Raw genomic sequence first — 143,100 nt, 5'->3', positions numbered from 1 at the left:
CAAAGCTGCATGGCCTGAAAGAGTCCCACACGACTCTCCAGACCCTGGGTCTCTATGTTCCGGCTCCAGCTAAACCTAAGTTCAAGCTGCAGCAAACTCGCGCTCAGGCCACCCAGTCAAAATACGAGACCTCTTATAAGAAGTTGCGGGACTATCAAGAGGTGCCCACAGAGGCAATCTCGGCCTGCCCCCCAGCCTGGGTCCTCCAAGGGTAAGCAAAGGGAAAAGGTAGTTTTGACGGAACGCCCCAGGGCACACTGCTAGTTCTCATCAGGGATCCACCCTCATTAAAGCTTCCCTTCTCCAATTGGTTGTGTGCTTTCCTCCTGGAGTGGTTGCGGCTGACCTCAGACGGATGGGTCCTCAACACCATCTCCCAGGGCTACACCCTCCAGTTTACTTCCTCCCCGCCCAACCACCCCCTGTCCCATCCCCTCTGAGGGACTCCTCACACAAGGCTCTGCTACAGCAGGAGGTGGGGCGGCTCCTGGGCCTAGAGGTGGTGGAAACTGTACCGGGGGAGTTCAAAGGCAGGGGGTACTACTCACACTGTTTCCTTATCCTGAAGGGCAAAGACGGGATCAGGCCCATCTTGGACCTGCGAGGCCTGAACCAGTACATGGTGAAGCTCAAGTTCCGCATGGTCTCCCTTGCCTCCATAATCCTCTCCCTGGATCCCGGGGACTGGTACGCTGCCCTCGATTTGCAGGATACATACTTCCACATTCATATATTCGAGGGGCACAGACGCTTCCTCCATTTCACGGTAGGGCAGGAACACTACCAATTTATGGTCGTCCTGTTTGGCCTGTCCACTTCCCCCAGGGTATTCACGAAATATATGTTGGTGGTGGCGACCTACCTCACGTGCCAGGGGGTCCAGATCTTCCCCTGTCTGGACGACTGGTTGGACAAAGAGAGCTCCTGGTCGCAGGTGCAGGATCACGTGGTGCTCCTTCTGTCCATGTGCATCACTTTGGGCCTGTTGGTAGACAACACCACGTCCACGTTAGTCCTGGTACACCGCATAGAGTTTATTGGGGCGGTCCAGGATGCCTCATTGGCCAGATCCTCCCTCCCACCGGACAGGTTTGAGACCATGAAGGGGCTCATCGACATGGTCACAAGGTTTCCGGTGACAACAGCAAGAGCGTGCCTCCAGCTCTTGGGTCACATGTCGGTGTGCACAGATGTGGTCTGTCACACCAGACTCAGGATGAAGCCCCTTCAGCTCTGGTTGGCCTCAGAGTTCTCCCAGGCCAGAGACAGGATGGACAAAGTCCTCATGGTGCCTGAGCCAGTGATCACCTCCCTTCGGTTGTGGTCCTCCCCGAGAAACATGCTCCAGGGGGTTCCGTTCAGGGGTAGAGCCCTGTCGCTGGAACTAGTGTCCATCGCATAGGACCTGGGATCTGGGGGACGTTCAGACCCAAGATCTGTGGTCGGCTCAGGATCTGACCCTGCACATAAACATCAAGGAGCTAAGGGTGGTAAGACTAGTGTGCATGGCCTTCCGCTCGCACCTGGAGGGCTGCGTGGTCAGAGTCCTCACTAACAACATGGCCTTGATGTTCTATATCAGCAGGCGAGGTGGGGCCTGATCCTCTGCTGCGAAGCCCTCAAGCTGTGGGACTTTTGTATAGCACACGACATCTGCCTACAGGCCTTCCATCTACCGGGTGCCCAGAATGCACAGGTGGATCGCTTGAGCAGACTCTTCTTCTCTCAGCATGAGTGGTCCCTCCACCCAGAGATGGTGCACAGACTTTTCCAAGTGTGGGGAACTCTCCAGGTGGACCTGTTCACAGCTCAGCAGAACCATCACTGTCCCCGGCTCTGCTCCGGAGGTGAGGGGCGCTTGGATGGGGCACTATTGCCGATACCTTCCTCCTGTCCTGGTCAAGCCAGTTTCTCTATGCCTTTCCCCTGTTCCTGCTGATTGGCAAGGTCCTGGAAAAGATAAAGTCGGACAAGGCCTGAGTCCTTCTGATTGACCCGGTATGGCTGCTATGGGACCCTCACGGGCCTGGCAGTTACCCTGTCGTGGCTGTTGCCATCCTGCCTGGACCTGCTCTCCCAGGACCAGGGCCGCTGCCTCCACTCCAACCTAGAAGCACTCCACCTCGCAGCATGGCTGCTCAATGGTTAGGTAGGGAGGAAGGGACATGCTCGGAAGGAGTTCAGCGCGTCTTCCTAAAAAGAAGGCGGCCCTCCACACGCTGATCCTACTTGGCAAAGTGGTCTCGGTTTTCCAGATGGGTGGATGAGTGGGGCATTTCCCTGGTGGCCAGCTCGATCCACCTTATTTTGGACTACCTCCTTCACCTTAGAGCCCAGGGCCTGGTGCCCTCGTCAGTCAAATCAGCCTTCCGTCTGTTGGTGCTGGGCCATACGGTATTCTCCCATGCTATGACTGGCTGATTCCTTAAGGGCTTGGATCATCTTTTCCTGTATGTTAGGCCCCCGGTCCCACAGTGGGGCCTAAACCTGGTGTTGGCCCATCTCACGGGGGCCCCTGTTTGAGCTGCTAGCCACATGCTCCTGGTCACACCTCTTGTGGAAGGTGGCCTTCCTGGTTGCAACTGTGTCGGCAAGATGGGTCTCAGAACTCAGAGCCCTGACTTCCGATCTCCCATACACAGTGTTTCATAAAGATATGGTCCAGCTCCACCCACACCCTTGGTTCCTCATGAAGGTGGTCTCTGCCTATCACATGGGTCAGGACATTTTTCTGCTGGTCCTTTGCCCCAAGCCCCATGCATCCAGTGAGAAGCGCCACCTCCACACGCTGGATGTGAGATGGGCTCTGGCTTTCTACCTGGAACGGACTAAGCCATTCAGAAAGTCTTTGCAACTGTTCATCGCCGTGGCTGAGCGCATGAGAGGTCGGCCAATCTCCACTCAGTGGCTCTCCAACTGGATCACCTTGCACATCCATACTGTTATGACGTGGTGGGAATCCCTCCACCACCAATTGTGAAGGCTTACTTGACTCAAGTGCAGGCCTTGGCTTCCTTTTTGGCCCATGTCCCCATCCAGGACATTTTGTAGGGCTGCTACATGGTCTTCAGTTCACATTTTCACCTCACATTATGCGATCGTCTCCCAAACCAGGGAGAATGCCGGGTTCAGCAGGGCTGTGCTCTGTCTCGAATTTGTGAACTATCCATCTCCAACAGATATAGCTTGGAATCACCTATTGTGGAATACACATGAGCAATCGCTCGAAGAAGAAAAGACAGTTACCTTTTCTGTAACTGGTGTTCTTCGAGATGTGTTGCTCATGCCTATTCCACATCCTGCTCTCCTTCCCCTCTGTTGGAGTTGTCTGGCAAGAAGGAACTGAGGGGGGGGGGGGGCGCGTGCAGCACCCCTTATGCCATGCCATGCCATGCCATGCCATGCCATGCAACAGAGTCGCCACTCCAGGGGTCACTGAGGCGCTCCCCTATGGGTACTGCTAAGGGAAAAACTTCCGGCACCGGTGCACATGACGAGCACACACATCTACTGTGGAATAGACATGAGCAACACATCTTGAAGAACACCAGTTATGGAAAAGGTAACTTTCTTTTCTTTTGTTACTGTTCTAATAAATTTGTACTTTAAAATATTTAACCATTTGTGATATTTGATCTGTCAATTGACCAGTTAGTTTTAAAACAAACACCCAATCCTATTCATAAAATTGTTTTGCAATTCTCCTATGAAAGGTGCTAAAGAAGTACAAAACAGTTTCTACTAAACTGTAGAAAGAATGCCCAATCTTCTAATGCTAAATTAATACATGTTGTTTTTAAATAAATGCATTACCGTTCTAAAATAGCATCATGCTGAATCTCTGATACAAATGATCATATTGTTTGTGTTTCATGGGAATGTAGTGGGAATAGAAAGTCAATATGTTAATGAATTTTTCTATACCTCGTGGACAGTATCTGTTTTTTTCACCACTTGCAGCAGAATGTTATATTAATTTGAATCAATTCTCTTGAATCCATAGAGAGTATATGATGAAGAAATGGAAGAACCTATTCCCAAAACTGAAGTAGGAGACAAAGCAGAACAGGTTAGATCACTTATATTATTACGAGTGATGACAGTGTGTTTGGAGCTGTAGAAAACACAGAAGTAGTCACAAGTTTTGAGGGTTTTATTTATTTTTGTTTTTTTACTCTCAAGCACTTGCAACTTAGATGCTGAATTTTGTTTACTCTTGCAAGTCCACTTGTTGGGTGACTTGAGTCTCACAACCCTAAGAACTCAGGAGCACTCTTGAGGACGACTGGTGTATCGTAACTTCTAGCCCAGTGTCTTGTGTCCAATAGCCAAGCTTAAATTCTAGTTTTCTAAGTGCAACACGTAATTGTAGCAAAAGGGGCAGCGGGCTAAATACTCTTCCCAAATCCTGGAGTTGTGACTAGACACAGGATTGTGTCTGGAATCCTGTAATGGTGCAAAGCCAGGAAGTCTTTTCTTCATTTGGTAATTAAATGCACTTGGAAACTAAAATATCTATAGTATTTTGGGTTTGGTAAAACGGAATTTAATTTCCGATGAACAGATGTATTCAATTCTATCCATTTGAAGCTTACCTAGGGGACTTTGTCATTTTAACTATAGTGAAATAGCTCTGTTGAGAGACAGCAATTTTCAGTCTCACTGCTATGGCATAGTTGAACCCATGACCTCCACCATCAGAGGTGGAAACCATACCTCTATGCCACCAGGAGATCTGAAGGTAGCTGTATTGAGAGTGGACTCATTATGCTGATTTGGAGCTAACCTCCTACAATTACGTTTGACAGTGAAAATGACTTTGACTAAAACGAAACACTAATACGGTGTTTCTGTTATTTAAAGGAGAAAACCCGGGAACAAAAAGAAGCAGATTTGATTCCTAAAATCCAGGAAGCGGTGAACTATGGGTTGCAAGTGCTGGACAGTGCATTTGAGAAGCTGGACATCAAAGCAGGCGATTCAGAGTCTGAAGAGGAAGAAACTAATGAAAGGGTAGAACTAATACTGGAGCCAAAGGTAAAGAAACCTGCCTTTATGAGGAGCATTGGGCTTGAGTCTTGAGTCAGTGTAAGTGGGGAGCAATACCAGCCAAGTTGGTTATGCTGGTGTAAAACTGATACAAGTTGCATCAGAATTGGGCCTGTTGATTGGGGCTGAAGTGGTGGGCATCAGCGCCCCTTGCTGAGCTATCTGGATTTGGGTAGCTAGCTCCTGTGTCTTAGAGCCAACCAGATAGTAGTTTTTGTGAAGAGTATGTTGAAAAAGGCCCTGTGCCCTTTTCTGTGGGTTTTCTGGTGCATGTTGAAGTACAAGGGGTTAGTTCATATTGATGGGTTTGGGAAGGGGCACGTTCAGTTTTTGTATGGGGAGGGGATCTTAATGAATGTGAACTCTTTTTTGTCCCTTTGTGGGGTTCGGAGACAGTTTAATTGATACAGACCACGATCTCCTTTGGACCAACAAATAACAGCTCTAACTGGACCCAGGACTCCAACCTAATACTTCTGTTCGTCCAGTCTTCATGAGCATTATTCAACACCTGATTTGGAACCTAAAACCATTTGGGGAATAAAATATAGTGACTAATAGTCTGCATGGTGTTGAGTTCTCTTAAAAAAAAAAAAGAAGAAGAAAAAAAGGGTGTGGTATTGTTTTGAAATAGGAACTGTAAAGTGTCTTCTCTGTGGTATAGAGATGTAAACAAAAACCCAACCCTCTTTGTCTCTTTACAGGATCTCTATATTGATCGGCCTTTACCTTATTTAATTGGCTCCCAGCTGTTCATGGAACGCGATGATGTTGGGCTGGGGGATTTCTCTAGTGAAGGTTTGTGCGGGTGATGGTCTTGTTTATGTTGGTAACTAGTTCCTGGCTTATTGCTTATGGCTCACGTTGAAGTGAATGGCTCTGATTATGTTGTGTGTTGGTGATTTTGATGACAGGTGCACTAAGGGGGGCATGCATGCACCATATCGGGTACCTGCTAAGAGCTAAATGTAATAGTGAACTGACCAAGCTTAATGTGACTGAGTGCTCAGTGCTTACGAGATCTGACGCTTGTGTGCATGGAATGGGGGAATTATCATAACCTGTGCTTTTCAAACCAATCTCCTTACACAGTGTTTAATTCTCCATTTACGATGCTGTAAGCTAGATGTCTGTGTTCTGAAGGCTGGATAGCTGCATGTATCACTGTGCTGTCTGAACTGAGGTCTCTTTTCTGTTTGTCATTTTTGAACAGAAGGGTCAGTAGACAGTGATCGTGGGAGTGTAATTGACAGTGAAGAAAAAGATGAAGAGGTAAGAGGGGAAGGTAGCTGGCTGTTTAAGCTTGTTGGGACAGGAGCTGTTTTTGTTCTGTTTGTACATTGCCTGGCATAGTGGGGTTCTGGTCCATGACTGGAGCTCCTAGGTGCTATGATGATACAAATAATTTTTTGCATAAACACTTGGGCTTCTTGATTATATGATGGCCTCATTATTTAGAATATTTTCCACTCAACATCACTAAAGGGTTAAATCTCTTTTAAATTGTATATTTTAACTGTGATACAAATATTTCACATTGCTGTTCTTGTGCGGTAATTTTTCCTCAAACAAAATCTTTTCAGGAGAGCAATAAAGAGACACTAGTTCTACTTTTGCTGCCTGTATCGAGCAATGCATATTTGATTAGACTGAAAATATTTCAGCCAATTATTGTTGAAATTAGATTTTCCTGTGGCTGCCCACGCGCTGCAGGTATATCCAATGATCCAGTATGGTGACAGAAGATGAACAACAGAAACCCCATTCACTGCTTACTCTGTAAACCTGCTTGGCTCCACTGATTATGGTGAACCATAACTTGTGGTTTTATACATTTAGTGTATCAGTCTTTTGCATCTGACAAGCTATGTCTGTAATGTGTACATTACATGCACCAGCTGTGTGCTAATTAGTGGACGCGTGCTCTCCTCTGCTCCTGAAAAGTCTTTTGCTTTCTGCATTTTGTAAGACTTGCGCTTTCCTTTTGAGCCAGACTAAAACTCCTGTTAAAATGTTGAACACCTTTCTGAAAACAAAGCCTTAAAAACTCTTGTGCATCAGTCATGGTCTGTAGTGACTAGTTACTAGACTGCTGGGTTCAGTGACAGAAAGCAAGCCGAATAGGTGCAGTAAGCTGTTTTGGTGGTCAGAACTGCTGTGGACAAGGAATTTTAAAGCATTCTACCTTAAACACATAACATGACTGTGTGCATTGTCTGTGTATCAAATTGCTTTTGCATTCTAGGAATCGGATGATGAATTTGGAAACCCAAGTGAGGACAACCAAAAGCCAATAAGGGCAAGTATTGTGGAATGGAACAAAAGGCTGTCTGATTTTTTTAAATCAAGATTGGGTGCTTTTCTTTGGCTGCGTTCTACAGGCCAGACTAGATGGTCACATTGATTCTCAGGCCAGAAGGATCTATGTGCTGTACACAGTGGAGATGAGATAGGATTTTATAGGGACAGCTGTTCAAAGTCTAGGTTAAAACGTGAATCATATCATCTTTCAGATATCTTGTTTGTGTGCTCAGCATGTTTGGGCCCGATGGTCCTTGGCTTGAGGGTGGGATGGGGTGTGGGTGAATGCTTTAAAAATGAAGTAAAGCCCACTTGAAGTTAAAGTCCAGACCTTCAGAAATGTACAATGTCTCAGATAAAACAGAAAAGGCAACGTAGATAGGGGCAGAGGGAAGCTGGAAGGTAGAAACAGAGGTGGGAGGGGTGTATGTGTAATGGTGAGGATACTGTCCTAATGATCAGATTCTTCGTCATCTCTCTTCTGTTTAGTCAGAATTGTCTGTTAGTGCTGAGCCAAGAAGAATATGCAACATAACTTGGGGTTTAGGACATTTTCTTCCCTGTCATCCCCACCCCCAAAAAAATCATACCACTAAAACTAATTGAATGTACCTGTAAGCAAATTCAGTTCAGTCTGCTGGCCTTTCTCTTTCTAGCTGTAGCAGACAACAATGACTTGTGTTGTTGCTTCTCAGAAAAGGACATTGGTGAGTGATGAGGAGGAAGAGGAGGATGGGTGTGACCTCTTTGGTGACTCTGAAAAAGAGGAGGAAGAGGACTTAGAAGAAAACACAAGGCCGGTAAGGGATTACTGCTGCCAGTGGGAATGAGGCATGATTCCCTCTTGCAGGTGTGAAGGAACTGCAATACTATCAGTGTGAGGAAATGAGCAAGCCCAGTGATTGCTAAGAGTTCTCTGGCACGGGGTGTTGCAGAGACTGTTAAGGCTCCTTTCTAGCATTATTGCCTGTTCATGATACCTCTTGGGATGCCAGAGACCCAGGCTGGCTCCCGAGCAACCTCTGAAGCTGTGCAAAGTAGCTTATTGTGCTCCTCCATGCAAATGTTGTCTGTCTCTTATTCCGGGGACTGCCCAGAAACAAGGTGGCTGCTTTAAGAATTTTGAAGACAAGTGGGAAATAGCTTGTGTTCTTGCCTGTTGTGACCCATTAAATTACCTGATAGCGTTATGCAAGTGTAAATTTTCTGTTCTGCAGGATTCCAAAGTGCTTCGCAAACCATCGGCATATAGCCCTATCGAAGCAGTGCTACCTCTGGTGTGGAGCATGGCAGCCAATAGGGGAAGGGAAATGATTAGCCCAGAATGTTGGGACAAAACCCTTCCTCTTACACACAGTCCTAGGACGTGAGCTCCCTTCCATGAGGGTCTGATCTGAACCCTCTTCCTATCCCATGCAATTATGGGGTTGAAACTCTGTGGATTAGCCTCAGGTATATGGAGGGCTGATTAATTCTGCTGGCACCTGGACCTGTGTTTACAACAAACCTGTTGCTTGAGCTGCTAAGCTGTCCCCTTGGGAAATGTTCTTATCTCTGCCAGTAAGGGGTGAGCCAAACACTCCTTGAGACATAAAATAGGATTTTGCTGAAAGGAATACAGTATTCTCTTCCTTCTCCTTGTTGTACCCTCAGAAAAAGAAAAGACCAACGTCGTTTGCAGATGAGCTGGTGGCCCGGATCAAAGGGGATGTGCCTAGCAAACAGGATGGAGAACAGTCCTGTAAGCTACTCTTTAGTACATGCCTATGGGGAAGTACTAGGATCTTGAGGCTGTTTGAGGAGTTCTTTGTAATAGTGCGATGGTATTCGCAGATGTGAATACGTTTTGCATGAAAGCAAATAACATGCATCTGTCCTCTTGCAGTCAAGACAAGTAAGTGATGCAGACAATGATGTTCTAATAACACAACATATGACAATGGGATCCTAAAGCGGTTCTGGCCAGGGGTAGGTATGAATGTCAGGTGGTAATTTGTAGGGAGAATCAGTAGAATCCTCCATTCAGGAAGAAGCTAATCACTTCTCCACTTTCCTGCAGGTCAGGAAGGGGATTCTCGCCTAGTCTGCTCCCTACATGGTGTAAAATTGCTCCTTGGTGTATGCACATTGTTTAGCTGTTTAATCTGACTTAGGGGGAAATGCTGGCCACTAGCCTGTTCCCTTTGTGGCTGTTCTAAGAGTGAGAAGCAAAATATCCTACTGGTTTAGTATATTCAGGCTTTTAAATAAAAGCTAACCTGTCAGTATCACTTGTACTCTAAGAAACATTCCTTGTTGCTGGTGTTAGTCCCACCATAGACTAAGAGTGTGAAAGATTTTTGCCTCTTATTTACTCTTGACCATTTAGACCACCTGTTGTTTTTTTTCCCCTACTTTGCTCAGCTTGAACAGTCAAACTAGATTGATCAGTTTCATGCTTAATTTGCAAAATGTTCTTGTTTATGAAAATAAATAGAGGAATCTTCCACATATACCACCATCAAATATTTTTAAATTAAAATATTTAATCTGTAAAGTGTCTGACATGATGGGGCCCTGATATATGAAGTTTCTAAGTGCTACTGTAATTTAAAAAAAAAAAGCATTTCTATTCACCTCAACCTCAGAAAATGTTCAGTTGAACAATGGGCATAAAACTAGTTTGCGGGGTTGCTTCAGGAAGCCGTGCAATGTAGGAAAAATATACAAATAGGCTCTTGTTCTGACTCTGTTTTAAAATGCATTTATAGCATACTGGCCTCAGGTAATAAATCACAAGAGTAAAGAGACTCTCTTTTTAATGACCTCTTCATCTTTTCTTCAAGCACCGTCAGCAGAAATCAAAACAAAGAAGACTGTGAAAGAAAAGAAGGAAATTAGAGTTCCATCAGATGGTAAGGCTTCTTCCTCTGCTCTGTAACTTCTGCTTCCAAATTTGGGGGGAGAGGGGTCAGATCTTCTGGATAAAGTGATATATTCCAGAAACCCCACTTCTGCACTGTATCAATTAGCATCCTTCATTTTATATTATGGGCAGTGTGTGTATATGTATACATATCTCATAGAGCTGGAAGGGACCTTGAAAGGTCATAGAGTCCAGTCCCCTGCCTTCACTAGCAGGACCAAGTACTGTCCCTGATAGGTGGGTTTTTTTCCCCCCAGATCCCTAAATGGCCCCCTCAAGAATTGAACTCACAACCCTGGGCTTAGCAGGCCAATGCTCAAACCGCTGAGCTATCCCTCCCCCCAGTAAAGTAGCCTGTGTTCATGTCTGCACCAAGCAAGAGTAGAAATGGGTGTAGAGGAAGTTCCTTGCTCACACATGATCTTACTTGGTGTGGTCCAGTTGCTATAGATCTCATTCTTAGTTGCAGCAGTGATACGCGTGTGATGTCAGAACTTCTATAGAGTAGACAAAGCTGATTGTTCTGTGTGCATCTATAAAATCAAAACAGGGTTGTTACCATGGAGCATATGTAGTTATTTGGCCCCTTCTCCGTGTTTCCCTTCCTGAGAATGCAGAGGAATGGGCCCAGTTAACAGCTCTTTTGCAGTATGCATGTGCTGTGTTTCTAGATGACGAGGATGACATCTTCAAACCTCCCAAGCTGACTGATGAGGACTTCTCGCCATTTGGTTCGAAGGGTGGCCTTTTCAGTGGCGGGATGGGACTCTTTGACGATGACGAGGAGGTTAGTTACTGGTGGGGTAGAGGGACATGTGAATTCCTGCACAGATATCCCCCTAAAAAAGGAATTGATGCTGTACGAAGGTGAGGAGACAGGAACTCTCTAACTTGCCACAACATCTTTCCGGCTTGATCCACAAACGTAATGCTTGAGTGAGGTTCTGCATTTTGTTCCTCTCTGCATGATGTCCTTTCTCCAGTAGTGGAGCTTCTATAAAAAGCAACAAGGGGATGACTTGACGTTCCAAAAAGCACATTGGAAATAGAGTCCTTGGATTCACAGGTTCAGTTCCCAGCTGAGTTGACTCAGACCTTCTTCTTTTTGAGGCAGATAAATCAAGGAAAGTGCAGTTAACTGAAAACACCTGTGCATAGTAAAGACCTTTTAAAGGCAGGTCCACATTGATGCTGAAAATCATGTGCCTCTCTTCAGAGGATAGCAGGTTTGACCCTGGGGTCTTTGGGCTAAATATCCCTCCCACTCCCTCTGCACCATTAACATGCAGGAATGCTATCAATAACTGCTCTGCCACCCCTACCCCCAAAGGTAGCCATATTGCAACAGTGCAGTATATACATAGCTTGTGAAGTGCTGTGTGAATTTTTTTTTTTTTTTTTAAAGGAAGGCCAGCTATGTAGACCTAAAACTGATGTTTAGTAGCCTCCCTGACTCATCTTAGACTCTTGGTTCACCCCTTGGTCCTGTTAACCTTTGATTGTACAACTCCTGGGCACCTGCACTGCCCTGAAAACTTGTGTGTGTGTGAAATTGATATACAGAGAGATGTAAGTAAACTGTCCCTTCTCTCCTCCTCTTCCCCCATTTACACATGCCTCAGTTCTTTGCAGAAAAATGTTGGTATTGTGAAAAGAAACACTTGTATTTCTAATAAGATTTAAGAATCAGGAGGCAAATAAGAAAAATAACTGTGTTATGAGGTAGAGTCAGCTGCCTGACTTAGAGCAGCAACTGTTGGCTTTTGTGGTTATACCCGCACAGCTCCTCAAACAGGCTTTTGAGTTACTAGTCATGACCAATGAGACATAAGATAGAAGTATGGATTAACAGTGCACCCACTGATTCAGATGTTCCCTGAGGACAAAACTTTGCTATCTAACAACTTGTAGAGCAGACTTACCCTGGAGTGGGTGTCAGAGATCACAGAAAGATTCTGAAACTTATTGGATATTTTTCAACAGAACAGGGAGCCTCTTTGTAATAAATATCTATCCTCCCACCCCAACTCTGCCTTCATCTGTTTTAAAGCACTAAAAATATATTTCCACTCTAAGCAGCCGTAATTGATTTTTCTTTTAATTACAGGATTGTAGATTTGGGTTTTATCAACACAGATTTGGATAAAATAACTAAGCTCTCATTTATTATAGTTTTTATTAAATGTTTCCTTTTTCAATGTAGACACATCTTCCATAAAGCTTAGTAGGAAAATGAATCCTAGAATCATAGAATATCAGGGTTGGAAGGGACCTCAGGAGGTCATCTAGTCCAACCCCCTGCTCAAAGCAGCACCAATTCCCAACTAAATCATCCCAGCCAGGGCTTTGTCAAGCCTGACCTAAAAAACCTCCTAAGGAAGGAGATTCCACAACCTCCCTAGGTAACCCATTCTGCAGCAGTATTCCTCGAGCCTGTTTTCAAACCACTGTGCCCAAATCCCTCTTGTACACCAGGGCTGGGATATTTTTGGGGGTGCCAGGGAGAGTTGGATTCTCGACACCCTCTGAGTTACAGTGATGCCCAGCTCTTAGGATCCTTGGGTACCTAGGGTGAGATTTTCGAAGTTCTCGTTTGAGTGATCAGCATAGGGCAATTGGAACCTGTGTTTACCGTTTGAGGAGCACAATTTCAAGTTCTCTTCAGCTGAACATGTGTAAGAATGAACCTAGTTCCATGCAGTCACTGTCCTAGCTTCTGGTAATCTAGCCAGAGCTATGTGGGTTTGGCATGTCTCTAGCCAAGGGAACCATATGTAGATGTGAAAGGGATTTGTAGTAGTCAGCTGTTCTTTTGAATTGTCACATGTACTTTTGGGGAGCAGGGGGTATCACATGGTCTTTAAATGCCAATAATCTACATCTGTCACACTGCATACTATGACCAGTGATGTTAACACTTCCTTTTGTCCTGGTCTGAAACTCAAGAGATTCATGCTATGCCCCTATCTTACACCGGTCCCTCTTACGCCGTGTCTGCGTGAAAAAGCTGCATAGGGATAACCTAAAGCAGGGGGTCAGCAACCTTTCAGAAATGGTGTGCCGAGTCTTGATTTATGCATTCTGATTGAAGATTTCATGTGCCAGGAATAAATTTTAACCTTTTTTAGAAGGTCTTTCTATAAGTTTATAATATATAACTAAGCTATTGTATGTAAAGTAAATAAGGTTTTTAAAATGTTTAAGAAGCTTGATTTAAAATTAAATTAAAATGCAGAGCCCTCCAGATCGGTAGCCAGGACCCAAGCAGCGTGAGTGCCACTGAAAATCAGCTCGCCTGCCGTGCCATAGGTTGCCTACCCCTGTACTAGACAGACAGCTCTGACTGAGGAAAGTCCACTACTGCCAACCCAAACAAACAAATCACAAGTCAGGCTGAAAAGAATCGTGAGTAGGTTAGAACTCACTTGGAACCACAAGTATGTAATCAGGCAGCAGCAGAGACATGCCCCCCCCCCCCCCCCCGAAAAAAAGCGAGTATAGTACTGTTAAATGTAAATTACTAAAAAGGGAAAGTTTAAAAAAAAAAAACTTGACAAGGTAAAGAAACTGTTTCTGTGCTTGTTTCATTTAAATTAAGATGGTTACATGCAGCATTTTTCTTCTGCAGAGTAAAGTTTCAAAGCTGTATTAAGTCAAAGTTTGATTGTAAAGTTTTGAAAGAATCACATCATTTTGTTCAAAATTACAAACATTTCAGATTTACAACCTCCATTTCCAAGGTGTTCGTAACTCTCAGGTTCTACTGTTAAAACCATTGCAAGCCTATTTGGATGTATACGTTGGTATAGGAGTGGCTCTTTATTGGTATAGTGTAAATTGGTTGGGACCAGGTTTAATTTAAACTGAATAAAGCTACTCTTATACCAAAATAAGTGTCCATAAAAGTTTACACTGGCTTAACTAAATTATTGCAAGTTTGGGTGGCCAAGCCCTTAGAGCAGGAAGTGAAGCACAGGGGTAGAATTTTTCCTAACCCAGAACAAAAATGGAAACATGCAGAAATACACACATTTCAACTTCTTCTCCATTGGCTGTTGTCCCAAGTCTGTATCTTTGCAATCAGTTGATCAAGTTTTCACGCTCTCTTCTGTTGTACGTCTTTGTCTTCAATCAGAGCGATCTTTTTGCTGAAGCACCAAGAGGGGAAGACTCGAAAGAAAAAGAGCTGCGAGCCCCAATAAATGATGGTAAGAACTGATTTGTACAAGTAGCACACGTCTCCAGCTGCGCTATAGGTGTCTAGATTCTCTGTGGTTGGTAATTGTCTCTCTCAAAGGGTGATCTGAACCAAACTAAGTAAATAGCAAACAAAGAAGCTAGTGGTTAACTGTGCTAAATTCTCAACAGAATGTATGGTTTTCTGTTCTCAGTGGGGAAATATTCACATTTTTCTTTGATTTTAAAAAGCTAGATGTTTCTCCACGGTAATTTTTTTTTTTTTTTTTTTTTAATAGTTTATGGCCCCCATCAGGTTGCTGGATAGGAGGCGTTCCCACTAGGGGCTTGATGCAGTCAAATGCTTTTCAGTATGAAGTAATTTGCAGCAGGGTCTGTATATGACAAATGTTTTTTTGAAAATGTTTATACCTAAATTTAAGTTTCTAAATTCATATATGAGCCCTCTGACTCTGAAAAGTGCTGTGTGCCCAGCTGCTCCTACTGAAGTCATCTAACTCCAAAGGCTAAATTTTCAAATGCACCTTAGGCTCCTAAGTGATAGCCATTGTTTTGGGGGCACAGAGGGGATTTTTAAATGATGTATAACATGTGGACACAAGCTCTTGGAATTCTTTTTATTCATGGCTTTTTAGTTTCATGGGCATGTTTTGCAACATGGAAGGAACATCTGCGCTCACTTTTTGTTTGTTGAGGAAAAACCACCAAAGAAATTCAGAGAATGTGTCTAAAGCACATTGATTTGAAGACATTTGGGCTCCTGAACAGAAACGAGAGAGCTCAGTACAATTGTCATGTTTCTTATACTGCAGTGACTGGGGCGTTAATTGTACAAAATGTTTGCATCTATAAGTGATTGTCTTGTCTTGTATTTCCCATAATTTCAGAGCCATCAACAAAGGCTTTACGGAAAGTTCCTGCAGGCGCAGTCTCTCTTTTCCCAGGTATGGTTCAACTTACAGTGACCTGCTTCATGCAGGGAACAGATCTCTCTTGCTTTAAAACACACTACAAAGGCTGTTATCCAGCACTTTACCAACCAGAAAGCTCTATAAAGCTGACATTTCTTATTTTTATTGAAAGTCCAGTTGGCGCGAGGCCGGCAGGCTCCCTACCTGGCTCCGCATGGCTCCCCGGAAGCGGCAACATGTCCCTGCTGCTCCTTGGTGGAGGCATGGCTAGGTGGCTCTGCATGCTGCCCCAAGTGTTGGCTCCGCAGCTCCCATTAACTGGGAACCATGGCCAATGGGAGTTGTGCGGGTGGTGCAGTGCACAGAGCTGCCTAGCCATACACCTGCCAAGGAGCAGCAGGGATATGTTGCAGCTTGCAGGGAGGCGCATGAGGTGAGGGCCACCTGGATCCGGCACCCTGCACCACCTGCCGTGCCCCGTGTGTGCCCCCCCTTCCCCTCAACTCACTCACTCCCTCTTAATTGAGTGGAATTTTTTTGCTTACCCGCACCCCCCTATTTCCCCAGTATGTTGGATAACAAAGCTTTTACTGTACACTGGTTTTAAAGAAAAAAAATGATCAAAATGCAACACTGCTACTGGATGTTCAGAATCAAACATATGAATTGTGAACACGCTAGGCCTGAATTTCACTGTGTTCTGTGCAATTATAAAGCTTCTGTGGGGGGCATTGTAGAAAGCATGAATATCAGTGAAGTTGGAATTATCATTTCTAAACTAGCATAATCTTGGATAGCTTTATTTTTAAGAGTCTATTTCTATGAGTGATTCATATACTGAATGCATAAAGGCGGATATTGCATGGATACAGTTCAGTCCTATTCCTCTTTCAAACAGTAGTCTGAGCTGCATTTAAAAAATTGGCTAGATCTTTACAGTATTGTGCCTTTTATTCATGCTAGCATGTTAAGTTTGTTTTGAAGGAGGTGATTAAATTTGTTGTTTCCCCCATGATCAAAAAGAGAAGAAATAGTTACAGAACACCCTGCCCCCCTTAGTTTCTCTCAGGAAGCTGCTCTGTGTGGGGAAGAGCTTCTGGAAGTATCTTTAGTTTTGAACTGCACAGCATGTTGCACAATTTTAAGTGTAGTAACAAAAGCAAACTGAGGTAACTTGTTTGCACCAAAGTCTTATTTTTTATATATTGGATATATTTCTTCCTATATCAGGCCATATTGGCTATTCTAAGACTGGCTAGATGAGCTCAGAATTCCCTCATACCTTTTCACTAATGCACCAGGGATGGCTTTGGCACAGGATTAGGTCAGATGCCATCTTGCTCCTCTGGGGCAAGTGCACACTTTCTCCGTACTGGAGCTGGCTAGACTGTCTGTTGCAAGCAGCTGAGGTGATAAATTTAGTCCTCTCTTCCTATTCAGGAATTGTGCAAGTAGATCGTGACTTCTATGAATTTAATCACTGTTCAAAAATCACTGGCTAAATAGCTCTTAAACTCTGTAGTCAGTGTTCAGTCACATTATTGAATATTCTGACTTGCAGGTGGGAATGACGTGTTTAGTTCCACCTCTGTTCTCGTGGAGAAAGAAAACAAGAAGCCCATGGAGCAGAGCACAGAGAAAGGCCCCAAACAGCCTGGGAAAGTCAGTCTGTTTGATGATGACGATGACTTTTTTGTGGAACCAACTAACAAACATTTGAAATCGGGTAAAGTGTGTTCGGAAAACTATAAAAGGTCATAGAAACTAGGGCCAGTGGGAACCTGCGGGTCATGAAATCCCCCCCCACTCCCCGGCACCTGGTGGTGTTTCCGCCTCTGCTATTCCACTGTCTTATCTGTATCTGATCCCTCTGAACATTCGATCAGTGATGTGTCTGATCTTTCTTTGCAGCTGTTGGCTATTCACTCTTCCTAAGGGTTTTGGTTTTTTTTCCTGGGAGGCTTTTTAATGTTGGGCGATATCTAGTTTTAGTTCAGAAGAGCTGTATGTGTCTAGATGGGCGTGCACATTCAGGGTGTGTGGGGAGGATGGAGAATTGCAGCACCCATTGACGTTTTGGCTAATGACCTTTGTACCCAACTAACTCTTCACCTTGTGAGCTAGCCCAACCAACCCACCCACCCCTATCAAAAAAAGACTTCTGTTGCTCATTGCTGTCATTCTGCTCTCTACAGAAAAGACTGTACTCCTTCTAGAATGTCACAACCTCTCAGTGGTAGCTGGTCTCTTCCAACAGAAAGCATTCCCCAATATAAATGTATTTTTTCTTTTTTTTTTTAACAAAGTCAAATCCACTGCTGATTTCTTTGACAATGATGGTGACTTATTCAAGAAAAAGGCTGAAGTTCCTGCAGCTGTCAGTAAGGCAGCTGAAGTGCTTAAAGAATCCATGGGAGGGAAAAAGGTAACGTTAGAAGTGGATTTTTCCATTGTGCACAAAGAACTAATCTTAGAGGAATAGTTAGGCCACTCTGGCTCTAACTCTGCTGGAGTCTATCCCACAGAATAACAGGAATATGTTTTATCTCTATGAATGTGATGCCTAGTTTCCAGATTCCTCCCCAGCCAGCTCTGGGGGTTGCCTGTATGCCTTCTGCAGCTCTTTGTCGTTCTGGAATTCCTGCCAGAGGTTTCCTGTGCTGCAGGGTTGGTCTCTGGGAGTCTTACTAAGGCTGGAGTTGATTGTCTCTGTCATGTGCCTCTCTTGTTCCTCTTCTTGCTCTGTAGCAGCTGGCAGAAAGTGGCTGTGAAGTAGAGCTGGGAGGAATTTCCTGGCCAACTAGTTTATTTGCTGAAAAGTGCAGTTTCAGGTCGACGGAAGCAATTCATGAATTCGGGTCAAGCTTGGCTAATAGTTTTTTGTCTGACTAAAAATGGGGAAAATTTTCAAAAGTCAAAATGGTTCATTTCAACACTTTTTTTTTTTTTTTTTTTTTTTTTTTGTTTCTAAACAATGTTTTGTTTAGAAATTTAGCAGGATTTGACTTAAATATTTTTTTAAAAGGGTAAACTTCTGGTGAAATGTTTCATACTTGGTACACCTCTACCCCAATATAATGCGATCCTCGGGAGCCAAAAGATCTCACCGTATTGTAGGTGAAGACCACATTACATCGGGGTAGGGAGAGGAATCACTTTTACTGCTCCAGCTTCTTCCCCTCTGTTCCCTCCCCCCCCCCCCAGGCTTGCCACGCCAATCAGCTATTTGGCCTGGCAAGCCTGGAAGGGGGGGAGCGGGGAGCAGAGCGGGGTAGCACGCTCGGGGAGGAGGCGGAGATGAGCTGGAGTGGGAAGCAGTTCCTCTGTGCCCCCCCTCGTTACTTGCTGCCCTCCCTGGGCCCCCTCCCGCCCCAGCTCACCTCCGCTCCATCTCTTCCCATGAACATGCTACAGCACCAGCTCCACTTCCCGCCCTCCCTTGCAGGCTTGTCGTGGCAATCAGCTGTTTTGCGTGGCAAGCCTGGGAGAGAGGAGAAGCGGAGCTGAGTGGCACGCTCATGGGAGGAGGCAGAGACAGAGGTGAGCTGGGGCAGGGGGGCCACAGCAAGTAACGGGGGGGTGCAGAGGAACTGCTCCCCGCCCCAGCTCACCTCCGCTCCGCTGCCGCCTCCCACAAGCATGCCACTCAGCTCCGCTTCTCCTCCATCCCAGGCTTGCCACGCAAAACAGCTGATTGGCGCGGCAAGCCTGGGAGAGAATGGGGAGAAGCAGAGCTGCGGTGCGTGGGATCAGGTGGAACGGAGGTGAGCTGGGGCAGGGGGCCTGAGGCAGGGCCGCAGCAAGTAACGGGGATTGGGGGCGTGCAGAGGAGCCGCTTATGGTAACATGAATTCGGCTATAACGATGTAAAGTAGCAGAGTCCCCCGGAGCGCCGGTTTACCAAGGTATATCTGAATTTGCTTTATATCAGACCACATTATATTGGGGTAGAGGTGTACTTATTAACTTAGGGTTATAATACTCTCCCATTGGCTAGTTCATCTCTATTGTCGCTACAGGGGCTTATCCAGGAAAATATAGCCAAGCAGTGCCATGGAATCCCTGTAAGTGCCTCTTGTTGAAGTCAATGGGAGTTATATGCCAAAAAAAAAAAAAAAATTTATGGCCTACACTTAAAATCGTCCTCATGCAGCTGATGCTCTGCAGAAAGATCTGTCTTCAAAACTACGTGGGTGTTGGATTCTCTAGTGTTTGGATCAGAATTTCCTAGGTTTTAGCCGTCCTTTTTCAACAGTTGGGACACTTAGCAGGCCAGCTACCAGCAGAGCTACCAAAGAGGAATGTAAAGTGTGCTGTTTGCATTGATTTAAATAGGTGCTGATGTGTTCTTGTTTTGAAGAGTCAGCCGTCTTCCAGTGAGGACTCCAAGTCTTTATCTGACATACTTCCCAAAAACCAAAGAGGCCTATTCTCTGATGAAGAAGATTCTGAAGTAAGTGCTAAATGCTCTTAGATCTAAATGGAATTCTAAGGGGACTGGACCGTAACATGACTGCATTTCTATCTACTGCCATGTTACCTAAAACCCATTCCTGTTGAGAGATGTCTCAAATCGTTGCTTATCTCCAAGGAATGGGATCTCTGGTATGTGGTTCCCCCTAAAAACACTCTCCAGCAGGAGCAGTGTCCCTCTCCTAGCATTTTCCACCAATTCTAAAAATTCTATTTTGCACACACACAGCAGTGTGAGATGGAAGGTTAAAGGAAGTATAAAGGCAGGAGAGAGCATCCAACCCTTGGATTTGCTTCAGTATGTACAGGGGTCATGTGCGCTCTTCAGTCCATGTCGTCTTGCTTCCTGACCTGGAGCCTTCACAGGAGACATGCCAATCCCGTGACAAAAAGCAGAAATTGGGCTTGTTTTTTGGCTTAATTGGCTTGTGGGCTGCTTGCTGGCTAGTTTTTTGGCTTGTAGCTTGTTGCTTCTTTTTTGTTTTTGTTTTTGATTGGCTCCTGGCAAGCAGCGGCGAGAGAGAGTCGGGATGCACAGCGGTCCCACAGCAGGCCCAGACTGCGTGCCAGAGGGATCTAATCACATTGAGTGTTGGGTTTCTTAGGGATTGGCTTGTTTTGGCCTTGTTTTGAAATGAGATTAGCTTGATTTTTGGCTTATTGTGAAAGTCAGGGTGCTTATTTACCACGTAAAAGTTGGCAACTGCTTCAGAGAGTTCCCAGGAGAAGTTGCATGCACTCAATATTTCTGAATTGGGCTGTAGGTATATTCAGTAGGCCCCAAAATCAGTGACCTTTTCTGTGAAAGTGTGGGCCTCTGGTTTCAGCGTGGTGAGAATCAGCCATCTTACTCCTCTTCAGTAGCACACCAAACAGTCTCTCTTTTTGAATAAATGCGAAGTGCATATTGTTTTTCCAAGTTCTTAAATCCTGTTTCTCTCATCTCAAACTGTCTTGCTAAGTGACTGTGTTTTGGTTCTAGCAGGACTTGTTTTCATCAAGTCAAACAGGGAAGTCAAAGAGCACATCTCTACCACCCAGCAAGTCAGCCACAAAAACCCCACTCTCCTTCTTTGACTATGAGGATGAAGAGGTAAGTGCCTCCCCAGCACTGGCTGCACTTTTTTTGTAGCCCACTCTCTGGGCTCTGTGAGTAAGGTAAAGCTGTTAAGTGGGTAATAACTAAGGACAGGTTCACAGTATTCTTAATTTAGTGTGCCTTGTGGTACTGCCCAAAAGCCCCTATCCTAGGTGCTTTACAAACACACAGGGAAGCATCACCTCTGCTTTTCAAGAGCTTGCAATCCATCTTTGGACACCCAGTCCCCAGAGTAAACTAGCCTGCCCCATGATCATCACCTGATTGCGATAAGGTGTCAACAGATTGTGGAGGCCTGTGACTTATGCAAATTCCAGAGCCATCCTCTGAGAGCACCCTGCCTCCAGTTCCCAGCTCTTCCCATCTGGGACTGTTAGCAGAAGTTCCCATTGCTTAGCAAGCCATTCTACTGGACATTCCTAATTTTGGGTTTTTGCAAAGTTTCTAACCAGGAATCAGAGTTCAACTGCAAAAACTTTTAAGGGATTCTGTTTTGATCCCGCTTCATAAGAGTCTTGCACATGGACAAGTACCGAGTTCACCAGGTGTCTTTTTACGTGTGCAGTAGGCCACACTACTGTTGCAGGTCAGGATCCTGGTCTGCTTCCCAGATGCAACAGTGCTTGGTCTTTTTGCTTGCCTGTCTTGTTGAAAAGAGTCCCTCCTCCATCCCTAGTCTGCAGAGATGACAGCTGTTTGTATCAGTTTGCTAGGCTACAGCAGAGCTGCTGAGCAATGAGTTGTGGCTGGGAAGACTTGAACTGCAGTAATGAGCTGGTCAACATATAGTAGTATATCTGTCCCCTTTTGATGGAGAAATTTCCTCTGAGGCCAGAGTCGGAGAGGTGATGGGGATCAGCTGGTAATGATCTGGGGGCAGTTTCTCTCTTTCTCTGATAGTAAGTATGAATACATCTTTTGACTGTCAGAAAAACGTCCCATCTCATGAGGCTCTGTGAAATGAAAGTACTAAATCTCTGCCATAGACAGAGGGTTACAGTATCCTAATCGGGAAGATTTGCACATGCCTAAACTGAGTATCCATGTGATCTTATTGATTGTAATGCTTGCCATCTTACACCACCTTCTTGCTGTCCTCTTCACTGACCTTGTCTACCCAAGCAAACTTCATATAGCCATAATTCACCACCCACTCAGATCTACCACTTTTAGCATGACAAGGCTAAGATGACATGGTGTCTAACATGCCTGAGGGCTAATCTACACTACCGTGCTACGTCAGTGCAGCTGTAGTGCATTGCTGAAGACGCGCTGTGCCCATGGGAGAACGCTCTCCTGTCAGCATAATTACTCCACCTCAGTGAGAGGTGGAAGCTATGTCGGTGGGAGAGTGGTTTAGACACTGCTTTAAGTCAATGTAACTTGCGTCGCTCAGGGGGGTGGCTTTTCCACATCCTTGAGTGAAATTATTTACATGGCCTTCAGTGGTAGTGTAGACAAGCCCTGAATCCTGTTTGCACTTGTGATTTACAGCTACAAAGCCAGCTATTGTAGATGAGACAAGGGCTGTGACCAATGTGAGGACAGAAAATAATTGGCAGTGCAAAATAAACAATGATGGAAAGCGTATGTGCAAGCTGCAGTCAGAGAACCTCTCTTTCAAAGTGGGAATGTGGTCTTTAAAATATCCCTTTCAGATCCTAGGGTTAAAAGCCTGGTAGACGTAGTTCTTAATCACATTGCAAATCAGAAATCCCCAGCTGAAACAGAAGATACAGAATAAAAACCAAAGCCTGCAATGGGAAATTGACTTTAGGGAGACTGGGTATGAGTCCTGCTAGCAGATCCCATTGCGGGACTGGGTTCTTATCCAAGCTTGTCAAGTTGTTGAAAGTGTTAATACCTACAGGCTTTTGGTCTGTAACTTCTCTACTAAACATCTGTGGACGCCATGGCTGAGAACTATTTGCTCCATGGTATCTAAAGCTGTTGTCCTTTGAATAGGTTTTGGTGGAAGTATTTATATTTCCTTAACCTGTTTCTTGGCTGAGCTACATTCAACTGATGTTGATAGGAACCTGAGTGCTGATGCACACCAAGTACCAGGCAAAGTTACCTTTCTTGGCTTTAATATTTTTAGGATCTGTTTGGTACTGCACCTGCTAAGAAGCAACAGTCAAAACCACCCCAGGAGAAAGCAAAACAATCGGAGCTCCTCAAAAAACCCTCTGGCTCGTTGTTCAGCAGTGATGAGGAGGTACTGTAGAACAAGATGCAAGCCCAATATCCCCCTTTAAAATGCAGCTCTCCAAAAGATGAAATGTTCAATAGAACATTCACTCCATTGCACTTGAGTGTGGATTGTTAGGTGCCTGGGCTGTGTCTATGGACAGTGCTCCTTCCAGCTGTTGTATATCTGTGGGGTGGGGGAGCTCTATGTTCTCTTTATAAGCATGCACCATGGGACTGGCTGGCAGAGGTACTATGGCAGGAAAAAATTGCTGGATGTAGGCTATACGTGTCTAACAGAAAATGGCACAGCAGCCTCCTGCTGAGAAGGGTGACTTAGAGCTGGCCTACAAAAGAGGAAAAAAGAGCATGAACTTCTTTACTACTAATGTGTATAAGGAGGGCCTGAAAGTTTTGGGGTAGTCAGGGTTTATTTAGAAATGTGGAGGAATTGGAAAACAAGATTTGACCCATCTCTGTTGGAAGCGCTAGCTGGATGACTCGGGTACAGGGCTTGGGAGCTCTCTCAGCCCTTAATCCGAGTTGGAGGGTGTTGAATCCTTAATCAAGATTTGCAGCCAGGTACTTGAGTTAACAAAGTGTCAGCATGACCCACTTAAAAGGAACTTTACTGTGTGACTAAAACTCACATTCCTGCTTAATTAATCATAAGAATGGTCAAACTGGCTCAGACCAAAGGTCCATCTAGCCCAGTATCCTGTCTTCCAACAATGGCCAATGCCAGGTGCCCAAGAGGGAATGAATAGAACAGATAATCAAGTGATCCACCCCTGTCACCCATTCCCAGCTTCTGGCAAACAGAGGCTAGGGACACCATTCCTGCCCATCCTGGCTAATAGCCATTGATGGACCTATCCTCCATGAACTTACCTAGTTCTTTTTTTGAACCCTGTTGTATTTCACTGCTGCTTTAGTGGCTATCATAAAACTACTGGCTTTCCAGGTAACCTATAGTGGTTTTTTTTAAGGTAGATGAGACATGAATATCTAATATAAAAGTAAAGCAAGGCCGAATTTAAAAGAAAAAAAGCCCGTCATTTTTTTAATACATCATAAAGTAGGAAAGGGATGCAGTGTTCTTCCATCTGCAGACCACTTGTAACATAAAGGGATAAAGAGAGATACTGTAAGCATGAAAACAGAGAAAATATTTCTGGGATTTGCAGTATTCCGTATTAAGGCAAATTCTGACTTCTCGCTTAGATAAAATGTCGATATGGAAATAGCTTTGTCGCAGAAAGAGACAGGTATGCCATTGCTCTGTTAACCTAGCCTTTCAGAAAACTGGCTTCAGCCAACCAGTTTAAACAGCAAAGGCATACATTTAACCGTTCTCTTCCCAACTCAGCACATTCCCCTCCAATTGAGGCATGAACATAACCCTAGTTGGGCCATTTAAGAGTTAACACTGTATTAGCATGGTCAATTATTTTGTTAACCCAAGAGGAAAAACTGCCTTAATATTACAGTTAGAAGTCAGGAAATGAGGCAGCATTGTTACTGATACTATCTTGGGACACTGCATAATGTATGTTTCCACACTCCTCTAACTGTCTAATCATCAAAATGTTATGGGCCAAATTATCAAAAACAGAAAGCTTCTCCCTTCTGTGGCTGTATAACCTGCACTCACAAAACCAGCTTCAGGGGCAGATCTCAGGGATGCTAGTACTCATTTACACCTGCAGCTCCATTAGCACCTGTGAAATAGGAGCCAGGCCTATGTCCTGAAAGCTTATACAGTGTAGGGGGTAATAATATCATTTTCTGGCCTGGTGTTGCACTTGTGTTTGTATTTAATGCATAGATGTAAGAACAGCCCATGTCTTCACAGGAACAAGCGCTGATTCTAATATGCTGACTAAGGTAGAAGAGGTGAGGAAATAGGCTTGTAAGAGAATAATTCCTATATTTTTTTTTTTTAGGACCACTGGAACGTCAGCAAGCCGACTAAACCAATTTCCGAAGACAGCCAAAAGGGGGAACCTGCAAAACCTGTCAGTGCAGTCAGTCCGGCTAACATTATGAAAAAGACTAGCCTCTTTGAGGAGGGTGAAGAGGAGGAGGAGGAGGATTTATTTGCAATCACTAAAGACAGGTGGGAGAACTTGACAGCAGAGCAGCACATTTCTCTCCAATCTCTTGGAGCAGGCTTACCCATTCCAATAGTTTGTCAAGGGTATTATGGGATTCCCTTTCTGAAATACGAGGCCTCCATTTTCCCAGGAAGCTGAGATGCTGTCAGGTAATCTTAAAATCATTGTTTTCTGCTGTGCATTTCTGCTATTCCACTGTTATGCTACTGAACCAGCTGAATGTTGATTTCCAGGTGGAGATTAAGGGGTTGGTTTAGACCCTGGTTTCCTTTTACCCTGTGGTGTTGTCACAGCTGGGATCACCATAGGCACCTAAGCTGGAGAAACCTCTTTAAAGGTAGAGGGCCGCTGACAGGGCATTCTCATTACTCTTGACTCTGGAGCTCCCCATCCTCCCTTGGGACCAAAATAGTTGAGATCCGTTTGCCTGCAGGGCACAAAACAAAGCTCACCTGTTCTCAGGTTAAAACAACGAGGAGTCCTTGTGGCACCTTAGAGACTAACAAATTTATTTGAGTGTACGCTTTTGTGGGCTAGAACCCACTTCATGGGATGCATGAAGAGAAAAATACAGGAGCAGGTACAAATACATGAAAGGATGGAGGTTGCTTTACTAAGTGTGAGGTCAGTCTGATGAGACAATTCAATTAACAGCAGGATACCAAGGGAGGAAAAATAACTTTTTGAAGTGGTAAGAAAGTAGCCCATTACAGATAGTTGATGGCAAGGTGTGAGTAACAGTAGGAAAAAATTAATAGTGGGGAAATTAAGTTTAGGTTTTGTAATGACCCAACCACACTCTATCTTTATTCAGGCCTAATCTGATGGTATCCAGTCTGAAAATTAATTCTAGTTCTGCAGCTTCACGTTGGAGTCTGTTTTTGAAGGTTTTTTTTTTTTTTTTTGAAGAATTGCCAATTCTGGTCTGTTATTGAGTGACCAGGGAGATTGAAGTATTTTACTGGTTTTTGAATGTTATAATTCCTGGTGTCAGATTTGTGTCCATTTATTCTTTTGTGTAGAGACTGTCCAGTTTGGCCAGTGTACATGGCAGAGGGGCATTGCTGGCACATGATGGCATATATCACATTGGTAGATGTGCAAGTGAACGAGCCCTGGATGGTGTGGCTGATGTGGTTAGGTCCTGTGATGGTGTCCCTTGAATAGATATGTGGACAGAGTTGGCACCTGAGTTTGTAGCAGGGTTTGGTTCCTAGGTTGGTGTTTTTGTTGTGTGGTGTGTAGTTGTTGGTGAGTGTTTGCTTCAGGTTGGGGGGCTGTCTATAAGTGAGGACTGGCCTGTATCCCAAGATTTGAGAGAGTGAGGGATTGTCCTTGAGGATAGATTATAGATCCTTGATGGTACGCTGGAGAGGTTTTAGTTGGGGGCTGTAGGTGGTGGCTAGTGACGTTCTGTTACTTTTCTTCGTTGGGCCTGTCCTGTGGTAGGTGACTTCTGGGTACTCTTCTGGCTCTGTCAATCTGTTTCTTTACTTCAGCAGGTGGGTATTGCAGTTTTAAAAATACTTGATAGAGATTTGTAGGTGTTTGTCTGAGGGATGGGAGCAAATGTGGTTGTATTGTAGAGCTTGGCTGTAGACAACGAATTGTGTGATTGTGGTCTGGATGAAAGCAGGAGGCATGTAGGTAAGTATAGCAGTCAGTAGGTTTCCAGTATAGGGTGGTGGTTATGTGATCATCGCTTATTAGCCCTGTAGTGTCTAGGAAGTGGGCCTCTTGTGTGGACTGATCCAGGCTGAGATTGATGGTGGGGTGGAAATCATTGAAATGTCAGGTTGTTATGGAGTGTTGGGTCTAGTAGGACAGGTGGGCTCTCTGGGTTTGGTTAAATGGATGGAGGTCAATCTTTTTGCTGCTAATTTTTGCACTGATCTATTAATTTTGTGTAAATATCTTCATGAACAGAAATGCAGCCTTAGACGTGCTGTTGCTTCATAGGGGCAGGGTGGTTATTTTGAGGAATATCCAGCTTGCTACCACTTTACTTATGAAAGTGTTTGGATTTTGAAAACTTCATATTTTAGGCTAAAAATCTAATCATCTGAAAGGGTCTAAGAAAAGTGCATTGTTCGAGATGCGCAGTGAGTACATAATTCTCCTCCTGTTTCAAAAGTTGCAGTCATCCAATCAGGAAGCGGAATTGACATCAAGTGACTCAGGTGACTGACTTGCACACCAGGTGACTAATTTACACAGCAGAAATAGCATGGTCAGTGACAGCTTGTGAACACCGTGATAGTCTATAAACTGTTCTGCTAATGCTTAGGAGTGACAAATGGATTTGCAGAATCCAGGATGGATTTGTGGACAGGACTAAGGTCATATTGAGTTATTAGACTAGCTGTAATGCCCGAGTGGAGAGAACCCCATGTTCTTATGAGGCAAAATCCTAGCTTCCAAGGCCAGAAGGTACTGTTGCAATCATCTAGTCTGACTTGCTGTGTAGCACTGGTCTTAGAACTTCCCCAAAATAATTCCTAGAGCAGATCTTTTTATAGAAAAACATTCAGCCTTGATTTAAAAATTGTCGGTGATGGAGAATCCACTACAACCCATGGTAAGTTGTGCCCATGCTGAATTATCCTCACTGTCAAAAATGTACCCCTTATTTCCAGTCAGAATTTGTCTAGCTTCAACTTCCAGCTGTTGGATCATGTTAGACCGTCCTCTGCTAGATTGAAGAACCCATTATTAAATATTTGATCTCCATATAGGTACTTATAGACTGTAATCAAGTCCCCCTTAATCTTTTTTTTTTGTTAAGCTATATAGACTCAAAGAGCTCAAACACTGTAAGAAGTTGTCTAACCCTTTAAGCATTCTTCTGGCTCTTCTCTGAACCCTCTTCAATATTTCAAAGTGATTTATTCTTTTTGCAAATACAAAAGCAAAGTCCCAGTGATCATGCTGAATTAAGGTTTTTGTTCAGTGTTTTTCAGAAGCGTATATGAAATTTATTCCTGAAGTTCACCCTCTACTGCGTAGCATCTTGGGCCTCTTTTCCCCACATGTACTTCAACTCAAGTGAGGGGCGGATGTCATGTTGGAGGCCACAAAATCCCACCTGTGTTCCACTCCAGTAGTGATGCTGCTTTGCTCGTTATGTTAATCGCATTTATTACAGTAGTGCCTAAGGGCCAACCAAGACTGGGGCCCTGTTGTGCTTGGCGCTGTGCACTGAATAGTAGACAGCCTCTGCCCCAAATGCTTACAGGCTAAATAGGCAAGATGGATGCAGGGAGTGGGAAAGGGTGTATGTGTCACGTTCACATAAAGAGGTGAGAGATGAGACTCCAGTGCTAGTGAGGTAAGCAATGGAAGCAACCTGCTCTGGCACTCACATATCCTAGTATGGACTGAGGCTGGAAGCAAGGTCTCCTGCCAGACTGGAGCAGCAGTCCTGGGCCTCTGTAGCTTAGAGAAAACCTGGCCCTGATCATACTTTGTTCAGAATTTCTGTTCTTCTATACCATGTCCTTAAAGAGGACAATCTAAACGATACCATTTGACCAGTTAAACATGTCTGCCATGCATGGATTTCTCTCTACAGTCAGAGGAAGCACCAGAAGGCTTCTCTTCTGTTTGAAGAAGATGCTGTTAATGGAGGACCGTTCTTCAGCTCCCAGCCGACACATGTTCCTTCAGCAGCTAAAACCACAGCGGTACCTCCTTTTCCTGCTTAACTTCAATACAAATGATTTACTGAATGGCATTGTTGTAGCAAGGCAGGCTTCCTCATAACCCATTAACTAGGGCCTTTAGGTTAGATGAGTTCCAACAAATTTATAGTAGTATTAAGGTGATTGGAATTTTGGGCTTAAAACTACTTGGCTTCATTAGGTTAAAATGATACTCTGAAATGGAGTCTGAATGCTGCCTTGGCTGGAGCTGGGGCTGGGCCTGCTCAGACTGTGCTCTGAGTATTACTGAAGGGTTTTGAGTATGGTCCTAGGAATGGAAATCCTGGTCCTATTGAAATCAGTGGCAGAGTTTCCATTGACTTCAATAGGTGCAGGATTTTCCCCTGTGTCAGACCCACCAAACTCTGATTCTACACTTGTGGCTATAATTCTCCCGCCCCTCACCCCCCCCCATAGGGTTTCTGATATCAGCCAGGTTCCTATTTATCCTAGACCAGTGTGCTGATTGTAGTAATAAACACTCTGCCACCCAATGCCATCATATCTGTAGTGCCAACCCCAAAACACTGCTCTGAGTATCTACCATAGAATCTACTGTGGCCTGCCACATAATAGCCCCTAAACCTCTCCTTTTCACAAGCCCACTTGCCATGTGTGGACCACAGGCTTCTCCCATCTGTTGAGCCACTGGGAACAAGAGAAGCCCTGTTTACCTATCTGCTGTCCCATGTGGGCCAGAGACCCCACTCCCTCATAGATAGACTTTTTATATGTATCCATCTGTGCGCTTATGTGCCAGATCTCCGTGTGTGAGTAGTAACATCCTTTCATTTCCCAGGAAAAAGCAAAAATGCCTCAGGCGCCACCTTCATTATTTGATGAAGAGAAGAAAAAGGAGGATTTGCTGGACACATCAAAGACTGAACTGGTAGAAGAGAAGTCAGGACATTCAGAGGAGCATAGAGCAGTTCCTGTGACTGGAGGAACAGAGGTTGCAGGGCAGCAGAAAAAGGAAAAGGTAAGGGCTACTTTTTTAGTTAGAGATTTGGCAAATGTTCTTTTAATCTCTTTAACAGTGCATTTTGTAGAATTGACCAGTTGGCTGAAACAATCGTAAAGAATAAAATTGTCAGACACATAGAAGAACATAAATTGTTGGGCAAAAGTCAACATGGTTTCTGTAAAGGGAAATCATGTCTTACTAATCTATTAAGAGTTCTTTGAGGGGATCAACAAACATGTGGACAAAGGGGATCCAGTGGACATAGTGTACTTAGATTTCCAGAAAGCCTTTGACAAGGTCCCTCACCAAAGGCCCTTATGTAAATTAAGCTGTCATGGGATAAGAGGGAAGATCCTTTCATGGGTTGAGAACTGATTAAAAGACAAGGAACAAAGGGTAGGAATAAATGGAAAATTTTCAAAATGGAGAGGGGTAAGTAGTGGTGTTCCCCAAGGGTGAGTCCTTGGACCAATCCTATTCAATTTATTCATAAATGATCTGGAGAAAGGGGTAAAAAGTGAGGTGGCAAAATTTGCAGATGATACTAAACTGCTCAAGATAGTTAAGACCAAAGCAGACTGTGAAGAACTTCTAAAAGATCTCTCAAAACTAAGTGATTGGGCAACAAAATGGCAAATGCAATTTAATGTGGATAATGTAAAGTAATGCACATTGGAAAAAATAACCCCAACTATACATACAATATAATAGGGGGCTAATTTAGCTACAACTAATCAGGAAAAAGATCTTGGAGTATTGTGGATAGTTCTCTGAAGATGTCTACGCAGTGTGCAGCGGCAGCCAAAAAAGCAAACAGGATGTTATGAATCATTAAAAAGGGGATAGAGAATAAGGTGGGGAATATCTTATTATCCTTATATAAATCCATGGTACACCCACATCTTGAATACTGCATATAGATGTGGTCTCCTCATCTCAAAAAAGCTATACTGGCATTAGAAAAGGTTCAGAGAAGGGGTTTGGAACGAGTCCCATATGAGGAGAGATTAAAGAGGCTAGGACTTTTCAGCTTGGAAAAGAGACCAAGAGGGGATATGATAGAGGTATAAAAAATCATGAGTAATGTGAAAAAAATGAATAAGGAAAAGTTATTTACGTGTTCCCATAATATAAGAACTAGAGGCCACCAAATGAAATTAATGGTCATCAGGTTTAAAACAAATAAAAGGAAGTTCTTCTTCACATAGCTCACAGTCAACTTGTGGAACTCCTTGCCTGAGGAGGTTGTGAAGGCTAGGACTATAACAGGGTTTAAAAGAGAACTGGATAAATTCATGGAGGTTAATTCCATTAATGGCTATTAGCCAGGATGGGGCTGACCCAGTAGGGCCATTCTTAAGTTTAACAGCCTCTAAATCAGGTCTGCACAACATGCGGCCCACGTGAGCTCACTGTGCGGCCTGCGGGCAAGTGGCGGAGTGGGGCTGTTGGGGGACCTGGGGGGCCCACCTCACAGCCCCGTGCGCATGCGCTGCCCTCCAACCGCCCTAACAGCCAGAACTGCATGTGTCTCCGTCTCCCGCTCCCCTTGCCGGGCGTACAGTGAGTGCGTCGCTTCTGGGGCCCGCTGAGGTAGGAAGCACTGAGCATGAGGCAGAGCTGGTAAGTGCCAAGTGAGGGGAGGGGCCGCCAGCCTAGGTGGGGGTGGGACTGGGCTGAGACCCCCCCAACCCCTCTTCGGTTGGGGGTGGGGCAGCTACTGCGCTGGTTGGTCCCAGGGTGGCCTCTGTAGTGATTTAGGGGTTGGGGGTGTTGAACTGTCTGTGAGCAGCCAGGAAATCGTGTGTGTGTGTGTGTGTGTGTATGCACCTGCCCTACCCCAACTGCTGCCCTCTTCCTTGGTCCAGGGACCTTGCCCCTCCCCAGCCCCATCAACTGCCCTGCCCCTAGGCTCCCTGCGGCCCCTGTGTTTGTGTGTTGGACAGTCACATCCAATCCCTTCACACTGCCCCCCTTTCCCCTCTCCTTAGTTCATAGCCCCAGAAAATCCCTTCAAACTGTCTCCCTTTTCCCCTCCCCTTAGTTCATGGGGGGGATCCCTCATTAAATTTGCAAGGTAATTATGAAAAGTACAAATGTTTTCTTTCAACGGAACAGGTATTGTTCATTTTTCCATGATTCATAAAATTTAAAAAGATCATTTGCTTTAATTGAAAAATTCTTAATAAAGTCCCAAACCCTCTTCTCCCCCACCCCATCCCAACCCAACCCCTTAACCTTCCTTTTCGGCCCACAGCTGTTTGGCAGGGTGTCACTGGGGCAGGAGGGGTTGTTTCCTTGGGGCTGGGCGGCGCTGGGGCGGAGGATGTGTTTTGGGGGGGATCCTCGCCCGCACAACTCATAAAGCAGCCTGCTCTAGATGTTCCATGCTTAGCAGTAGTCGCCCTCTTTCAAAATTTGTTGGCCACCAAAATCATGCTTGGACCAAAACGGCAAACTGAATAATTGCTGTTTTTGAAAATGTTTCCAATGGGTCATGCAGAGAAATGCCTCAGCATGTGAAACATCAGACTCACAGGTGCAGTATTCCTTTCCAAATGTGAACTGGATGAGCTGCCTTAGTGTGTATGTGTGTGCGTGCATGCGCGTGCGTGCACACACACTTTGCAATAAACCCAGGAACTATTGTGATGCTATTGAAACATCCTATTTACATGCATCACACTAGTGTGCCCATGGGACTATAGACCTGCTAAAACCATGAGTTTCTGCTTTTGGCAGCAGTATTTGCTAACTGAGATTGTCTCAAGTGTAATGTTGGAAAGGATCAGCCAAATGTAGGCCAACTCCCAGCTCAATTAATGTTGTGGGAATTATTGGGCAATGACTTTCTAGGTACTTAGTTTGTTAGCAACATTATGTGCTCGTAGAAAACTACTCTGAGCATATCTAACAATCATATAGTGCTTTCCGCTTGGGAGGATCCCAAATGATTTAACAAAGTAGCAGCACAGCTATTAACAAGCAGCCATCTCTGTAGGGGAGCAGAAGCAGCCAGCCTAAAAAAACTCCAAACAAACTCTGATGCACAACATGCTGAACAACAGGACTAGGGTGCAGGGTACTGACGCAAACCTGTGCTCTTCTGCAGGAGGGCCATCAGATCTGTGAGGCCCTCAAGTAATGCATATGGCACTCCTTTTTATCTGCCTGGGAAGGGTGGGTGCATTTAGCTGTTTGCCATGTTACTGGATCCCAGAGTTCTGGACACGTCAAACATCCAAACCAAGATAATCCAGCAAACTAGCACCAAATTCCAGTCTCTGTTTTTTGTTTTTACAGTTGGATCCTTTCGTGGCATCGTCTTTGGGGCCTATCAGTAATTTGGATCTGTTCACGGCCTCTCCACCATTGCTGGAGAAAGAAGCCAAAATCAGGGCTAAGAATGTGCTGAGCTTGTTTGAAGAGGAGGAAGAGGAGAAAATGGAAGATCAAGACATCAGTAAGATTGAGCAGAAGGAAGTAAGGAAGGTGAGCAAAGAGCAAACTGGCTCCCTGGCTTGCCTGTCTCCCTCTAACCCCCTCTCCTTGCAGTGTTCCTGCTCCTTTGTCTCACCTGCTGTCTAGAACAGCCGTTCTGTGTTTCTGCTTCATCAGCGCTTCCCGATCCTGTCTGAAACCAGCTTTACTTGGCTGCCTGTTCCTCTGGAGCTCTCTTCTGTAATCAAGCTCACTGTATCTAGCTCTAACTCTGCAGTGTGTTTCTAGGGGATGGGGTGTGTGTGCGTGCGTGCATGCTACCTGAAATTTAAACAGTTACTTTAAACAAAGCTGCCTGGGGTTGGCCTGGCACATAGGACCAGAGCTCAGATCCTGAGATTGCTGCGGTGGGAGGGGCTGGGAATGCAGAGATGCTTCTGATATCTCCTTTCACCACTCCCTCCCCTCCTCACATCTGAGCAGGTGGATCTAACAGGAGCCATTTCCCATTCTGAAAGGGGAGCTTAGCTCCGAGCAACCCGTATATAAGTGGTATGTGAACCCTGAGAACCCGTTATGCCTTCTCAGGACAAAGTACTGTAACTCACACCTCTGTGCCAGTGAGCCCGACCTGGTATCTCCACCACTACACTCTGACGGGTGTTGCACCGAGGGGCAGGAGAGCACAGAGTTCTTTTCTGCCGGGGCACTATAGGAGCTCTGCCGAGGCACGGCTGGCCTGCTGATACCCTGAATCAGCCCATCTTACCGCTGCCGCTTTCAAGCAGACACTGCAGCATTCCTCACGTTACATTGCCAGGGTCTGCAAGGCTGGACCCGGTGCAGTGTGTGTGCATGTACTAATAGTTTTTTAATACAAAACTACAATTAGGAGAACTTGTGAACAACTTCATTCATTTGAATGCGGTGGGCCCCAACATGCTAAAAAGTCTGAGTTGGATGGGATGGGCAGCAATTTCTGGAACTGATGGCTCCTGATGGAAAAAACTCTGCCTCCAGCCCCCCACCTGTTGAAACCAGGTGACTGAGGGCCTGAGGATTCCTGCTGTGGGGCATTCCAAGTACACCGGATATATTGTGAGGTACTTGATGTACTCTCCAGTAGACTGGGACACATAATAGATTTTTTTTTCAGTTCACTGGCAGTTTTGAAAAGTTGTGTGGAAATTTTGGTTTTGTTTTAACATTAAAAATGTTTAGGCTTTCAGGCAGCTTGAGAAAAGCAAGCAAAGGATTCAAGAAACAAGGTGTGGTGGCAGGACTTGGTTATGAGCTATAGCGCTGGTTAGGGTAGCGAGCTAGCATGTGGGAGGCCCAGGTTCAATTGGGCGGGAGGGATAGCTCAGTGGTTTGAGCATTGGCCTGCTGAACCCAGGGTTTTGAGTTCAGTCCTTGAGGGGGCTGCTTAAGGATCTGGGGCAAAAATCAGTATTTGGTCCTGCTAGTGAAGGCCAGGGAGCTGGACTCAATGACCTTTCAAGTTCCCTTCCAGTTCTAGGAGATTGGTATATCTCTAATTATTTAATTTAATTTTTAATTTTAATTCTCCTCTTTCTGATGTGAAGAAGGGATTTGAATTTGGGTCTCTCCCCGGGCAGGAGAATGCTGTAAACTATGGGATATTCTGATGTGGGGATCTTGCATCTCTCCTGTAGAGAAACTTTTATAAATAAACAAACTCAACTGTAAATAAGGCCCTTCATTTTCAGTTTAAACTGATTTTTACCGAAAAATCCCTGGTTTTACAAAAAGTATTAGTGTTTTTCCAGTGTTCACCCTACTTTTGAATCATTCAAATATGTAAAAAAAGAAACTTGTTTTATTAGGAAGATACAATACATTCCATGAGAGATGTATTATGATAATACATGAGTCTGTGTGTGTGTATGCAAAGTTGCCTGTTGAAGTAAGGCTATGTATTAATCTAGAAGATGCACACAAGAAACCAACAGGTGTTCATGCAAGCTCTGAAGTGCACGCGCATCTGAATGTACTGATGAATCTCGTGTACACATTTCAAGCTGTTAGCAGATGATGGTTTAAAGATCTAACGCACTAAAATGGAATGAAAATGAAAATCTGTATATATTTTAGAACATGGAGTATTCAAAAGTTTAAAAAAACAAACAGGAGAAAAGGATGGAGTCGAATGTATGTGCTGCACATGGTGTGGCTCAATTATTAAATGTAACTATAGGCTAATAGTTCTAAGTCTACAACAGTAAATTGTTCAAATGAAAAGTTTTATCTGAGGATTAGAGAGAGATTGTTAAACTCAGAGGTGGCATTGTGTTTTGAGTTCTGTTTTAATTCTGCAGCAAACCACATTAAATTCCATTAGTCAAAGCATTAATCTGTTTTTTCCCCTATCCTTCAGTCTACTAAAATAAAACCAATATTTACCCAGAAAAATTAATTTTTCACTGATTTTTTTTTTTCACTTTTGTTGCTGTTGCAATAAAACACCGATTAAATTCCCGGGGAAAAATAAAATAACAGAAAATGAAGGACCCTAACTATAAATAAATTACTGAATAGTCCCTGGAGCGGGGACTTAACCTTGGGTCTCCCATATCATAGGTGAGTGCCCTAACCACTGGACTACAGAGGAATTTACACTGGGTTTCTCTGGCCCAATGACTGTAGAATTGTAGGGCTGGAGGAACGTTGCGGAGTCATCGAGTCCAGCCCCCTGCGCTGAGCCAGAACCAAGTAAACCTAGAACATCCCTGACAAGTGTTTTGTCCAGCCCATTCTTAACAACCTCCAGTGATTGGGGCTTCCACAGCCTCCTTGGAAGCCTGTTCCAGAGCTTAACTTCCCCTAGAGTTAGACAGTTTTTCCAACTATGAATTGCTCCATGCTTTACGCTCAGTGTCGATGCAGTAATTTGCAGTGGGTGTGTTCATGTTGGTGTCTGAATCTGCCTTCTGGAGCCCAGTCTCCAGGTCTGTTTTACATCAATAAGCGACTACCAGAATTGACATCTGTTAGACTTCCCTTTGCTGAGGGCTTGTGTTAAATAGGTGAGTTGTACTGTTAAACTGGTGTTTAAATCAGTTTAATTAAACTAATACAAACCTCTGTGTGAACACTTATATCTAAGCCAGGGTTAAATCTTTTTGTTTAATTGTGTGCTGCAGGGGGCTTAGTTTAGTTAATCTGATTTGATTAGTTAAACTGTACAACTGTGCCTGTGTGTATAAAGACCAGCCTGGCTTGCATTGCAATCCCACTTCATTAGTGTATGAGTGTGACATGGAGAACAAACTGTTAGTGGATTTTGTAACTGTATGTGTGGGTTTTTCTCCCCTTCCCTCAGCCTGCTGAGAAGAGCTCTCATTCCAAAAGCACTGGAGTGTTTCAGGATGAGGAACTTCTCTTCAGTCATAAGCTACAGAAAGACAATGATCCTGATGTTGATCTCTTTGCCAGGTCCAAGAAATCAGGGGTGAGTTCAAAGCCCTGTTCTAAACCTGTTATTTAAAAATGGATTCTTTTGAAATGTACAAATTGTAATGTTGCTCTGATGTCCCTTACTCCAGTGTTCTGGATAAGGTTGCTGACCACAAGAGAGAACAGAGTAAATGTGGATGCAGTAATCAGCAGCTAGAAATGTGGCTTTGACCTAGGTGGCATTCTGTATTTATTTCAGTCTGCAAAACTCCGTGTGAAGCTGTCATCTGCAGGGGGGCTCTTTGGAGATGATGATGAGGATGATCTCTTCAGTATTGCTAAAGCAAAGCCTCTGGTACTTGCCTTTTTATTGTAAATGACTTCTTTAAAAGATGTAGAAAAAAGGTGTGTGGGGGGGGGAGGGACATAGATTTCTAAGTGAAATCAGTTGTGTTTAGAATAGAAACTTGTTAAAGTGACTCTCTTCAGTTAGTGGAAGCTTGGTCAACAGACCTGTTCCCTGTGTGTATTCAGGTTCACATCAGCTGATTTTAGTGACAAATGTATGTTTTTCATTGCTTGCTTTTTTTTTTTGGAGGGTGTGGTTTTTTGGTTTTGTTTTTTGTTTTACTTCTGCTGAGTCACCAAAGCTACAGGAGAATGAGTTGCACTCTGTTTCTCCTTGTGCATCGTCAATGAAACTGGCTGTTTCAACTGGTCAGAGTTGTGCAAAATCACTGGGGCAGTAGGGTTGCCCTTGTTTCACTGAGGTCCTGACTTGTTCTGTAGAACCTTTACAAAGGTGACACTGTGTGAGATGGCAAGAACTCCAGTCTTGCTTCCTGAGTCCCGGGCCAGTTTGCACAGGTGACTGTTCACAAGGTGGTTTAATAAGCCGAGCCCACTTGTTATGGAAAGTAGAGTTCATAAACATGGACGCCCACAATGCTGCCACTTAGTCACTTTTCATCCTTGAACCGCACTTGCCATAAAACAGCCTGTGAACTATTTTGAATTACTGTGCTATGGTTAGAACTTATTTTTTTCCTAAAGCAACTGACTTTTATTGGGGAAACTAATAAAAATCAAAATCTGGAACTGACTAGACTTCTTTGACTGACCTAGAAATTCAGCAGAACAAGGAATCTAACAATCCCTCCCTTTCCAGCTTCCTCACAATTAATTATGGTGTATTTAAAAATACACTATTGTTCTACAGCTGTGTGTGTGTGATATATATATATACACACACACACAGAGAATCTGTAGTTATATAAAACATGCACAAGGAGATGTTATGGTTGAGCTAACAATCTTAATGTTAAGATGACTTTGAGGGAAGAGGAGGGAATGAGCTATATGAGCTCTTTCAGCCCTCCAGTTCTATGATTACCCTTCACACTCTTTGACTTCTGTATATTCGACTAGCAAATAAATTGTGTTAGTGGGTGAGTTTCCATTCTCCCCCCGCCCCTTTCTCTGAAGAATCCACACTGTGTAGAGCTCTTATTTACCTGATTGATTGATTTATGGACAACTCCATTAACAGTCAATTATAAACCTTCCCCAAGCTTCCTCCGCAATCTTTACTGTGTCTCAGCTTTTCCCTGTAGGACTTCTCTGTTCCAGACCTTAGTTCCCTCAGTCCAGAGATCCAATCCTTGTTACCTGCTTGGACCTTAGAGATGCACTTGCTAGTATAACTTGCCAGTAGTTCCCTTTGTGCATGACTCAGAAGAACTCTCCTCACCCACAAATGATGTCCTTGGAAACCTTTTGCAGATTGGCTTATATAAGGCCTTAAGTTAGTTTTAATGACAAACTCCAGGCACAACATTTAGGGACCAGTCAGGGATGGTATGGTCTATAGCATGAGCAAGAGCAGACAAGCAGGGTTCTGGATGGTCTCTGTTAAACTCTTAGCAGTTCTGAATGCATTTGCTAACTTTAAGAATTCTTAGGCTTTAAAATATACTGAACCTATTTCTCTTTAACTATCTTACTTTACATCTCGATCCATGAAACGAGCAAAGCTGTAATATCAGTAAGAACAGTCCCAACTTTCAAGTGATATAATGTTGGCAAACTAATTTGGAAAAGGGTGCATTGAACTAATAATCACACCTAGGATCGGGTTTACCAAAATTATGAGCCTTTGGCACATAATTAACTCTTTTTAAAGTCAAGCAAAGAGCCAGTCTTCAGCGAGGGTTTGCGTATTTAAAGCCCTTCCTCCTGTTGCCTTATGTGAGGGATTTATGTTATGTTAGGAGTTAACTTTTCGTCAAGCTAGAAGAGAATTCAGAAGGTACAGGAAGGCATAGACAGTGTGCAGAAGACTATAGTCTTTTACCTGCCCATAAAAGAAAATTATGATGTAAAATATTTTTGCAGACTCATTTTAAAAAAATCTTCTAATTTCAGAAAGCAGAAAAGAAAACAGCAGTGAAAAAGGACAGCTCTGGCCCTTCTCTGGAGAGCATTAAGGGTCCGGAGAATATACCGAGTGCCAAACAAGATGAGGTACCTAAACGAGAAACCACTGAGGTAAGCATCTAAGTTCAATGGTTTAAACAAAGCAAGCAGAAGAGGGTTTGTTGGTTTTGTTGTGAAAACTGATCATGGAGACTAACTCTTTGCCTCATCCGTGGCATAGCAGCATGACTTGCTGTAACTCATAAGATTACATTTAATATTGCACTTGGGAAAACTAGAACAGCAGTTCCCTTTCCTAAAACATTGAGGCATTCTCTTTCACTGGGTTTAAAAAGCTGTTGAATCAGAACAGTAGCGTATTACACCCGCTTAGCCCTGGCCTATATGAATACACCAGGCGCAGGGCAATGGAGAATTGGGCCCACTGACAATGATTTAGTGAAAAATGAAGATTTATTGACCTTCCCCTCCCGCTTGCATCCTCTTAAAAAAAATCTCAGTTTCTCTCATGGACATGAGCTTTAATATTTGGTTAGGGTTAGAAGAATCTTTCTTACCTAATGACACCTGCATCCTTCCCCCTGTCCCCACATCCCCTCCCACGTTCAGCACCCTGTCCTGAATTTTATGTTCGCTAATAAGACTCCTACTCCTGTTGGCCCTGCAGAGCCAATGCAGCTCTGGGAGAGGCAGCTGGATTGTGTTCTGGCTTGTGCCTCAACAGAATTATCAATTAGATTCCAGCCGTAGCATCTTGTAACTAGATGGAGGAGCCTCGGCTGAGTTTGCAGGGCTGGCAGTTAGCCCATCTTTTTACTTGTAATTTGAGCACCCCTGATGTGGAGACGCCGAGGCCTGGTCTACGCTACAGGGTTAGGCCAATGCAAGGCACCTTATGTCAACCTAATCATGTCAGTGTCTAGACTGCAATGCTGCTTCCGCCAAAGTAAGTCCTCTGCTATGCCGACATCACTTCCCATGAGAGGTGTAACGCTTTTGTCGGTGTAGTGAGGGTGATGCAGTGTCCGTGTAGACACTGAGTTACTTACATCGCCTGAGTGGGGCTGACAGCTGGAGTCCCATCCCAGTAGCCCCAGTGCTGACAGTCCAAGCTGTCAGCCGGGCACTGGGCTCACACAGGGGGCCCCCCTTGGCCCCAGTGCTAACAGCCCAACCTGCCAACCTATCAGCACCGGGGCAGCTGGGCTGCTGCTGTCAGTGCCCCACTTCAATCGCTGGAAGTGCTGCTATTAAGAATGCTCACTCCCAACAGAAGGCATGAGCGTGGATGTGAATCACCGCTTTAGTTACTGTGGTGATTATATATTGATGTAAGGTTGATTTTAATTTTGTAGTGTAGACAAGCCCTGAGAAATGCACATTTTTCTGGCCCTGTAAACTGGCCTATCCTGGTCTCTGGACAGACGCTAGCCTGAGGAGACCGAACTGCTGGATCCCAGATGCTTCTAAGCCCCATCGGACCGGTTGCTGTTTTCTAGCTCTGGGTCTCTTGGGAGCACTCTAGGGACACATCCCGTGTCTGACACCCTTCTTGGGCAGCAGCATCGCACAGTCTTGCTCCCTTTAGACCCCGAAACCAGTGCCCTGGCCCTCCTGAACCACCAGTTACTTAGACATGTCCCCTTCTCCCTTCCCAAGAGTCCCCCTGGCTGTGGCAACTCTAGTGACCTGGTTACCCTTTCAGGGGCCACATGGCAGTAAAGCAGGGCTCATGGGCTTAACAAAGGGGTATTTTCGCTCTTACAAAAGCAAACAAATGTTAAGGATCTATAGAAAGCAACATACTCCTGAGGGGAATTGCCTTCAGTCCGATGTCACCACTCTTGTGAGTTGTGAGTTTCGGCCAAGTTCTTGGGCCAGACAGCTCTTCTTGGTGGCCTTGCTTCTGCTGCTGTCTGGCCTCCCTTACATAGAGAAAGCACCCCTTTATTAAAATCTGTCCTCTGTTTCTCAATGTGCTGCAGGCTGGGTGTAGGTTCAGGCTCTAGTCCCTAGTCAGCCTTTGGAGAGTGTTGTTGAGTCATTGTCCCTACTGGAGAAAACCCATTGTTCTAGTGAGCAAGAGCCATTCTGTGTTGATGGCCCTTAATTGCTCTGTCACGGCTTCTCCAACACAGTCTGTCCAAGGAGCATCAAGGCCCGCTGCCCTGCATTCGTAATGGAGGTTACAGTCACGAACGGTGTGTACAATTTGAAGTTCACAATTTGACATGAACAGGCCTATTCTCAAGCTGTATGCAGTGTTGTTCTAGCCATATTGGTCCAAAGATATCCTCAAGCTGTCAACTCACTTTTTAGAGTTGAAGTAAGTGGAACAAGAAAATGGCTTGAACTGAAGTGTTTTGTGTGTCCCTTTAGCTCTGTTTTTCAGCTTGAATATTAGTGATCTAGAGTTTCCTTGTGCCTCCTGGTGGCCCAGCTTCTGTCAAAATTGGGTACACTGATATATTGTGTACACTGATGTCAAAATTGGGTACACTGATATATTGTGATTTTAGTTGTTTAAAGATCTAATTGTCTGCAAGGGGGATGGCGTAGGAAACAGCGGATGGATTTGAGCATGAGCTAGCATAAAATGTAATCTAAAAATTATAAAGCAGCTTTTGCATTGCTGGGCAAAACTGAGTGTTGTGAGGATGAAGAGGGACTTGAGGCTTTGACAGCAACAATGTGACAATGGAAATGCAATGAAGAAAGCCGGTGGGGTCTTTTTCAGGCACCTTCAATTGTGCTAGGTTCCTTGTAATCAAACACACAGCCCCTGCCCTAGAGAGCAATCCTCTTGACTTGACAGTACGTGAGTGGGTCATCAGCAGATGTAGGTAGGAGGGAAAAGGTGGTGACAAAAAGTTGATGCAGTTATGTGTACGTCATGTACATACCTTGATGGCCTGGCTCCTTTTAATTGTGTACCCATCCTTTCCTTCGCTGCTTGGCAGCAGTGAGTTTTGGGGAGGGAATTGAATGAGGAGGGGGAAGCCTAGGCTGTCAGACTTGAGTGTTCCATGCATACTGGGCAGCAGGGAAAGAGAGATCCCCCTTGGCTCAAAGAGAAGATGAAGGCAGTAACGTGGTTGGCCGCACTAGCGTGACAAGATGCCATGTGGGAGGAAGTGAAAGGAGATCAGATCCGGTATGTAGGCAGGAGCTGTGCGCTGTTCGGCCTCGGGGACCAGGACAAGACATGGCAATAGCTGCCTGCCTGCGGGGGCCGCAGGGAGATGAAGTTAAGGGTTAACTGTGGGGGCTTTGGGAATGAAAAGCGCTATGCTGAGAACCAAGTATTCATTACAAGGTCACCTCTCCAGCTCTTGCTGAGTAGTCGGAGGGACCAGAACTAGCTTCTTCCCTCTAGATATGTTAAAATGCAGGCTCCAATCAGTGTGAAGACTTTTCTCATTTATCCAGCTGATTTTTAATCCAGTGTAATTTTGTGCAGAAATCCACAGGTCCTGCTTTCATTAAAACCAAAGAGCCCTCGTCTCGGATTGGAAAACTACAAGTAATTATTTTATTGGCATTTTGACTCTGTCTCTTTCAAAGAAAAAAAAATCTTCCCTGCCTCACTAATGGCGCTTTATTTTTTTAAAAACTCCTCTTTACTTCATCTTCTCAGGCTTCTTTCCAGACGCAGTTGATTTTCAGTTGTTGCTTTCTATATACTGCATGTTTAATGCTTTTTTCTTGTGTTCAGTATGGAGGCTGATTCTGGGCAGCGGTATCTGTAATTTTTCATCTGAATTGAGGGGGACTGTTCCCTAACTTACTGTAACTTTCTTCAGCACTGCTTTTCTCAAGCATGTACAGAAACTTGTTGGACAGTTGGCCATGAATTGCTTGTAATTCAGTATTACAGTAGCCTCTCTTCAGAGCCCCATTATGTTAAGCTCTGTGAAAACCGAGTGAGATAGGTAAAGGATAAATGAAGGGTGCAGAAAGGGAGGCACAGAAAGGTGAAGTGACTTGGACAAGATCAGTGACAGAGCTAGAATAGAACCTAAACTCCTGAGTCTTAGCCTAGTGTCCTACCCACTAGACCATGCTGTCTCTTTGATACACATCTGTCTCTACAGAAACACTAATGCAATTTTGTTCATGTTTTTTTAGGCTAATTTAGCTATTAACCCAGCAGCCTTACTACCCAGCGCAGTTCCTAAGATCTCCAGTGTGAAGCCTGTATTGCCAAATTTGGAGACTCCCTTGCATGAGCCAGATGGTATAAGAAGTGCTGAAACCTTTTCTGCTGCGGGAAACAGTGAGGAGGCTGGTGTGAGCTTTGATCATCCCATGCAAGTGGATATCTTGCCCAGTGCTAATAAGGTAATCTCTGTGCTTAGGTTTTAAGGTGCTTACAGAGTGAATGAGTCAAATTGATATCAAAATTCAGTAGAGAACTGTGTGTTTGAGCAGTGGTTATGTGATCTTAAAAGTCTGGGTTTTACGGCCTGTGCCTTAAGTACTTTGCTGCATGTAGGGGTGGTTTGCTCAGTCGGGGTCTACAGAAGTAGAAGATTTTCCTCCTCTAACAAGACAACACTGTTTAGGCCACAGAAGGATAGTAGCTGTACTTCAGCATAACCCTCTGTCAAATCTAGTTGAGAGACAACTCCATTCTAATCCTTATAGAGGCATCTCTCCACGAAACACCTTAAGGGCTACAGAAGAAACCAGTGATGCTGCTTTCAGTGCATAAAGAACTGGTTCTGTGGATAAAGAACATCGTTTTCCAGGGCATTCACTCTTGATTCCTGCCTGAGCAATAAATCCACTCTGGAGTGAGAGGGGGAAGTTGCTGCTCTGAAGTGACCGCTCTTTCCCTCCTGAGTAGTTGGTTTTCCATTCATGCTGTTATTTTATTGACTGTAAATGCCATATTGTACTTAAGGGTTTACTGGATCTTTAAATGGAATTGAACCGAGCAACTAGAATTTCAATGGGGGGTTTATGGATCATAAATCTCTTGTTTTCAATAGAAGTGACTTGAACAAGATAATTGAGGGTCTTAACATTGATTTTTCTATCATAACTAGACTGATCATTACTAGACAAGAAGCAGGAGGAAGCCACAAGGACTCAGCAGATGTTGCTATAATAATAATAATGGATGATATGACCCCTTAGTACTGGTGGGGGGTGGAGTTTACGAATTAGCACTAATCCGTTGCCTTGCAGGAATCCTTATTTCCAGTGCCACATGCACTGTGCTGTGAAAAACCTTCTCTAATGCTATAAGCAGCATGATCTGTAAAGGGGAAAGGTTCTAGCACCTGAGTCTAGCCACAGAGGATGGGCTGCACAGCCTCAGACTTCTCTTTAGGATGGGGAACCTCCACACTCATTTCTTCCCACACCGATCTGCGATAGATGTACGAGAGAGCGCACTGTGAAATGTTCTTCCTTTATCCTTTTGTGCTATTTTACCTGGTATTGTTGCTTCTTGGAGCCTTTAATTCTAGGTTAATCTTAAACTCCCTAAGATATAAAACAGTCCTAAAGTAATACACCCCTGTTCTTTGCCCCAAAAGGCTGAATCAAATCAACTGTCCCAGCATTCTCCCTCCCTTTTCAAACTACCCCCCTCCACAGGGATCAGTCTTAAAGTCAGCAAGGAGTCCGGTGGCACCTTAAAGACTAACAGATTTATTTGAGCATAAGCTTTTGTGTGTAAAAAGACCTCACTACTTCAGATGCATGGAGTGCAAGTTCCAGATTCAGGCATTATATAATGACACATGAAGAGAAGGGAGTTACCTCACCAGTGGAGAACCAGTGGTGACAGGGCCAATTCAATCAGGGTGGATGCAGTCCACTCCCAATAATAGATGAGGAGGTGTCAATTCCAGGAGAGGCAAAGCTGCTTCTGTAATGAGCCAGCCACTCCCAGTCCCTATTCAAGCCCAAATTAATGGTATTAAAGTTTCAAATGAATTTTAGTTCTGCTGTTTCTCTTGAAGTGCGTCTCCCATCCGCGTGGGATCACTACTTTCCAAACACACCCTTGTTAATACACAGACCTATGTCCCATGATAGACATATAACTACTGTGTTCCTCTCACAGATACAGAACCCCCCACCCTGGGGCACAGCAAACCTGTGTGACTCGGCTTTCTGCTCCAGGGTAGCGCTCAGTAACATGGAGAATGTTGGTGCCCGCCCTTACCTCCCCCCCCAGCTCTGCAAAATGTCCCTGCCTGTACACGATACTACAGGGACTAGAGTAAAGCCTTCAGGTTTTTGCAGCAGTAGGGTGAACTGCAGGAGGCTGTACTTCAAATAAATGAAATTCAAAAAATCAGCTAAAATAGAAAAATCTGTGTTCAGGTGTTAGATCATATGACTAATAAAATCTGAAATAAGCAGGAGGGACTGGACAACAAAATGGCAGATGAAAGTCAGTGCTGATAAATGCAAAGTAATGCACATAGGAAAACATAATCCCAACTATACATATGTGATAGTCTAAATTAGCTATAACTACTCAAGAAAGAGATCTTGGAGTCATTGTGGATAGTTCTTCTTCGAGTGATTGCTCATATCCATTCCAGTTAGGTGTGCGCGCTGCGCGTGCACATTCGTCGGAAAACTTTTACCCTAGCAACTCGGTGGGCCGGCAGGTCGCCCCCTAGAGTGGCGCCATCATGGCGCTAGATATATATCCCTGCCGGCCCACCCGCTCCTCAGTTCCTTCTTACCGCCCGTGTCGGTCGTTGGAACAGTGGAGCGCGGCTTAGCTGACCTCCACTTCCCTAGCTACTCGTAGTTCTCGTATATAGTTATACAGTTATAATTCTTTTATATATATATTTGTATAGTTACACGTTTTTTCTCTGCTAACATAGTTAGATTGATAATTGTTAGCGGGGTTCAGGAAGTAGCCCCTTCCATGAACCCGGTGCCGGAGCCCATGCACGGCTCACCGGGTTTTAAAATGGGCTCGGCCTGCCAGAAGCCGATGCCGAAGGGAGATCCACACGACTCCTGTTTGAAGTGCCTCAGGGAATCACTTGACAGCTAAGTACCCCATTTGCAAGGCTTTTAAGCCGAGAACAAAAAGGAGCGGGACTTTCACTTACCCCTCCACCTTGGGCGCCGAGCGATGATCAAGTGGCTGGCAGAAGCGCCTCCTCGGCACCGGACTCCGCCGGTACTGCCAAGGCCTTTCGGCACCGGCCGTCGCCGGCACCGAAGTCGACTCGGCACCGCTCCCTTCCTCCGAGGTTGAGAGAGCCTACAATTCCTGCTGGTGCCTGACGGCTCCCCGGCATGCGCCGTGGTAGAGCCCCCTGCTCCTGCTGCTTCCGTGCCACCTGCATCGCAGCCAGAGAGCTCGCCTAAATCGGATGGCCCGGCACCGACACCTGCAGAGGCACCGATGACATCGGCACCGTCGATTCCAGTCCCCCAGGGCCATTGAATCCGGTGCCTAACAGCTCCCCGGCACGCGCTGTGGTAGAGCTTACTGCTCCTGCTGCTTCCGTGCCGACTGCACCGCAGCCAGAGAGCTCGTCTAAGTCGGATCGCCCGGCACCGACACCTGCTGAGGCACCAACGACGTCGGCACCGTCGATCCCGGTCGCACAAGGGCCGTAGAATCCGGTGCCTGACGGCTCCCCGGCACGCGCCGTGGTTGAGCTACTGCTCCTGCTGCTTCCGTGCCAACGGCACCGCAGCCAGAGAGCTCGTCTCAGTCGGATTGCCCCGCACCGACACTTGCTGCGACACCGACGACGTCGGCACCGTCGATCCCGGTCCCATAAGGGCCGTAGAATCCGGTGCCTGACGGCTCCCCGGCACGCGCCGTGGTTGAGCTACTGCTCCTGCTGCTTCCGTGCCAACGGCGCCGCAGCCAGCTCGTCTAAGTCGGATTGCCCGGCACCGACACCTCTGAGGCACCGACAACGTCGGCACCGTCGATTCCAGTCCCACAAGGGCCGTGGAATCCGGTGCCTGACGGCTCCCCGGCGCGCGCCGTGGTTGAGCTTATTGTTCCTGCTGCTTCCGTGCCGACGGCACCGCAGCCACACAGCTCATCTAACTCGGATCGCCCGGCACCGACGCCCACCGAAGCTCTGACGACCTCGGTACCGTCGATCCCGGTCCCATGAGGGCCGTCGAATCCGGTGCCTGACAGCTCCCCAGTATGCACTGTGGTTGAGCCTGCTGTTCCCTCCATGCTGGAGGCATTACCAACGGCGAGGGATCTCATTGCCATGACAGAGTCGATGCTGCCTGACCCCGGCACCGCCGGTGCGGGTAATACAGTCTCTTCATGTGACCATCCTCTGTCAGCACAGCAGAGCGGCACCGTTCATGATCACGGTCCCGCAGACACTCCAGATCCTGTCGGCACGCCCGACACCACTTGCAGTCCCGGTGCTGTTTTCCTCATCGGTACTAGTCGCACTCGCTGCACCGGTCGGTATCCCATTCGCCGACCCGCTATCGGCACCGTTCCGACTCCCGGCACCGCGACAGGTACCTTGACTCCTGTAGCCTCTCCCCGAGCCTTGAGATCTCGGTCGACCTCCAGGCACCATTCTGGTTGCGGGTCTGGATCTCGTTCCAGGTACCGGTACGCATCCCGGTGCCGGTTCCCGGTGCCGAGTTGGGCAAGGTCCGATAGAGTCAGAGACTCTGCCTGTGCCTTCTTTTAGTACCTCCATGGCCATCCGGACACGCATGCGTGTCATCCCACATGCGCAGATCTTATGCTCAGGACCACGATTCTGATATGATGGCCAGCGGGCGCCAGCCCCGAAACCGGCCAAGAGCTCGCTGCCGTCTTGGAGGACGGGGGAAAAGAAAAAGGTACCCAGAGCATCCCTCTAGGCCTCGTTGGATGCAGCAGACTCTGCAGCCAGGACTCTGGCCTTTGGTGTCGCCATGAGGTGCATCTCATGGCTCCAGGTTTTAAACCTCCAGCCGGAGCTGCAGTATGCCATTCAGGATTTACCCTTTGTGGTAAAGGCCTTTCGCGGCAAAGACAGCCCCAGGCTGCCAAGCCTAATGGACAATAGGGTCCTAATGCGCTCTCTCAGCATGCATTTGCCAGCGACCAAACGCAGGCCTTTCTGCCCCCACCCGCCATACTCTGTGCCTAGCCAGAGACAGGACTTTGGCAAACGGCGAGGCCAAGGCGGTCGCAGACGAACGTCAGGACCCCTAAAGAGCCCAGGTCAAGGTCCCTTGCAATTACCACTGGGACCAAAGACGAACCTTCCAAGGTGCGCCTGAGGGCGGTGTACCAGTCACAGACCGGGATCCCAATCCCGCTTTCTCCTGGCGTGGCCCTAGTTAATTTCAGATCGCTGGATCCTGCGCACGGTGGAGCATAGATACCACCTCTAATTTGTTCCAGCCCTGTCCCCGTTCAGGGACCCCTCTCACGAGCAATTCCTCGTACAAGAGGTGCAGACGCCGATGGACGAAAGGGGCAAGGGGTTTTACTCCCGTTATGCCCTAGTTCCCCACTCGAACGCAGGGCTCAGACCTTCCTAGTCCTGCACGGACTCAACCGGTTTAGGATAAGGTTGAAGTTCTGCACGGTATCCCTGGGAACCATTATTCCATCCTTGCCTCCTGGGGGCTACTATGCCGCCCTGGATATGAAGGACGCGTACTTTCGCTACGCCATCTTCCCTCCGCACAGGAGATACCTCCGCTTTCTAGCTGACTGTCAGTACTTCTGGTTTACGGCCATAGTCGCCGCCTACCTTCGCTGATGTCGGATATGTGTTTTTCCGTATCTGGACGATTCGCTTATCCGAGGAGACTCTGAGACACAAACCACTCAGTGCGTGGGCATCGTCACGGTCTTATTCACAGGTCGAGGCCTGATGATTACTATAGAGCAATCCACTCTGGTTCCCACGCAGAGGTTGGACTTCCTAGGAGCTATCTTGGTCTCCTACCTAGCCGGAGCCTGCTTATCACAACTGCGGTTTTAGGCGATGGCAACAATCATCTGAGGTCTGCAGGCTTTCCCAATGACCTCGGCTCGTACTTGTCTCAGTCTCCTGGGTCCATGGTTGCCCGCAAGTTGGTAACCAAACATGCCAAGCTCCGCCTCCGTCCTTTCCAAGTCCGACTCACCTCGGCGTACCACCCGGACAGGGAGCCAATGGTCATGGTAGTCACCGTTCCCTCGAGCACCTTAGGCTCCCTAGAGTGGTGGCTAACTCCCTCCCTGGTGTGGGCAGGGAGCCGGTTTCCTCCGCCCCAGCCCTCACTGCCCCTGACGACGGACGCGTCATCTCTCTGCTCAAGTGCTCACGGTCACCTCCGAGCTTAAGGCCTTTGGTCTTCTCGGGAGCGGGCATTCCACATCAATGCCCCAAAAATGAGAGTAGTCCGCCTGGCGTACCAGGGGTTCCAGCGGCAGCTGCGAGGCCGTTGTATCTCGGTGTTTACAGCCAACACAGCGGCCATGTGCTTCATAAGTATCCAGGGAGGGACATGGTCCTCCCCCCCCCCCTTTTTTTGTCAGGAGGCCATCCATTTCCGGGACTTTTGCATGGCCTACTCGATGGAGTTGGTGACGTCCTCTCTCCCAGGCGTTCGGAACGTCTTGGCGCTTGGACTCAGCAGGTCTTTCCTGTCTTACGAGTGATCACTCTGCCCCATGTGAGGCGCTCTGCTCTCCAGAAGCGGAGATGTTTCCTCACATAGACCTGTTCGCTCACCGCGAGAGCAGAAAATGCCAGATGTTCTGCTCCTTCCAAGGTCTCTCTTCGGGATCGATCTTGGACGCATTCCTGATGCCGTGGAAAGGCCAACTCCATTATGCCTTCCCACTGGTTCATTAGGTCCTGCTCGAACTCCGCAGGGGCAGAGCGCGCATCATCATGATCACTCCAGAGTGGTCCAGGCAGCACTGATATACCACGTTGCTCGGCCTGTCAATAACAGACCCAATTACCCTGCCACCCCACCCAGACCTCATCACTCAGGGCAACGACAGGCTTCGTCACTCGGACCTGCAGCCTCTTCGCCTCACGGTGTGGCCGCTGCGTAACTGAGCCGGGGTGACAGGAAGCCTTCCACCTGGTCAACGTACCGGGCCAGGTGGAAGCGTTTCTTCTACAGCTGCAATACGCTCGATCTTGCTCCTGCTGAGGTCTCGACCCCCTCTATTTGGCCTACCTCTGGCCTTCAGCGGCAGGTCCTGGCGGTATCATCGCTGAGGATACACTCAGCAACCATCTCTACCTTCCAGCCAGGCTAAGGTGGACGTTCCGTGTTCTCATGCTCTATGGGTTCGAGATCCCTGAAGGGCTTGGAGAGCTTGCACCCTCGGGTGCGCCGCCAGCCCCAACCTGGGACCTCAACCTAGTTTTAATCAGACTTATGTCTCCCCCAGTCGAGCCGTTCACGACTGGCCCTCTGATATACCCGTCTTGGACGACAAACTTTCCTCGTAGCTGTTACATCGGCCAGACGGGTCTCCGAGCTCAGAGCTCTTACGAGGGTTCCGCCGTACACTAGGTTTCACAAAGACAAGGTGCAGTTATGACCGCACCCGGCTTTCCTCCCTAAGGTGGTTTCGGCCTTTCATGTTACCCACAGCTCAACGCAATGGGCACAACCATTGCACTCCTTGGACATCTGTGGAGTGCTCGCATTTATATTGCGCTGCCAGAACCATTTCGTAAGGTGCCCCAGCTCTGTCACGGTAGCGGGCCAAAGGGAGGGCTTGCTTGTTTTCCTCTCAGAGGATCACATCTCGGGTGATGGCAGACTTCCGAACTTGTTATGATTTGGCTCATATTTTCCCCAAGCCACATCATCGTGCAGTTTACCAGGGCTCAGGCTTCATCTGCCGCCTTGCTGGCTCGTGTTCCTACCCACGAGATCTGTCGCGCAGCTCCATTGGTCCTCGGTCCATACCTTTTGCTTCGCAGTATGCCCTGGTTCAACAGTCAAGAGATGCTGTAGCCTCTGACTCAGCAGTTTTCATTCTGCCACATTTCACTCCGACCCCACCGCCTACGTAAGGCTTGGGATTCACCTAACTGGAATGGATATGAGCAATCACTCGAAGAAGAAAAGACGGTTACTTACCTTTGTAACTGTTGTTCTTCGAGATGTGTTGCTCATATCCATTCCACACCCGCCCTCCTTCCCCACTGTCGGAGTAGCCGGCAAGAAGGAACTGAAGAGCGGGTGGGCCGGCAGGGATATATATCAAGCGCCATGATGGCGCCACTCTAGGGGGCGACCTGCCGGCCCACCGAGTTGCTAGGGTAAAAGTTTTCCGACGAATGTGCACGCGCGGCGCGCACACCTAACTGGAATGGATATGAGCAACACATCTCGAAGAACAACAGTTACAAAGGTAAGTAACCGTCTTTTCTCTGAAAACATGTGTTCAGTGTGTGGCAGCAGTCAAAAAAGCTAACAATGTTGGGAATCATTAGGAAAAGGATAGATGATAAGACAGAAAATATCATATTGTCTCTATATAAATCTTGAATACTGCAGGCAGATGTGGTCGCCCCATCTCAAAAAAGATATATTGGAATTGGAAAAGGTTCAGAAAAGGGCAACAAAAATTAGGCGTCTGGAACAGCTTCCGTATAAGGAGAAATTAATAACACTGGGACTTGTCAGCTTGGAAAAGAGACAACTAAGGGGAGATATGATAGAGGTCTATAAAAGCATGACTGATGTAGAGAAAGTAAATAAGGACGTGTTATTTACTCCTCCTCATAACACAAGAACTAGAAGTCACCAAATGAAATTAACAGGCAGCAGGTTTAAAACAAAAGGAAGTATTTCTTCACACAACGCACAGTCAACCTGTGGAACCCCTTGCCAGAGGATGTTGTGAAGGCCAAGACTATAGCAGAGTTCAAAAAGAACTAGATAAATCCATGGAGGATAGGTCCATCAGTGGTTATTAGCCAGGATGGGCAGGGATGGTGTCCCTAGCCTCTGTTTACCAGAAGCTGGGAATGGGTGACAGGGGATGGGTCACTTGATGATTACCTGATCTGTTCATTCCCTCTGGGCACCTGGCATTGGCTACTGTCGGAAGACAGGACACTGGTCTAGATGGGCCTTTTGTCTGACCAGTAAGGCTGTTATGTTCTTTTAAAAAAACAAAACAAAATACTGTTTTTTCTTGGTTCTGTCAAAATCCTACTGCGAGACTGCTGCAGGATTGTGACCCAAGCCAATAAAGAACCTTCATACCAATACTTCACTTGTGTTAATTTTGCTTGTGTAATGTGACTAAGCTAATTAAGCAAGAACTGTCAAGGAAAGCTCTCTGCACTGAACTAAATAACCCGTCTCAAAGGGCTGATAGTTTGAACAGCAGCCGGTGGACTCGAGTTGTTCATTGACCTCGATGCAGGTGTTTTTTTGCGATTGTTAATACTGTTATGGCACAAGGTTGAAGGTCAGGAGCCCTGAGTTTTATTCTGTATTCTGTCATTGACTTGCTCTGTGACCTGAGCACCCTGCTTTATCTGCCTGCATCGGGTTTCTTGTGTTGCCGATCTACCTTACAGTGGGCTCTGAGGCAATCTGAAAGTTTGCAGAGTGTGGTGGCGCTAATATTAAATTTTCCTTAGTGTTAATTAAATGTTCATGTAACAAAAAACTACAAAAGCCTTCTCAGAGCTGGGATTAGATTTTGGGAGGTCATTGGGTCCCCATCATGTGCTAGAATAAAACATGGAAAGCTAGAACATGAGGAGACCGGGGTCCTTGTCAAGTGCATGCCTCCCTTCAAGCCCTTAACACAACCTGATCTCCCTCTTCTCACAGAGCAGGATCAAGGTGACGAGCAAACGAAGGCCTCCCTCCAGGACAGCCCGGCGGCTAGCTGCTCAAGAGTCCAGCGAGAACGAAGAGCTGAACAGCACAGAGGAGCCGCAGCTGCCGCTCCCCAGACAGGGCTCTGCATTAGTGGATGGAAAGGAGCTCTGCACTGCTGAGCCAAATGCGAAGGGAAGCACAGAAAACATGTTGGTGGCTAAGCTGCCATCACCAACAGATGGTGGTAGCCTGTCACCTGGAATGGCTGGAAGCCCTTCTGGGAAAGGCACAGGCCAAGAGGATGACTTGTTTGGGTCCGACTATCTCTTCGTGAAAAATTCAGTGTCGAAGCCAGCAGCCAAAGCTAAAACCCCAGAGATCTTGGCCAGGAAGCCCCTTAAAGGTGGTGAGAAGAAGCCTGCTCTGTCAGTGCTGGATGATCAGGGCAGCAATGATCTCTTTCAGCCCATACTGCAGAAGGCATCCAAGAAAAGCAGCCCCATCTCTTTCCTGGAGGATGAAGATCTCTTCACTAGTCAGAAAACTGTGAGGAAGAAGGGATTGAAACCCACCACCCAGCAAGACCTTGACCCAAAAGCCCAAGATATCTTTGAGGTAATGGCTGATTTATTATTGATTTTTTTTTTTTTTTTTTTTTTTCCCCTGAATAGAAAGGGAGGAAATATATCACTAGGGCCCAGGGCAAAATCATTCTGCCTTCAGCACAGAAGGAATGGGGCCTGTGTGGGCCAAGTAAGGCTTGGTCCTCTGCTGAGCTGTAGAAAATGCTGTCCTCTGAACCTCACTCTTCCTTATCAGAGCAGAGGGTAAAATGGATGGCATGTGGACAGACAGTGGGTGTGTTTGAGGACCTGGCTCTCTTCCTGCTAAGGGAATGGTTAGCTCTCTCTGTGACCTGACTGCTGCTATGTGACAGGAGTAACTGAGCTACACAACAATGCTGATGGTAATGCAGGAATTAGGCCCCCATCCTGCCTGGGCCTGTCTGTTCCCCTTAACCTTGATCTTACATGTCCTGCACCTGGTCTGTGCAGTATCAGCAATGACTAGATCTCTGTGCCAAATAGGAGACCTAATCCTAACCTGATAGAGTTGCAGTGCCCAGGGTAGTTACAGGACTTCCAACTCTATCTACTGCTGCATGTAGCTGAACCCGAATGCTCAGTTATGTCCTGCACTGATGCGGTTCAATTTATGCTTTGCTCCAAGGATGATATATTCGCAACAGAAGCCATTAAACCTCTGAACAGAACAAAAGAGAGTGTGCTGGATTCTAACCTGTTTGATGATAACACTGACATTTTTGCGGATCTCACCATAAAACCAAAAGAAAAGAAGACCAAGAAAAAGGTGGAATCCAAATCCATATTTGATGATGATATGGGTAAGGCCTTCTTGATATTACTTGATTGTCTTTATCTTGATTTGGCCGTGTGTTAAATCTCCGAGTGACAGAGGATGGGTTTTAGAACTGCCCCCTCCCACCACTACCACCACACAGATCCTCTCTATGCTGGATTTACAGTGTAGAGATATCCATCTTTATAAGTGTCTGCTCAGCAGGCTTAAATATTTTACATTAGAGGCCAGTTAGTGTTGGCCTTACTTTCACAGAGGAGTACCTCACTTGACAGATGGTTCCCACTGATTTTAATAGGGTCTAGTTCTGCTGTATATGGTACTATTCAGTGAGTGAGGATAGCATAAACTGGCTGCAAGTACTTGGAGTGGGACTTCAAACCAATCACCCCTGATGTCCATCTCTTCCCTTTGATGTCAATGGTAAAACTCCATTTGCCTCCAATGAGAGTGGAGATAGCTCAGTGCTGAGTGCTTCTGAAAATCCAGTCTTAATTTTTAACTATTGAGCATGGTTTAACAAGAGCTTTTCATGAAATGTGTCAATAGAAATTTGGACAGAATGAATCTGAAAGCATGTGATAAGGAAAACTACTTTCATTCCAGGATGTCCTGACAATTTCAAAACTGTTTCCAAACATTTTTCAAACAGAAAATTTTGTTCAAACTGAGCGTTTTCCAGCAAACAGTTTCAGTTCAGATGAATTCACAATTTCTGACCAAAAATCATTTTGTCTGAAAATTGACACCCAGCTCTAGTTATCCTACAGTCTCCAGCACTAGACCTCACTGTTCGCAGTGGCATTTCTGGCACTGAGGCACCTAGAGCACAAGTCAGAAATAGCCATGTAAATTAATGTACCATCACCCTAATCTTGCGTCCCTTCCATTCTCAGTTGGTTTAAGGGCACAGCATCTCCAGATGAAGGATTCATTCAGGGGCAGCTGCTCAGTGCTCCAAATTAGGTAGTGCTGCCTTCAGTGCACCAGCAGGACTCCAGGGAAGACACTTGAGTTTCTTTGATCAGCCTGGCAGCCCCAGAACAGGACTGGCATAGCATCTTCCCTAGCTGTTTAGCTAAGGGCTGATAGCAATGCCCACCTGGGTATTTTACCAGAGGCTGTCACTGCCTGTTGACCATTTCCTGCTGGGAATGCTCTCTTTCCACCTGCACCCAATCACTCCTAGTTTATTGTATTTGCAAACTAATTATGATCCCCTGCCCCATCACTACTTTCATTCATTGCTTAGCCTAGATGTACATATTTAGTTCCTTTAATCTCTCCTCATAAACCCTGTGATGTTTTAGGGATTACCCAGACCAGAAGGGGCTTCTGTCATCACCAGCCTTAAAACTTCAGCTGCTTTCATTTTAGGCTGTTATGGCTCAGAGCCCTGCCACCAGTCGCCAGCCTACAGGCATAATCATCTCTCTCTCTGCCTTCCAACAGCCTATACTCCTTGGCAGGGTGACCACAATAGCCTGTCTGGTCCCAAGGCTTTCCAGATCTGCCCCCCAAGTTCTTAACTACCAGCCACTCAGACTTTTCCTTTCTTGTTTGTCATCCCCCCAGAGGAGTGAAACTAGCCCCCAATTATCAGTCCACTTGAGGCCACACAGTTTGCACAACAGAGAACTGCTTGGGGTTCAAAATAAACAAAAAAGCTCATTTAATAGAAAAAATACAGATTAAAAGGTGGACTAGTCAGATAAAGCAATGCAGGCAAGTTGCATGGACAATGAACATAATGATGCCACCTCACGCTTTACCTTCTGCATTACATGGAGAGCCTTCACGTCAAACCTTCCCTTCTGACAGGGTTTGCAGGGGGCTTTTTCTTTCTGCCTGCCAATTCATGGTTACGCAGGGCAGGGGAAACACCCCCCTTCCTTAGTTTTCCAAGACTGAGTTGTTCGTTTCCATTCCAATGGCTTTGTTACTTTCATGGTCTGCCCTTCTCTCTCTGGGTTGTACAATGCTGGGAGTTTCGTGTAAGCCACTAGCCTGGGAGGTGCCCCTCCCTGCCTGGCCTGCCTGCTTCCCAACAGCTGCAAAGTGAGGGGGGAGTTAAACCTTTGTTACAATGACCATGTTCTACACACACACACTCGCTTACGTTCAGAACCATAACCTGTATACACCCTTCCCAATGACCACCAAGTTCAGCATTTTACTTGACTTATATTTACACACAATAGCATTATATACAGCCAGTTGATTCAGTTGCTTATTCTTTGGGGTGCAGACCCCTGTCTTTCCCTGTGAGTGTCTGGAGCCTGACTGTGTCAAAGCCATCCTTCTGATTCTTATAGTGCCTCTTTCACTGCTCAAAAACTTCTGGGCATCGTCTCCACCTGTGCTTAGAATGCTGCCTCCTGGGGAACTGAGCATTCCTCTGCAAGTAGTACTGCTTTCCCTGTCAGAGAACAGGCTCCCTCCTCCCCTTCTTTTAGTCCCTGTGTTGTAAGCTAAGGCTATAACTTCATTCCCCTCAGCACCCACTACACTTCCCGTGGAAGCCAGGAGGACCCTGAATGACTATGAAGCTAATCGCTTGCATGGCTTGTTTTGGAGGGCTGCCAATTGGGATTTACTCCATACTGCTGCCTTTCTAGACTGCCCTCTTGTACTGAAATTCTATCCTGGATTAAAGCTGTGTATCCCTATGATCACAGCAGTGGCCATGTGCAGCGGAGGGGGAGGGCAGCGAGAATAGACTCCTCACACAGGCAGAGTGGCACGTAGTTGGAGTCCACCTCTGATCTCTGGCCCACGTGTCCCTAACCTTCAGCATTCAGAGCCTCGATGAGGGGCTTGGTCATGTGGTTCCACAGGTGCTCTGTGTGCAACTGGATTAATATGTACTCACTGAGTCGGTGCCAGATTTGTAAACAGATGCTAGCTTACTACACCAATGCATAAGAGAGGATGCAGAAAACGTCCATCAAACCAACAGAAACCTCCCAAGCCCTAGCTGTGTATAACCTTTTTATTAACCAGTAATTGACCTTTCTGGCCCACCATCATTCAGTGGTCTCTCTCTTTTTTTTTTTTTTTTTTTTTTTTTTCCAGCTACTTCTCAGCATTTCTTCTCTTCCCTCCCCCCGAACACATTTGGGCCAAGTCCATCCCACCCCTTCAGTACAGCCCCCAAATCAGCAACCACCTGTGGTGAACCCTACTGAGGTTTGAAGTTATCTATTGCTGCCGCTGCCCAAATGGGACACCCCACCCTGCGGGGGGCAGAGAGGACTGGCTCTGGTCTATTGTTTAAGGTCACTGCAACAGAAGAAACTAATAAACTCCATACTAAAGTATTAATAGCCCCATGAGTTTCACTGCCTTGCATGTGAATGAGCACAACAGCATCTGTGAAAGAAACTGGGTTTGTTAAACCTCTGTCTCTTCTAACTCTGAGAATGTTTCCCAACACTTTCCCATTGTGCCTGTGATCAGTACATGCCACTAAATGCATTTCTAAATCCATCCTTGTTCTGATCCCAGGTGAGCCACGCTCTCCGCTTTACACTACTGCTTTAAGGTCTCTGATTTGCAGAGCCAGCGGTGCCAGTGACAGTAGTAAAAGTTCCCCCCACATGTACGTCTTCCCCAGCTCACTTGGGTAACAATGCTGGCAACTTTTGCAGTTTGTTTTAGCAAAAAATCTCATAATTCTTTGAACCTGGGTATTCCCAGACTGCCAGCCACAGGAATGCCTTAGTGGGCCAGGGGAATGTGAATGTTTGTACAGCACTTAGGCGATGAAACGTGTTAATCAGTAGAACTCATGGGTGTGCATGCATGAATAATACATTCTCCAAAGGGCAAATCTGTAGACAGGAAGTATGACTTAATGGTTCTAAAGCACAGGACCGGATGAGTCTCTAAGTCTGCTCCCAGTTCTGCCACTGGCTTCCTGTATGGTGCTGCTGGGTGAGCTGCAGAGAAGTTAAGTGACTTATTCATCTGTGAAATGGCTATAATGCCTAAATCAGCATTGTGAGGCTTCACTTGGTGCTTGTTCAGTGCTTTGAGATCTCTGGCTGGCATAAATGCCAAGTGTCAGAATTTCTTTCGTTCCCCTCTCATTGACTATACCTGTTAAAAACCCACAGCTAAAAGCTTCCCCATATGTCCTCACAAATACGTTTTCATGTCACAAGCAGCAGGAAAGTGTTTATCAGCAAAGTGTCCTTGGCAGTAACTACGACATGCTGAGGATTTTTCTGTGTAATGTCTTGCGTCTGGCAGCAGCTTCTCTCCTTTTTAATCACTGTATTTCTCTTTCTCTAGATGATATCTTCTCCTCTAGCAGCCAAACCAAGACGTCCACCCCCAAAGGCCGATCCTCTCAGACAGCCTCTGAATCGAAATCTGAAAGCAAGGCATCAAGTACATTTGATGACCCACTGAATGCCTTTGGAGGCCAGTAGACAATGGTGGGTGTTGCAGAGAGAGGGCCCTCTCTGCGAGGTTATCCTGACCAGTACTAGTACTCTTATGTCAGCTCTCTTTGAGTAGAGAATCTGATGACCATGGACTTTCGAATGACTGGCTCCCCACTTTACATGGTTAGTATCTCTTCCCTGCAATGGGTCTAATCATGCCTAACACTGTAAAAAGACTCTCCAATCATAACTTTCTGCAGTCCTGTTTCAGTGCTGCCCAGATGACATAGCTTGTGCAATACCTGTGATAATGTAATCTATTATACAAAGTGTAAGTTCTTTTTTTGAACAGATCTATAGAAAAAATCACTGATATTGTGAAATAGTAAATGGTGTCTGCTAAACCAAGTCCAGCTGTGTGTATCTTGCTTTCTGCTCTGCTGTTTGCTAGCAGCCTCCAGATCTCAAAATGGGGAAAACCAACGCCACGTCTCATTGGGTCAGCAGTCTGTCTGCTGGGTGCATCCTGTAAGTTCATGTCAGTTCCTCCCATCAGGGAGCAGCTTTACCTCTTGTCTCTCACAGATTGGAGCATGTTGTCAGTGCTTAATAGATAAATCCTCCCGGAGGAGAGGATTCCAAGTGAGAACTAAAGGAATGGAGAACAGATTTTTGCCCAGGACTTTATCCAAGCTGCTGAGAAATATTGGACTGAGGCAATGTTTCCATTGGTATTGGTGGGAGGAGGAACAAGGTCCTTTAGTGCTGTGGCAATGTGCAGAGTATCCTTACCTTGTGGGACTGTTTTTCCACCCCTCTGTTAAAGCCCATTTACTCTTAGCAAAGAATTAAAGTAATTGGAGAGCCCAGAAATTGTTCAGGAACCTGAGAGATGTTGAGCACTTGCTGTTCCCGCTGAAGTTAGGATTCTGAGCACCTCTCAGGGGTCAGGCCCTAAATGTATTACCTGGTAACAACTGTGTTTTATTGTATGTCACTGAGCACACCTAATCAATGGTATAAACTGTGTCCCACCTACCAGGCATAATGTTTGGAATCACTGAGAATCTCTGATGGGGGTCTGGTTTTCGACCAGAAGACCAGGTTGAAAAGGGACACTGGCAGCTCCGGTCAGGACCGCTGACTGGGCTGTTAAAGATTCGGTCTGTGGTGCTGCGGCGCTAAGGCTGTTAAAGATCCGGTCTGTGGTGCTGCGGTGCTAAGGCAGGTTAGTCCCTATCTGTCCTGGTACCACGCTGTGCCCTGGAAGGTCCAGCTCCTAGGCGGAGGGCCCATGGGGCTCCACACGCTGCCCCCACCCCGAACACTGGCTCCACACTTCCATTGGCTGGTTCCCAGCCAATGGGAGCTGCGGGTGGTGCCTGTGGCGGCCGAGAGCAGTGCAGGTAGTATCCTGCTCCCCATGCCTACTACTGTGCCATCACCACAGTGACTGAGCATGCTCCATCTCCAGGCTGCAGGGATTGAGCAGGACTTTCCCTGCAATTGTTCCTCTTGGCTCGTGGAGTTGCCAGGCTGCTGGGCACCAAAACTGAGAACAAAAAGAGTCTCCTTGCGCCCTGTGCTCGCGCCTGGGCACTGTGGAGAAGAGGGAGGTGCTAATTCCATTCTCTGTTTCCCAACTTTCAAGTGCTTGACTTTGCAACCTTAGTATTCTTTTAATGTAAAAGCAGCAGAGAGTCCTGTGGCACATTATAGACTAACAGACGTATTGGAGCATGAGCTTTCGTGGGTGAATACCCACTTCGTTGCATCCAACAAAGTGGGTATTCACCCACAAAAGCTCATGCTCCAATACGTCTGTTAGTCTATAATGTGCCACAGGACTCTTTGCTGCTTTTACAGATTCAGACTAACACGGCTACGCCTCTGATTCTTTTAATGTAGTGCTTTTTGATGCAATAGCTATACATCAGTTGAAAACCTTACAGTAGAGGTAATGCATTGGAAAGCAGAACCTGGGGCAATCGGGAGGGGAGAATGGGGGTGGCTTATTTCAAAAGTAGGGAGGAAAGAGGAAAACAAGGGATGTTTCTGCTTTCTGAGCATTCCTCCCCTAAATGACTCTGGGTTTGCTGTGCTTTAAGAAGGGCCCAGGCGTGTAACCATCTAATCCTGAGTGACTCAATGCCTATCTGCTAAGCAGCCCCATGGCAATGTCAAAGAGTCAGTAACTTAGGCCATGTCTACATCTAAAGTTTTGCAGCGCTGGTTGTTACAGCTGTATTAGTACAGCTGTATAGGGCCAGCGCTGCAGAGTGGCCACACTTACAGCAACCAGCGCTGCAAGTGGTGTTAGATGTGGCCACACTGCAGCGCTGTTGGGCGGCTTCAAGGGGGGTTCCGGGAACGCGAGAGCAAACCGGGAAAGGAGACCCGCTTCGCCGCGGTTTGCTCTCTCGTTCCCGGAGCCACCCAGCAAACCGCAGGGAAGGAGACCTGCTTGCTCTGGGCTCTGGGAACGAGAGAGCAAACCGGGAAAGGAGACCCGCTTCGCCGCGGTTTGCTCTCGCGTTCCCGGAGCCACCCAGCAAACCGCAGGGAAGGAGACCTGCTTGCTCTGGGAACGAGAGAGCAAACCGGGAAAGGAGACCCGCTTCGCCGCGGTTTGCTCTCTCGTTCCCGGAGCCACCCAGCAAACCGCAGGGAAGGAGACCTGCTTGCTCTGGGCTCTGGGAACGAGAGAGCAAACCGGGAAAGGAGACCCGCTTCGCCGCGGTTTGCTCTCTCGTTCCCGGAGCCACCCAGCAAACCGCAGGGAAGGAGACCTGCTTGCTCGGGGCTCCGGGAACGAGAGAGCAAACCGGGAAAGGAGACCCGCTTCGCCGCGGTTTGCTCTCGCGTTCCCGGAGCCACCCAGCAAACCGCAGGGAAGGAGACCTGCTTGCTCTGGGCTCCGGGAACGAGAGAGCAAACCGGGAAAGGAGACCAGCTTGATTACCAGAGGCTTCCTCCTTCCACGGAGGTCAAGAAAAGCGCTGGTAAGTGTCTACATTGGATTACCAGCGCTGGATCACCAGCGCTGGATCCTCTACACCCGAGACAAAACGGGAGTACGGCCAGCGCTGCAAACAGGGAGTTGCAGCGCTGGTGGTGCCCTGCAGATGTGTACACCTTCAAAGTTGCAGCGCTGTAACTCCCTCACCAGCGCTGCAACTTTCTGATGTAGACAAGCCCTTAGTTTCCATCACACTCCTACAGTCTGCGTGCCACTGGGGTGTAAAAATCCACTTCTGCCAGCAGGATGCTGCTGAATGTGAGACGACCTCATGCTGGAGAGAAAGAGATGCAGTGTAGTCAAGGCTTCATTTAGATCTGAAGCTGGAAAGGGTAGGCCACCAGTTAGCTCTCTTGTTATCCTGTGAGAATTGATACTGAACTTGTGTGAATTTTGCACTCCTCACCAAGCTTGACATTCTAAAATGTCTTCTGAAATTTTTGTCCATTTGTAAGTGATCTAGTCTAGAGCACAGCCTGCTTCAGCACATGGACTCGAAGAACACTCTAAATCTGAAGCAGATGCCACCTCAAAACTTCGAATGGTCACAACTTGCTTATGTCAGAGTTCAGCTGACTCCCTTAAGCAGGGGTATGATAACTTCTCTCACTTATCCTTTCCAGTATCACTAAAGATCAGAGTAGCAGGGGGAGGGAAGGGCGTTATGGTCCAGCTGTGCTCATGACTCCAGTCTGGCTGGAGTTTTATGCTTAAATGATCAGCAGTGAAATAGTTAGCAGTATTCATGGTAAACTTGGATGCTGAATGACAATCTAACATCCATTTAAAATTTCAGAGCTCCAGAATGCAGACATCTGTTGTTGTGCCCTATATACAGGTCCACAGTTATGCAGGGCACTCTAAATAATAATGCTTGGGTCATTTTGCCTCTGAGCTCTTGTGGCAGAATGCAGCTACAGGCTCAGCCTATCTAGGTTCATTGGGAAGTGATGGAATGGCATTCTGCTGCATGCTGTTCTTGCTTCATTGCTGTGCAGCCCTTCGTGCGGAGTTGGCACAGCATCACAATGCTGTCATGTTTCTACCAACACACAGGATAATAGAACCTAGGGAGCACTACAGCTAACTAGAAAGTAGGATTGTGCTAGAGCTGTTGGCATAAAAACAGTCCCATGAATAAAATAGTAAATCAGTGCTCTAGCCTTCCCAGGCTAGTCTGGGAACATTGATAATCTGTAACGCTGAGCAAGTGTGAAATGATCCCATTATCTCTGAGGCACCAGAGATGTGCATCCAGATGTAACTAAAATTTTCCATGGTCACTGGCATGACTTAAAATAGGTAAATTTTTTGCTTTTGAAGGATCGTTCAGATTCTTGCTCTGCCCTGGATTTTTTATTTGACTTATGATCCAAAAGCTGGAATTCAATGAAAAGACTCCCATTGATGTCAGTGAATTGTGGGTGAGGCCCTTACTCTTGCCAGCTCAGTTCCCACTCTAATACTCTCCTAACTCATGGAAGTGTTGACCACGAATCCGTTAATGTTAATAAGCACTCCCCCACTACAGGAGTGGGTGCCGTAGAACTACCTAGACAGATTGAAAATGACCAGGCATTTCACTCTTTCCAGTTCTCCAGCCCCAACACCAATACTGGTGTATCTGGGTTTCCAAGCCTGCGGCGGAACAGTTAAAAAGCTGTAATCACCTTAGGTTTGTAAAATAATTCCCTTCCCCTCTGAACCAATGCTTTTGAACCTAAACGAGTTGATAGTGCCTCTAGAAAGGAAGCCAATAGATCTATGTATTGCCCAATGATGCAGCGCAATATAGTGTATTCTGCTTTGACAACGGAACCCAAAGCACTAGTGTGTGCTAGAAGAGCAAGGTAGGGGTGTGTGTTTGTCTATATAATGTGGAAGGTTTCATTTGTGAGCTGGGTGAGTGTCAAATCCTGCCTACAGCCTATTAGTAAAAACCTGTTTTTGTTCTTATTCTGAAACAGTGAAATGTGCTTTCTGATTTGCATCCATTTCAGAATCAAAATACTTCTTGTTCTGCCTTAGCTGTCAGCGTAGGAAGAAATGCTCTGAGCAGTCACTCAGTAAACATCCCTGCGAGAGTGATTCTTGTGACAGATGCTCAGCTTTCCTGTAGCTTGTAACTTGGACAGTGGCTGTCACTAATTTTGGGATAGCTGCTTTCTATCCCACCCAGCCCTTGAATTTGCATGACTGATACTAACACTCAGAATGTGGCTAGAGGTCAGGAGCCAGCAACAGCAGGGGTATGACTGAGGGGGAAGCTACAGTGTAAACGTTGAAGAGTTGTGCTTGTTACCTTGACAACAGCTCCATTAACAAGAATAATAGTGACAGTTTGAAATGTGTAGAGAGCAGAACGTGGGCGTCCTCATTGAGCAGGTTTTAAAACTGAGCTTGTGCTGTCTCTCTGACGTCTGTGCCATAATACAGTATGAATGTCTTATAGAACGTGTCCTCATAGGGTTCAGGGGAATTGCCCACATCTGACCTGCCAAAAGAGAGATCTGACAATGGTTGGCGTTCTACCTTTATTCCCTTCCCTTGCATTATAAAGGCTTTAAAGGGGTTTCAGGAAATACAGTGGTTTTTTTCCTCCTCCTCCTCTTCCTCTCAGCTATTCATATAATAATCTTTTGGTATTACAGAAACATTTTCTCAGCATCGCAATAGTGCAAGTGATGGGCCAGGGCCCTGTTGTGCTAGGTGTACAAGCACCGAACAAGACATCCCTGCCCCCAAGAGCTTATTCAATTGCAAGTGAAGGATTGGTAACCCTACAGATGAAAGGCCTCGCTTGCTCCATGGGGCAGGGGCAGTTTCCACCCCACTCCTTTGCCAATCTGCCTTGCCCCTGGATATCCCCCCCCCCCCCCTTAAGGGTTTGTCTTGACTAGCATATGTGGTGCTGTTTTAACTTTAGTTACTATGATTGTGGAGTGGCTAGAGTAGCATTTACAGACTTTTGTCTCAGCTCTGGTTTGCTCTTGAGCTCAGCCTAAGTTAACTCTCCCAATATTAACCTTGAGTTTGTAATACCATTAACTGGTAGTCAGTTAGCGCCTGCAAACGGATCCTGGGAAGGATAGTGTCCAGGGTCCATGGCCTATTTAAATCCTCAGTTTACAGCCTTCCAAATAGGGTATAAGAGGATATTTATCATTCTATGCTGGTGAGAAATAATGTGTAATTCAGGCATGCATATTAACTGGGTGTAAAGCCAGAGAGCTACAGTGATTTTGACTTGTGCATAATTTAAAAACTAAACTAATCACCTTTTAAAAAGTGAAGCAGTTGGCTTCTTAACAGGTGCTAACTATATCTGCCTTGTTCTTTTGGTGAACTGTGCTGCCAAGAAACCAATCTTTGTTTCTAGGCTCTCCTGGGGGTGAGGTGAACTGAAAACCGACTTGGTTCGACAGTGCTAGACCTAGGCCACTGTACCAGGGGCCTCAGAGTTATAGCTGACCTTGCATTTAATTTATTTTAAGGCTGTTAATTTCCAGTTCCAAAATGTCTGGTTTTAACAGACATTATAAGCTAGATCCACCTTCTTTGAATAGTTTGCTAAGAGTTTGTGACTTGTGGGTGAATATTTTGTAAAACGTAAGTACATGCAGTGTGCTATATTTATATAGCCATGTATGTAACATGCTATGTAAAATATCAATAGACAGCACCTGTGTCACACTTCGGGGACCTAATTCTCCTCTTGCTTATGCTAGTTTTCATTCCCCTGGGTGTGTGAGCAGCCATGACTCCTGTTACAGGACCATGTTGCTTGGGGATTTTTCATTCTTCCTACATGGGTATGATCCCCATGAGTGGGTATTTGTCTGCTTCTCCAAACAAACATTGGGGATCAAAATAAGGGTATTCTCTGTTCTGAGTGAGATGGAGACAAGACAAACCCCTGTTGTGATGTAGAGGCCACCCACATCTGCAAGAGCCCAGACCGGGGTTCCTTCTCTAAATGCATCTCCTATTTGCCTCTGTTTCCTATATACCAAACATATAATGGAGCCCCCTTACCTATTTTTTCCAATCGCTAATGCTCTTACACCCCATGCTTTCCTCAAGAGCACATCAGTGTTTTGTTGCGTAGTTGGACCCTGATTTTTCAGAAGTGACTTGTGGTTGTGAGTATTCATCCTAAGGCACATTTCAAAAGTCTCTAGCTTCTTAGGTGGCCCGTACTTTCTAAAACTCAAGCTCCTGTCAAGTGTCTCCAGTTGGGTAACCAAGCTCACTGGTCACATGAAAATCTTGGCCTTTAGACACCCAAGAGCTGAGAAGTGGGATTATCCTTCCCCCTCAACCACCTCCCAAAGAAAAATTACCCTCCCCTTTTTATATTTGGTGTTGTGTATTGCCCCCTGCTTTACCCCTCAGCTACCAAACTACATCTGGTTTTACTTGCTTTATGTGCTGGTCTTATGAATCAACATTTTCAAACAGAAGTGTAGTATGAATTAAGCTCATGTTATCTTTCTCTAAAAAGCACTAACTTTTGAACTTTGCTGTTAACCATTTTGCAATAAATGGCACATTCTTATCTTTAGACAAGTTAAAAGCTACCGTTTGTGTACAGTAGGGAGCTGGAACTCCTAGATGTAGCCAACTGAGTTGACTACAGACTACAGATTGTCCCAGGCTAAGTAGAATTCAATTTACCACTGGTTGAAAGTTGTTGCTACTACCTGTTCAAGCATGTGTGAAGTGAATTTGAGAGGGTCCTGGTCCAGTTCCTATGAAGCAAGGCTTATGCAACACAAAACCCACTCTTCTCCCAGAGCGTTAATTATTCCTCTTATTAGTACTAGAAGAGAGGCCAAGGCATGAAGGTGGTCATCAGGCAAGAACTTTCCTTTTAATCCTGTATGGCATATGTTGAGCTCACAGTCAATCATCATGAGTAAAGCCACATCTGGGAAAGCTTGGGCAGTGGTTTTGTGCTCCACCTGTTCTGTGGTTAATGATGATAGCTCAGTATAATACTCTACTAAAAGACAGGAGAAAGTAGATTCTACAATGAGAGGAGATGAGAGGCCCTTGACAGACCAGTGCTGTTTCCAAGATCTACGAACTCTCTATTTATGAAATGCAACCCAAAGCTGCTCTAATAGCACCATTGTGCCTTTTCTTTGTAATTTATGTTTGTATGTTTTTCTTAAAGCCCTAGGTCCTGGTGTTGGGTGGCCTGTGAAAGCTAATACTTAGTTCTGCTATGAGTTCAAGGGGGCCTGGACTAGATGACTTCTCAAGGTCCCTTCTACTCCTAATGATTAAAGAGTATGTCCTTGGCCTGAAATAAAACAATCCCCAGCACCTCCCATCTCAGTCTTTCATGCTTGTGAAGAAGAGCTTGAAACACTGAAGAGCCCAACCTTTTTTTTTTTTTTTTTTTTTGTAAATCACATGTGTATCTTTTGTTTGCCTGTGTCTAAGGGTTCATTAGCCTATAGTAGCATGGTTACAGCTGGTATCTGTTCTTCTATGAAGCAGGGGCTGATGACAAAGGGTCCTCTGCCTGAACAGCTGGCTATGGGCATTGCTTAATTACTACCTGCAGAAGGACTGTGTGTGTGTAGGAGGGGGGAGAGAGGTGGAAGTGGTTAATTTCTCTTATAATAACCCCCTGGACGCAGCCTGGCACCATTGAAACTACATTTCCCATCAGCTGCATGGGGCTGCCAAACTAGAACGGCATCACGTGATAACTGTTCGCGATGGAGGGGCTGCATCCGGGTCCTACTCTTCCTTCCCCTCCCTCCCCCCGTAACGACCACAACAAGCAGATAGGAGGAAGCGCTAAGGCCTGGCGGACACCCGCCCTTGCTGGTTACAGAAGCACCGCCCCTTCGGCGAGCTGATTGGGCAACGGGTGTAAAAACGGCCGCCTTATTGGTCAGTGGGAGTGAGGAGGGAGGGGATGTCACAAAGGATAGGTAGGCGCGGCGGCGGTGGCTTAGGGAGCGGGCGGAGGGGGTGGTTCCCCCTCCCTGTCTGTCCCCTTCTCCCGGTGGCGGCTCCTCCATGAGGGCGGCCAGGGCCGGCGGCGGGTTCCCGTGAGGAGCAGTGGGCGGGGCCTGACGCTTGTCTCCCGCGCGGGCCCAGTGGCTGCGGCAGGTAAGACCCCAAGTCCCCCTCCCCCACTGGGGCCCGCCCCGCCCCCGGGGCCGCTCTCCTGGCGGGGCGGGGTGCTCGCTGCCGGGTGGCCCCGGGCCCTGCGCAGCGCCCCTGCCCCGGCAGCGATCGCTCTCTCCTTTGTTTGCAGGCGCCTCTCGCTGCCCGGCCCTGCCCGCGGGGCCCAGGAGACGATCTGTCCGGGCGCCCATCAAGGCGGGATCTCGCCTTGCTGCCAGGAGCCTGCTCGGGGTTCCGCATGCGCGGAGCGAGCACCGCCCTCCTCAGCTGGGGCAGGGGTCAACACTGACACCCGGGGGATTGGCGCTTCCTAGGCACGTGCTAGGTACACCTCTTGGAGGGGCTGTGACCCCGTCCCTCTGCTGGAGCCAGAGCTTTATCTCCGGTGCTGCTGCTAAATTAGCAGTGTTTGTCACACGTCTTTCTCACCGCTTGGCGGTCTGCATTGTGGGGTTAATCACCGTTTTATTTAATGGTTCCTTGTGTTTAAAAGTCAACAGCGAGCGATTTGTTTGTCAAAGAGCGCATCCTGCCGTTGCTAAAACTGCCCTTGTGTTCTCCGTAGGTTCAGCATTTGAAACATGAACAGTAAAACGCGTTACCAGTTTTCAAAGCTGGAACACAGTTGTCTGCGACGTTTCCAAACTAATCTTTACACAAGGAATTTGTAAATCCTTTGTAATGGCCAACAAGAAAGAACCTCCTTTCTTCAATGATGATAACGTGGGACCGTTTCATTACAAACTTCCTTTTTATGAAACTATGGAGCTCTTCATTGAGACACTTACAGGAACGTTCTTTGAGCTGCGAGTGGCTCCCTTTGAAACAGTGATTTCTGTGAAAGCTAAAATTCAAAGGTTGGAAGGTACTGTTTCTCTTCTTTATAAAGCCAGCACATTGTATATCATTTTAAAGAAAAAATCAACTTGCAGATGACCCTTAATTATAGTTGTGCTGAAGATCAGGCTAGGGAATTAATGTAATTGGGTGATGCTGTCCATCCATAAATTAGTTTGTAGCCAATGGTTTAGTAACCTCTGCTTTAAAGAGACTTCTGACATTTCTTGTAATTTATTACTCCTTGTTTTTGTACATTCTGCTAAGGTATTATAAGGGCACAGTTTTATCACTAGTAAAACTTCTGACAATTTCTCCTTTTTTGGAGATAGTATTCACTGTGTCAGAGGATTATCTTAGACACAACTTTTTGGTTCACATATTTGTCTTGCCTATAGACCACTGACTGTTTCTAAATATAGTCAGGAGTTGGACTCTGCTTTTTTTTTTTTTTAAGTGACAAAGTTGCTGCATGTGTTGAAGTTTTAAAACGCCTTTTATATTGATCTTATTGTACAGTATGTAAAAACTTTATTCAATGAATGGGGACTAATTGTTAACTATTAGATCTAAAGCATCATGTGAAGTATGGCCCCGCTCCCAGGAGGCCTAACTCTAAGGGTTAAATCTCCCTCCGTGAAACTTTGCACTGGTGCAACTAAATCAGTGGCTTTGCACCGGGTAACTACTAACGTAGACTGCGCAGCAATGGTATACAGAAGAATTTGCACCAGTACTAAAGCCAGCTGTGCTGCTGTGAGCCCCCTTTTGTGCCAGTGTAGCATGTCTACATTAAGAGTTTTTACCAGTGTAACTACACCAGTGTAGCTATACAGATGTGAATTTCCTTCATGTAGGTAGGGCCTTAATTAGACTTCATAAATTCTTTAACATCTTGTGGAGGCTGTGGGGATATGGGTTGCATGATGAATGAAGGGAGAGGTTCTTAGGTTGTTTGTTTCCCCCCCCCCATCCTGGATGAGTATGGTGGTGGAGAGTAAATATGTGTGGCAGAATGCTAACCATATCAAGTGAGTTAAAGAATTTGGGGGACAGGAGTCAGTTGCTTTAATGCACAGGAACAGGAGAGCTGCTTCAAGAGGAAAAGGGGAGGCTAGTGAATAGGCATATTATGCTAGGCATATCTAACTTATGGGAAGATCACAATGAGAATTTGATTATCACTAAGGGTTGTGTTATAGTTACAAATAGTACCACTTACTAGAACTTTATGATTTATGAGTTGCATTTCTCAGAGTGGTAAAGTGCTTGACATTCCTGAATAATGGGTCTGATTGTACAGGCTTTAAATTACTGATAAATACATTCCACAAAAATGTGGAAGACACAGAAGTCCACCAGTGCTCATCTCTGAAAATCACTTGTATGGCTTGGTGTTCCATAGTGTGGCTAAAAGACCCCAAGATCCTCCCCATTGTGCTGTGTAAGGACAGATAGGCAATTTTTCCTGACTTGCAGTTGATCAGCTTGTACATATAAATAGAATGCCATGGTGAAACATTCCATCTTACACTGTAAATGTAAGTTACAGGCAAGTAATTACCCCATACTATTGTGTAGGTCAGGATCTCTGAGAAGGAAATACAGAATCTGGGATTTCTGTGAGGGGAATACAGAATGATGTTAACAGTTCCCTTACAAGATCTGCACTCAACAATGGTCAGCTATAACAAATGCTGCTCGCAGAATTAAAAACTAGCAAAGAAAACTATTCTTTTGTCTGTTGCTGTATTATCAAGAGACACCAGTGCATTGCCTACATTGTAACCAGGCCTGAAAACAGACAGTGGGGACCAAGTAAATATGAATATTTCAAATACTGCCAAAGCCACTTTCCTACTCCCTATTTCATAGTCTGACCTTCTTGGGCAGGTTTAGGGACGTGGAAATAGTTGATGTCTGCTTTAAGAAAGCTGGATATCTCACCAAGAACATCCCCAACACCTCTCTGCTGATTTTACCATGTATGAAGAGCACAGGTAAACTTTGATAACAGGTAAGAGCCCAGAGTTCCTCTAGCACATCTAAATCCTTATTGTGTGTGTAACTGCTTGAAGCTCGACCAGAGCTGATGTGGTGGTCATGCCTTTCAGCCGCAGATCTGTTTCCATGCATGCAGTCTGTCCCATGGAAGTCACAGCAAACTTATATGCAAAGATTCAAACTTGTCCTAGCAAAACACACTTGATTATCTTCAAGGCGTTGGCAACCTGGATTCTTGCTTCACCCAGAACAGTTCCATTGAATGAGACTTTGGAGATGCTATAGTGAAAGAGAGCCTCATTTGTCTCTGATAGCAGTGGCATAAGATTTTAAATGCTGTCCTAGTCAATCTTCCTCAGAATAGGACTACTATCAGCAGCAACCTCCACTGCATCAGTTTCACTTCCTGCAGGAATTGTATATTAAGGTAGTATGCTATGGTATGTAAACGGCATATTGATTGATCATGAATGTGATAATCACTCTGTAGATGTAGATCAAGACTAATGTAAGCAAAATGATCATAAAGTGGTAAGATTTTGGACTGCAGTACAATGAAATTGTAAATATGAATTCTTTTACTAAAAACACACTGAAGAGACTGGAATAATTGGTTATCTCTTCTGTTGCTGTTGGACTGAGAGTAATTCCTACCCAAGTCTCTCTAATGGCCCCGCAAGTGAACCTTTTTCATTTGTGAAGTCACCCCTCCGCCCATAGTTGTCTTTCATTAAGGCAGAATACAGAACAATTTTTCCTATTTTTAGATTTGAGATCACGATTCTTTTTTTTGTTTCTACCTTTTATGAATATTCTTTTTAGAAATATGTTTCCTCCAGTTCTCTTCATAATCTGTATCACAAGTGCATTACATGTAAACAGCATCAGTCCTATTCCTTACCACTTAGTCATAACCAACTGGTAGTTACTTTTATAGCAACCTATTGTGATGTCACAGAATTGATTTCAGTTGAAAAGCAAGCAGTGGGAGTGGATTGAACTCTGCAGCTTACTCTGGTTTCTTGCAGAGGCATGTTCCACGAGTGCAAATGGTGGTACTGCCTACGCTGGGGTTTATATCAGCTGTAGAAAGTAGTTCTGGTTACTGGAATCTTGTCTGCGCCTCTTGCTGTAAGAGGGTTTAAAATTGGCTTGCATTTTTTGGAAAAATTTCTCCAGGGTAGATAGGGTCAACCTCTTCAGTCAGGAACAGTAAATGTTAAAAAGTCAATTAATATCCTACAATGACTATCTGCTGGAAGAAGTCCTACCTAGGGGAGGGTTTCGTAAATATATGATTGACCGTCAGATGAATATTTGGGGTGATAAAATGCAAGGTGGAATTAAAAAAAAAAAAAAAAAAAAAAGGAACAGACTATTTAGTTACAATATTAAATACAAACCTGTTCCCTGATCCACATGTTGTGTGGTGGTGGAAATGTTTCTGGCATGTTAAAGCAGGTACACTAAGGAAACCTGGAAGATGTAGTGAGACAGAATGGGATTGAACTTCAGGGGCTGTGTCTGACAGGCTGGCTCCAAGACGGGAGAAAATGATAGTGTTCCGTATAGAAATGTAAATTATGCCCTCTTCTTTTGAGGGCAGAGAGTTGGGGAGAGGACCTGGATTTCTCCCTTAACTCTTGCAGAGCAGGTTGTCACTTGGAATGACAGATGTTTGGAAGGAGAAAAGACCTGAATTTGCTATCAACCCCCCTCCCCCCCCCCGCCCCCACCCCCCGAGCTCCAGTTGGCCAGCTAAGCTGATGCAACCTTGAGACATAGCTGAGCCCTACTTGCTCGGTGCTGATTAGAACTGCCCAGTAGCAGGGCCACATGCTTCATAGGATGAGGGGGCTCTGTGTGATCCTCATGATCATTGCTAGTTTTATATTCTGAGTCTGTATCCAGATTTGTCTCCTCATAAACTACAGTCCTGCAAAAGGACATCTTGTATATGAACCTACAGAAATGGATACTAATTTATTTGCATTTTAAATGTAGGATTTGTAGGAAACAGCATAAAAGTGAGTGTCTGTGCTATGCAGACAGTACAATTTTCTTTTCAGCATCCTCCACCAAGAAGCATCCTTCTCCATTAAGAAGAATGAAGAAACATGTCTGACTCCCTAGGATTAAGTTAGATCATTTGTTGCAAAAGAACATTTTGTAACATATGATCTATTAGTTTATCAAAGTAATTGGAAATCACCCCTTCAAGACAGACAAACCCATGACAAATTCAGACAATAAAGACTGTGTAACCAGAACTGTTAAGTTGAAAACATTTTACTACAGAAGACTCACTGGTTTTTGCCAACTTGCTTTTGCGTTTGCTTTTGCTCATGCTGCAGATTTTAAATATGACAATTATTAAATAGCTAGCTGAAAAAAGGCATTTGTTGCTGTATCATGCGAAGGTTTCTCCTTCATATGTGACTCTTTGTCAGATTTCAAATGTGCACAGCACTACTGTCATTTCATGCCTTTTTGTGTGGCTGAAGTAAAGAAAGATGTGTTGGTAGCTTCTAATGTTGAAGGGATAAAAGTGACCCCTCTCATAACCTGATGGAGACATTTCCTGTAGCTGATAATTTATTTAAAAAAAATTGCCAGTTGCTTCAAAATGTGAGCGCTGCTTCAGAACTATGCAGTGGGCCCTGTAGCAACAGTGAACATACCATCTGGCTCTTCTGTGTCCTGTTCATACTCTATTGTGTTCTCAACTCTTGCTAGGTGTGTTGACTGCAGTGCTATGATTTTGAGAGCTTGATTCTAGTTTCATATGTGCATCAAACATAATTGTTGACTAAATTCCAATTTGAGGGCCAGTCTTTCCTCAGATATACTTGTGCAGCCTCACTGTGCAAGGGTTGTAAATCTATGGGCCAAATTCTTCCCTCACAGTTTATCTTGGTGATGCAGAAACCAGTAAAGTCAGCTTGACTTTCAGTTTGCTGGGTGAGTTTACAGGAGTGGCAGCTAGAAAAAACCCATCTTGTTGATATCCAGATGATATATGGAACCCTTTCTGTCATTTTATCACTTTTTTTTTTTTAAGTGTATAACTGCTCATGGAAATGTGACATCTCTGCCCAGCCCAGTTTTACTAGTATTTGTCTTACCCTGATCTGTCCTTACTGTTCCAAACCATTCTGCTGTATCATAATATTTTGCATCTTATATTTTTCAAAATACAGGCAGATGTTACAAGGCATTTGATTAATGTTGATAAGCATTCTTCCTGCTCTTAAACAATGTAGTGTTAAAATTACACACACCTGGGCAAGATCACTTTAAAAACAAAGTTATGGAAGTTTGTAACTTGCTGCAATTTACCACAGACATTGTGCAGTGTTTCATAACGAGATCTGTGGAGGTGGTGAGTTTGGGTTCCTGTGGTGTCATAACTGGTTCTCATACATATTTGATGCCAGTTGTTTCCTCAGTCACTTACTGTGTCTTTCAGTTGACTTAGTTTACTCTAGGTTATCAAGCAAACATTACAAATAACTCATATTGTATTACACTATTCTGTACCCTCACTTTTGAGTATTAGAATACACAAGTAAATAGAGCATTGAGCATACAGACATTAGAATTACCAGGAGTAATTTGGTGTATTTAGTATCTGTTGTTTTACTGACGCTGCATAGAAATGGCTCTTACGAACTATAAAATATTTGAGGCTTTTATCACCATCAAAGCAAAATTGCTCTTCACTGTTAAATGCAGGAGTTGTATTTTTCTGTTATCCTTCATACTAAGTATTCAAAGGTCAATAGAAACTAACTTATGATCTGCTTCAAATATTTGAAATGTTAGGATTAAGCAATTAAGAACAAACGTTATGTGAGCGACAATATAATATAAAGTTTTTTGTTTGGTGATATTTTTGTAGGCCAAAAATATATAGCAAGGAAAAGATCTGTTTTTCACAAATTGCCTGTACCTGGCAAACGTGCTACTTTTTGTCAGCTTGTTATGAACATTGTGCTTCTATCTGTTTTAAATTGCAAAATACCCTATTATATATATAAGAAAGCTAATCATTAGAAAGTTCATGTTACTAGTCATTTAGTAACTTCTCATCCATCCAGATCTAAAAAGATTGGGGACGCTTATGTACAGTGACCCTCCATTATTCCTCTTTATGGTCATAATGAGTCTGACACACATCTGCCTTCATTGATGAACACGCACACTCATCATGTTCCCATGGCTGAAACTGAGGGCTGAATTTGACTATTAAGCAGGATGAATTAAAATCATCAATTGAAAAAATTATTTTTACTCATTTACATGCTGCTCGTTCTTTATTTCCCATTCTGTAGTCTTAAATTGCTAAAACTGAATGTTTTATAACTTCCTACTTGCAAGTAGAATTTCAGATTTTACTATTTTTTTCCTATTAAAAAGTTTCACACTTAAAATGTTGCTGTACGCTGACAGAGACCAAGTCCATGGCCTGATTAACAGCCCGATCATTATAAACTGAGACACCAAATTGATAAGCAAATAGACCATGCTGTATTGGTAATCAGTATCACCTTCCTATACAGTACATTGAACTGCCTCAAGTGAAGAAAGCTGAAATATTTCACCAACCCATATATAGTCTTCCATCCGGATTTACAGTTTGAAGTCCATGACCCTTGTGTTTCTACGTTTTTAGATGTTTTTGAAAATTCCACTCATAGGCCCGTTTTTGCTACCTTTTGGTCTGTGTGCAAAAAAGTCACAATAACTGTTAAGGTCTAAGTAACATTACATTGTTAGCACAAAACAAAATTGAATAAGAGATTTTATGCCATAGAGAATATTTTATTAAATACAGTTTTAGCCCCTGATCCTGCAAACATTCATGTACTTGCTTAACTTTTAGTGGTCCCACTGAAGTCGGACTGACCATGTGACTAAAATTAGTAAGTATCTGCTTAAGTGTTTGCAGAATAAGGATCTTAACTTTCAGTGTTTTGTGGTTTGCTTATAGCAGTTCTGTAAAATTAAAAAAGACTCTCCCAGTAGTAGCATTTAAAAAGTTTATAATTTATAATGAACTTAGATTATAGTCTAAAGTTGCAGTATCACGTATTTTCAAACAGAGCCTCATCCTGATGATCCTGCCAAGGAGTAATTACATCTCTCTTTTTACTCTGTCAGCTGTATGCAAGAACAGCATCCTCTTCCATATTTCGTCTGTCACAGCACAACTCAATTTTCATTATTTCAGAGGATGAAGGGAAGTGTACATACTACATGTAATTTTAGTGTTTGGCTAGGAAGAGCCATTTAGAGAAACATCATGAATTCTTATCTGAATGTATTCATGAAGCCAAGTAACCCTTTCTCAGTGTGTTAATTGTCCTGTGGAGGAATCTTACTAGTGCCAGGAGGAGCGCAAACCATAAAATGGATATAATTTTTTATGTTTCCACCTTACTAGGCCACTAGGAAAGGAATATGTATAGGAGCAACACAGATGCAAAAACTAAGGATACTCCACTGTTGGGTTTTTGGAGGTATTTGTGTGTATTAGAGAGTACTAGTTTTTTGCGTCCAGTGCCATGACCTTTGTGCCTCAGCGTGAAGGTTAGTGTTTACACTTCTCCTGCAGGCAGGCAGTATGTAGTTTCCATATACGCCACTACCCCAATATAACACGACCTGATATAACACAAATTCAGATATAACACAGTAAAGCAGTGTTCCAGGGGGACGGGGCTGTGCTCCAGCGAATCAAAGCAAGTTTGATATAACACAGTTTCACCTATAATGCAGTAAGATTTTTTTGGCTCCTGGGGACAGCGTTATAGCGGGGTAGAAGTTTAGTTTCATTCCACTTAAAATATTTGTAGAATGTTTTTAATGAAGTCTTAAGATGTACTGTACTTTGTGTGGGTCATTTGGACAGAATTGCTTCCATCTGACACTTAGTTAATTTTCAAAGACCCAGCAGACCGACATGCTAACTGTGATTTTGTGCCTTTGGCTAGCTACCTCTCAATCTGAAATAACTTGCCGATTACAAATATTTTTCCTTTCAAACTTGCGTCTGGTTGTGAGTCTACCCAAGAAATCAAGACTGGAAACTGTCACCTTTTAGGAAGGTATAAAGGGTCATTACTGAACTCTGCACAGTTTGCTTTAGATGAGTGTCAAGCCATAAGTGAGTTATCCAGACACATGGAGGGAAAACAAAGTTAGCCAGCAAGTGAAACATATGACTTCCTGTAATTTCCAGTGCAAAACACAGACTTCATGTACACTGCTGCTTCTCAGCACTTCAGCCATGTTTCCTTTTAATAATACGCTGTCATGTCAAATTTTGTCCTAAAATGTTGGTGTGGTTTAATAACAAGCTTTACCAGACATAAGACTAGTAAAGTGTTTCTGTACTTTAAAAAACAGACCTGAGGGCGTTTGCAGTGCAAATTTTGCACAGCTGTGGATCCTGCACCAGAATCTGAAACTTCAGATTTAGCAGACACAGAAGTAAAAACACTATAAACTGGTGAAGCCTGGTCTAACTAGGGCTGCCATGGGTGGGCATCTTTATCTGAAACACTGAAGTGTAGCCATTGGCCATTATCTAAGGTAAGGGATGATCTGACAGACAAGCTTTTGTATCCCCAACTGGTCAGAGCCAGAAGCCTTATTCTAACTTGCTGCCAAGGCTCAAAGACCTTGTCTACACTGGTGGCAGCATGAAGGATACGTGCTGCTACACACAGCAGTGAAGGGCAGGCTGTGTCCACACTGTGGCATGTTGCTATACAAGGCAGTGAAAGGCTCTGGCAGGAGGCAGTTGAGAGAGGCTTGAGCAGCAGGAACTCCACTGCTTTTCCGTAGCGCTGGAGTCTTTCACTGTGGTGGGGAAAGGCTCTGGTGGCAAGGAGGTAGCGGGATACTACACTGCTAAAAGTGAAGATGGGGGAGGCACTGTGCTTGGGTGTGTAGAAAGCCATGTAGTGTGTATACCCTAGGGTTCTGGCATGTCTGTACTCACCTAAGCAATACCTCACTGGCTACACAGCTAGGAAGGGTGTAAGCAGCAGGGCATTCAGTGTCTGTACGCTGCACACTGCCATAAGTATAGATCTACCCAAAATGTGTGCACAAGATTCAGGGGGTAGGAACTGGATGACCGAAATACCACAGAAGCAGTGTTGAGGAGCAGAATTAGGGAAGCCCTTGAGTAAGGCCACCTTTGCTCTAGCTTAAACCATGCTAGTATGAGTGTGCCTTCCTGAGTTGCAATACACCTCAGCTTACAGTGTAGACAAACCCTAACTGTGGGTGGTAGCTCTTTAGTCTAAGTTACAGCCCTTGCAATGTATTTAAATGCGTGCCTAATGTCTGGCAAGTGGTGTGGCTGGAAAACTCACAGTTTTTAGCCTCTCTGAAGAAGATTCTACAGTGACGTTATACTAATTGACTGACTTTTAATGTTGTCTTTTTGAAGGTATTCCTGTCTCTCAGCAGCACTTAATTTGGAATAACGTGGAGTTGGAGGATGACTATTGCTTGAATGATTACAAGTGAGTATAAGAAAACTAAAACCAGCTGTTCCAAATATAACTATTCCTATTGGAAACTGAGAGTACTACAAAACTTTTCCTTTTTTTGTTGACTGTTCACAGCATTTCAGAAGGTTGCACTTTGAAGCTGGTACTGGCTATGCGAGGTGGGCCTATTAACACTAGAAGAGGTAGGTACAAGTTTATTTGTGTTGGTTTCATGTGAAGAATCAAGACAGTTTAATAATGATACTTACACAAATGCTCATAACTGTAGACCATTGTATTTTAGTCAAGCTTTTTGGCTGAATGGACTTTGATTGTAAAGGATTTGGAAGATTTTTGAGGAATATGTAAGGGTGTGTTCACCCATCTTTCATTTGTCATATTTTGTGTTTTTAAGAGCCATTGTGTTTTTAAGAGTAGCCTAAAGGAAACTCTTGATGTGAAGTTGGATTAGACTTTGAAAAGTGAATACTGCAATAAAACTATTGACGTGGCTGCCTCACATATCCTGAACTGCATGTCTTACAGGATAAATTTAATGATACAATAAAGTATTAATCTATAAATTTAACTGGAAACGTTGGCATAGATTTTATGTACACATTATGGTGGGATTTCCAAAGGAGACTTATGGAATTGGATGCCCACTGAAGTCCCCAGATTTCTAACTAACATTGAAAAATCTCCTCCAACATGGCTAAGTTACCATTCTGTTGGAATGTATAAATTCTGCATGTCCTAATTATGTAACGTGAAATGTGAAAATATATTATGCGTTGGTAAAGGGACACATCTTAAAAAACATGCTTGCCTATAATTGTATCTTCTGGTGTTGTTTATAAAACTAAGATTATTATTAGCAAAGTTATTAGATGATCATTACTTATACTTTTTTTCATTTAGCACACTTGTGTAGTCTGTTGAACTTGAGGACATGGGTTCTACATGTTACGAACTCACTTTATAAAACTGGCTATATTTCAAGTCAATATGCCTTTTGAAAAAAATAAAATAAAAAGGGAAAGAGAAGAATCAGGAATCCAGAGCAATTTGGAGTGTAGATGTATTGAAGCAAAGGCTCCCATAACATGTCATTGTGCTTTTGAGATTTGATTGTTTCTATTATCTTCATTGCTTACTTCAGTGGCAGTTCTTCCTCAGCTTGACATAAATTAACCCTTTGTTTTATTATCCACTCTTCAGGCTGAGTTACATTAGCACAGAACTCTAGAGGAGTCGTCCTAATAAGGTCCATCTTTGGCTAATAATCTGAAGTTCTGTAGTGCGTCCCTAGTCATGAAGGAAAGAGGAGGGCAGTAATTTTGGCAACACATGGCCTTGCCAGCTTCTGCATTTCACATAACCCAACACATCATCTGTTTGCACGTAAACTAGTCTTAATTTTTAATAGTCTAGAAAAAAGGGAAGCAAAAAGGCGGATATAAAGTTTAATTGCTGAGAATGGGTTTTGAGGAGGGCAGTAAAGTGGAGCTACTGACTTCAAATAGTTTCATGAATGGACTGCACTTTGAATGCTGATGAAAATACATGCACAGAACTGCCTCTATACTGATTCTTAACTAGAAATGCGATAGACTGATTCAGGGATTGGCACCACCATGTTGTGCGATGGACACTTGACAAAATTACTGAACATAGTGACGGACATGAGGAAGGGGGTTTTATGTAATTCAGTCATTCAAATTTTTGAAAATTTACCACGGACACATTGCTGACCCCTGGACTGATTTGTTTTTGCTTTTAATTTTCAAACTTTTTGAACCTAACATAGTTGGACAATGCAATTTTTAGGTGACTCTCATCCAAAGAGATGACAGCTGGGTTTTAAGGTTGAAAAATGGTTCATGCTCACAAAGCATATGTACAAGGACACCCAGGTCTTTTTGCAAATGCCCCCTTCAGCAATATTCTGAAATAGCTTGGAGGTCGAAGAGAAATGTAGTTTGAGCATGAGAATTAGCAAACCAAACATTCTCTTATGACTTCAGAATCTCTGTGCCCTGTGAACGGCAGCTCTTAAACTGTAGTAGTGGTTACCCAAGCATGTCATCCTGTCGCATGTTTTGCTTATTACTATATACAGATGGGACCGCAGCCTAGCCTGGGATAGTTAAAGCATTTTTTATGTGATAAAACCCACAGAGGCATGAAAGCTGAAAGTGAGGAAATCCCTCTGCTATTTTCACTTGTAAAGCACTCTGTAGAAGAGAACTCTACACATCTTGTAGGGGATTCACATCTAATCAGGATTAAATGAGTTCAACTTTCAAAGCAATTTAAAAAAAATCTGCCTGACACTTAGAGCTTTCATATAATGAAACCTCAATTGCAGTGTCACTGTAAGTACAATCTACTATACATAACTGTAAAAATGCCTTGTTTTACAAAACTCTGCTCTAGTCTTTTCACTGAGTGCTCGTAGGTTGTTGTTGTCATAGGAGAATTACATTAGTCTTTATTTCTAAAGGTGCTCCTTGCTCTAATCATATTTTCTCTAATTCGGAGTAATCAAATCTAACCTCACTCTTCCTCATTTTAGAATGGTAAAATTAATCAAGGTTTAAAACCCCAGAGTGGGTCTGATTTCATTGGTCTTTGTATCTCCTCTGCTCATTTTTCAAATGAGATTTAAGTATTTTAGGGAGAAGTTTATATGTAAAGTTTTCCTATCAGTCTGTCTAGGTATTGGTTCTAGTTAATTTATTTTACTTATAAATCTAGTTAGTAGAATTCTCCACCCTTAATCAGCTAACTTTGTTTCTCCTTTGTCTTTCTATCCTGTCCTTGGACATCTAAAGGCCCTTCTGTGTTTGGTCTGTCTTTCCCTTTTGTGTCCTGCTCCCCATCTCCTATGCATGTACTGCAGTGCTGGGGAAGAGGTGTGCTTTCTGTCCAAAGCCACCGATGTGTGCGGGACTTCTCTCTTCTGCTGTTGTAGGCAGATAGGAAGAGGCAGGGTCTGATGCCAGATCTTCAATAACTACGCAGGATCTCATGGTCTGCTCATTTATCTCATTCCATCCTTTCCCATATGTGGAATTCTGTTTGGAGCTGCTGCTGGTGATGTGGGGTCTGCTTCAATAAGAGAGTCAACAAAGGGAGGGGCTAGTAATGGAAAGGGCAGGAGAGTCAGACAGATGAACAGGATATAATAACAAACACCTTCATTTTTAGGTTGTGCTTTGTACCATTCCAGTCAACTGTTTCTGGCACCTGAGCTTTAAAAATAACCCTACCTCTAAGCTGTCCCCAGATGCACACAATGATGTGGTCAAAGCATTCATGCGATAGCTTTCCTAAATGTTGTTGTAGCAGGTGCTACTGGACTCCCTGGGACTATAATTTCCTTTTAAAAGAGCAGTGAGTGTCTGAAAGGTAGTTGTGATGTGGATTTTAATGTCTCTGACAGGAGGAATGTAGGTGCTTGTGAAGCTGGGTGATAAAACCCTATCTCAGATAGCTAGAGGCTCATAGCTGTCAGCATTTAGACTTGTCAACTCAGGGAGGCTCCATTGGCTCCTCTGGGCTAACTGCCAGCAGTCATTGAAGTCCCCTAGAGGGTGGAGATATAAACCTAGCAGGGGGAGGTGTGGGAACTTGAGCTAGGTACTAGAGTGCTTCAGACTCTTGAATGCACTCCCACAAATGACTTGTAGTTTGAACTGCCTGTGGTTCCATCTATGAAGGTGTTTGAGTGCTGACTGAAAAAATATTTTGTTGAACATTTCAAGTTGTGCAGATTACTGTTTTCTTCTGAAAACTTCTTCTGAAGACTGTTCCATCAGTGACATTTTCAAACCATCACTGTAGATTTCTTTAAACACAGTATGCAGGTTGAGGTGTTCTACCTCAGCCTCTTTGAAGGAGTAGACTTGAACATTGAAATAGACTGTTTTTCATTCTGTTTTCTCCTATAGTTCCTGTGGAAGACCCTATTAGGGAAATGGCTGAATACATGGACCCCAGTCGAGATGAGGTCTGGGAGAAGGGGCCATCCAACAAACAAGTTACCTTTTTGGTGTACCGGGAAGGAGATCAGTTGAATTTCTTCCGTGTTGTAGACAGGGGGGATGGCACTTTAACACCATTATCTGAATCTTTAAGGTAAAAAGTGGGTTTTGATTTCCATGTCTGGTTTCAGAGTGGGGAAAGCTGTACAACTTTTTAGCTGTTATTCCTTAACTTGTGTCCAAAGAATATTAGACTGCCACAAGCATTACTATTACTGATCAAATTTGCAGATGACACAAAGCTGGAGTGGGGTGGAGTTGCAGACACTTTGAAGGATAGAGCTAAAATTCTAAGGGATCTTGATAAATTGGAGAACTGAGCTGTAGACAGCAAATTAAAATTAAACAAATGTAAGGTGCTACACTTTGGGAATTAAAACCAAATAGATTCATAGATTCATAGATTCTAGGGTCAGAAGGGACCAATGTGATCATCTAGTCTGACCCCCTGCACAAAGCAATGCACAAAACACTGAATGGAGGATACCTGGCTTGACAGCAGCACTGCTGAGAAGAGGATCTGGGAGTTGTGGTGGATCACAACTTCAACATGAGTCAGCAATGTGATGCTGTGGCAGACAGTACCGCTCTACTCGGTGCTGGTTAGGCCTCAGCTGGAGTACTGTGTCCAATTTTGGTCACCAGTGTATAGAAAGAACGTGGAGAAACTGGAAAGGATCCAGACACAAGCAACAAAGACGATCAGAGGGACGGAATGCAAGCCATGTGAGCAAAGATTGAAGGAACTGAGTATGTTCAGTTTGAAAAAGGAGACTAACGAGGGACATGATAGCAGTCTTCAGGTATTTGAAAGGCTGCCATAAAAAGATAGATAAAAGTTGTTTTCTCTTGACACAGAGGGCAGGACAAGAGGCAATGGGTTCAAACTACAATATAGTAGATTTAGGTTAAATTTCAGGAAAAACTTCCTGACTGTAAGAACAGTAAGACAATGGAACAGACTGCCTAGGGAGGTTGTTGAAGCTCCTTCACTGGGGGTTTTCAAAAGGATGATGGATAGCTGTCTGTCTTGCATTGTTTAGACACAATGAATCCTGCGTCTTCGCAGGGGATAAGACTAGATAACCCTTGTGGTCCCTTCTAACTCTATGGTTCTGTGGTTAGTGTTTAAATGTGTTCAAGTTGGACGCCCTAACTAAGCAGCAAGGCTGCAGAGGATGCAGTAATGCTGACTAATATTCTCTCTCTCAATACAAAGTGAAACAAAGCTGACTTGGCCTCTGAGAGCAATCTAGAATTTCCATCTCTGATGAGAGTGAACTTGGAAACATACAAAAGAAATATTGCTTCAGTACTTTCCCACTCCCAACCCCCATATAAAGTTGCATGTGTAGTTTTATAAACATTTGTTCTCACAGCCCAAACTTTTCTTCTTTACCTATCCTGCAGTGAAGTCATAGTCATGGGTAGGATCTGACTTCTACACAAGTTTTGCCTTCGGTTCCCAAACGGCTGGATTTTTTGCTGAAATGATCAGTATTGAAATAGTACTGTTGACAGCTACAGTCATAGGCTTTATTTAGATGAACGCTGTTAAGGCATCAGATCCATTACAGGTGGCCAGCTGTGATAGAACTTAGAGACTTGTAGCTTTGGTGCTGATGGTCCCTATCACCTTAACTGGAAAATTAACTCTATTAGCTGACATTCAGTAGTAGGCTGCTACCAGTGCAGAGGCCAGCAACTCGAGATATGACATGCACTAAGCCACTGTAATACATAATGACAAAATCATAATTTTTGTTCAAACTTAATAGTATCAGAGAATTGAGGAATCTGTTAGTAAAACACTTTCAGTTCTTTAAAATCTTCTGGTAGCTGAGTTAAAAGTTCAGCTGTCTTGCTTCCATTTGTGATTGCATGTCGGTTGGCAAAATCAAGGGTGGCTCTTCGAGTGCTTACTCACGTCCATTCCATTGTAAGTGTGTGTGCTCGCCCTATGCACCGGTGCCAGGACTTTTTCCTTCAGTGGTGTCCGTAGGGCACCAACTCTGGCACCCTCTGGACTGGCGGGCATATGCGCCGGTATAAGGGATACCACCGGCTCCCCCTTCCCTAAGTTCCTTACCACCAGTGACAGTGCTTCAGTAAGATTTCCTAATTTGTTGTATATAGTTATTTAAAGTTGTATAGTTACCTTACTGTTAAATTAGAAACAGTTAATTAGTCCCATATGGGACTCAGCCTAGGGACAGACATGCCCCGGTCCTTGGGCTTCAAACCTTGTGACTGTTGCAAAACCCTCATGCCAATCAATGATTCCCATAGAAGCTGCTTGAAATGCTTAGGGGAAACCCACGTGAGTGACAAGGGTTGGATTTGCAAGAACTTAAGGCCGCGGACCAAAAAGGAGCAGAACATTCGTCTCCGAGCGCTCCTTATGGAGTCAGCCCTCGCACCGGCCTCGGAGCTGATGAGATCAGATTCTGCTCCAAGCACTGTGGCCTAAGTGCAGAGTGCACCACTGGCAGCGACCGGCGCCGATCCCCATCCTCAGTCCCAGCTAAAAAGCAAAAAAGCCGGGGGGCTTATCTGCCAGAGTTCACTGCGTTGGTCCCCAGACTTTAGGCACCGTTTCTCAGGTTCTAGGCGTCGATCACGAATGGTCTGACGCAGATGTGTGGCACCAGTCTCCAGAGTCCTGGTGCTGGGAGTGCCTGAGCCACTCTCCCAGCTCATGGCACCGTTCCGGAGGGTTGAGATTCTGGTCCCTGGAGCCCCATCACCGATACGGTTCACTGTGGGCATGTCGACAGTCTCTGACACATCGGTCTTCTTGCTCCCGAGAAACATGAGGCGTCAATTGGGTACCGTTGCCAATCCACCAAACACTGTGGCTGGTCATCAAAGTTGCAACACCGAGAGCCATGTACAGGTCCTCGATGGAGGTCCATGGCCAGAGCTGATGAGATCAGGGCAGGTAGGCGGCCTCAGTACTGCCCTCATCCCCCAGACAAGTCTCTCCCTCTTTGGGCTTGGACAGCAAGGAGGAGACCCTGCCTGTAGGCCAAGGCCACTCGCCGAGGGCATTGGCATTCCCATCTGGGCCACCAGTGGCAGCATGGCCCCAGGGTCAGTGGCCCGACCCCTGGCATCTATGGAACCCCTGGGGTTTCCCCGCCTGTTGCAGGGGCATAGGTCGGTCTCGGGGGCATCTGAAAGTCAGTCATCAAGTCTTCTGCCCACCCCGACTCGGACGCAGAGTCAGAGCAGGCTCCCTAGGGACAGGCAGCCTTGGCCGAGGCTCTCCTAGCAGAATTGGCACAGTTGGCAGACCTGCTGCCTCCTCATCTTCGCCCAATGAAGTGATAACTGGGCCTACCAGGAGCTTTTGAAGAGGATTGCCTCAAACCTGGGGCTGGAAGCTGAGGAACTGGCAGAACCCTTGGACTCCCTGTTTGATGTGCTAAGGGCAGCAGCCCTCTCCAAGGTGGCATTGCTGGTGCACAAGAGTATGGTGAAAATTACTAAGGCCCTGTGGCAGACAGCCTCCCCCGTTCCCCCCGTCTCCAAGTGGGCAGAAAGAAAATACTAGATCCCAGCTAAGGGGTATGAGTATCTTTATATTCACCCTGCCCCAAGCTCACGGGTTGTGTCAGCAGCCAATGAGCATGCTAGACAGGGCCAACTGGGATCGACGCCTAAGAACAGGGAGGCAAAGAGGCTCAATTCTCTTTGTGTAGACGAGCGGACTCACCCCTGCGGTGCCTGCTGCTGGTGACTTCCGGGAATTAGCTCAGTACAGCTCTGGATCGCCCTCTGCAGGCTGGTGATCCACCTGTCCTCTGGACCCCAGTGCCCTTGTACCTGGGGTGCTGCTCCCTAGCAGTAATCCCCTCAATCTTAGGGTCTCCCCTCCCTGGGGAACCCTCACCCACTAGTCCCACTTCACCTCAGTATACGGCTACTGCCAGTCATCGTCTAGCCCCAGGCCCTGGGGCAGACTGCAGTATCAGCCTACTCATCACTGGCAAGGAGCGTTTGGACCTGCTGACTTGGCCTACCCCTGGGCTGCCCGCTGCAACCCCCAGTACCTTTAGCCCAATGCTAGGCCGCAGCCTGGGGCTTTCCAGGCTGGAGCTCCCCAGCTCCTCAGCCTCTCCCCAGCCCTGCTCCATTGAGGTACTTTGTCTCTAGCTCCCTGCAGCCAGGCCCTTCTCCTTCTACAGGCAGAGGGAGACTGCTTGGGCTTGTGGCTTGCAGCCTCTTATAGGGACCAGCTGGGCCTGATTGGGGCATGGCCCCAGCTGAGCCTACTTTCCCCAATCAGCCCAGGCTTCTTGCCCCAGCCACAGCCCTCTCCTAGGCTGTTTTCACACCTTCAGGGCAGGAGCAGGGCACCACCCTGCTACACTTTGGTAGCAAATATGTCCAGTCTCCAGCTGAGAGTAGTCAACCATCAGGCCTTACTTGGCTGTTACGATTTTATATTTGGCAGTCCATGCCCAAGTTTATTTATGGATTTGCTGCCAGAGGAACCCAGGAAGGAATTCCTGGCTATCCTCGATGAGGGGAGAGCTGTGGCCAGGGCAGCCCTCCAAGCAGCCTCAGTTGCGACAGACTCTGCAGCCCAGACTGTGGGTTTGGCCATTTCTATAAGGCGGGCATCCTGGTTGCAGTCATCGGGTCTGTCGATGGAGGTTCATCCAGGACTTCCCATTCGATGGCCTGGCACTGTTTTCAGAACAGACAGACAGTAAATTACATGGCCTGAAAAACTTTAGGGCTACCTTGCGCTACCTGGGCCCTCGCATGCTGGGGCTGGTGAGGAAGCAGTTTAAGCTGCAACAGCCCCACAGGTTCAGGAGCCGACCTCGCTCGGAGCTCTTCTGCAAGAAAGGCAAGGGCTATAAGCGCCAGCATCCTCTGCTCACTCAAGCTCCACTCGTAACCAACCGGGTAACAAGCAGGCATTTTGAGGGCGCGCTTGAGGGCAGCATTCCAGCCTGCGTTCTGGATCCTGCTCCCCTGTTGTTTTCCAACAGTTTGTCCCCTTTCCTCCCTGCCTGTGCCTCTGTAACATTGGACCAGTGGACCCTCAGCACAGCAGCAGGGGGATATACCCTCTGGTTTATTTTTATTCCACCCTACCTCCCCGTCCCTCTTTAGGGACCCTTCTCATGAGCATCTGCTCACTCAGGAGGTACAGGGCCTTTTGCGGGTGGGAGCTGTGGAGGAAGTCCCTCTGCACTTGAGAGGAAAAGGGTTTTACTCCACTATTTTTTTTTTATCCTAAAAGCCAAGGGGGGTTTACGCCCTATCCTTGACCTGCGGAGCCACAACCAGTATCTCAGGAAGTTGAAGTTCTGCATGGTCTTCTTGGCCTCCATCATTCCTTCCCTGCATCCAGGAGACTAGTATGCTGCCCTCGATCTGACAAACACTTACTTTCACACATTGATATTTCATGGACACACATGGTTCCTACATTTCATAGTTGGGACCGCCCACTATGAATTCGCAGTGCTCCTTTTTGGCCCAACAACGGTGCCAAGGGTGTTTACTAAATGCACGTCGGTGGCGGCGGCCTACCTCAGATGTCGGGGTATCTAGATCTATCCATACATCAATTACTGGCTCATCAAGGGCTGCACCAGGGTCCAGGTCCAGCGCTATGTCAAGACATTGTGAGCCACTTGTCAAGCTATGAGCCTGTTGATAAATGAACAAAAATCAGCATTGATCCTGGTCCAACAGATAAGAGTTTATCGGAGTGGTGCTTGATTCTACCCGAGCCAGAGCGTTCCTGCCAGAGGCCAGGTTCAAGGCAATGTCAGATATGATTGCCAGCGTCAATGCACACCCTCTCACCACGGCCCGGGTCTGTCTTAGACTCTTGGGGCACATGGCAGAATGCACATTCATTGTCTGATTTGCGAGACTCAGGGTGTGTCCCCTCCAGATGTGGCTGGCATCAGTCCACTCCCTGGCCAGACATTACCTAGACAAGGTCATCATGAGCCCTTCGTGGATACTTACCTCTCTGCAGTGGTGGTCCGATCTGATTCAGGTGATGGAAGGTGTACTGTTCGCAAGCCTGCAACCACCGTCTCCCTAATTTCAGATGCATCTGACCTCGGTTGGGGAGCGCACCTTGGTACACTCCGGACTCAAAGGTTATGGTCTTGAAAGGAGCTTGCGTTGCATATAAACATTAGGGAGCTCAGAGCCATCTGCCTGGCTTGCAGTGTCTTCCATCCCAGCGGTGCAGGTGTTGACGGACAACACAGCCTCCATGTTCTGTGTCAACAGGCAGAGGGGAGCTTGATTGTCAGCTCTGTGCCAGGAGGCCCTCCATCTGTAGGACTTCTGCATCTGGCATGCAATCCACTTGGAAGCCTCACACCTCCCCGGTGTCTGGAACATGCTGGTGGATCACCTCAGCAGGTCCTTCTCTCATCACGAGTGGTCCCTTCACTTAGAGGTTGTCAGAATGCTCTTCCAGAAATGGGGAGCTCCCTGAGTGGACCTGGTTGCCACCAGAAAGAACAGAAAGTGTCATCAGTTTTGTTCTCTCCAAGGCCTCGGCAGAGGCTCACATATCCAATGCCTTTCTTCTGTCATAGTCAGGAGACCTGATTTACGCATCCCCGCCAGTTACAGTCAGCAAAGCCCTCCTAAAGATCAAGAAGGGACAAGGCACAGTTCATTATGATTGCCCCAGCATGGCCTTACCAGCATTGGTTTGGCATGCTCAGTCACCTGGCTGTAGCAGCCCCATGGCCACTTCCCAGCCTCCCAGCCCTGCTCTCACAGGATCATGGTAGAATCCTGCACCCAAACTGAATCTCTTCACCTCACAGCTTGTATAGTGTGTGGCTGAATCCAGAGAAACAAGCCTGCTGTAGTCAGTTACAGCAGGCTCTCTTGGAGAGCAGAAAGCCCTCCATTGGAGCAGCTTGCCTGGCAAAGTGGAAGTGTTTTTCCTTCTGGGCTTTGGAGCAGAATATCTCCCCAACCCAGTTGTCTCTGCAGTCCATCCTGGATTACTTGCTTCACTTAAAGCACTAGGGTCTCGCCTTCTCTTCAGTTAAGGTGCATGTGGCTGCCATAATGGCCTTCTATCCTTGCATCCAGGGTAGATCGGTGTTCTTGCATGAGGTGTCAGTCAGGTTCCTGAAAGGCCTTGAAAGACTCTTTTCACCAGTCCAGGACTTGGTTCCCCAATGGGACTTCAACCTGGTCCTCTCTAGGCTCACGTGTCTTCCCTTTAAGCCTGTGGCTTCTTGTTCCCTTTCCCACTCATCTTGGAAGATTGCATTCCTTGTAGTTGTTACCTTGGTGAGATGTGTCTCTGAAATTAAAGCCATCACTTCAGAGCCCCCATACATGATATTCTACAAGGACAAGGTCCAGCTGCGGCATCATCCAGCCTTCCTGCCAAAAGTGGTGTCACACTTCTATGTCAACCAGGATATCTTCCTCTTAGTGTTCTGTCCAAAGCCTCAGATGACCAATGAGGAGAGGTAGCTGCACACTCTCTAGATGTCAGGCGCACGCTGGCTGTTTACCTGGGGTGCACTAAGCCCTTCTGCAGATTGACTCAGCTCTTTATCACGATAGCTGACATTGATGAAGGGCCTTCCGAAGTCCCCTCAGAGGATTTTGAATTGTATCACCACCTGCATCCATACTTGTTACAAGATGGCGCAGGTTGGGCCTCCACTGATAGTGAAGGCTCACTCGACTAGGGCTCAGGCATCTTTGGCTGCCTTCTTGGCGCACGTCCCTATCCAGGACATCTGCAGGACCCCAATGTGGTCTTCAGTACACACATTCATGACACATTATGCCATCACCCAGCAAGCCAGAGATGATGCTGGATTTGGCAGAGCTGTATTGCAATCGACACATCCCTGAACTCTGAACCTGCCTTCGATGACACTGCTTGGGAGTCACCTACAATGGAATGGACATGAGCCAAGCACTTGAAGAAAAGATGGTTACCTTTCGTAACTGTTGCTCTTTGAGATGTGTTGCTCATGTCCATTCCATGACCCACCCTCCTTCCCCTCCATGACCCACCCTTGTTCCCGGCAAGAAGGAACTGAGGGAGGGGGGAGCCAGCAATGCTCCTTATACTGGCGCGTATGCATGCCGCTCTAGAGGGCACCAGAGCTGGTCCCATATGGATACCACTGAGGGAAAAACTTCCAGCACTGGTGCACATGGCAAGCGCACACACCTACAACGGAATGGACATGAGCAACACATCTCGAAGAACAACAGTTATCAAAGGTAACCATCTTTTTCTAAATGAGTTTAAACTTTATTTTCTTTTTTTTTCCCCAGCCAATCTATCAGTCTCCATTGATTCAGCCAACAGTTAAAAGTTGAATCTCTTGCGTTACTAAGATGAAAATGACCTTTTCTTACTAGAGGCTACAGACTCCAGAAGCAGATACCTAAAACTTAGTGGTGCTTTGAAAAGTAATTATGGCAAACAGATCCTAACTTTTGTGTTTATACCTCACCATATAGGAGCTCTATGGCTTTTTGAATCTAGGGTGGGAGTTGTATATCTGATGCCACATATATCCACTTGGCTGGCTGCCATGATGTTTTCATGTATCCAGACACATGTTGTTATAAGAATATTATTTAATGTCCCCCACTCTTGCCTCAAAGCTCAGTTACTAGTCAAGACTTGCTTATATTATGGGAAGACTTAAAGAAACCCTAGAATATAACACATCTACAGCAAAATAACTTGTTTTGCTATAGAATTGAAGTTTTACCAGCACTTAGACATCCTTTTGTCACCATTTGATGATTCTGTCACTAAAAACTATCTGGAAAATATTGCTGACAGTAATTAAAGACCAATTTTCGGTTTTGGGTATAACTTGAAAACTTAAGTTATAAGATACTCTAATCTGCATAAGGCCTGGTCCACACACACAAGTTTTTGTACCAGGCTAACTATGTTGGTTAGAGGCATATTATACCAAAATAATTATACTGGTACAAGTGTAAGGATGTAAGCTATACCAGTACAGGCACTTTTACACCAGTATAACTGCTTCTGCACTAGAGAGGCTGTACGTATTTAAGTGTATTGGTATAGTTTAAAGCAGTACAAATGCTGTGTGTAGACAAAGTTTGTCAGTAAGTTCCCAGCACTGTGACTGTCACTGTTTTAAATAGGCATTCCAAACTCTATTTCTATAACAAAGACGATGACTAATATGCTTATTCTTTGGCCTTACTCCCTAGGATTCTCTAGTTAAAGGTCTATGTATTATTGAATAATGATTACAATATGTGGGGGTCAAGTATCAGGGGCTAGCCGTATTAGTCTGTGTCCACAAAAACAATGAGGAGTCTGGTGGCACCTTAAAGACTTAACAGATTTATTTGGGCATGAGCTTTCGTGGGTAAAAAAACCTCACTTCTCCCCCCAACCTCCAGAAGTTGGCTGCAGAGATGTTGGCTGCCACTAGGGGCCACTGTACCTGGCAGAGCCCAGCTCACAAATAGACAATACGGCTGGGGGTAGGGGGAGGGAACTTGAGAGTTCCCAGCATCTGCAGTTTCCTGCACGCCCTTAAGGAAGGAGGCAGTGTGCAGGAAACTCCACACAATCCTGAGACGCAGCATCAGACTGTTTCTCTGGATCCCTGGGCTCTAGAAGGGTAGCGGGTATGAGTGTCTGGGCTGCGAGAGGGGCCCTGGAGCTGGCTTCTGGGGGCTTAAGCGTTTGAGTGTCCGGGTTGGGGGGGAGCGAGGGGGGCAGAGAAGCAGGAACTGGGTTGTCAGTGGTTTCTTTAACTCTACTTCTGGGGGGATTTTTGTGTCTGTGTTGTTACAGACATACTTGCTGACAGGTATTTTGAAATAAATTACCAAAATAATTGAAACTGGCATGATTAAAATTTGCAGAATTTTTAATTTTTTGGTGCACAATTCCTCCAGGAGTAAATGTAAAGAATATAAACTTAACAAAAGGCAGTGCTGAGTGTGTGCTTCCCCAAACTACTATATGCTGTATAGAAGGAGATGATAAAAATGTGTAGTAAGGGGAGGGGAGGGCAAGGGGAGAAAGCTCTCACTGTGCCCTTCATGCACACCACTCTGCTTCAGTAAGTAGCACATGTGGAACTTTGAAACAAGAAGGTAAGGAGATAGAACTAGTAACAACTGACCATCTATTGGCTTGCTGCAACCTGCCTGCAGCACTAGACATTGAATCTGGGGCAGGGGTGGAGCCCAACAATCTGGCTTCTATGATCTCTAGATACTTTGCCTTTGCTAGTTTGGTGCATATCAACTTGGGATAGGTTCTAAGTCCCTTGTCGCTTTCCTTTCTGTTTGGAAATCAGATTTTAAGGCTAAGTCTATGGATGTCATAGGGTAGGAGATTGTAAGAAGGAACTTAGTCTTTCAAATTTGTCTGTTTATATACTTTCTAGTATCTGCGAAGTGTTCTAATTCTTGTTCTTAAAAATTAGCCGTCTGAATTTCCCTGTCAGTTAAGACCATGGTATTCTAATGTATGATTTGAAATATGAATGTACCAGAGTGTAGCTAAATACTTTATTTTCAGAGAAATACATTATGCTGAATGGGTTTTCGTAGGACACCTTGTTAGGGCTATTGGTCCAAATTAGTGTATCAAAATAGTAAAAATGAACATTGTTCCTAAAAAGTGAGTTTGTTTTTTATTTTTATTGTTTAACACCCAGAGCACCTAACCAGGTTAGGGCCTAGTTGTGCTAGGTGCACCAAACTAAATATTCCTCTTCCTGCTCTGTTTTAACCCCAGTACTTCCTGGGAGAAACTAGCCAAGGACATGTTTCCTAAACACAGCCCAATCTTTATTCAACTTAAAAAAAAAAAAAAAAAAAAAAGTCTGTAAGCAAGCAGGAAGTTCATGATGCCAGATTTTGTGTGGGTCATGGGAGAGTGGAGGAGGGAAGAGAGGACACAAATCAAGCTTTCCTTCCAGTTGAGCTTGATGTGAAAAGGTTCAGAATAACTCTTAGAACATTAGCATTTTCCAGCTTGCCAGCCGAGTAAATGCTTAAGAACATAATGTTCATTGTCAGCTGGGTGTCAGCAGTAGAGCATCTTGTGATTCAGGAAATTGATGTTTCCTGCTTGGCCATGGCACCCTTACAGACACTCCAGCTACCCCTTAGCTGCTGTCTTTTGGGACAAAGGCCAGGTGCCTTGGAAAGGCATGGGGGACAGCTTCTTTTCTTTGTCCCTTGACTGTGGGGTAGAGAGTTTAGGGACCACCTCCTTCCATTTGTTACATACATGTGAGTCTTGGTGGTGAGTGGCTCAGACATGTCCACTTCCTTTGATCGGCCTTTCCCGCTTTGTCTGAGAGTGGGAGCAGAGCTCAGTTACACTCACTCACAGAGCAGGAGCAATTGATGCTACTTGGGACTGGTTTGGATTATGTGGCCTGTCCCTCTGGACCATTTTATCCCATCTTATAGTAAAGGTAAGAGAGAGCACCTGCTAACCAGTAAACAAATAATGCAATTACATTATCTTTATGTTGAAGAGGAAAGTTGCTAAAATCTTGGTGTAGCCCTCGTGCTCCACTCCTGGGGCCCATGGGACTGGGGGCTTATTCATCTCCTATTTCAGATAAAGATGAGATTTACAGCATGGAACTTGTGAAGACTGATATTTAAAAGGAGCCAGTCTGCTTGAAATCCACTCATTCAAACAATTACTTTACAGGTAGTTTCAAGTACTTTCTCTCCCCAAATTCCCATCACAACTTGTGGTTTGCCATACACTTTTCTCTTTTTTAAAAAAATGCCCCCCTCCTGAGTGGGTGGTGTGAGACCTGTTCAAACAGGAAAACCTACTACAGGAAAAGAAGTGAAAGAGACATGCTGTCAATTGCACAGAGTAAAATGAGTGTGTGTGTGGGGGGAGAGCTCTCAGTTCTTTTGTTATAATTATCATAGGCATTGCTTAAAATAGTTGTAGGTGAAAAACAGACAGACAAGTGACTTTTTTTAATTATCTGCAAAGTTGAGAGTCTAGAAGGGTTCTTTAATGCAGAATCTTTACTAGTAAAGGTATAAAATGTTTGCTTTCTCTCTAGGCACAGCTGTTCAGTTTCTAGTGAGGAAGTACATGACTGTTACTCATATTCTAATTTAGGATTTGCCTACCTAGTCTTCCAAGAACTGTCCTTGATCTGTGCCTAGAGAGTCAGCACAAACACTGGTTCTTCATTTAAGTGGAGCAGACTGCCTCTGTAAACCATGGAAGATGACAGCTTTAATTTGTGATCATATGATTGAGACACATCTGGCTCACGCAAATATAAAATTTGGCATGCTGTGTTATAATTACACCTGTTTGACTGGTGATAACTACTTCCTGGCTGTTAGTTCTTTCCATGTCTCTCTTGGAGAGAAAATACTTCTGTTAAACTTGATAAGACAGTTGTATGAATCAAACCCTATAACCTTTTTAATGTTCCCAATGTTTCACAGTTAAGTGTTGGAGGTGTATTAATAAAATGCTTGCTAGATGAAAAAAATAGGTATAAGATTTAAAACCTATGTATTTTAGAAGATGGTGTGATGTTACATTATTTCCAGTGATCAGTGCCGTTGATTGGCAGGTTATGTTAGATGTATTTTTTCTTGTTAGGTCTAGCGGTGTTAGTGTTTCCTTTTTCCAAATGAGATTCTTTAGAACCCTAACTGATCCTATTTGTTTTTTATTTTAAAAAAATGACACAGAATGTCAAATCTACATGGTTGATTCTTCCATTTCCATTTATGGTGAAAGCACCCCTTGGGATGGATAGAAATGTGGACTTCCCATCCATGACAGTGTCTGGTTAATGGGAAAACTGATCAGCCTGTTAGTCATACAATTAACAGCTTTAGCCATGCCAGCAGGAGACACTAATGGAACTGGATGTTGACTCTTAGGGGAAAATATACAGTGGGTGCAAAACAACCGCATACAGTATAATAATTACCCAGTAGCTTGGCTATATTCTAATCTCATAATTATCATTTCATCCCATTAAGGAATTCTTGTTTTCATCTAAGAAAATTACTTTTGAGAGATCCTTCCATACAGTTAATATAATGCTTTGTCAATGGATGGACTACTGGCTTTGTCTTTCTAGTTTTGTGTGTAACTACATTGATAGTTTTTGGACAAGTACCTTGATTTTAGAGTGTGAAAACACAAAAGCTTTATTTTCTTTCTCTTTTCAGTGGTGGTTCAGTTTATAACTTATACGGAGATGACGACGAAGAAACAGAGGCATCTCCTTCTGGCCAACAGATTATTGAGAACTCGATTACTATGAATAAAATGAAGCTGCTCAAGGCAAAGATGGAGAACATGAATCTCAGTAAAAAGGTGAGGTGGTGATCTCGGTACCCCTACCATAAAACGGTTCATGCCTTCCCATTGCAGGTTTTTCTAGAGTGCCGATTAAATACATTCTGGTTGTGCTCTTGGATAATGTAGACATAAAGGGCATTTCTTTTGGTATTCATTTTGTTATGTGGTGGGCTGAGGCGCAAATGGTCTTCAATTATGCAAATAATAGTTTAATCTGGACCCACTGCCTCAGCATTCAAAGAATTCAGTGCTGTATCATGGATTGTTTCACCTTTCAATGCTTCACTAACATAAGGTTATTTAATACTTAATTCTGCTGTTTTGTAGTAATGCTATGGTGTTCATAAGTACAGTCATTAAGCAAGTGGTGTCAGTCCCAGGATATGAGACACACAAGGTGGGTGAGGTGGGATTGGACAAGCTTTTGAGCTACACAGAACGTGTAGCTTAAAAACTTGTCCTTCCACCAAAAGAAGTTGATCCAATAAAAGATATTACCTCACCCACTTTTCTTAATCAGTAAGCAAGATAACTATCTGCTGAAAAGTATTGATGTCTTTTTAATTAGAAAAAGTATGAACGAGAGACTGAGGCACTAGGCTGGGTTCAGTTCCCACCTCTGCAGGAGAACTTAGCTAAGTCACTTTAGTCTCTGTGTCTCAGCCCCCTTTATCTTCTGTGCAGGGTCAATCTCTTGCTATGTGTATGTACAGCCCCTAGCACAATGGGGACCTAGTCTCAGTTGGATTCTCTAGATGCTACTGTAACATAATTAACGTCTTTTTTCCCCTTTGAAATAGCCTAAGAAGACTGTCAAGGTGAAACCTCGTCCACCTATGGCTCCTCGACCATCTAGCAGTTCAGCAGCAGCTGCTCGTCACCGTTTTTTAAGAGTACTCCCCCACATTGGACAGTCCTGCCTACCTCCTCCTGGGAATTCATATCCCTTGGAGTCTTCCCAGAATGCACTTTCAGCTTTGGCTACTTTGGCCACTGCTGGTAGAACAATGCCATCCATTACTAGTGACTTTCTGAAGGAAGATGACAACTGGGAGAGCACCTCCCGGTCTCAGTCAGTTAATAGCATTCGACTACCACCGAAAATATCTCGTGTTGAACTAGAAAATGCAAAACTACCTACAAATAACTTCCTTCCCCCTGTCCCATCGCTGCCTATAAATTCCGAAAAAGCTTTAGAAAATGTGACATCCACAAACGAGGATGATCCTGTCATGTATCCACATCTAACAAACGTAGAACTGTGTGCAACAGAAGACAAGTTTCTACCTGAAACGGATGCTTTTGCTTTGTTAGCAGAAGCAAACACTGCTGAACAGTATAGTGAATTATATGGAATAGGGAAGGTAAACCCAGAGCTTGGACTGTCTGATGGGGATGACGAGTCTAAGGCTGTAGAACAGCATAGCAAACCCATTACAAAAATCCTGAGCGCTACAACAATGGAGGCTGGACTTCTCAACACTCGTGAACTAAGTCCTCCGAAGAACACACTCTTATCACCTCTTCGGTATTCAGCCCAAGTGGCACATCACAGTTCTCTGAAACCACAGACACAACCCAAATGCTTTGAGGTTGGTAACTTGAGACCTGCTGCCTCCCCAAATCTGCTCCGATCTTTGGAGGTCCGCAATATAGCAGACTCCTCTTTTCCAAGGACTACAAGATTTCGTGGTGTGAAGGTAGACTCACCTGGCAAAAGACCTGATATCATTTCTAAAATGGAGGCTAGGGACATCACAGAGGTGGCAAACAAGGCATACAAAGAACCTGTGGGTTCTGTAAATAACTTAGAATTTCTAGCTTCGCTGGCCCGAAGCACAAGCAGGGAAAGTTTACAGAATTCCTGCGGGACAGGCAGGTTTCGGACTTCTGGTATTGCACTACCTACGAACCTCCTGCATTTTCAGGAAGAAAGCTTTAGGAAAGCCTCTCCCCCAGATGAAGCTGCTGAATACTTCCTAGTAAGTACCAGTATTTCCTGAACAATTGGGGTTTTCCTATAATCTCTAGTAAAGACTGCCAAAAAATGACTGTTTTTCAAGCTCGGGGACTATAAATCTCATCTCACACCATCAGTAGTTCAAGCAGACTGTTTTTTAGATTTCTTTGGCACCTTGATTGCATGTTTAGCTAATGGGTTTCTAGAGGCAATTTTCCTACAGATTTAGAGTAATGTTTAAGTACTTTTGGTTCAGAATGTAAACTCCTTTACTACTTGTAACTCTGCTGGATAAATACTGTATGTGAAGAAATGTCATTTGGCTCCTCCAGCTATTCATTAATTGTGAGCCATTTTAATGGCTACTTTGTAACTGACACTGTATGTGCCTAACCACAGACTTTTAATATGCTGTACCACATTTCTAATATGCTGTATAAAGTATGGAAAGACTATTAAATCGCAGTATTTTAAACAAGGTTTGTTCCATGCTAACTTGAACTTCATATTACAAAATACTTCTCATAGCTTTCTTCATAACATATATTGACTGATACAACATGAGCTTCAGACAAGCTGATATGAAATTGCTTAATCTTTTATTTGTTTACCATTTGTCAGTAACTCCACTTAAAATATTCTTGTTTTTAGTCTGGCCATGGGCTTGGAATGAATGGAAATGTTGCAGCTACAGGGAAAAGAGTTGGTAAGTAATGTGATTTGTTTAAAGAGCTGAAGTTGACTGTTGGTCTCTTCCCAGTTATCAAACATGCAAAGAGCAAGAATTATACCTTTGTAGGGCATAAAGCTTTGAAACACTTTCTCTGTACTAGATTTTTACAGAATGGTATTAAACCTGAATGTTCTGAGTTGTGCTTTCATACATGGATCTCATTCTGGCCTTGAGTAGAATTTGGGACCCAGGAGAGTATTCCTCGCTCTGTCATTGCCCTGTTGGATAACCTTGGGCAAGCCATGTCCCTCTCTGTGTCTGTTTCCCCATCTATAAAATGGGGGTAATGATGCTGGCCTTCTTTTTAAAGCACTTTCCATCAGTGCTATATAAGAACGTGGAGGTGGTACTGTAGCTGTGGTTTAGCTGCATATTTTTGTTGTTCACTGAGTGCCAAAGTGTTCTGTATCATCCACAAAAATACACGTTCTTGCACTGAAGAGTTTAATCATGTAAAGGATTGATCCTGCAAACAATTATGCGCCTATGCTTTAAACTAGGTTCGACGGGGACAGGTGAGCAAAGCCCACAGGTAAGTTGGGAACAAGACCTGGGAGATGGGTTGGAAACAGGAGGGAGCACGGGCTATAATGGCAGAGAGGAAGGAGGGTCAGGGCAAAGCTGGGAGGCAAGATCAAACCAGTATCTTAGATGCCTATATACAAATGCAAGAAGTATGGGTAATAAGCAGGAAGAACTGGAAGTGCTAATAAATAAATACAACTATGACATTATTGGCATTACTGAAACTTGGTGGGATAATACACATGACTGGAATGTTGGTGTGGATGGGTATAGTTTGCTCAGGAAGGATAGACAGGGGAAAAAGGGAGGAGGTGTTGCCTTATATATTAAAAATGTACACACTTGGACTGAGGTGGAGATGGACATAGGAGACGGAAGTGTGGAGAGTCTCTGGGTTAGGCTAAAAGGGGTAAAAAACACGGGTGATGTCGTGCTGGGAGTCTACTACAGGACACCTAATCAGGTGGAAGAGGTGGATGAGGCTTTTTTCAAACAACTAACAAAATCATCCAAAGCCCAAGATTTGGTGGTGATGGGGGACTTCAATTATCCAGATATATGTTGGGAAAATAACACCGCGGGGCACAGACTATCTAATAAGTTCCTGGACTGCATTGCAGACAACTTTTTATTTCAGAAAGTTGAAAAAGCTACTAGGGGGGAAGCTGTTCTAGACTTGATTTTAACAAATAGGGAGGAACTTGTTGAGAATTTGAAAGTAGAAGGAAGCTTGGGTGAAAGTGATCATGAAATCATAGAATTTGCAATTCTAAGGAAGGGTAGAAGGGAGTACAGCAGAATAGAGACAATGGATTTCAGGAAGGCGGATTTTGGTAAGCTCAGAGAGCTGATAGGTAAGGTCCCATGGGAATTAAGACTGAGGGGAAAAACAACTGAGGAAAGTTGGCAGTTTTGCAAAGGGACACTATTAAGGGCCCAAAAGCAAGTTATTCCGATGGTTAGGAAAGATAGAAAATGTGGCAAAAGACCACCTTGGCTTAACCACGAGATCTTGCATGACCTACAAAATAAAAAGGCGTCATATAAAAAATGGAAACTAGGTCAGATTACAAAGGATGAATATAGGCAAATAACAGAGGACTGCAGAGGCAAGATTAGAAAAGCAAAGGCACAAAATGAACTCAAACTAGCTATGGGAATAAAGGGAAACAAGAAGACTTTTTATCAATACATTAGAAGCAAGAGGAAGACCAGGGACAGGGTAGGCCCACTGCTCAATGAGGAGGGGGAAACAGTAACGGGAGACTTGGAAATGGCAGAGATGCTTAATGACTTCTTTGTTTCAGTCTTCACTGAGAAGTCTGAAGGAATGTCTAGTATAGTGAATGCTTATGGGAAGAGGGTAGGTTTAGAAGAGAAAATAAAAAAAGAGCAAGTAAAAAATCACTTAGAAAAGTTAAGATGCCTGCAAGTCACCAGGGCCTGATGAAATGCATCCTAGAATACTCAAGGAGTTAATAGAAGAGGTATCTGAGCCTCTAGCTATTATCTTTGGGAAATCATGGGAGACGGGGGAGATTCCAGAAGACTGGAAGGGGGCAAATATAGTGCCTATCTATAAAAAGGGAAATAAAAACAACCCAGGAAACTACAGACCAGTTAGTTTAACTTCTGTGCCAGGGAAGATAATGGAGCAGGTAATCAAAGAAATCATCTGCAAACACTTGGAAGGTGGTAAGGTGATAGGGAATAGCCAGCATGGATTTGTAAAGAACAAATCGTGTCAAACTAATCTGATAGCGTTCTTTGATAGGATAACGAGCCTTGTGGATAAGGGAGAAGCGGTAGATGTGATATACCTAGACTTTAGTAAGGCATTTGATACAGTCTCGCATGATATTCTTATAGATAAACTAGGAAAGTACAATTTAGATGGGGCTACTATAAGGTGGGTGCATAACTGGCTGGATAACCGTACTCAGAGAGTAGTTGTTAATGGCTCCCAATCCTGCTGGAAAGGTATAACAAGTGGGGTTCCGCAGGGGTCTGTTTTGGGACCGGTTCTGTTCAATATCTTCATCAATGATTTAGATGTTGGCATAGAAAGTACGCTTATTAAGTTTGCGGACGATACCAAACTGGGAGGGATTGCAACTGCTTTGGAGGACAGGGTCAAAATTCAAAATGATCTGGACAAATTGGAGAAATGGTCTGAGGTAAACAGGATGCAGTTCGATAAAGATAAATGCAAAGTGCTCCACCTAGGAAGGAACAATCAGTTTCACACATACAGAATGGGAAGAGACTGTCTATGAAGGAGTATGGCAGAAAGAGATCTAGGGGTCATAGTAGACCACAAGCTTAATATGAGTCAACAGTGTGATACTGTTGCAAAAAAAGCAAACGTGATTCTGGGATGCATTAACAGGTGTGTTGTAAACAAGACACGAGAAGTCATTCTTCCGCTTTGCTCTGCGCTGGTCAGGCCTCAGCTGGAGTATTGTGTCCAGTTCTGGGCACCGCATTTCAAGAAAGATGTGGAGAAATTGGAGAGGGTCCAGAGAAGAGCAATAAAAATGATTAAAGGTCTTGAGAACATGACCTATGAAGGAAGGCTGAAGGAATTGGGTTTGTTTAGTTTGGAAAAGAGAAGACTGAGAGGGGACATGATAGCAGTTTTCAGGTATCTAAAAGGGTGTCATCAGGAGGAGGGAGAAAACTTGTTCACCTTAGCCTCCAATGATAGAACAAGAAGCAATGGGCTTAAACTGCAGCAAGGGAGATTTAGGTTGGACATTAGGAAAAAGTTCCTAACTGTCAGGGTAGTTAAACACTGGAATAGATTGCCTAGGGAAGTTGTGGAATCTCCATCTCTGGAGATATTTAAGAGTAGGTTAGATAAATGTCTATTAGGGATGGTCTAGACAGTATTTGGTCCTGCCATGAGGGCAGGGGACTGGACTCGATGACCTCTCGAGGTCCCTTCCAGTCCTAGAGTCTATGAGTCTATTAAAGTCAGTGGGACTACTCACATAGTGAAGTTACTCTTATGTGTACAAGACTGGGTCCTGAAAGACCTTGCAATAGGAAACATGGAGCAGGTGAAGGTGCAGGGTGGGAGTTGAGGGTTACAGGTAAGGACTCGAGTTTGGTTTATCATTGGAGCACACATCACACTACTTGTGTTAGTGGGGAGCTGTGAATGTGCAGTACCCACTGAAAATCAGGCCACATGTTTAATGCCTAGATATGGATTTAGAGGCCTGACTTTGGGGATCCAAGCTTGAAAATGTTGAACTATATTTCTAATTTAATAAAATAAGCTCTTACCTGTTGCTGCCATCTTGTTTCTGTATGCTTCCTAATGCCTGGCTGCCATGTTTTCTTTGCCAAAACTCGCTTTTCTTAGGGCAGGTCTACACTTAAAACGTTGCAGTGGCACCACTAAAGCGCTTCAGTGAAGACGGTACTATGCCGACAGGAGAGCTTCTCCTGTCGGCGTAGTTAATCCACCTTCCCAAGAGGTGGTAGCCATGTCAACGGGAGAAGCATAATACACTGGGGGTTAGGTTGGTATAACTATGTTGCTATGGGGTATGGCTTTTTCACACCCCGAGTGATCTGGTTAAACCAATGTAAGTTAGTAGTTTAGACCTGGTCTTAAAAAAATTGCCTGTTTGCTTTGTTTTATCTCATTTTTTTTTTGTTTTAACATAACCTCTTACCATCGTTCATTAAGATTTGTTTATTGCAGTATTTTGTATTTAAATTGTAGCCTACTTTCCACTTGACACTGCCCGTGATTTATATAATGTGTGTTTGCCTAAAGATAGTTTTAACAATAGCTTAGTTGAGAGTACAACACTAAATGAAGGGTGCATCAACACTTGCAAAAGAATCTCAAGTGAGCAGGACTAATTCTAATGCACTGTACTTGTAAATGATTCAGAACCTTTTACATGTGTATACTGTCTTTTACATGCAAGTACAGTTGTAGGTATCATAGTAAAACATTAGTGTTCAGAATGTTATTGTAACTTGCAAGTGTCTTATTTGGATATCAAACTGCATTAGATATTCCTTAAGGGGAGTATTTATCGCTGGAGAAGTTCCCATGAGTAATGTTCTTATTTTTGCTTCCATTTTGAACATTAGTATATTTTGATAATCTGAATGTTAAACGGTCATTGGTGTGTGATTAAAACTCAGCTGTATGTAAACAGATGTTTCTCTGAACAATTTGTGTAGTTCCATTGTTAGAGAACAAGAACAGTGTGCACCTGGTCTAGTTCAGTGTATGTAAGTAGCTCTGCCATCTGAAACAAGTCTAGCTATTTGTTAGGGACAGAGGTAGAAGGATACTGCTACTAGCTACTGTTGCTTTAAGGAGTGATTGCTCCAGCACACGGCCTGATAAGACCTCACCAGATCTTTTGTCTCTGTGAACCTTTTTCCTTAGTCATTTATGCATCTTAGGGATTGTGTTGGGGAGTAAGCCCTTTAGTGATGAATACCATTCTTTCTTACAGTCCTGGAGATAAGCTTCTTGGCTATATTTAATTCCTTATTCAAGGAAAATATCAGTGTGTTCATTTTATCTTCAGACTAGCTTTTAATAGTAATTTTTGTGTTGGCTCAGTAAATTCATCTTTTAAAAAGTCTTAAACATTTTTCAATAGCAGGTGTCTGGGAAGGCCTCTACTGGCTTCAAGCCTTGCATAGGTTCCTGGTGCAGGCAAGACATCTTAGGCAGTTAAGACTGCTGCGTTGGAGTTGGTTAGAATATTTCTAGTTTTTCTAACTTTTAGAGCCTGCAGGCAATCCTTAAACCTACTTGCAAGTCCAAGGAACTCATTCACAATATCAGTGACTCTTGTTTACTTAGGAGTTAAGAAATCAGTTGAGCATGATTGACTCTTCTCCTCCTTTGCTTCACACCCTTCACAGTTGTCCTACAGTCTTTTCCTCCACCTAGCATAATGCTGGAAAATGTGATGAGCAATAAGATCTAAGATCTTAAGATATATTTGTTATGAATCAACTAGAAGATCTTGTTCCTCAAAAGGGAATCATAAGACTTTCACAGTTACAACTGTTGATGACCTATTGGCAGAGGCAGTGGACACTGACTTCCTTCCACTGCTGGTGGCGTTGTTGGTTAATCCAAAGCTACATTAATGTCCAGCTGTGTCCAGCCCAAAGAGGGTACGTGTGCGCTATTATGGTACTCACCAGGGTCAAGGAAGCTATTGCTTATGTAGTCCACTCCAAAAAGTGAGTTGGGGGTTGAGTATTTTGTAGGACTTTGTACTATTTTCTTCCCTTCTCCTCTTCGATCGTGTACAGCTGATAAGAATAAGTGGTATATTAAGGTTTCTCCTATATCTGGACTTACTACATGGCTGTATATACATGCTTGCCATGGCGCTTGCACTGTCCGAGCTTGTTTGTTCTTTTCCATGGCACCACTCTTGATGCTGTTATCTGTGCCAGAACAATGTATTTGACTGGAAGGGCCTTACAAATAAAATATATCCGATTTTCTTTAGTTGGGGCAGGGAGTGGAGAGTACATGGTAGACTTTGTACATGTAGGTCATATAACTTTGTGAGAACACTAGCTGATTCTGTTACTCTCGGAACATCCATCATATGAGCTGTGTGTACTGTATTGTAATCTCCAGCTATTATTGGTTGCCAAGTAGCTTGACTTCTGGTATGTTTGTCTTTTTAACTCTGCAAACAATTTTGTTTGCAAACTGCTTGGGTATATTTAATAGGCTCCTACACAGTGTTCTCCTTCATCTGCTTTGAAGCATTTTAAGTGGTTCAAAGTGGCAGCATTTGAATAATCAAATAAAATGCACTTGGAAGATCAGATCTAAGCAGTCTTATCAGAGACTGGCAGTGTCAAAGTTATTACCAGGCATTTATTTTTCAAGCATTTGTGGCAAAGCATGGTGAACCAGGTTCTCCGGAGGTATAAACTAGCAACGCTGTCTTAAATAGAGCTATTTTATGCCAGTTTATACCAGCAGAGGGTCTAGCCTGGTGCACGGTATGCCAGTGGTTTTCAGCCTGTGGTCCGTGGAGCCCTGGGGGTTCACAGACTATCTCAGATTTCCAAAGGGATCCACACCTCCATTTGAAATTTTGTAGTGGTCTGCAAATGGAAAAAAAAGTTGAAAACCACTGTTATGCCAGCAAACAGCATGTCTTGCAAACAGTTCCAGACCTCTGAGAAGCGGAGAGGCTGGTGTTGCACTGTGCAGAGCCTTGTGAAATTTCCTAAGAAACGAATTGCTAATGGTCTGCTGCGTGTTGTGCCGCAGACTTCACTCTTCAGTGGCTGATGTTACAGTAAATTTGTCAGCCAGGTTAATCACCTTGGAAAGAGCAAACCACTAGTGAAAACAGCAGTTCCCAAACTGTACTCCGCAAATAACTGATGGTCCATGGAGGGCTGACTAGTCAGTGGTGTTGGCGTCTCTCATTTCCAGCTGCTGTACAAGCAACAAGATATAATTTCATTGCAGATGGGAGGGCATTTGTCCATGAGGCGGTCTCTTTTTTGAGGAGTTATTGTGGGGCAGTTCTCTGGCCTGTGCTATATTGGGGTCAGACTAGATGATCACAGTGGCCCTTCTGGCCTTGGGGTCTATGAATCTGTATGGTCTATAGTAGGAAAAATATTTTTAAACTCATCCTGTTGTATAAACCCTTAGTATTATCACCTCTAACAGATATAACACAGGTTCGCGTATAGCGCGGTAGCAGCAGGGCTCCAGTGGGGCTTTAAAGGGTCTGGGGCTCCGGCTGGTGTGGGAAGCCCCTGGCCCTTTTAAATGACCACTGAAGCCCTGCTGCTGCTACCCTGGGGCTGTGGCAGCGGGGCTCCGCTGGAGATTTAAAGGGCCTGGGGCGCCTCGTGGCCGGATATAACAGCGTTTCACCTATAACGTGGTAGGGATTTGTGGCTCCCCACGACCACATTATATCAGGGTAGAGGTGTATACTGCTCTCAACATCATTCCCAAACTGAGCTAACCGAACCCCCCTGATAAGTGTCTGGGGACAGAACCGGCTCCCCAAAATGGAGCCCAGTAAATTGAGCACAGTTTTAGAGGATAAAACTGATAGTGTGAACTAGCTAGATCTAGAAATAAGTCTTCCATGCCAAGCAGCCATTGGTTTAGTGGGACAAACTCAGCCCTTGTGTAAGCAGGCAGAATGCCCACTCACACACTGGGAGATATGTCAGTTTAGTTTAGGACTGAATTTAGTCGACTGCTGGTTGCATCTGAAAAGGACTGGCTATTAGAAACTAAGGTGTCATGTCCGTAAAGTACTTATGTGATGGCTTGTGCTGTGAGCATCCAGATACGATGGTGGTGGATGCAGTAGAAATGCATTTATAATCCTCTGTATAGGCTGGTATTTTCCTCTCCTGATTGCTAACCATCACTTGCCACATGGCATCATACAGTAGGTGTGTGTGGACAAGGTGACTGACTAAAGTGTTCAGATCTCTCTGGTGACGAGGAAAATGAGTATCTTGTCATTTCATGCCTACTTTTCCTGCTACCTTGTAACATGTCTGCAAAACTTTAAAATGTTAACTTAACATATCCAGACACCTGTTACGTTATGATATTTAAAGGGCAAACATCTCTGAGTTTACTTGCTGCTGCATATGCTATATACTGGGTACATCCTAATGGTCCACCGATTCCACTGGAAAGTCACCAGTGGTCAAAGCATTCTGTTCCAGTCACAAAATAAAAACATACACAGTGCAGCAGGGAGACAGGATTGGAGCTGCACTGCTTGGTTCTGCCCTTCATTAGTGTGAACTTACACCAGTTGCTTAATCTCTCTTGTATGTCAGGACCCATAGCCTACCTCCACTTTCCTAAGATGCTGTGAGGCTTAATGGATGCTTTTAAAACAGACTGGGAGCCCCATTTGAAAGGTGCTATTTAAAGGCAAAATATGTTCTCTGGCTGTGGGACTAGTCGAATATCATCTCTTGAAATACAAGTGTTCAACAGCAAGTGTAACTATAAAATCTGTTCATTACGTGTTTTACCTTTGAAAGCAGGTGAAGCAACCCATCTCCCACCTGTGAATGGTTCAATGCAAACAAAAAAGAAAACTACAAAGCACTGCTTTCTCTGTGGCAAGAAAACTGGATTGGCAACCAGCTATGAATGCAGGTAAGCTGAGTGTATGACAAGTGGTTAAAATGTGTGGCTGTGATCAGACAAAAGGGCGTGTGTGTTCTGGAAAGTACAGTAATTCTAAAGCTTGGTATACCACAAGGCAACTAGTGTTCAGAACAAGTTGAGAAAGTTGTTCATGACTTAACTATGAGAAATGAGGTTCAAATAGAGACTGTATCCTCTGTTCTCGGGGTACCCATCCTGTGCCCTTGCAGTCAAGAGATCTGGGCTCACAGGAGACTTTGGGTCTCTAGATGTAGCCAAGAGAGCATGATGGTAGGGAGAATACAGACTAGTGTGAGAAGAACTTGTCTAAGATTCCATCATCAGTGAGAGAAACTTAAGAACATTTGTAGCAACTTGGAGAATACACTGCTTTGGTTGGTACTTCTGTGTAAATCTGCCATTGACTTCAAAGTTGTATGCAGAGATGTTATAGTTGTGCCAGTTCCAGGATTTAGAGCGACAAGTTGGGGAGGTAATATCTTTTATTGGACCAGCTTCTGTTGGGGAGAGGAATGAGCTTTTGAGCTTACACACAGTTCTTCTTCAGGTCGCTTGAAGAGCTCTGTGTAAGCTCGAAAGCTTGTTTCTCTCACCATCAGAAGTTGGTCCAATAAAAGATATTGCCTTCCCCACCTTGTGTCTCTGACTTCTAGGGTTACATTCGACCCTGGGGTAAGCCAAAACAATTAGCTTGCAACACCTTTTTATCACTTTGTATTCAGCAACGTACTATTTTTAAATGGGTTCTATTTTGTGTAAAACAGCAGTCGCCACTGAACACTCTTCCATTTATCTTCTGTTTTTAATTAGCTTTCATGAAGTCAGACAATCTAAAGGTGCGGAAAGATGCACCACTAAAGTTTAAAATGGTGGTTGGGCTCTTCTTGTTTATGTTTTGTGTGATCTAAACATACTGAGGAAGAAAGAAAAATGTGTTAAAACTATTCCCTTTCAAATTTTACCATTAATCCAATGGTAAATCAAAGCTAAATAGATATGGCCAAGGTGATAATGGTGCATGTCACAAAAAAAGAAAGGAGGGGGGGGAGAGAAGTCTTTTGTTTGTGCTCTTTGTGGTGGTGGTGTTCGCTCTCAGGACTGAGAGGGATGGGACATCAATCCAGGCTCTCCAAATCTTTCTGAATCAGTCTCTCGTGTTTCAAACTTATAAGTAATTAGCCAGGCAAGGCGTGTTACTCTTATTTTTGTTTCCTCAACTTGTATATGTTTCTTTTTGCTAGAAGGATTTTACCTCTGTTTGTTTGCTGTAACTTTGAAAGTATCTTGTCCCCCTATTGGTCCTCTGGTCAGATGTCAGCCGGGTTTACTGAGCTTCTTAACCCTTTACATGTAAAAGGGACATTAACCCTTAACTATCTTTTTATGACACTCCCCATGGAAGAGAGCTGCAGTGGTGACCCAGTAATGGGGGGTGGGGAGGAGGAGGAGCAGTAACTCCAAAAAGGAGGGAAAGGGCACCTTCTGAGTGTCTCGGAGAAACAGGCTCTTGGCAGGCGAGTCCTAACTTTGTGTGTTCTTCATTCTTCAGATGTGGAAACAACTTCTGTGCAACTCATCGTTATGCAGAGACTCACACCTGCACCTACGATTACAAGAGCACGGGGCGGAGGTTCTTGCAGGAGACTAATCCCGTCGTTAGTGCACCAAAGCTTCCCAAAATCTAACTATGGTTGTGCTGCATGTGGCTGTGCTGCCATGGCGGAATTGTATTACATTGAGAGAAGCAGCATTTGCTTCGGCTGCATTTATTTTGCCCTGCTCCATATCTAAAGATTTGCCAAGTAACAAAAGCACATGAGGATGCATCTGATTGAAGAATAATGTGAACACTACTGTAGCTGACACCTTTATTCTTTAGTGAATCAAAAGTTTAAAAAGTAGTTTTTAAAAACTTACACTATGATTTTAACTGTTCTTGCACGTCTTGTGTTAAGTGTTTTATATCTGAAAATGCTATTTCACTAGACAAGTCTTTAAAAGATGCACTTTACTAAGTTTCATATTTACTGTATAACCAGACTTGAGGGGGTGCTGTAATGAGGGTGTCATGTAATGTCTCTGTACTCTACCTTGTGTTTTGTCCATTGTGTGGTATGTTAAGTTATTTCACTAGGAAGTCTCCCCCTTACTTCGAACCACCTGTCCAGAGCTTCAAAGAGTGTAGTACTTTCTGCACTTTTGTTCCGTTCAGTTTGGCATTCATATACTGTGTATCCATTCGGCAAATAACATATCATGGTAATCACACTATTTCTTAAAATACTACTCTTTATATGGCAGTTTTTTTAAATAGAGAATTCCCTTTGTTGCCATTAAATACAAGGAACAACTTATTTTAACTTTTTTTGTAATCCTAGATTTTTTAAAACTTCACAACTTGGTTTGTTAAGATGTTGAGTGCTGTTACCAGAAGAAATTCTAATAAATATTAAATTTTATTCTGGTTTGCATGTGCTTATCACAAACTCAGTACTAATTTTTAACATTTTACAGGGTGCTGGAAGGGAAGGGAGGGTTCTCAGAAGCTTACAGCATTGCTAACTCTGTTCTCATTGAAATCAGTGGTAAAACTCCCCTTTATTGGGAATAGCTAGGCCAAAATTGAACGTATTGAAAGTCTCTCTCTTGCAAACAAGCCAGTCAAACCAAGCAAATCTGGGTGTGACCAAACTTCAGCAGATGTTTAACGCACCAGGCAATATTGTTGGCAGGCTTTACAACCTTATGCCAACATCGCACTGGGCCAGTTTGGTATTTGTATGGGAGACCACCAAGGAACACACAGGTGCTGCAGAAAGTAGTGTTAGAGCACCACCTACTGAAACCATTTCTTCTTCTACTCATTAAGTATTAAAGCATCCCAGTCTGGTACCGAGGGGCACAATGCTACTAGATGTTGCCTGATTTTAGGAGGTTAATAATATTAATTTGGATAGTATGGGTTTTAGGCTCGCTGGTCTGTCTGATCAGAAGATAAAAAGGTTCTTGTCCCGAATCAGGCTCCACATAATTGACAAAGGACAGGAAGTTCATACTGAGACAGATATAGCCTTAAAGACTTTTTATTAAGATAAATGAAGTAGTAATTAAAGAATAAAATCAGTTACAAAGTTACATTTGTATTACTGCTATTCAAAAGATACATACGGTATTATATGCTGCAAAGCTTTGGTTAATATACTCACCCCATTCCTTGATAACCTGGTGGTGAAAGACACAGGACCAGCCTCGCCTCTGGCTGTTCAGGTTCCTCAATTCTTCAGTGAGAGGTGCAAAGCTTAGAAGAAGCTAGCGCCAAGAGCTATTGAAGCTAGCTTAGAGTTTACTAAACTATCTTAAATTTAAAATCAAAACCTAATAAACAAAACTAAGAACAAAAGCTTAGGGAAACCAAGTTTAGCCTAGTCCCCTTGGAACTTGGAAAGTTAAGAAAAACAAGTACAAGATCTCTAGCAAGGCCCTCTTTTATAGGGCACAGGTGTCTGAACCTCCTCCTATGCCCAAACTCCACTTCTCACCCACAAAAATGTTAGGGTTCACTTATTCCATAGGCTAGTATGTTCGTATGTATTGATGACATGTACATACATATTAATGACATTATATCAGGGGTTGGCAACCTTTCAGAAGTGGTGTGCCAAGTCTTCATGTATTCACTCTAATTTAAGGTTTCACGTGCCAGTAATACATTTTAACATTTTTAGAAGGTCTCTTTCTATAAGTCTATAATATATAACTAAACTATTGTTGTATGTAAAGTAAATAAGGTTTTTAAAATGTTTAAGAAGCTTCATTTAAAATTAAATTAAAATGCAGAGCCCCCAGAACTAGTGGCCATTACCTGGGCAGTGTGAGTGCCACTGAAAATCAGCTCGTGTGCCGCCTTCGGCACCTGTGCCATAGGTTGCCAACCCCTGCATTAGATCATACACGCGCGTTATTTTTGTTCTCCCGGTTATTTTGGTTCTTTCCTTGTGGTGTACCTGTTAAGTTTAAGGATACAGACTTGGAAACCCCCTATGCCATTCTACCATTATCTAGGTGAAAGGTCCCAGGCATAGATATGCTAACTTTGCCTTAGCTCAACATACAGAATATGGCCTGTAGGTTGCTTGTATTACAACCGAACTTACTTTAATATAAATCTATAAACCTATTACAATAAACCAAATACTTAAACCATAGGAAAATATATATGTGCAAGCAAACAGGTTAATCCCATAGCTACATAGAGGAGCCCTATTATGAATATGTTTTAAAACTGCACTCCCAGCCATGTTTGGCCACTACCAGGTCATGGCACTTCTGAAGACACAGGGTGTTCGGCAGACATGCAGCCAAGTTGTGACTTGGATAACTTGTCCACTCTGTTGTCTTGTAAATTCCCTCATTGACTAATTGGCTGTGGTATCCTTCACTTCCTAAACGGTTGTGTAGTGTTACTGCTGTGAGTGGTAGTTCAGTGGTGACTAAAGCTGAATCAAGGAAAGCAGGGTGTTCCTGGCAGGAAGAGGGAAGCAGTTGAAGAGCTCGCTTTCTCTGTAACATCACCCTTTACTGAGGGCACCTGCAGCCTCCAGGTCCTTCAGGATACCTAAATAGCAATGGCTATTTTAATTTTAAAAAAGCCCAATCCCATTTATGGCTGTTCAGAAGGCCACAGTTGGGGTGAAGGCACAGATCTGGCACTACTGACCCATGCATTTGACACCTCAAGGCTCAGTTACGGCCACACTCTGGTAAAAACACCAACTAGTATAAAATACAGCTGCCCCCTTCGTAGCAACACTGATCACTGTGAACACATCACTTTGGTGCTCTGCCATTTCCATTAAATACAGACTCCAAATCTGCCCTAGTATTGAAAACTAATATTTCAATATACATCAACATGGCATTGAAGGCTTCTGCTAGGGATTGTGCTCGTGCTCTTTTAAACTTTATATTGCTTACTAACAGGCATTGTAATCAAAATAATACAACCCAGAAAAAAGTTATGTTATGGGAAACAGTTGTACAGCTAAGGGACCACATCAGGAAATGCCCACATTGTTTGTATCTGCAACTGTCACTCTTCCCCTTTGTACCTGTGCATCATGCTAGTCTTAATTGCATGATCTTACTGTTTAGCAAATATAGTACATTTTCCTGCTTTACATACATACAGCTTCTATAATTCTTTCCAGTGTTATATCTTTACTGATGTAGGTTTCTTGTACAATGTTTTACGTTCTCCTTACTGTAAGCACTCTTCTGTATACACCCTTCTTTTAAACCAGCAGCACAGTCTGAAGTGCAATTAGCAGATAAAACCATTAATTACAAAACTGATTTTCCATATTCCTCCTGTGTTAGAATGTATGATGGATTGTTTACCATGTAAACTTTCATATGAGTGACTTGCACTTGACTACACAGAGTAGGACATAGTGCTCTGCATCTGTTGTAGAGAAATGTTTAGCTTGTATTTGAGTCTCTTTGATCATGTGATTAGCTTGTATTATAAAGTATTTACACAATGGCAGTTTGCAGGTGACCTTGGCTTGTGCCCCACCCCTTTTATTTTTGCCTGCTTTCGTTTTTACCTAAGAACTATGAGGAATGCCAATGCTGCTCTCTTGCTGGAGGCGGCCGTGGTGAAAACTCATCTATCCCTATCTCATTTTCTATCCCTTGGGATGGAATTGCTCTGGCTCCTGGTGCCATAGGCTTCAATAGTAGACAAGACTGGAATTGTTAATGTAAAACACATACATGCAAAGAAACCTTTCCAACCTCCTTTATCCACTGTAAAGAAGCAAAGGGTTTGTTTCCTTACCTGGCATCCTCACCCCTCATAACGGAGAGCGCTGACTGCTGTGGACATGACTCGTGGCTTAGAGCTGCTTGTGCCGTGACGAGTGATACGGTTTAGATGCCTGCTGGGCTGTCTGAGCTCAATCGATGTTGGTGTAATTCTGAATCGTGGTAAAGTTTGAAGGGAAAATTGTAGGGAGGCAGAGGAGACTCAGCTGGATCAAAGGAGGAGGTTTTTCTGACTGAGGGAGCTGATTGCATGCACCAACTCAGATTACTACAATTCCGCTTCAGGGTGAATTCTGCCAACTGTGGCCTACAATAATTGCATGAAGCCCTCATGTGTGGATGGAAGGTGCTCTTTAATTGGCTGGAGTGTGGACAGCCGGGACACTGAATGCAACTTCTCTAGTGTTCTTAAGGGCTAATTTAAAGACAATCACAGAAACCAAAAACGTGCCAGAAGTCAGTGTAATCTGTTTCACAAAGAGGCGAACTTAGGCAGAGTCTCGGGAAATGGGGGCCCTGCAGGAAGGAACCACTGGGATCTATTGGTGATAGTATTTGTTTCTGGTGCAGAATTATAACTCTTCACTTTTTACAGTGGAAAATTCTCTTAGCTGCAGCCTCTTGCTTCAGTTTCTAGAATATGTTTGGCACCTGTTATGCCGTTTTGAGTAAACCTGAATCCTGGGAAAGAATGGTCTTTGGCAGGAGGACTCAAAGACTGATTGCATGCATCTTTTTGAGTGATGTGCGTCTCTAAAAAATAAATTGTAGCACTGTTTGCTCAGTGCTGAACTGAAGAAGTGAAAGTCTGTGCACATTTCTATAGTTGATCGGAGGTACTTTCTGTACCCATTGCACTGGAAAAAGTGTAATTGCTTGTCTGATAATGTGGATTGTACTTGGTGCTTAATTTGTGATGGGGTTTTCCAGGGCTGAGCCCAGCAGTTCAGAGCCTCGGCACCTCTGGGCTTGCTGCGTCAGTTATGAAAGTTTAAAAAAAAAATTGCTTCAGCTCTGGCACTTAATTGCTTGAGCCCCGACCCTCTTTCATTACAAATTAAGCACTGTTTGTACTACAAAGCACTGAGTATCTTCCTATCCTGGTCCTCTGGGACATCATCTAGATGGTTGTGAGACAGCAAAGGCCACTAGATGTCAGTGATGTCAAGCATATGAGAACAGATGGCAGGATAAACTAGAGAAAAGTGCACCCTCCGGACAGTGCAGATTGGTCGGTTTCTAGCAGTGCTTGCTCTGTTGCTGTTATGTATGGCCTGATGTAAAGCTAGTGGCTTTGCTTTTCTGCACCACCTCAGCAGAGATGTGCAGATTCCTTTACTCATATTCCAGCCTTATTAGCTAAGGTAGCTCACTGCTCCATTTTCAGAGAGCAAATCTTCATCATGCTCCTTTGTTCCTCGGCTTACTACAGGGTGTGATCTATCTTTTCCTTTTGGTACAGGACTCAGGGATCTCAGGCAGGATATCCCCTCTGTACTAGAGTTCTTCCACAGTGGGTTCAACAAAGGGTTCTCCATTAGCTTTCTGTGGGTCCAGCCCTCTCCTCTCAACCCCCCCAGCTGTCTTTAGGAGTGTTCCTGTGAAGTCCTACCCCAATAACCAGTTTTCTTAAAGTGGTCTCTTACCTACCCTTGCTAAGTATCTTGGCAATCTAGCTACATGGATATTTGGACAGAGAAGTGCACAAGTTGGGAATTGAACAATCTCCTACTGGGAATGTCGTCTTGCTTAATAATAAGGGGTGTGAAAAAGACAATTAGCGTCCAGCAGTAGAATTGACTCTCCTGGTTAGCTGGTTCCCAGAGTAGAGCCCTTCTCCCTAAACCAAAATGTATTTTGATGGAGAAGTGCTTTAGCAGGAGGAGGAGGATCCATTTGTCTGTGGCCTATGTTGGAGTTTGCCCTCTGTGTGAAACTGCTGAAATGAGACTGCAAGGAGTGGTGCATATGCACTGCTAGAGAACAGGGAGGAGGGTTGCATGCTGCCAATAATGAGCTATACACTACAACTACACCTAGGAAATGGTGATTTTTGATAGCTTATAAATCGGTCTGATCTGAACAGATGTACATGAAGCCAGCAAAAGGCATCTCCCTGACATCAGGACAATTCCTCCAAATTTCAAAGTCCTTCAGCAAACCGTGGAGGTGTGAGTTTCTTAAAAAAACAAAATGATTGCAGGAATTTTTATAATGAAAAGTGATAGGCTGCCTTAATGAGTTGCTTCTACTCACCAAACTATTAGTACTGCAGTGTTGCCCAGCACTTCCATTGCTCTAGGTGCTGTATAAGCGCAGACACGAGACACTCCCTGCCCCAAAGAGTTTACAATCTAAACAGACAAGATAAAGGAAGTATTGTTATCCCCATTGTATAGCTGGAGAACAGGTTCATTTTGCATGGAGACTTGCTTAACATGATATGGTGACTAGCAGAGTTGGGAATTGAGGCCAGATCGCCCAAATCTACTTCAGTGCCTTTTAATCACAATATTATCCTTATTCCTGTTGTTCTGGTGAAAAGAAAAAGTTACACCACGATCTAACAGCTGAAGTTGAAGGTAGACTAATTCAGACTGGAAGTAAGGCATAAATTGTTAACAGGGACAGTAATTAACCATTGGAACCATTTTCCACAGGTTGTGGTTGATTATCCATTACTGACCATTCTTAAATCAAGATTGGATGTTTTTTCTATAAGATCCACAGATTCCAAAGCCAGAAGAGACTGTTGTGATCAGATAGTCTGACCTCCTGCCTAACACACAGGGCCGGCTCCAGGCACCAGCATTCCAAGCAGGTGCGTGAGGCGGCAATCTGTGTATTTTTGCCCCCAAGCAGCGTGCCGAATTGCCACCGCGGACAGCGGGGGCAGTCCATGTGCCATGTGGCGGCAATTCAGCGGCAGCTTCTATGTTCAGCTGTGCACGGCAGTGCAGCTTCTGTCTTCCGGCTGAAGACAGAAGCTGCCACCAAATTGCCACTGCGGCGGAAATGCGCATGCCACCCTAACAGCGCAGGGACTGCCCCCACAGTCAGCGGTGGCAATTCGGCGTGCTGCTTGGGGCGGCAAAAACAGTAGAGCCGGCCCTGCTAACTCAGGCCAGAGCTTTTGCCCCCAAATAATTCCTAGAGCAGATATTTTAGAAAAAAAAGTCCCTTCTGGACTTGGAACCTATGGTGTTACAACTAAAGGAAAGTATTTTAAATATACTCCTGGGCCATCTTTCAAATCTATTTTCTAATCCTCGCCTTAATCCAGGCCTCAGCATTGCACTATTACACACCGTTGCATTGGGATTATACACTCTAATCACAACTGCACAATGAATACTTGATGTAATTAGATGCGCTCTTTGCATAGAATCAGAAATGTAAAACAATACCTAATCACCAAAACTATTTGAACTTCTTGGGATTTGATTAGGGGGTTAATGGGTTGGAAGCCAAATGCAAAGGTGACTAAAAGTAAGAATCCAGGGTTTCAAAAATCCTTTTTCTTTCTCCTGTCTTCCTCCCCCCCACCCGTCTCTTTTTTAAACAAAACACTATGATTTTAGAATAAAGGGGCAATTCTCCTTCCTTGTTCCCCTCCACATAACACATGCACATATGCTCAGGCTGTCTTTTAACTGGTTTTGAAATAGTTTGATGAAAGAGTGGATCTTGGCTTTATTTTAAATGGACCCAGTCTAAGCTTCCAGGTCAAATAATCAAACTCCTCATCATAATGCCTCAAGTACAGTGATCTTATTTGGGCTACACTGTTTGCAAAACCTCATCGTGTGATCACTGCTGTGCAAGATGTGCGGAAGTCATAAAATATTCTTGGAAACAGCAAGATGGTCTCGAGATGGAGGCACAGGACTGAGAGCTGGGTTTTCTCAGCCTTGCCATGGTTGTCCCATCACCCTGGGAAAGTTACCGCCATAGGGGCATAGGAATTGCCAGCCTGGATCAAATCTGAGGTCCGTCTAGTCCAGTATCCTATCTGCCAGCACTGGGTAGCACCAGGTGGTTTAAAGGAAGGTATAGAATCCCCCAGTCATAGATGTAGGATAATCTGCCCCCAGCATTAGGTCTCACCTTGATCTCTGATCCTTAGAGATTATTCTAAATCCAAAGGGTTTGATGTCCCTCCCAAATTTTTTTGTTAATTATTACTGATCCCTTTTTTAATCTTGACCAGTTCTTGGCCTCAATGACTTCCTCTGGCAATGAGTTCCATAGTTTAGTTACACACGTGGAAATTTATTTCTTACCTTTTAGCTTCACTGAATGTTGCCTTGTTCTTGTGTGAAGAGACAGGATCTCCCTGCTCTAGTCCATTCATTGTTTTAGGCACTTTTTTCACATCCCCTGCCGTTCATTTCTTTTCTAAGGTAACAACCCCAGTCTTTTCAGTCTCCTCATGTATGAGGTTTTCTGGGTCCTCCTTCATTCTCATCACCCTTTTCAAAAAACCCTCTACTTCTGCAATATTCACATAAAGACTCCTTTTTCTGACTCAGTTTCCCCCACCCCATGTCTATCTTGTCTATTTAGTTTGTAAGCTCTTTAGGTCAGGGACTGTCACTTATGTATTGGTACAATGGGGCTCTAATCTCTGACAGTCTCATTCCACGGTTTTTAAGCATTAGTGAAGACTCCCGCAAAGACACTGTCAGAAGGAAAGTGCCACAGGAATGCTCAGGACTACTATACCCATCTGTTGTTTTGTAAAAAATATAAATTAATGTTAGCAGGGATTTTGTGATGGCAGAATGTGGCAAAGCTCTGCAAAGAAGACAGCCAGCTGAGACAATTCAGCACAGTTCTTACCAGTGCAGCCAGGAGGAGACTCTGTCTTGGCCCACCAGGAAAACTACAAGATGTCTGCTTTGAGGCTCAGCTGCAATATCATGCAGGATTCACACAGTCTGGCTACGCTGGGGGTGTACTCTGCAAATCATTGAAGTCTACTGTAGAGTCTGACCATTAGAGGGAAGTCACAACAGAGCTAGACTCTCCTGTGGTATTTAAGTGTGTTATGGCTGTGAAGGGAGAGGCTGCTGAGTAGTTTAACCTCGCACAAATCTAAATAGTCGGAATCACAGTCATAAAAGACAGAGATGATACAGGCATACGTGACAGCTAATCCAGTCCATGTCCTGACAGTGCAGGATGGATCCAGTGCTTTTTCCAGTCTAGATGAAGATGTGATTGGGTTATGCTCTGCCACAGGCTGATTTTGGAAGCGCATCATTTTCCCTTGCTGGGCTTCACTTTACCCTGTGAAATGTGGGTAAATCCTACCTTACAAGTGATCTTCAGTCCTTACGAACTAATGTGAGGCAAGGGCTTTGTTATCCTCACATGGGAAGAACTTCAGAAATGCTAAGTGTCTATTAGTCATGATAGAATAATGTCCCAGGGCTCTGACGTCTACTGATAAAAATTCTGCAGTGTTGAGGACCTAAACAGCCCCCACATTCTCAGTCATTATCTGAGCAACAGCCAACAAAAAGTAGTGGTGGTTCTTTGAGTGCTTGAGCATATGTAGCCTACTCTTGGGGCACACACGACCATGCAGTTGGGATAAGAGTCCAGTGCCTACTCACGTGCATCCTGAATATCCTTGTGCTCCTAACTGAGGACCTAACGGGTGGAATGGGCCAATCGCCACTCAGTGCCTTCTCTCTACTCATGATGGCCAAATGGAGTTCCTTAGTGTCCATCTCATGAGGCATCCTTTTTTCTTGATCCACTATAGTGAATTGCACACACTTCAGTGCTAGATAGCTAGCTGCACTGGGTATATATTGGTGTTAGATGGGGTGGTTAGCTGAACTATGTATACATTAGTGTTAGCTAGTTGGGGTAGGCACCTACCGAAATTTTTTTTTAACTAGTTAATAGTTTGGGGAAAGTTTTTCCCTGACTGGGATCTTCTCCACGGTGCTGGGACTTAGGAGTAAACCATTGTAACCCACCCAGCTTTAAGTATTGTCCCTCTTGCAAGGTGGTGATACTTATTAATGATGGACTCACCAGATGCCTGTTTTGTCTTGGGAAAGCCCAGATTCCCCACAGATGCTCGGTGTGCAAGTCCTTTTCTAAAAGGACTTTACAAGCTAGGGAGGTGCATTTAAATTGTTTGAGAGACCGCTTCATGCTGTTAGCCTTCAACTTAGGGCAGGGCAGACCCCCCTCATACATGTTCCACCTCAGGCCAGAAGAGCCTTTGAGAGTTCCATCTTTGAAGGTCATTCCAGTTTTGGATTCCAGTAAGACTCTTAAAGTCTTTAGAGAAAAAGAAGCACCACTCCTCTGGAAAAGTTGGGCAGATCCCCAATGAGATTCCCAATAAGTGGTCCACATCACCTCATCACTTGCATTCTAAGGAGATTCCACAGCCCAAACTGGGTACCATGAGAGCTCTGAGGGAGCGCAGTACCAGGACTCCAGTACTGTCTCAGGATTCAAAGCTAGCTCCCTCCAGTAATAAGACCAGGGCTTCGGTTGTTACCTCAGCAGCCAGCACTTTGGCACTGGCTATTACAGGACAAGTCCCATAGGACACTGGTTTCCTTGATGCTACTCGCTTCTGCAAAATGTGTGCCAGTACTGGGCAGCTGGCACCATCAACCCTGACGTTTGTTTTTCCTTGATTGGGAAAACCTCAGCTGAGGTTTATAGCACTGCCCTTCTCAGTACTAGGAAAGCTTGCAGTGCCAAGGGATCTTCAGACGTTAGAAGAGCTGGAATTTCCTGTGCTGTACACAGGCCTAACATCCTTTCCATGGTACCGATATCCCTTGCTTCACTGGCACCAAGTGCCTCCCTAGGGCTGATTTCCCTGCTTCAGCAGCCCCTCCCTTAGATCTGGAATGCTTGTTTCCATCGTCTGACTCTCATATAGGGAATGTCTCGTACTTGTTCTTCAAGAGCCCCTCTGTGTGGATTTTATGAGTCTGAGAGGGAATCAAGGGCCTCATTCAGGGCTCTCATAGGGAGCATAAGGGTAGCAAATGCCTTTACTCTTCCTTGTGAACCTCAGGATTTTTTCTTATAACATTCCACTATGGCCTTATTGAAACCCCTGGGGTTCTCACCAGCCAAGGCATCACACCTCCACACCACATGCTAGGGTGAGACCCTCCTCCCTACTCCACACCAAAACCAAGGGGGTATCAGCTTGCAGTGCATGCATCTGAGCCCTATGAGGACTATTTTTGGGGAGAAGCAGCCTCAGGCTGAGGCTCCAGCAAACCTATGGCTATGTCATCCTTGTCCCCAGATGTGGTGGTGGTCCATTCTACACCATCTCTCCCAGGGACTACAAGAGTGTTCAAGACCTGCTCAGATGTATAGCTGATTCCCTTCAGATACTGACAGAAGGCGTACAAGAGGCCCACATAAACCTTTGGTCATTCTCCATGTGTCTATGCCTGGGTGTGTGGCATTTCCATTAGTGAGGAGCCTGCCAAAGATATATGCAGACAACAGCAACATAAAAGGTTCCACCCAAGAGTTGTATCTGTATGCATATCCAGTGTACCTGGCTTGCTTGGTTGTTGTGGAGGCTAATGAGAAAAGCAGCTGCAGCTAAGAATGACTCTGAGAGAAAAGGAACCAAAATGGCTCTATTTGTTTGGATGTAAAAGTTATTTGCCTGCCAGCCTACAAATTTTGAATTACAAAATTTTAGGTGTTATTGGTCTGTTATGATTCTTTCAACTACAATAAAACTTCGGACTTTATTGATAAGCGCTCTCAGTAAAAGAGAGAAGTTTTAAATCTTCAATTGCAGAAGGGCTGTTAATTAATTACTAGGACATCCTTCCATCTGGCTCTGAATGCTGCTGACATTGCATCCGGTTGTTAGGAGAAGGGCACCTGGTTCCATAGTTCTGGCATCTGGGGAGAAGTGCAGACAGTCATGGAGGAGTTTCCTTTGAAAGCTTAGATCATTTTAGCATGAAAACCAACGAGTCTATTAACTTGTTGAAGGATTCACGGGCCATACTGCATTGTTGTGGGGTTTATACACTCCTAAGAGAAAACCAAGACGACCTCATACTTACTCCAAACAGAGACCATCACCCCATACGTTCTCCCACAAGAGAGCCTTGCAGCCCCTTAGAGAAAGGTAGCAGTTTCCAAAAAGGAGACTTTTTTCCTTGGCTATCACTTCATCCCACTTTGCATCTGCATCCAAACACATTGGTCAGGAATTGTACTATGAACCATCTATTGTATCTAGACCCTTCCTACACCACCATTTGGGAATTGTCTTCAGTTTTTTAAGGAATCATGGAATCCGATAACAGACTGCTGGTTCCTACAGAGAATCTCAGTTGGATAATCCATTCAGTTCCATACTATGCCTCTTCCCATTCCCTTCCCCGTCCTTTTTCAGGGATCCCCTCTCACTGTTACATCAAGAAGTGGGCAATAAGAGACGTTCCACTTCAGTACAAGGGCATGGGTTTCTTTTCCAATTTCTTCCTAATGCCAAAGAAAAGTGGGGGAGGAAATGGCATCCAGTTCTGAATTTGAGGGGGACCAACATTTTCATCTGCCAATTCAAGTTCAGCATGGTGACCCTAGCCTCCATAATTCCACCTCTAGAGAGACAGAACTGGTTTGTGGCTTCCACTACAAAATATCTATTTCCATATCTCCTACATCTGGCACACAGGAAGTACATGAGATTCTGGATGGGACAGAGCCACCTGCCCTTCGGTCTCTCTGCAGTGCCAAGATACTTCATCACCAAGGATCTAGCAGTCATTGCACTCCATCTGAGAAGACATGAAGTAATAATTTACCCATATCTGGATGACTGGCTCATCTGAGACAAATAGTCTCAACAGGGGGGAGGTCAAAGTATTGCATTCTCCAACTTTTTCTTGCCCTAAATTTAAGGATTAACAAAGAAAAGTCCTATTTAACACCTACATAGATAGAAGTCAAAGGGGCAGTATTAGACTCCATGAAAGCAAAAGCTTATCTACTTCAAAAGAGACTGGAGGCCATGTCCAACCTTATCAATCATCTCCAAAAGCAGAGGCAACGTGTGGAAGGGAGGGCATGTGGGGTCACATGCCCCTCCCCCCCACATTTCTGCCAGGGTTTATATGCCCTGCCCTGAACCCTGCTGCATGCCACCAGAACCTTTAAATCATGCCCCTTATGCTAACAATAGTTACGCATCTTCTCTGTTCAAAAGCATCCTCACACTACTGTAAAGGGTTGTATAAGTCTGCTTGGGCACCTGGCTTCCTGCGTGTTCATCATGCAGCACACCATGTTGCACCTACGCTGCATGCTGACCTGCCTGAAGTCAGCATACAACCTAGATGGAGCTACTATAAGATGGGTGCATAACTGGTTGAAAACCATTCCCAGAGGGTAGTTATCAGTGGTTCATAGTCAATCTGGAAGGGCATATCCAGTGGGGTCCCACAGGGATCAGTTCTGAGTCAGGTTCTGTTCAATATCTTTTAGATAATGGTATACAGTGTACACTTATAAAGTTTGTGGATGATGCAACCCCTCCCAGTTTGGTAAGTGCTTTGGAGGATAGGATTAAAATTAAAAATGATCTGAACAAACTGGAGAAATGGTCTGAAGTAAATAGGATGAAATTCAATAAGGATAAATGCAAAGTACTCCACTTAAGAAGGAACAATCAGTTGCACACATACAAAATGGGAAAAGACTGCCTAGAAAAGAGTCATAGTGGATCACAAACTAAATATGAGTCAACAAAAAAAGCAAACATTATTCTGGGATGTATTAGCACGAGTGTTTTAAGCAAGACAAGAGAAGTAACTCTTCTGCTCTACTCCGCGCTGATTAGGCCTCAGCTGGAGTATTGTGTCCAGTTCTGGGCACCACATTTCAGGAAAAATGTGGACAAATTGTAGAAAGCCCAGAGAAGAGCAACAAAAATGATTAAAGGTCTAGAAAACATGATCTATGAGGGAAGACTGAAAAAACTGGGTTTGTTTCATTGGAGAAGAGAAGACAGAGAGGGGACATAACAGTTTTCAAGTATATAAAAGGTTGTTACAAGGAGGAGGGAGCAAAATTGTTCTCTTTAACCTCTGAGGATAGGACAAGAAGCACAATGGACTTAAATTGCAGCAAGGGCGGTTTAGGTTGGACATTAGGAACAACTTACTAACTAACTGTCAGGATGGTTAAGCACTGGAATACATTGCCTAGGGAGATTGTGGAATCTCCATCATTAGAGCTTTTTAAGTGCAGGTTAGACAAACACCATTCAGGGATGGTCTATAATACTTAGTCTTGCCATGAGTGCAAGGGACTGAACTAGATGACCACTCAAGGTCCCTTCCAGTTCTATGATTCTATGCTGCATAAGCACCAAGTGGACATACCACTGCTAATCCCTCACAATATTCTCATATCACTAAATTGTTGGAAAAACCCCAACCAGGTGTGCAGGAGAGTATGCTTTTCTCCATACCTCCCAACCAAGGCTTGTGACACAGATGTGTCCTTTCTGGGATGGGGAGTGCCCCTGGACCATCATCAGGCACAAGGTCTACGGACTCAAGAGGAGGAGTCTTGACTATGTACAAACATACTGAAGCTCAAAGTAGTTCTCAAAGCTTGTACTACTTTACTACCATTGATTCAAGCATGGACTATTCATTCAACATGTTTGAATTAACAATCCAAGGGGGCATGTCAAGAGGCAGATGAACAATGGAACATCTGGAACCCGGTATCTTTCATGGCAATTCATCTCCCACATCTACAGAATCTCCGGCAGACTTTTTTCATCCGACCACATGTGGATAATCAAGGACTCTGTTATCAATCATGTTTTTCAGGAATGGGGTCATCCATCAACAGATATGTTTGTGACAGACAAGAATGGCAAGTGTCCCTGTTTCCGCTCCAGAGGGGGTCTAAGCCAAGGATCTCTATCAGACACATTATTCATTCATTTGTCCTCAAGACTGATGTGTGCTTACCAACCAACCTCTGTCATTCTGAGGGTTCTCAGAAAGATCAGGTAAGAACTGCCAGAGTCTTCATTAGAGCTCCCACCCGGATGAGGCAGTTTTGGTACCTAGAGTTGATATTACTAGTGAGTCACCCTGCAAGATCCTTACCCCCTACTAGCAGACTTAATATTACACAAAATAGGGTCATTGTACTTTCAAATCCAGCCTCCCTCCACTTAAATGCTTGGCTTCTGGCTGCATGTCAGGCAGAGAGAGATCATGCTCCTCCAACATTCACAACATTTGATCCAAAGTAGGAGAAATTCTACCAGATAAACTTATGCTGGTAAGTGGAAAAAATTTGGACTTTGATGTGAAGGACATTAATTACATCCTGTTGAAGCCCAGATCCCCACTATCTTGGACTACTTGCCTTTTTCTAAGGAGTTTGGGGAGTTGTATTAGGTTGCACCAGGCAGCCATTTCTGCACACCACCCTCCCACTGAAAGGTACAGAGTAGTTTCCTTCCCTGCTGTGGCCTTATCCAGGTTTTTCCTGCGAAAGGAATTCCCCCCCACACACGCCCCTTAGGACATTAGTGTGTTTCTGGCAGGTTCAATGGGGGCCCCAGTGAATGCCTACTAACCTGCTCTCTATTGCACTAGTTTATTAAAACTCTTTCTTTGGTAGTAGTTACATCAGCTAAAAGAACTGAGTGAAGTACAGATTCTTATGGAGGGACAGCCCTATACTGTATTCCATGAATATGAGGTATCGCTCAAACCCCATCACAACTTTCTCCCCAAGGTAGTTATGGCCTTCCATTTAAACCAGATGACTCATTTACCAACATTTTCTTCTAAATCACATACTAATCGGGAAAGTCTCGGCTGCACATCTTAGATCACGAGTAGTCAATTATTTTTTGTCAAGGTCCAAATTTCTTGGTCAAAGTATAGTCCAGGTCCAGGCTCCAGAGAAAATAATAACCATAATGATAATAAGTAAATAAAAAGATTTTAGGGTCCATTCAAAATCATCTGGTTGTCCGGCTTTGCCCTGCGGTCTGCATATTGACTACCCCTGCCTTAGATATTTGCAGGCCTTAGCCTTTCATTTGAAAAAGACCAAACCTTTCAGGACTTCCCTGAATTGCTGATAACATTTGCTGAAGGAATGAAGGGCCAACAATCCCACTATCCAAGTGGGATCAGGTTGTATTAAATCTGTTATGATCATAGCTAGTTTTGATCCCCTTAGCTCAGATCAGGGCACATTCCAATAGAGCTCACTCAGCTTCTGCGGCTTCCTTTTAAAGGATACTCATTTCAGACAGCTGCGAAGCTGCTACGTGAAGTTCAGTCCATACTTCTACTAAACAGTATTCCTTGGTAGAAGCATCAGAGTCTGATTTGTTTTAACATCCACCTTCTTACAGCAGTTGACTGCTTGTAAGTCACCAAAAGTGGAACATATATAAGGACAAGCACTCAAAGAAAAAAGAAAAGTTACCTTTACAGTAACTGGAGTATTTTCAGGTGTGCTGTCCATATGTATTCCATGCCCTGCCTTCATTCCCCACTATTCCAGTGTCCTATAACACCTGGATTCTGTATTGGTGAAAAAAATGAATGGCAGTTCGGCCCACTCCACCCTTTATATTCATTGTATGGGAACATGAGGGTATTCAGTCTCAGCAGCTACTGGGGCCAAAATACTGTACCCTGATCTCTCAAGCACATAGACTCATAGACTTTAAGGTCAGAAGGGACCATTATGATCATCTAGTCTGACCTCCTGCACAACACAGGCCACAAAATCTCATTCACCCACTCCTGTAACAAACCCCTAATCCAGGGGTCGGCAACCTTTCAGAAGTGGTGTGCCGAGTCTTCATTTATTCACTCTAATTTAAGGTTTCACGTGCCAGTAATACATTTTAACATTTTTAGAAGGTCTCTTTCTATAAGTCTATAATATATAACTAAATTATTCTTGTACGTAAAGTAAATAAGGTTTTTTAAATGTTTAAGTGGCTTCATTTACAATTAAATTAAAATGCAGAGCCCACCGGACTGGTGGCCAGGACTCAAGCAGTGAGTGCCACTGAAAATCAGCTCACATGCCGCCTTCGGCACACGTGACATGGGTTGCCTACCCCTGCCCTAACCTCTGTCTGAGTTACTGAAGTCCTCAAACTGTGGTTTAAAGATGGAGTGGGTGGACAGCCCAAGAGGAATCCATGTGGACAGCGCATCTCAAAGAACATCAGTTACTGTAAGGTGGGTCATTTTTCTTTTCCTATCAGAACCGGAACCCATTTTTATATGAATCAGAATCTGGGCCAGGCAGGACATGCCCTTTCCCTACTTCTCACCACACTGATTCTTCTCCCCTGCATGTTCCCTTGTCCCCCTTCCTCTCCCAGAGACCAAGCCAAGAGCAGCAGAAGTGCCCTAAAAGGGGTGGGGGGCGCCCACAGGCACCCGAACCATGGCCCTGCCACCCTGAGGCCCCGTCCCTTCTCCCCAAGCCTCCTCCCTTCCCCCCAAGCCTCCGCCCTTACACTGCCCCTTCTCCCAAGACCCTGCTTCCAAACTGCCTCTGCCCATGAGGTCTTGCTCCCGTGCTGCCTCTTGCCCCCGACATCCCACCCCTACTCACTCCTCTCTACCCCCTCTCTGCTCATCACTCACCCTTATGGCTGGTAAAAAGTTGTGGGAGGAGGCATGGCCCTTTGGCCCCCCTGTTCCAGGGCCGCTGGACCAAGCTGATCTCCATGTTGAGAAACAAGAAGCAGAGCAACAGTTCAAGAGGGCATGAATCCTGCTCTCTGATGGACTACATACAGCAAGACACAGAGGGCTTCAGAAAACAGCATTTTAGTCACTTTCAATCTACTGCTAGGGATGCATACATGGGAGAATGAACAGATGGGAAAACACACAACACAGGAAATGCAGGTGGAAGGGAGGAGGGGAATTGAGCTGAATCCCAGAGAAATTAGAGAAGAAAAAATCTTAGGCACTCATCTTGTCCTTTCTCTACACAGAATGAGTGAGAGAGAAATGAATGATTGTTCCCAGCAGAATATTCATAAGGGCTGTGTCCAGTTTTAAATGTCCTCAGTGATGAGGCTTCTCAACTTAATAGATCATATTGCAATATGGCCTAATTTTCCTGTGCTGCATTTTTATATAATTAGTCAGAGATGATGGAGATGGTGTGTGCACTCGTATTCAGAATTCACTGCACTTTGTCAGGGAGCTCATGACATCTGTCCTTTGAAGCCAGACTACAGTGATCAACTAAAACATTGCAGTATCACTAGGAAGTATATAGGCTCTGGGTCCAGTACTGCAGAATAAGCAACAATGAGTCCTGTGGCACCTTATAGACTAATAGAAGTATTAGAGCATGAGCTTTCGTGAGTGAATACCCACTTCATCAGACGCATGTGGTGGAAATTTCCAGAGGCAGGTATAAATATGCAGGCAAGAATCAGTCTAGAGATAACAAGGTTAGTTCAATCAGGAAGGATGAGGACCTCTTCTAGCAATTGAGGTGTGAACACCTAGGTAGGAGAAACTGCTTTTGTAGTTGGCTAGCCATTCACAGTCTTTGTTTAATCCTGAGCTCATGGTGTCAAATTTGCAAATGAACTGAAGTTCAGCTGTTTCACTTTGGAGTCTGGTCCTGAAGTTTTTTTGCTGCAGGATGGCTACCTTTAAATCTGCTACTGTGTGTCCAGGGAGGTTGAAGTGTTCTCCTACAGGTTTTTGTATATTGCCATTCCTAATATCTGACTTGTGTCCATTTATCCTTTTACGTAGGGATTGTCCAGTTAGCTAATATCATAATTTACTTGTAGTAGGCACAGTAGGCAAGGGGCATTTTCAACATGGTGCACTTTTCTAACATAATATTTGGCTCTGTCATGTCTGTGCTTGTGGGGGTTTAAGGGTTTTGAAAAATATCTAGTACAATAGAACCTCAGCATTACGAACACCTTGGGAATGGAGGTTGTTCATATCTCTCTTAATGTTCGTAAGTCTGAACAAAACGTTATGGTTGTTTTTTCAAAAGTTTGCAAATGAACATTGACTTAATACAGCTTTGAAACTTTACTATACAGAAGAAAACTGCTGCTTTCTCTTTATTTTTGTAGTAGTTTGTTTAACATAGTACTGTACTGTATTTGCTTTTTTTTTTTTTTTTTTGTCTCTGCTGCTGCTGCCTGATTGCGTACTTCTAGTTCCAAATGAGGTGTGTGGTTGACTAGTCAGTTTATAACTCTGGTGTTCGTAACTCTGGGGTTCTACTATATCTGCGGAGAGGCCATGCTGCTGCTTCTGAGAAATATTAGGGTCTCACTCTGGGGACAGAAATTTCTATCAACTCCGTTTAACAAAAATGAGTATTTATTGTTGGTGAAACATGACAGACTGGTAGCGCTGAAGGCCAGGTCTACCTACCCACAACATAGATACAGCTTGCAGGGCACCAGGGCAAGCTTCACCCACCCCCTCATCAATGTCTTTATCTATCGAATCTAGCCATCACAGCTATTTCTTAGACCCTCATCACCTTGGTATATAAGCATCTTCCTCAACCTGGGGCTTGAAGTACTCACTTAGCAGAGTGAAGTAGGCCATGTCTCCATACACTTCCTACTGAGATTGCCAACAGTGGTTCAAGTTGGTGGCAATATACTGATCAATTTGAGCACCTTATAATATTTAATATGTCCATAGGAACAGCTTATCCCCTAAACTTTCTCCCTTCCTGCCCTGAGCCCCCTCCTGCAACCCAACCCCTTGTCCTGAGCCCCTTCCTGCACATTACACACATCCTCACACACCCCAACCTCCTGACCCAGCTCTGCATTCATGGCCCTGCATGCAATTTACCCAACCAGATGTGGCCTTCGGGCCAAAAAGTTTGCCCAACCCTGGTTTACATGTAAATTGAGTGTTCTCTCATTCACAATTGGTGAACCAGTCTGAACCAAATGCAAATGAAGGCTTGTAAGAACTTCAGAAACTAACAGGATGAGAACAGCAGGGAGTTGGGGGGGGGAGTAGGGAAAGCCCCTTCAAAGGTTTGCTCTATTTGGGGGGCAACGAAGTCATCCCTGGGGCCTTTCACTTGGGATGTAAATGGATAGCAAGTTTGCTTTACAAAAAAGGAGTCTCAACCAGGCTTGACTGGAAATGTTGTGGATAACCTTAAGTAAGAAATGTCTTTAGACTGATGAACCTGTTAGTTCAGTCTCTAATTTTGTTTTTTATGTAGCCACTTGTTTCCATCATTTTTACTGTCACTCGAATCTCTGTTCTTTGATAATATACTTGTTCTTGTTTTGGAAATAGTTCTGAGGCATTTCCAACCTGGTCTTCATTGGTGCAGTTTAGATCTCTTAATTTTAATTCATTTAAACCTTCACAAAACATATGAGACAAGGGGAAAGTGAGTGGGATAACATACCCTTTCCATCAGCATGGACAAACACATCAATAGCTTATTGCAGCTTCCTTCATTTTAGGCTTAAATGTTGGTTAATTGTACGTTTCAGTCCGGTTTCTCATGTGCATTAAATTTTGTTTAGAAAAGTTATTAGTGTGTGAAACTTTATTTCTGCATAACTCTTATTGTTTATATTCCAACAGCACCTAGAAGCTCCTGCTGAGATTGGGGCGAAACCCCATCATGGGCTAGAAAGGGTTAAAAGCCAGTTAGTCACATCTATTGCACCTGTGCCATAATTAATTAGTGGCTTCACAGCCAGCGGGAGCAAGAAGAAGAAGGGTCAGGTGAGAACTTAATGGACACTTGGGCCTCATAAAAGAGAGAGAGCTCAATCTGGGGATGAACCACAGTGAGATTTCTATGAGGGGGCAGAACCAGAGTCCACAAGAAAAGATACCCCTCAGGAAGACTCCATCTCAACAGCAGAGATGGGCAGAAGACTCCAGGGTAGCTGAGAAAGGGGGGAAATGAACACAAGAGTCCAGACGAAGGGTTGATTAATTGAGATGCTTTGGACATAACAATGAACTATTGTTATGATGAAAGGTTTCTGAAATAGATGCTTCTCACTGGGCGGGTTGAATTGTGCACAAAGGCAGACGTACAAACTCCTGCAATGCAAAGCTCTGACAATATGGGGTGATGTGACAACCACTTACAGGGCCTATTGTGCTGTGCACAGTACATACCCGTAGTGAGAAACTGCTCCTGTTCCAAATTGCTTACAATCTAGAAACCAGACAAAGAATAGGAGGGGAAACAGATGTACAGAAACTTGCCCAAAGTCTCACAGCAAATCAGTGGCCATGCTGGGAATAGAACTTAGGTCTCCTCTCAATTGAGTACCTATCTGTTATACCTTTAGGGCTTCTGATTTTCAGTTTTAACTGATGAAACATCCCAGATTTAAAAAAAAAAAAGAGAAAAAAATGATGTTTATGTAAATGTTGCTTATATCTAAGGGCTTGGCTTATCTACATGGAGCAGCAATGTTGACTACAGGGGTGTGATTTCTAAAGTGCACTGATGTGTTGCACATGAATTGGTCCACATAGACCCTGCTGGCTTGCACTACAAGTTCCCTAATGCTCTTTAACATAGTGCTGTTTGAAACAGTACTATGTTAAAGCACACTAGGGAAAATTACAAAGGAATTACTCATTACATTATATATTACTATGCAGTATTGTATATATTATATACTACCACAATGAGTGATCTCATTGTAATTTTCCCTGCTGTAGCGAGTAATGTATAATATACATTACAGTATATACAAAGAGAGAGCCCCCCCCAAAAAAACCAATTTGACATTTGTATAAACTCAAAAGTTGCTAAAAATATGAAATAAATAAAACTTGAAAAACAGAAGCCCAATTATATCACATTGCCTCCAAATAATACATGATTATTATAATTTATACACTATATCCAGTAGTGGAAAATACTTTGACTACAACCCAAACAGGGCAGGGCCTAGTTAATAACTGAATGAGGAGTCCAACATATCTCCATAGAAACATAGGATGCTGCAGGAAATCGTACTGCATAATCCAGCAGGTGGCACTTTTCTTTCTGCATCAGTACAGAAGCTATGCCCCAGCCTGGAGATAAGAAACCTGTGATGCTGGCAGTGTCATTTTTCAAAACCAAGCTCTTGACCCCTTCTGGTCATTAAAGATACACAGTGCTTTTCACAAGAGTTAGGAACATTGTTAATTCTGTTATCCTGGCCACATTCTCACTGGAATTCCAACTTGCCCTCCACCTGAAGTTTAGTTGGAGAAGTTATTCTTCAGTTTCTTTTCTAAAAATCTATTGTAAAGTGTTGCTAGCATAAAGGAGTTGCCACACTCCACACCAGGAGATAGATACTTTTTGGCAGGCATACCTCTGGGGTGTGCCTGACTAACATTGTCATTCATTTTAGCATCATTTCCCTCCATCCTGCAATAGGCAGGTGTAATTGCTTTGTATTCCTGTAGATTATTGACATCAAAAATACAGACTCACGATACAGATTACAGAAAACTTGGACCATGCTCAGAGAATAACTCACATCAAGTCAAAAGTCCCCCTCTTTTTGTTTTGCTAAGGGTATGGCTACACTTGCAACTTCAAAGCGCTGCCGTGGGAGCAATCCTGCGGCAGCGCTTTGAAATGCGAGTGTGGTTGCAGCGCCAGTGCTGGGAGAGAGCTCTCCCAGCGCTGCAGGTACTCCACCTCCCCGTGGGGATTAGCTTATAGCACTGGAAGCCGCGCTCCCAGCGCTGGGGCACTGTTTACACTGGCACTTTACAGCACTGTAACTTGCTGTGCTCAGGGGGGTGTTTTTTCACACCCCTGAGCGAGAAAGTTGCAGCGCTGTAAAGTGCCAGTGTAGCCAAGGCCTAAGTATTTAGAAGTTGTTATCTTTCTTCAGGTTCTTTTTCACTTATTCTCATGTCTTGCGATAAAATTTCTCTTTGCTGGGCAGAGGAATGAACTCCCTCTCCCTCCTTACATCATTCTCATTTCCCTTTATTCTTACTTTATCCTTATTTTACAAAGACTCACGTATTCCAAACATACCTCAGAAAAGCTGTATGATCAGCTCTGGCCCTCGGGAACAAGTATCTACCATTTAGGGAATGAAAACAAGAAATTACGACAGGTATAGCAGCAGCCACAAATAACATTATGGTGCAATTTTATTGCACCAAAGATCTTTCATAAGATTACTTTCTTGAATATTTCCATCTTTTCTTCCTCTTACATGACCCCTCTCTGTCTTTTTCTTCCTTTGGCTATATCTTTTTATTGCCCATTTTCTTCATAGTCTTTCATCCTGCAACCTTTAAATAGTTAATCTATCACAAAAGAGCAAATGATGACACAAGAATATTGGCTATAATCTTTACTGCATGTTTCCATCTGGGGAGTTGGATGCCTAACTCCCTTACACCTTGTCTACACTAGAAGATTGTTTCACTGTAACTATACTAGTATCGTTAAACTGGTAAACCCCAGCTTCTAGTGTGGATGCAGTTTTATCAGCATAAACCTGCTTTATATCAGTATAACTATTCCTGTACAAGAAGGGAATAACTTATAGTATAAGAAGGCACTTTTATACTGGTATAACTACATCCACACTAGGGGTTATACCAGTAAAAAAGTCACAACCCTATCTAATATAGTTATAAATCTTTCAAGTGCTGCAAAAAGATTATGTGTAATTGTTTTTATGCTTGTATTAGAACAGGGGGAGCTATGGGAGAGGGTGAGGTGATTTATATAGGCCTGACCCATATCATGAAATAAAATTAACAGCTTTTATTGGGGGGTGGGGGTTGAGAGAAGATGGTGAGTCTACATGAACACAGAAGCAGAGGTGAGGGCAGGGTCTACATACCTGGGTTCTCTTATTGGCTTTGCATCTGACTCACTATGCCATCATAGATAAGTTTCTTTCCCTCTCAGTGCATCAACTTCCTTACCTGTAAAATGATGAGAAAACTTTCTCCCCAGGTAAACTGAATGTCTGAGATTAGATGAATGCAACTTTATGTGGTGATAATGACTGCTGGGCTGTCCTCTGCCAGTCACTTGCTGCCCAAGGGTGTGACATGCCCCCAGAGTGGTCCAAGGGCCCAAATGTCCCTATTCGCCAAGAGCATGGTGGCCTCGGGCTGCAATGTCTTCCCCTTCCGTTGGCCACGCTGGCATCAGTGTACAAGATCTCTGCCCACGGGGTGCACATTGGCCTCAAGGGACCAGGTCCTCCCCCACGGACGCATGCTGCAGCATCCACCCACAGCCCTCTACTGGCCAGTGGGAGGTGGGGACCCTCGGGGCACAGCGTTTCTCCCCAGCGGGCATGCTGTCAGCCCGGCACACCAGCCTCCTTCCGGGGCCAGCAGCCTTGCGGCACCACATTCCCCGCCAGGGCTATGAGGGGGCCCAGGGAGGAGGCGTGCGCCCTCCCACTGGCGTGGAGCAGCCTAGGCGCACAGCGGCCAAGAGCCATTGCACCAGGCACCCACCAGCAACCAGACTATCAGGGACCTGAGGGCGCGGCGCCCGCGCCGCCACCCCGAAGCCCGGCCCGGCCCCGCGCTCCTAGGGGAGCGCCCGCTGCCGGCTCCCAGAACCCCGCAGGCCCAGCGGGCTCCGCCCCGCCCCCGGCCATGGCGGCGGAGGCGGGGCGGCGCGCTGACAGACAGCTGGACTTCCCAGTGTAAACAAGCGCCGGGCAGGAGCCGAGAGTCCGGGTCAGCCCGGCTGGCCGGAGCTGCACAGCCCTCGCAAGAGCAGCCCGCCGCCCGCCTCGGCCATGGGTAGCAGCAGCTGGAGGAGTCAGCCTGGGCCCAGTGCGGGGGCAGCGAGGTAATCGCGGGTTTGGCCGCCGCCCCGCCCCAGCCCTGGGGGCCCCAGGATCCCCCCCAGCTCCATCCCGACGGACAGGGCAGGAGGCTGGGGCTGGGATCCCCCCGCCAAAGGGCAAGGGGTTTGGGGGCCATCACCTCCACGAGGAGGGGCTGGGACCCGCACCGGGCCGAGGAGGGGTGTCCCCAGTGGTTCCGGGGAGCAAGTGACTGGATCCCACCCGAGGGGGGGGCAAGGGTAGTACAGCACATAGGCACCCTCAGAGGCGGCAGGACTCCCACTCCCAATTCCCTGAAAGGGCCAGGTCGCCCCACTCCCAATTCCTCTAGGGTGTTAGTGGATCCACCCATTCCCTAAAGAGTCAGGAAAGGTTCACGGGATCCCACCCCCCAATTCACTAAAAGGGCCAAGGGATCCCACCCCCAATTCTTAGGAAGGGACTGGGTATCTCTGTCCACCCCACAGGGTTGGGGAGGGGAAGGGACTTGGGAACCTCTCCCCAAGAGCTACGGATTTTCAAGTGGCATTGGCCCTTCCTTCATTTAGATGATTCACATCCCTTTCCCATAAGAGTGGTCTGACTGCTTGGGGGTGTTTCCCATTCATAGTAACAGTCAGTTTAAAGGGGTATCTATCCCTCCCAGTCTCGGTGATGTGAGGGAGGGGGGTGGGAGGGTGCATCACTCCACAGGTAATGTGCATATCACCTGAATCGTGGGGGGTGCAGAAGGTTACTGTTATCGGGAAGAGACCTGGAAGCAACAGGCAGCTGCAGGGAGGAGGGAGGCAGTCCTGCCCCCACTGTTAGCAGCCTATCCAAGAATGCATTTCCGTCTCCTAACTCAGACGGAGCCAGGAAATACACTATTTACCAAATGAAGCCCATTTGACTCTTGATTGTTTTGACTGCAAAGTTATTAATATTTTGATTATGATCCAATGTGGGCCCATATAAGATGCTCATCGTTTCTGCTGTTGAGCTGAATATGACACTAGTTGTAGCTTGTGCTTTATTTACAGCCTGAGTCTTTGGGATAGCTTGCTTGCTATTAACTTTCACATCTTGGCATGTCAGCTCTCGACTTGCTAAGGAAATAGTGAAATTATTCACAAGTAAGTATAAAGGGAGATTATGGGGTCAAATTTTGTGCTGACTTATGCCCTGCATGACAGTCACATAGGGCCTAAGTCAGTGCAGAATCAGGAGCCAGGGCATAAGGACTTGTTTTTTATTTTTCTGAGTTTCAGTGGTTAATATGGAGGTTTATAATTCCTAGTATTTTGTTTCCATCAATACAAAAGTTCTGCTTGGAAAAATGTTGGTTTCATGTTTACAGTATATTAGCTGTGCTAAGTTTACAAGTAAAAGGATTCCCCCCTCACACACACACTCATAACTGCCTTCCCTGCAAAATCATCCTCGCTATCTCAAGTTGAATGTTATCATTGAAGGTATAACTAATGACTGAATACAAACCAGGAGCAATCAATTGGGTAGGAAGGTGTCATTTTTTACACAGTTGCTTTTCAGAGGAGAACCACATCTTGAATATTTGCATTAGCAGGAAATAAAGAACATAAATCTTGGACAAATTTTATTCAGTGTAAACTGACTGTAGAAACTTAGATTTCTAACAGTTGATAAATACAATCACGATAATTTTTCATAATTTAGGAACTAGATGCCAGATAGAAAGGACAACAAGAAAATTACATCAGTTGTCCTCAAGTGCAACATTTCATCTTTTCTCTTTGCAGTGGATTTCAAGTGCAGGGAAAAAGTCAAAGGATTATTGACATTTACTGATTTAAAGTTGAGTCCTTTAAGACTTAAATGTAGGATCGTTTGCAATTTAGACATTGTATAACGGGTGTCTTAATTCTAAACTACCAAGGATAGTAAGTTTATATAACAAGACAACTGTATAATCACATAGGAGATAAGCCACACAGAGCTTGAGAGAGGAGGTGGAGAGTGAGAGGTTGGAAGGAAGGGCTTAAAGGAGAGAGGAGAGAACTTGAATTCAGCCTTGGATATGACAGCAACACTGCGTCCTGAAGCCAAGCATCAGCACTATGCAAGTAGTTAGTCTGGAAGGGTCTTGTGCAACTGGAAAGAGGTCTGGAGGAGTGCAAGGCTGACAATGTCTGTTGCCTTGTCAACAGTAAGAATATTGACAAGAAAAGATTTTCCTGTGCAGAATTTTAGTGCCTGAAAATAGAATCTAAGCTCTGAGAACTCATTGCACAGCTGTACAAAGTCAAAGTTGTCCTTTTTGACATGGTTTCAACAATTGGTACTCAAAGGCTAGAAAATCTTATGTTCCAAGATTACTTCTGCCAGATGTAGAAAGAGGGAAGTGTCTCTATGGGGGTTAAATTCGGTAGCTCAAACAGATTACTACATCCTAAATTTGTACCTGTGCTCTATGCAGATTTGCCAGGAAATACCAAGGACTTTGCCATTATGGATATAACTCTTTGAATGAGTAACTCCTCCACCATTCACGGATGAGGTAGTGCATCCTCCCTCCCACTGCTAGCCCTATATGATAACATCTATTCTGGGCAACATGCCTTGGTCTCCCCTCTGCCAGCCTGTTTTCCTGATTGCTGTTTCGTGGCCTACAAAAGTGTCTGCCACTGGGGTGAGGCAGGTGGAGGAGAGACTGCTAGTCATGGGAGAAAGAGAGGTAGGATGCTAGATCAGCATCCTGAATTAATCCCACCTGCCAAGGAAAAACTGCCTTCTGCATTTCCTAGAAACCTTATTAAAACCCTTAAGAGCTGGTTAGTCCTTAAAGTGATGTATAGTTTTAGCCAGTATCCTAAGTGTTAATGGAGAATTAACAAGGTATGAATTATGGCCTTTAATCATTGATACTGTGACCTACGATGATGGGCATACACAGAGGGAAGAACAGGAAACTGAAGTTAACTATTTTGTTTTTGTTGTTGATATTACTTATTATTTGTATTCTCTTGGGGCTTGTCTACATCACAAAGTTGCAGTGCTGGTGAGGGGGTTACAGCGCTGCAACTTAGGAGGTGTACACATCTGCAGGGCATCACCAGCGCTGCAACTCCCTGTTTGCAGCGCTGGCCGTACTCCCGTTTTGTCTCGGGTATAGAGGATCCAGCGCTGGTGATCCAGCGCTGGTAATCAAGTGTAGACACTTACCAGCGCTTCTCTTGACCTCCGTGGAATAAGCAGGTATCCCAGCATACCTGAGGAAGCCTCTCTGGTAATCAAGCAGGTCTCCTTCCCCGCGGTTTGCTCCGGTGTTCTCCGAATCCCCCCCCAAGCGGATCTCCTTCCCCGCGGTTTGCAGGGGGGTTCGGGGAACGCGAGAGCAAACCACGGGGAAGCAGGTCTCCTTCCCTGGTTTGCTCTCGCGTTCCCCAAACCCCCATGCAAGCAGGTCTCCTTCCCCGGTTTGCTCTCGCGTTCCCCGAATCCCCGAGCAAGCAGGTCTCCTTCCCCGCGGTTTGCTCTCGCGTTCCCCGAACCCCCCTGCAAACCGCGGGGAAGGAGACCTGCTTGCTCGGGGGTTCGGGGAACGCGAGAGCAAACCGGGGAAGGAGACCTGCTTCCCCGCGGTTTGCTCTCGCGTTCCCCGAACCCCCGAGCAAGCAGGTCTCCTTCCCCGTGGTTTGCTCCGGTGTTCTCCGAATCCCCCCCCAAGCGGATCTCCTTCCCCGTGGTTTGCAGGGGGGTTCGGGGAACGCGAGAGCAAACCGCGGGGAAGCAGGTCTCCTTCCCCGGTTTGCTCTCGCGTTCCCCAAACCCCCGTGCAAGCAGGTCTCCTTCCCCGGTTTGCTCTCGCGTTCCCCGAACCCCCGAGCAAGCAGGTCTCCTTCCCCGCGGTTTGCAGGGGGGTTCAGGGAACGCGAGAGCAAACCGCCGGGAAGGAGACCTGCTTGCTCGGGGGTTCGGGGAACGCGAGAGCAAACCGCGGGGAAGCAGGTCTCCTTCCCCAGTTTGCTCTCGCGTTCCCCGAACCCCCCTTGAAGCCGCCCAACAGCGCTGCAGTGTGGCCACATCTAACACCACTTGCAGCGCTGGTTGCTGTAAGTGTGGCCACTCTGCAGCGCTGGCCCTATACAGCTGTACTAATACAGCTGTAACAACCAGCGCTGCAAAATTGTAGATGTAGACATACCCATAGTGTTTAGGAGCCCTGCTCATGTACCAGGACCCCTTGTTCTGTAAAACACTGCTTCTAGCCTACCCTGCAGAGTGGAAGGGCTGTGTAGGTGAAAGTTTGCACTTCCATGTTGGTAAAGGTGCCTCCTGATTCAGAGCTTCTGGGAGCTGGTAGTTATTGTGTCTGAAAATTAGGGTGACTAGATGTCCGGATTTTGTAGGGACAGTCCAGATATTTGGGGCTTTTTCTTATATAGGCTCCTATTACCCCCCCACCCTGTCCCAATTTTTCACACTTGCTGTTTTGTCACCCTACTGAAAATGGAGCTGAAGGCCTTACTGCTGTTGGGATGCACATGAGAAGATATTTTCCTTTCTGCTGGCTTGATAGGTGGCTCATGCAGCAAGGCATACTACTGCCTCATTCTACATATCACAGCCAGAGATTTCCTGGTGTGGCTATGTCACCTCCAGAGCACTGCTGCTCTGGAAAAGTCAATCATTAACCTTCACAGGAAGGAAGAAGATTCCATGCAATAGGAGTTAGTTGCTGATATGGGACAACATAGGGACGCTGGAGCAAGTTGCTCTTGACCCCAGCTAGAGTAATTAAATAATTTTGTTGAATAACGCTTTGGATAGTGCTATGTTTTAAAAGGTTATATTCATCTCATGAATCTATAAGCCCATGGGGCCATGCTCAAACACAGCAAATGCTTCTCGTGCACATTATAAAGTAATAGCCATTGTTCCTGCTTGCTTACCCTATTTTAGTGTTTATCAGGCTAATATACATAACAGACAGTACAATGGAGAAAACAGAGGAAACAATTAAAAGGAGGTTGGAAATAGTTCTTCTTTTTTTTTTTTTTTCCTCCAAAGGTTTAGGCACTTAACTTCCATTGACTTTCATTGGGAGTTAGGTGTCTTTAACAGTCTTCGCCTCTATTCCTGCACAAAGGTTTTATGGCCTACAGCCTTCTTAAGTAACAAAAAGGAAATATAGGATAAGGTATACAGAATCCTATGAAACAGCCTCATAGAAACCTGCCCTGTCTTCTTAAATGTGGTCTCTCTGTCCTCAGAGACATCTTAACTGCTCATCCTCTTCTGAAACTCAGGGGTTGTCTACACTGGGGGGGATGGGGGAGTGGAAAGAAGATTGATCTAAGTTACACAACTACAGCTATATGAATGTAGCTGAAGTTGACATACTTAGAGCTACTTACCGTGGTGTCCTCACTGCGGTGTGTCCTCCCTTCAATTCCACTTGTGCTTCTCGTTAAGGTGGAGTACCAGAGTCGACGCTAGAGCGATAGGCGGTCGATTTATCACATCTATACTAGACATGATAAATCGACCCTTGCTGGATCAATGTAGACAAGACTTCAGTGACAAGAAAAATAGCTCAGCTCCTTTCTCATACTTCCTTTGGTTAGTTCCCCAAAATATGTAGATAATTCCATGTAAGGTGTTTATGAGAATCACCTCCCTCCAAACCTGCCCTTGCCTTGTGGGTTTGTGTATTGAAGAATATTTCATAACAGAGACCTTCTGTTCTAACCCAAAGTAATTACGGGTGTCTTGGTTTCACTGCTATTTCCTCCCACCTCTTTAATGGTTCTCCTGTTGTCCTTAATGGCTCTGTTTATACTAAGGTCTGAGCCACATAAGATCTATTATTCTTTCCTGGTGACACCAGCTACAAGATAAGATGGTTCAGATAGAATTGTTATGAGTAATTTGCATTCAGATAGGTCAGTGACTGTCCCACTTCTGTGTTGGATGGGATTTTTCTCAAATTTAGGCATGAGCCAAGTAAATGAGTTCTCTGCTCTAAGCAATTCAGATTAACAATAGCTAATGGTAAACTTTAAAAATAAAAAAAAAAGTTTTGGAAGTAATATAGACCCTCATGTTGAGGTATGAGCCAACTTGCAACTAGTAGGGAGGAAACTTTCCCTGGGAGCAGGTTATCCCATAACTGTCTAGTACTGCAGGACTTCTTCCTCTGAAACAGCTAGTGCTAGTCGCTGCCAGAGACAGGATACTGGAGAACCCCTGGTCTGATCCAGTATGGTAATTATTCCTATAGAACAATTATAATATTACATAGAAAAATATGTACAAAACTCACTTATGGGTTTGTTGTGACACATTCTGTTGACCTAGAGTTGAGATTACTCAGCACCTCGTAAGACTGGGCCCTTGCTTTGATAATGGGATGAAAGATGAATTTACAGTCAAGACATGTGACTGGAATCAGGAGACATTTGTTCTGTTCCTGGTTCTGTCACAGATTCTAGGCATATCACTTAACCATTTTATGCCTTAATTTCCTCATATGTGTAATAGAGATAGGGACAGAAAGTTGCAAAGTTAAATTTTAATGTTTGTAAGGTGCTTTGAGATGCTCAGATGGAATACACTACGAGCGTGCACAGTAGTATTAGTACTCTGAGTTGGTAAGAACAAAAGAAACCCTTATTTCTGTGTTTAAAAAAAAACAAAAAAACTGACTAGTAGCCTAAAAAGCTAATCACGGACCCTGCTGAAATGCAGTGTCATACAAAATGTTACTGCAGTGACAATTACTGTAGAAAAAGTGCTGTCTTCTGCAAAGTGAATTGACTCAGTGTGCTGACCTGTGGCAGCATGACAACACACTACTGATGGGATTCCAGTTGTGATTATAAAAAGAAAAGAAAAAGTCTGGAGAAAGGATAGATGGAGAGAAGACAGTTTTATGGGAGAACCAAAGGGCCAAGAGACAAAGGAGGAGGGGAAGTAATTAAACCTTATTCCAACTCACTTTTTCCTCTGACTTTTCAGTCTGGCAACTAGTCAAGTCTCTGCATGTTCGCCTTCAGCTTGTTGGAAAAGAAGGCAAGAATGGCTCTATATCTGTCTCATTGAAATCCTCTCTATCAGCCCTGTACAACTTACTGGTTCTCTGGACACCTGGGCTTTTCACATGAAAGCCAGGTAACATAACTCTTTGCCTCCCCTCAAATGGGTTCTTCTCCTCTATTTACCCCAATATTTGCGTGCGTGTGTTTTATATATTGTTACAGCAGCTTCTGTCATAGCATCTGACTGCCTCACCATACATTGTTTACAACAAGCCTACAAAGTATCAAGTCATTCTTATTTTATTTATTTAGATTTATAAAAATGCTAAAAGGGGGATAATCCATATGTCAAGGATGCATAGAGCATATCTTAAATAAAAAAGAATGAATGTGGGGCATCCTTAGCATAGAGATGACACTTGCCCTGCCCCCAAAAACATGCCAACCCCCCTCATTTTATTTTTAAAAGCATTTCAGTTCCTTTTTGAAGTGCAGTAGTGCACTGTGTTATGAAAAGTGATTGTGTACAAATGGTAGCCTCTTACTCAATACATCTGCTTTCTCTGTGTGTTCTAGGTCAGATCTGCTGACTTTGGTGACCAAAATAAGTTGTTACTATGACTGACTCTTGTAGTCATTAGTCCTGATTAGCCAACACAGGTATGGGAGAGGGAGCTGAATTCTATTCCCATCAGCAGGGCTGTTTGCTAAGGCCTGGTCTATACTTAAAAATTAGATTGACCTAGCTACACAATTTCATGCCATGAGTGCCATGGTTAGGTTGACTTAACTCCTGGTGTAGATGCAACTAGATCGAAGGAAGAAATCTTTTGTTGACCTAGTTACTGCCTCTCAAACTACATTGATGGAAAAGCCCCTTTGCTTGCTATAGGAAAGCAGTGGCACAGCTGCACTACTGTAACTGTGCTGCTGTAGCAATTGTAGTAATGTAGACATACCTTAAGTTTCAGTCATGGCAGACAATGAGGGTTGCACAGATGTCACTGAGAACAGAATTTGCTCTGCAGTGCACCAGTAGGTTTTGAGCAGCTGATGTCAGGTTAACTTTCAGGGTGGAATTTCAGCTGTTGAGTGACTTTGAGTCATATTAGCAGGAATAAGCAAAACCCAAGAGAAAATTAGACTCCAAGTGTGTCAACTTATACTTCCTGTTCGCTAACCGTTTAACGGGAGACAGGGTGAGGGGGATTCAGTTCAGTATATTGGCACTACTGCCAGTGATGAGAGAGAACCTTTTCCTCTTACACAGTTATTTACAACAAGGAACCTTTATTTTACTTAAATTTGTCATCACCACTTAAGGAGACAAGGCAGTCAGTGAAAAAGCCTCCTTCAAACTGAAACCAGTCCTGTAGCGAGCTGAGGGAGTTCCTGGAAGGACTATTTATATCTGCTTTCACTGTCACTGGTTCCTTGGGTCACCCAGGACAGAGGAATAATCTCTTTGATCTCTCTATTTCTAGTTGTAAAAGCGCAGCATGTTATGGAGGGTGAATCAGTGTGAGGCCAATCTGTCCCCTGTAATAATCCCTTGTAACTACAAAATCATCAGTCACAAGGGTAAGGTAAATAGAAAGATCTAAATGTATTACTGTATTCTAATACTCTTATCTGAAGAAAGATGGATGGAAATAAGCAGGTGCGTTTCAGTACAGGGGTTCTGAAATATTTTCATAGCTTGGGCCTCTCTGTAGTTTGGAGATTGTTCTGATGTCCCCTCTCCTCCCATTTACAATGGCATAACAGCCTTATTGGCCTTGTTCACCAGCCGTGCTCCATCTGTCCCCTGTGAACCATCTGTCTTTGAATCATACTTTTGGCTATTTGGAGGGTAAATACTGGGCTAGGTAGAAAGAGAGTTGGCAGTGCTTTTTCAGTAAAGGAAAGCAAAAGTCTTTAATAAAAACAGTACAGCAAAAATGGCATCAGGTAATAATTTACCTGGGGTGCAAACTGACTTTGAAAAGTGGATGTATTAAGTAGCTTGTCTTTTTCCTTGGAATGCCAATGCTGTTTGGAAACCCACCAGCTGTTTGACTTGTTGTATGACTGTTTGGAAGCCTGGCCTTCCAGGACATATAACTAGTTTCCCCTGCAGCTTTGTATCAAAACATGACTGCTTTCCTCGGGGCTTGCATGGTGAAGACGCAGCTACTGAATGAAGGCAGGTTCTGCGTGAAGATGAGCAGTATTTACCAAACCTGAGCAGGGAAATACTTTAAATATCTAGGATGTTATAAGGACATAGCAATCTGTTGTGTGTATATATAACTTG

General features: G+C 44.6%; 3 protein-coding genes and 1 long non-coding RNA gene across 10 annotated transcripts in view; 3 read left to right on the top strand and 1 right to left on the bottom strand.

Annotated features, from left to right (window-relative positions):
- Positions 1 to 59,165, top strand: part of WASHC2C (WASH complex subunit 2C) — a 66,354-nt gene extending 7,189 nt beyond the window's left edge. Inside the window, exons 3-30 of one of the 3 annotated variants that reach the window (XM_050959981.1) lie at positions 4,004 to 4,069; positions 4,864 to 5,037; positions 5,754 to 5,847; positions 6,263 to 6,321; positions 7,295 to 7,348; positions 8,046 to 8,150; positions 9,004 to 9,091; positions 10,176 to 10,244; positions 10,927 to 11,042; positions 14,391 to 14,463; positions 15,340 to 15,396; positions 16,925 to 17,089; positions 17,670 to 17,788; positions 19,724 to 19,816; positions 20,822 to 20,929; positions 23,037 to 23,153; positions 25,072 to 25,244; positions 28,814 to 28,925; positions 29,743 to 29,922; positions 33,211 to 33,399; positions 36,692 to 36,820; positions 37,025 to 37,120; positions 39,190 to 39,312; positions 42,662 to 42,724; positions 43,330 to 43,542; positions 52,996 to 53,601; positions 54,217 to 54,391; positions 58,663 to 59,165. In XM_050959981.1, the coding sequence (XP_050815938.1) occupies positions 4,004 to 4,069; positions 4,864 to 5,037; positions 5,754 to 5,847; positions 6,263 to 6,321; positions 7,295 to 7,348; positions 8,046 to 8,150; positions 9,004 to 9,091; positions 10,176 to 10,244; positions 10,927 to 11,042; positions 14,391 to 14,463; positions 15,340 to 15,396; positions 16,925 to 17,089; positions 17,670 to 17,788; positions 19,724 to 19,816; positions 20,822 to 20,929; positions 23,037 to 23,153; positions 25,072 to 25,244; positions 28,814 to 28,925; positions 29,743 to 29,922; positions 33,211 to 33,399; positions 36,692 to 36,820; positions 37,025 to 37,120; positions 39,190 to 39,312; positions 42,662 to 42,724; positions 43,330 to 43,542; positions 52,996 to 53,601; positions 54,217 to 54,391; positions 58,663 to 58,802 (3,756 nt within the window). In that variant the 3' untranslated portion in view covers positions 58,803 to 59,165. The remainder of the gene's footprint in view (positions 1 to 4,003; positions 4,070 to 4,863; positions 5,038 to 5,753; positions 5,848 to 6,262; positions 6,322 to 7,294; positions 7,349 to 8,045; positions 8,151 to 9,003; positions 9,092 to 10,175; positions 10,245 to 10,926; positions 11,043 to 14,390; positions 14,464 to 15,339; positions 15,397 to 16,924; positions 17,090 to 17,669; positions 17,789 to 19,723; positions 19,817 to 20,821; positions 20,930 to 23,036; positions 23,154 to 25,071; positions 25,245 to 28,813; positions 28,926 to 29,742; positions 29,923 to 33,210; positions 33,400 to 36,691; positions 36,821 to 37,024; positions 37,121 to 39,189; positions 39,313 to 42,661; positions 42,725 to 43,329; positions 43,543 to 52,995; positions 53,602 to 54,216; positions 54,392 to 58,662) is intronic. The other 2 variants (XM_050959983.1, XM_050959982.1) reach the window with 2 other exon arrangements.
- An 8,559-nt stretch (positions 59,166 to 67,724) lies between these two features.
- ZFAND4 (zinc finger AN1-type containing 4) lies at positions 67,725 to 112,650 on the top strand. 5 transcript variants are annotated; one of them, XM_050960131.1, is made up of 10 exons: positions 67,725 to 67,908; positions 68,492 to 68,791; positions 78,233 to 78,308; positions 78,411 to 78,478; positions 82,232 to 82,418; positions 95,555 to 95,702; positions 96,488 to 97,669; positions 98,299 to 98,353; positions 106,964 to 107,081; positions 108,643 to 112,650. In XM_050960131.1, exons 2-10 carry the CDS (start codon positions 68,608 to 68,610, stop codon positions 108,776 to 108,778), a joined length of 2,154 nt encoding a protein of 717 aa, XP_050816088.1. In that variant the 5' UTR covers positions 67,725 to 67,908; positions 68,492 to 68,607; the 3' UTR covers positions 108,779 to 112,650. The 5 variants fall into 5 exon arrangements, with proteins under 5 accessions (XP_050816088.1, XP_050816089.1, XP_050816087.1 ...); XM_050960132.1 differs by lacking the exon at positions 67,725 to 67,908 and adding an exon at positions 68,038 to 68,251 and having other exon boundaries at positions 106,967 to 107,081; XM_050960130.1 differs by lacking the exon at positions 67,725 to 67,908 and adding an exon at positions 68,039 to 68,251.
- Positions 112,651 to 115,001: 2,351 nt separating this feature from the next.
- On the bottom strand, positions 115,002 to 133,450 carry LOC127054334 (uncharacterized). Its single transcript, XR_007775227.1, has 3 exons — positions 132,917 to 133,450; positions 132,009 to 132,053; positions 115,002 to 115,273 (listed from the first exon to the last, which is right to left on the bottom strand). It is a non-coding gene; the product is annotated as an uncharacterized LOC127054334 (long non-coding RNA).
- A 7,443-nt stretch (positions 133,451 to 140,893) lies between these two features.
- The window catches only part of LOC127054183 (E3 ubiquitin-protein ligase MARCHF8), a 218,141-nt gene continuing 215,934 nt past the window's right edge, over positions 140,894 to 143,100 (top strand). Inside the window, exon 1 of the mRNA XM_050960173.1 lies at positions 140,894 to 140,937. The gene's annotated coding sequence lies outside the window, so the exon portion shown is untranslated. The remainder of the gene's footprint in view (positions 140,938 to 143,100) is intronic.

The sequence above is a fragment of the Gopherus flavomarginatus genome, chromosome 6 (assembly GCF_025201925.1).
Source record: "Gopherus flavomarginatus isolate rGopFla2 chromosome 6, rGopFla2.mat.asm, whole genome shotgun sequence".
Classification (NCBI taxonomy): Eukaryota; Metazoa; Chordata; order Testudines; family Testudinidae; genus Gopherus; species Gopherus flavomarginatus.
The sequence above is the reverse complement of the archived record's forward strand: the minus strand, read 5'-3'. Positions and strand labels throughout refer to the sequence as shown.

What these genes read in the sequence shown, in the direction of transcription:
- ZFAND4 (XM_050960131.1), top strand. Translation starts at nt 68,608, where the DNA reads ATGGCCAACAAGAAAGAACCTCCTTTCTTCAATGATGATAACGTGGGA. An exon ending in ACATGAATCTCAGTAAAAAG is followed by an intron (nt 95,703 to 96,487) that starts GTGAGGTGGTGA and finishes CCTTTGAAATAG; the next exon opens with CCTAAGAAGACTGTCAAGGT. An exon ending in GCAACCAGCTATGAATGCAG is followed by an intron (nt 107,082 to 108,642) that starts GTAAGCTGAGTG and finishes TTCATTCTTCAG; the next exon opens with ATGTGGAAACAACTTCTGTG.